Here is a 144,179-nt window from a genome sequence, read left to right as displayed (position 1 = left end):
GGAGTGGTCTGCATAAGGAGTTAGTGTGCAGCAAGGTTACAGTCCCACTCCCTAACTTCACAGTAACTTCCTCTACAGACAGGCATCCAGACAGGTAGAATTCATGTATTATTCAGCTTGCTCTGCGCACGTTGCAGCACTTTGGGCACAGAATGGATCAGAGCGCAGTGAGTGACGGCTGTGGCTCCGTTAGGAACGAAGCGGTGCTGAGGGCCCAACGTCTGCACGCCGTGCGTTTCAGGGGTGGTCCCTCAGAGGAGCTGTACTGCGCTCCCAGGGCCTTGATGCCCGTTCGTGGCTGAAGCACCTCTTTCAGTTTCGCTCCTGCAGAAGGACCCAGGCAGTGTGAACCCACGCACAGCAGATGGGGAGAACCAAGAAACTGTTTTCTAAAGCACGGCCCTAACCTGAACTGCAGTGCTAGCGTAGTCGTACCCAAGCAGAGCACGTCTTCCACAGAAGGGCTAGTCCGATGCCAGCCTGGGTGCACTGTGAGCCTGGGGTGACCAGTGTCCTGGAGACCTGCTGGGGGATGGCTGGGGGACCCCCAGAGTTAGGAGAGAGGTTGGTGTTTTCCGTTTTATGGAAAAAAGGATGCAGAAAAGCACCCTTCATCGTGATGCCTATGGCACCATTCAGGCTGGCACAGCACTTGATGCAGAAGTAGGAGAGACTTTGTTCAGAACATGCCCAGCACTCCGTTAGGAAAACCTCATGATAAAGACTGCACTGAGAACTGGTCCCGAAGCTTTTCTTCCCCCAGCCTGTTTGCCATGACAAGCAATAAATTAAATAGCCTGGGAAACACTGGACTCCTACACGGAGTGAGCATGCAGCCCGTAGGATTCACTAAGCAAGTGGTCAGTCGGCTTAATGAATTTCACTGGGTCTTTTTAAAGGCTTTAGATTGTTAATAACATTTGTGGCTTCTTTGTGCGAGCTGAGGTTACTGCAGAGCTTTTGAAACAAATTTCAGGGGTCGGGAAGGGATGTGCTCTTCAGTGTTGCATTGCTGCGAGTATCATCTTCTGGCCTTGACTCCAGCTACCGCCGAACAGAAAAGAATCAGGGAAATGATTTGCTCGTGTTGTGATTAATGTCATGTTGCGCCGTGTGGCGTCGTTTCGTAAGAAAACAACAGACATACATGCCCTTCTAGCAGCTTGCGACATAAATTGGAGAAAGCGGTGAGGTTCGGGAAGTGTGCTTTTGCTCTTTCCATAGCAATTAAGATTGAGAGGAAAACAGATGGTCACAGGTGGCTCCCAAGTAGCTGTACACAAACCTCAAATATCCACCTAAGGCATAGTCCCCTTTGGGGATTCAGATGGCTTTTGAACAACCAGTGGGCTGTTTGTAAATGATTCATGTGGGTCCTAGCCTATTCCTACACCTGAGAGGAGGGAGTGGCTACCAGAAAGGGAAGGTTAGGGCAGAAAGATGCCACATTGTGTCCTCTGTGAACACTGCCAGTTATGGATTTTCAAAAAAAAGGGAGACTTAGAATTTGCAGATGACAGTGCAGATGCTGACTCCAGAGGAGGGTGGCTTGGAGGACAGGGAGGGCATGCGGTTACCTGATTAATTCTGCCATGGGTCACATTAGCTGTGTGTCTAAAAACGAAATAGGAAGCTGCTAAGACTTGTGAAGGAAGGTCTGATGTCTGTTACATCAGTTGTTGAATGATGTTTAAATTATTATTTTGCAAATGCCAGTGGCTGAGCTATGGCACAAAGCAGAACAAAGCCACTGCAGGGAAGAACATGAGTAATTTCAGCAATGGTACCTGCAGAATTATTTAAGCAGATTTGTATGATAACTGGGGCTTTTCTCACAGTGTTTAGTCTTGATGAGAACAAGACTGATGTCCTGTCTACACTGCTCATCCCATTTGCTGCTTAATAGCAATGGAGCTGCTGAAAACAAACAAGCCATTTCAACAGGAAAGCTGAGTGTTTGCATTACCACGTAATGAATGCCCAGAGTTGCCAGCGGTATTTTTGGAAAAAAAAAAAAAAAAAAAAAGGATTTTCAGAATGTGCAGGACTGAGGTGATCACTCAGAAGCCCCATCGGGGGTGCCTGAGCGGGAGGTGTCACAAAAGATGTGTTTGCCTTCGGCTCCTTCTCCCTCGTGATGGAGGAACCTTCTCCACTTTCCCAGTGGGGGGAACTGCCGCAGAGCAGAAGGATGGACAAGCAAGGAGAGGGAGGGAGGCAGTTTGTCAAGGAGCAGCAGCCTTCTTGGGTGCCTTTGGCTCGATCTCTGAAGTGCAGCCAGTTTCAGAGGTAGGTAGCTCGGAAAAAAGTAGGTGCTATGCTGCTTGGGAGCTGGCCGGCTGCCCCTTCTTGGCCAGTAATTAACCTAAGCAAGAAGATGAGGCTGCTGCTTTGGGAAATGCTTATTGTCGTATAATGGTCATGATGGAGATGAAAGTGCTGGGGACTGCCAAATCAACTCCCTTATATGAGTTACAACCTGAGCGACAGCACTCACAGCAGCCCGATCAAACCATGCTTCGTGCTGGGGCGTTCCTGAGCTGAATCCCTGCAGGCAAAAGGTTTCACGCTTTTCCCATTGCCCTCTCTCAGAGACTTTGGAGATGCAGTTTTGTTAACTTAAACAGAACCCAACAATCCTTTTCATATTGTTTTTTGAGCCTTTGTTTTAGAAAGACACATCCGATATAAACCTTTTTGTTGGAGGGTGCACATTGAGAAGGCATCTTTGCTGAACTGTTCACAAAGAGCTTGCCAGGTTATTTTTTATTTTTTTTTAATGGGGAAGTGTCAGCTCATTTAGAGCCCAAGAGCACACCTGAAACATCCAAATGAGTTCCAGCTCTGGGTACAGCGTGAAAACAGGGCGTTTGCTTGGCTGAAGAAGGTCATCCTATAGCAAGACATCTCTCCTTCTCCTAGCTATCTGTCTTCAGTAAAACCAAGATGACAGATTAAAAGTGTCACCAACAACCTTTGCACTTTTCTTTTTAATTAATGGCTCTTTGAGTGAATCAGCAGACGTGTAAGACTCACTTTTATTATGAGTAATTTGCTATTATATCCTGTTTCCCTATTTTAGTTCAATGGTGCTAGTGCTTCCTTGCAGCACATATTTCAAAACACCCTTTCAAAGCCCAAACAGAAATTAAAATGGATTAAACACCCGGTACATTGCCAAAAGCTACATGAAAATAGAGCATGAGTAGCTTCAGAAGCCAGAAACGTTATTCTAAAAAATTTTCTTCTAGAGACAGGTTCCCTACCCCATGGAGAGTCCAGAGGAGGATGTCCTTGTTTACAAAGATTGTGACTGGGAAGCCTAAGCAGGCTTCACTCCCACATTACACATGAAACAGGATGGTTAGATCGCTCAGGACAAAGCCCTAGAGGGAATCAATGCCTAGCTGGTGGGCTGGAGGCTCCGTTGGGGTGGCAGTCCTGCCCTGGGGACTTTGAGAGAGTATTACTCTTGATCCAATGCAGAACTGAAAGCCATCTAAAGTACTGCAAACTTGTTCTGTGTTGCTAGGGAAGCCAGCACAGCGGGGCAAGGACAGTGTTTTGCTTTCTTCAGCCATCCTCCAAATATTTGCAATTTCTGTGACCACTCCCTGGTGCATTCTTCATTAGCATTTTTGCAAAAACTATCAACCTAACACTCTCCGGATAACAGTAACATTCAAAAAGACCTGAACGATAATTCTGTTACCTTGTCGAGGCAGGACTGGCCAGACACCCTTACCTTAGTCTTCATGGGGCTCCCAAGGTGTAACTAAAGCAGGTTGTAGAGCGATTAGATCCATCTTCTTTTTTCCTCTGCAAAAGGTTCCCTTTTTGGAGGCTTTTTTTTTTTTTTTTTTAACAAGCAGTTGCATTTTAACCTCTTGGTACCCACTAACGTTGTAGCTGGAATACTGAGAAAACCAAGCGTTTCAGTTTTAGCATGAGGAGAAGCTACCCCAGTGCAGCAGGGAACAAAAGACAGTCCCGTCACAGGCCCCGCAGAGCCCTCGAGCTGCCGGGCTGGCAGAGGGGCTCGGGAAGTTACTGCAGAGACCTGAGGTTCAGACCTTGTGGCTTGAAAGGGCTGGAAGTAGGTACAGCAGCTGGCCCTCAGCTGGCCGTCAGGTGACAACCTCAAGGCAGTTGCCTTCCAGGGCAACAATTTTTCCTCCTACCTGTCTTCCCTAGGCTTATTCCAAGAAAAGCCACAGTTAACTATGACTTCTATTTAACAGAAATATGTTTGTTTGTTTGTTTATTTATTTATGATATTACCAAAGATGCTATTCCTCGTTTAATTTTCTATTTTGGGGAAAAATGCCATGCTCTGCTATAATCCCGTTGAAGTCAACAGGTATATCTGAGCTTACACCAAGGAATTATACCAGTTCTGTGTGTTTCTCATTGTGCTGCTCACCTTGCTGCTAAAACCTTCCTGTTTCTCTGCACTTTATGTGACTTTCAAGCACCAAATTAATCAATTCCACATGACCATCTTGCCCCCCCTCCATTAATTTACAGGTCTGGGACACTCTTGTCTGGGAAAAGACAAGCTCCCACCACTATGGCTAAGGATCCCAGTTGTCTCACTGGGAATTCGTGCCACCGTCACTCTACCAGCTGTTAATCTGCTCCCTGACCTGAAGCTCTAGAGAGAAACCACCCTGGTAAATCAAAGGAATATCAGAGCCCCGTCACTGGACAGACTACTACAGCATCTAGCCACTAGCTTGTCAGTGGGAAAAAGAAACCATTCAGCTGGGATATCACTTTAAAAAATGCAGCATAATAAAGCTCAAGATTGTTATATGTTCTGCACATATAAGCAACATCCACTCAAATGCTTTTTTCAGCCTACTACTTAATTCAATTTATAATAACATATCAATTGCCCAGGAGCGTGAACATGTTCATATGCAGGAAGGAAATTAACTCAGTAAATTACTGACAAAACCAAACAAATCAAAAGTTTCTTTCCCCAGAATACCATCTTCTCAACCGTTATCTAACAAAAGATACCTGTGTGAAAAGCTTGTGCTTAAGGCACCCTCCCCGGCACTTCGCTATTTGTGATACAAACCCATGCAGTTTATTACAGCACATAAGAAAAATGTTTTTATCTGCAAATATTTTGTAGTAGCTCTTTCTTCCATACGAATGATGGGCTACCAAATGAGAAATAGCTGCTCACATAGGTGGCTTGAAGCCACCTGTGAAGGGACAGTGGAAGCGCTTGTGCAATGAGGTCACACTGGGAAATGCACAGAGTCAGGCAAGTCTGTTCACAAGCCTGCAGAAACAGGGACTGCAAGAAGACACTTCTCCATCTCTTCTCAGGCTAGGCTGTGCAGATGGCACTTACTCCGAAGTGTTCCACTTTGCGTTAGGAAGTGTTTAATATGCAAGATCAACCTATTCTATTCCAGGCTGAACATATTCAAGAACCTGGTTCAAACTAGTCTCAGGGAAAGTGTTAGAACAACACTTGCAGCTTAACTTTTCATCACAGAGCCTGAAAGTTATCTTCAGACCTGCGCCTCACAGGAAGAGCTTAAGTAAGGGTTGAGTTAAGGGTTAAAGCCAATAGATTTCTTGCTGGGATTTAGACACCTAAACATACAGAATTCTTAATTGCTTCATCATAAGTGATTTGCTTGTGGTGACACAAGGTGCTTGTGCTCTAAGAGGCACAGAGTCAAGCTCCAGCATAGCCTAAGCTATATTCAGTCCGCTGGATTAGCCATCATAGACAGCAGTGACTCACCAACACGTTGTCTGAAAGGGCTGGATGCGGAATCAATGGTCTATGTCCAGAGGCTAAAGGCAGGTATGAAAGTAGTAAAAATCACCAAAACAGGTGGCCTCAAGTGGGCACTTGGCTTGACCCCTCAGCGCAATGTATCAGGAAGCTGGAGAGAGGTAGGAGCAGCAGTGGCTGGGAGAGTGTAAAGTAGGAGCTTCATCCTGAGGAAAAACAGTGTTGGCACATTCAAAAGTGCAGAAAGAAAGAAGTAAAGTGCCAAGTTGTCAGTGGAGTAAGAGAGTGTGGGTTATTTAATCTCTGAAAATTGCAAACTTGACCATAAAATAGCATTCTTCTGCAAAAGAATGAGTACCCAGGTGTTAGTTGATCAGGAAACAACAATTATAGACAGAAAAATGTGTGGTCTAAAGGGTTAATCGAGAGAAAGAACAAAATGTCCAAAGAGCTGGATATTACAGAAAATCTTGGACCACCCGTGAAAAATCAGGAAAATATTTTATTTCTAAAATGGAAGACACCAGCTTCCAAATGGAACCTAAACCACTTGCAGTTTCATTGTGCATCAGGCATTACTCACGTTACTGATCCATGGGCGGAGAGGACATTAGGTGACGCGGGTAAAGTCTGAAGAAGAGCCACCACAGCCCCTTAAACAGTGGTGATCTGAAAAAAAAAACCAACAACAAAAAAAAAAGATAACAATGAAATTGTAACTCAGCTATAACCAAGTATGCACAAAGCAAAATGAGTTCTGGCTCAGTTTCTCAGAGAAAATTAGATAGTTCTGCTTAAAAAAAAAATAAGTGGGAGAAAAATGTATCCTTTTGCAAATGCATTTCTCTAGATTATGCTTTTAACTACCGTCTTTTAACTCATACCTGAAGAGGCCTGGGAAAACATTAGCACCTCTCCACAAGTGCTGTGTTTGAACATAGCTGGCTTGGCGAGAGGGGAAAAAAAGATTTCCAGACTCAGTATAGACAAAGCCCCAGGGCTGTTGGCATAAGCACAAAGCCAGAGCAGTGATTCAAGAAAATGGAAAGAAAATGCCTTTAAAGCCAAATTCACCCAAAAGGCATTAAAGAGCAAACAGGAGACGGGGCCTTCGAGAGCAGCGTTTAATAATTAGGTCACTGCTCAGTCGCAGAGCTCTTTTGTGGATGACGGAGGTGTTCCACAACAGGAGTCAGAGACCTGCTGAAAGCCCATTTGCCTGTCTGTTTCAGAAACCCTCCTGGAGCCCCTGGTTCGGCTTTCACCATCGCAATGATCAGGCTGCCAGGGCAGCTGATACAGCAAATTGGTTGTTGACTTCCAGAGCTCCTCACTGCTGGTCTTAACGAGTTAACGGAGGAGCTTTGGGAGGCCGCTCAGTGACAGACCTCCCAGCAGCGTCTGTGTGTAGGGGGGCACAGTGCACTGCAAAGCCACCGGCTGCATTTGCAAAGTCTCGCTTTGTGTGATCGTTTTCTCCTTTCCCTGCCTCCCGGCCAGCAGAGCCCTGGCACACGCGCCGTACGGGAAAGCACAAGCTGAGGTCCTGCGTGTGTTTCCGACTCGGTGTTCGCAGGCGCCGGCAGCCAGCTCTGTCAGAAAATGCCAGCCAAGTGAATATTAGCCAGTAGTTGCACCCTGCCTCTAGAACTGGATTTCATATTTCAAAGAGAAAAGATGAGGCTGCTGCGGGCTACCAGGGAGCTCCTGCAGTGGAGGTAAGCAGAGAGACGTCATCTGCCGACGTACAAGACTAAGCATGCCAGCCCCTGGAGTTCTAGTGAACGCTTTTCCATTTCTTTTCTTTCTTCTAGCTTAAACATTTTATTATTATCAAAAGGGAGAGCATGTGAGCAGCAAAAAAATTGTGTGCGAAGGGGAGCACTTGCAGTCTCAAGGCAGCCTCTAGATGGGTGAGATGGCACCTCAGAGGCAGGTGGGTACAGATTTCCAATCGAATCGGTCTCTAAGCTGTGCGGCGCTGGAAGTGAAGCTCAGCACAGGTTTAGGCAGGTCTGGGTGCAGTGTGGCTGGTTTCCCAGCTTCAACTCACCGTGTCGTTTTGTTTCCCGAGGAATGTTCTAGCAATCTAGGGGTACGGCGTGCCAGGCTGAGCAGACCTGGGCTGTTCACGGAGCCGCAGGCAGGACCCACCGCAGGCGGAGGCCTTGGAGCGCAGGACTGCCCCATGCCCCCTGCTCTCAGGCTTCCAAAAGGCTCCTGTCGCCAGAGCAGGGAGTGGAGATGGGACTGGGGTGGGGATCTGGGGAGCACGGCGGGCTGGCAGAAAGGCAAGCGGGAGCTGGGAGCTGGGAGCGAGGCTCGTCTGTCAGCCAGGGCAGGCGAGGGCTCAGCCGGGAGGGAGAGCAGCGCTAGCGCTGGAGTTGGGGCACGCTGAGCAAAGCCCGGGCACACCAGGACAAGAGCAGGTTGGCAGCCAGAAGCTCGGGCAGCCCTTAAACAAGAGCTGGGCCAGCCAGAGCAGAGGCACGGCGAGGCTGTGGTCAGCTGGGGGCACCCCGAAGGCTGTGGCAGCCTCCTCAGGGAAATCAGCACGGCCCTTGCGATGGACCCAGAGCTCCAAGGCTGCGAAGAAGCAGAGCACAGACCAAGCTATTTGCAGCCCCAGCCGTCCTGCACGCTAACGTGAGTTGTTTTTTCAATCTAGTGGGAACAACGCTGGTGTTCCTTCAGTGCAATTAAAATTTTGCTTCTGTTTTATGGTAAGGGAAATAGAAGAAAGCGTCAATAAATCTCAGAAGCTCTTCGTAGGAACATGTGTTGTAGGTATAGGTGCTTGTGATTTTTTAGTACATTTTTTTTTTTCCATTTACAATGTGGAAACAATTTTAAGGGTTCTGTGTGATAAAATATAACTTACAAAATTTAAAACCAATTTTCAAGGCTAAGATGCAGCTTTTTTTAATATTCTTGCACTAGTGCTGTATAATCATTAGATTTAATTGTAGATTTAATTGATGGAGTAGTCTTCAGTTTTTGGTTTTTAGTCTTACCTTCCTGTGTTAGGTCTGCTTCAAACCATCTGAAATTACTGGATGTGGAGCTTACTGAAAGCAGAATTCAGTAAACTCTGTACGATTAATAGAGATTAAGAAAGTGCTGACATACGTACTGGCATATGACATCACTGTTCCTAAAAGGAACCGTTACTCATCGGCTCAACATTTGGGGTTAATTGGCTTTGCTTATTACCAGGGGGAAACGAGCAAAAAGTTCAAGTTCCATTAGCAAAACCATGCACTATCACTTAGTAGTCTCTTTTCAGCACAAAATATTCACTGAATTGAGTGAGAACAGGGTTTTGTTTCGGTCTTTTTTTGTCAGGCCAATCCATTTAGTCTGTGTAATTACAGACTAAAACAAACCTATGATGTACACTGACAGCCACTCACTGCCTGTGGACCACTTGAGTTGTGTGCTGCCAGCCCTGTGCCACTGTGACATTTTTTCAGTGTCACTGTTTATTTTAGATTAATTCAAGGCACTTCTGACACTGTGTTTTTGCTGTGAGTTTGATTTTGCAGAAACAAGTCGGGTCTCCTTTGGAAATACCTGATGCTGGTTTAGGGCCTACAAAGCCACCATCGGTACAACTATCAGGGATTTCTCAGCTGAGACCTTTGCGTACTTTAAACCATCTTTTTTACAGCATTGTGTGAACAATTCTGCAATGCCATTTACAAATTATGAAAGATCTGAAATTGATGATGAATGGAGGATGGCTGAGGTGCTGAATAGCTGTGTAGAAAAATCTTCCATCCCAAAGAAAATTGAAAAAGGAAAGGTGTGGTACACCGCTTACACAAAACGCAGGTGTGATTTCTAAATAAGCAAACTGTGGTTATGTGAGATGTGTCGACTATTTTAGGCTGCTTCGAAGTGACCTGGGAGAAAAACGTTAAAAGAAATATTGATAAGGAGTTGATTTGCAAAGCCCCAGAGATTTTGCAGAAGTCCTTCGGTATTGGGTGGTCAGTGTCTTAGGGGTCTGAGAGTGCCCTCCTTCTCCCAGTAAACAGTGAGAGTCAGTGAAACCCAACTGGGCTCTAGTAGCATTGGCCACTAAACTCTCTATATGCCTGATGTAAACATGACAAATTTGGCATAGCCCAAGGCTTTCTAGAAGGCTAAAGATCAGGAGAAGCCGTACGGGATTTTCAGAAGAGGTCTGGTTTCCTGCTCTGGCCAGGTTGTGGTGCAAACACCAAGAGAGGAACAGCCACTCTCTGTGGAAGCATGTAGGTCTTGAAAGCCTTGGAAAGCATTTCTGATAGCATGAAGGCTGGGATGTCATAAGCAGGGAGTGCCACAAAAACGTAAGGAGAGACATTAGAGGGATGTCAGAGTAACTGCTTATCCACCAGTTAGGAAGATACAAAGGTAAATGGGGAAACAGAGATAATTTGTTCCTCTTGAAGCACTTGCATTTAATGACCCTTTTTTGCAGTTCTGGGATGGTATGCTCATAGTGCATGGCAAATTTTTTTTAATTCTCATATATAAGATTTGAAACTGGGAAAAATATAGAAGGAACCAATAATTTTCCAAGAAGTGAAAGGGGATCGTGAGGTGGATTGTTAACTGGTTGAAGGAAAGTCAGAGAGTTGTGGTCAATGGGACAGAGTCTAGTTGGAGGCCTGTAACTAGTGGAGTCCCTCAGGGGTCGCTACTGGGACCAGTACTGTTCCATATATTCATCAATGACCTGGATGAGGGAACAGAGGGCACTGTCAGCAAGTTTGCTGATGACACGAGACTGGGAGGAGTGGCTGACACCCCAGCAGGCTGTGCTGCCGTTCAGCGAGACCTGGACAGGCTGGAGAGCTGGGGGGGGGGAGACATTTAATGAACTACAACGAGGGCAAGTGTCGAGTCTTGCATCTGGGAGAGACCAACCCCATGTCCCAGTCTAGGCTGGGGACTGAGCTGTTAGAGAGCAGCGTAGGGGAAAGGGACCTGGGGGTCCTGGTGGGCAGCAGGATGACCATGAGCCAGCAATGTGCCCTCGTGGCCAAGAAGGCCAGTGGCGTCCTGGGGTGTATGAGAAGGGCTGTGGTCAGTAGGTGGAGAGAGGTTCTCCTCCCCCTCTGCTCTGCCCCGGTGAGACCCCATCTGGAACAGTGTGTCCAGTTCTGGGCCCCTCAGTTCAGGAAGGACAGGGAACTGCTGGGAAGAGTCCAGCGCAGAGCCACAAAGGTGATGGAGGGGGTGGAACATCTCCCTCACGATGAAAGGCTGAGGGAGCTGGGTCTCTTGAGCTTGGAGAAGAGGAGACTGAGGGGTGACCTCATCAGGGTTTATAAATACGTAAAGGGCGAGTGTCAGGAGGATGGAGCCGGGCTCTTCTCGGTGATGGGCAGTGACAGGACAAGGGGCAACGGGTGCAAGCTGGAGCACAGGAGGTTCCACATGAACATCAGGAAAAACTTTTTCCCTGTGAGGGTGACAGAGCCCTGGCACAGGCTGCCCAGAGAGGTGTCGGAGTCTCCTTCTCTGGAGACATTCAAACCCCGCCTGGACACGTTCCTGTGTGACCTGCTCTGGGTGATCCTGCTCTGGCAGGGGGGTTGGACTGGGTGATCTTTTGAGGTCCCTTCCAACCCCTGACATTCTGTGATTCTGTGAACTGAATTATGCTTCAAAAAACAGGACCCTGTAAACCCCAGGATTTTACCTTTCATGAGGGTGATTTCCATATGCAGCCAGCATTGGGCCAGACTTTTGACTAATTTCACTGTAAAGACAAAAAATCATGAAAAGGCTTTGCTGAGCTTCTGAAGCCAGAAAAAGTAATTTCTAGTTTCCAGTAGTCTGATGTAGTTTTGTCACAGAAAGAAGACAATCTATTTTTTCCTTTGAAAGGTAACGTCCTTTCAGAGCCACAGAATTTAATTTAAAAAAAAAAAAAAAAGAGTCAATAATGCAAAGCACAGAGATATCATGTCTTTCTGAGCACCCTTTTTTGTCAGGGTTAATAGATAACAGCAAAATTACAAAACAAACAGCTCTGGGAAAACAACATATGCAATTCAGACTCTGCAGACAAAAGAGACTGCAATGGTCATCTCGTATGACCTCCTCCTGCTGTTGTATTTGGAGTTATTTGTAGAATATTTTATGAGAGTGTCCATTGAATCTTCATCTCAGCATCATTTACTAGGGTTAAGAGATGATCGTGTCTTTTAAAAATAAAATTAAACATTATAAACAAATGGTTGTAGTAGTGACTTACAGGTCAGCAGGGACACCAGCAGAGATATCTTTTAAGTAATGTGCATCTGTTCTTTTATGCTTTTATTAATTATCTGCAGTAGAGGATAAAGAACATGTTAATGAAAGCCCCAGACATACTACATTGAGGGAAATTACTAATACAAAAAAGACATGAAAAAAAAAAAAAAAAAGGAAAGAACTCACCCAGATTAAAAAATATAGGGAGAAAGTGAGAAAATGAGATACTATCTATGGAATAAAACCCAATCAAAGTGAAAAGATATTCTAATTCACAAGGGGAAAGAACAATCTAAGACATGCACAATCAGATAAACCTGCAAAGAAATGACATGGAGAGAATCTTAGGGGACTGTATTTGCAATGCAGGATAGCAAGGTAAAATAGCCAGAGCGACATATAATGAGGCTGGAATATATAGATACAAGCTTTTCAGAGTCACGCCTGGAATAGCCTCTTCACTTCTTTATCAGATGAGGAAGATCTGGTAAATGGGAGTGAATTCAGATCAGCACAGCAAACGGATTCATCAAGGTCCAAAGTCGGATTTATGGGGAGGAATGAAAAGGGCTTCAAAAAGAATGAGATTAGTTCGATTAAGAGGCAAGTACAGCCTGGGAACAAAGGAACAGTCCTGACAGACATAAAATGTATAAATAACATAGATAAAGGGACTTAAGTAGCAAATTCAAAGCAAACATAAATGAACAGGTGGAACTAAGAAAAGAGGAGTTCAGACTGGATGCCCACAGTCCCTTTTCCTAACAGCTCATCCTGCTAGCTTGTGCAGTGATCTTGTGGGAGACATCGTGAAAGAAACTTCACTTGGCCCATTCAAAACCTCAGAAAAAACGGGCAAGAGAAGACAGCCAGGAGTGGGCAGATTCGGCTGCCCAGCTAGAAGTGACTGACGTTCCCCTGCCCTCCCTCGGCCCCTCGGTTCTCACCAGCGGGACGTCGGAAAGTCGGCGGGATGCGGAGACCCTGGTCAGTGCTGCCCCTGCGCCCCTGCCCTGCCCACGGCTGGTTAACTGCTTCTTCCTCCCCGCGAGACTCTTTCAGGCAGGAATTAACCTCCATCCCACCCGAAGTCAGTCCTCGCCTTCCTTGGTGCAAGCGTTTCTTGGTCACGCAGTGAGTCCGTGCTGGAAGAACGGCACCGTTTGTTCGGCAAATCCAGCCGTGCCAAAGCCAGACTGTCCAGCAGATGCTCATGGCTTTTCTCAGCCTGGCAAGCACAAGAGCACTGGTGGGAAAGGGTGTCCGTTGGGAATGAGAAGCCCTAACTGGGCAGCTGCAAGGCTGACCCTCGCCGTGGGAAGCAGCGCAGCTTCGTGTCCTGGTTGCACAAAGCAGATGAGAGCAGCGGGTAAGATTTGAATGGCAGATTCGGGGAGCAAAGAGGGGTGCTATGGCTCAGCAACCTGGCAGTGCTGAAACTGGAAAAATGCTTGTGAAATTTCTTGGCATTAATGTCCTGCTGAGCAGTTAAGCCGCATAGCACAGAAAGCGAATTGCTGGGAGGTAATGTCTGCTCTGGCCACCGCTCTGATCCGAGGGGATATTTCCCTCAGACTGCTTTCTCTCCAGGCTGGCATTTCAGCACCAGCCCTGCGATAAAGGAATATTTGCTTACTAGCACAGACAACTATTTCAGACTATTTCATGTACAATGTGCCCCAACACACAGTTCCTCTATCCCTAAAACAACTTTTCTGTAGCTATTGGTAAGGATATCATGTTATTCATTAAACCTTTTATTAGCATGCTGCTGGCTTTCATTGTCTAACAGCACCCACTGTGTTAATGATCATAGAGTGTGATGGTGAATATGTACGGTGGGAAATAATGCATATAATACAGGCAGGAGGGCAATTGATTGGACAGTTTAATCTACTGGTTTATTCCCCCGCTGCCGTTGGGAAGTCAATATCATTGAGTGAAAATGCCCCGACATCATCTTGTGAGAAAGCTTGCCTTCGGTGGGGTTTAAAGAAGTGATGAAAAGCAAAGAGGACATTAAGAGTAAAACAATACTTACGTGAAACTCTTTCGGACCCAGATTAGTCGCACTGTGTTTGCAGGTAGGTGTTGGTTTCAAGCAGTGCATTCATACAGCAGCGCTGAACGGCTTTCAGCCTCACTTACTGGATCAAGTAAAACGCAGTGACCTTTCAATGTTTCTGCTAGATAAGCCTGAATCAGAATCCCAAACCCAAACACCCCCAACTGCTGGGGACATTTGGATCTGATCGACAGATTAGCTAGGTAGGTAGGGATAAGTTTAGATATTTATGGAGGAGGGAAAAGAAATCTTCCTGTGTGTTACAGCCTGCGCAATTGTAATATCTGCCTGGGAAGAGCGTGCATGTGAAAAGGGGAGCGTGACTGACTGAGAGGGGAACGAAGAGGAATACACGGGAGAGGGATAAAGTTTTCCAGGCCCCAGGAAAGGCGCTGTGATGTGCACAAGCCACCTGCCCTGCTGTTAGGTGCCTGCGCCCGGCTGAGGCGGTGCTGCAGGGGGGAACCACCAGGTGAGACGTGGCCCGGCTGAACGCGGGGCCTGGATGTGAGCACCTGCGGGGAGCTGCTGCAGCGGGTCTGCTGCGCGGGGAGGTGCTGAGCAGCAACAGCGGCGGCTGGGCTGGATGCTTGAAACATCAGCTCATGCAGCAAGGGCAAGAGAAGCGCCGTCTCCCTTGGTGTTTTACATGTCGTGCCTTGGCAAACGGGCGGCGTGAGGCGGCTGAGCCGCACGAACTGCTTGGCAGAGGAGTCGGGGCAGGGGCGCTGCGTGAGCCCAGCGGCATCGCTTCTGCAGTCCCCCGTTCTCTTCTTGGCTTTATGCTCCCAGGGAGAAACCGGAAAGCTGTGAGCAGAACCCAAAAGGCGAGCAATTAAAGGTGATCACAGAGGCCCCTCTCCTACCAAAGGGCGAGAGCTTCAGCTCTTCGGAGCCACAGAAGATTGAAGTGTTTGTGGCTGTGACCGTCTGGGCATTTGAGGAGTGCGAGCAGCAAGGTTAGCAAAAGCTGGCAGAGCTAACCCCTAAAAACTGTCGTTCAGATATTGGGAGGAAAAGTTTCCTGGACATCAGTTAGCTGGAGGCCCCTCCAGCAAAACATTACTCTAAGGAAATGGCCCATGTCGTTGTTTTGGATTCTTTCCACTAACTGAGCAAACCATTAAGAAATTTATTACAAGAGAATACTGAGCAGGAAGAGTGGGTAAAAACTATGATGTGCCTTGTAGCGACTGTGTTTTTATGGACACTTCTACGACGATCCCGGCCTTTACGTGCTAAAGGACGTGAACTCCCGCTGCAATTGCACATACGTGGTTTGGTATGGAAAACCAGCAGGGCAGGCATTTTCTGTCTTGCGGCATTCCCAGGCAGCAGCGCAGGCAGGGTGCACGCGCCCTGAGGCCGACACCTCAGCAGGAGCCACTGACAGCTGAGGAGCAGGCGGCTTTCCAAGGGAATGCCCTGCATCGCTGGGTGGCGGGGGTGCCTGGTCTCCATCCCTGCTCTCTGCCACGTATCTCGAAATAGGATGTCAGGTTGCTGGCGGGCCCAGAAGTTGGAGGCTCTCATGGGGCTGGATTGGAGAGCTTTACGTTGGGCAGCACCACTCCTTTTGGCCAGAACAATAGGAAGGACGAGGGCCTGAAGCCCTCAGTACCAACACAGCTTCCAGTGCCGCTGTTTCCCGGCACTGAAGGTGGGAAGCGGTAACACAGCCGTATCCCTTTCCCTCTCCTGCTTTGCGAGGGAATGACGGGCTGCGACCACAGCAGCACGCTGCCACGCGTGACTATGAGAGCCAGGCGCACACGGGTCGGTTGTCACCTCGGTCCCACGTAAGCACGCGGCGCAATGCATCAGCAGCTGAAACACCAGCGTGCTGCTTCTCAGCGCCCTGGCCTTCCTCCCGTGGCGCACGCTACCGTTTGCAAGGCCGGTGCCACCCGCCCTTCGGGGCTGCGCAGAGCCCTCGCTGCCCCGGGGGGGACTGCTGAGCCTGAGGCAGGAGCAGACAGCAAAGCCAGCGCTGGGAAGGGCAGGCTCCTGTCTGGCAGCACCCTTCGAAACGTTCCTCCCGACAGGGAGGTGTCCTTCTTGTGCCTGGGCCGTCTCTGCGTAAGGGTGGGAGAGCCAGGGCTCGCAACCCTCGTTGTAGAAAGGCCGTTGCAGTCACACCACGGCCACCCTGGCCCTGGCCCTGCCTTCTGCAGTCTCGTTTCTCCTCTGCGAGCAACAGCGAACCCCACCCGGGCAGTGATGGTTGAGTCGGTTCATCGCTCCTCTGGCACCCGAAGCCCTGCAAAGGGTGGCAGAAGGAAGGGGCGTGAAGCCCAGCGGGGACCCCTCCCCAGAGGCGGGGTACATGGGATGTGGGTGAAGGTACCCACTTAGCGAGGGGGGGCGGGGAGGGCGCCACTCACGAGGGCTTTGCCTGCCGAAGACTTGAGCCCACGCCTGGGCTCGCAGGCCTCGCCACCTTGCGATTTTTAGGGAAAGAAGTGACTAGAGAAAACAGAATAAAATTCAAATCAATTATGCTGTTCAAAGTCAGTCTCTAAATTAATCCAATTATGCTGCAGCAATCTTTGCTTAATGCCTAGAAGCTAGGAAATGATTGTTAAAGTAGTGGTTGGGGAAATTAGTTGATAATGACAATAACCAACAATGGAAGATGCTATTCTGGAAGTGGTGGGGGGAGGGGCGGGGAGAGAAAACACTATTATTCATCCTTCAAGTGAAGTATATTGCTTAGCTATTAAAGGATAATGCACCGGAGCTAACCAAACACCATGCTGCCTCCAGGTCTCAGCGAGGAAGAAGTCGAAACTTGCTTATCACTCTTTCCTAAGGAAACCTCCCAGCACTGTCATTATGGAAGTGCAGCCCTTAATAACCATTGCACAGCCGTCTTGTGGAACAGCTTGCCCACACAACGTCTCTGCCTCTGTCAGGCAGGCTGCTAAAAGCCTATTTTTGTATTTTCAAAATTTAGGCTTCAAATCAACTTGGTGCAGCACCTCAGCTTCAGGGCCTTGATGTTTTTCACAGAATCATGGAATGGTTTGGGCTGGAAGGGACCTCTAAAGCCCGTCTAGTCCAGCCCCCTGCAGTGAGCAGGGACACCTTTAGCTGGATCTGGTTGCTCAGAGCCCCATCCAGCCTGGCCTGGGATGTTTCCAGGGATGGGGCTTCCACCACCTCTCTGGGCAGCCTGGGCCAGCGCCTCATCGTCCTCACAGGGAAGAATTTCTTCCCAATCTCTCATCTCAATCTCCCCCTTTTCAGTTTGAAACCGTTACCCCTCGCCCCATCACTACCCCCCGGATCCAGAGTCCCTCCCCACCTCTCCTGCAGCCCCTTTCAGCACTGAAGGCCGCTCTAAGGTCCCCCCGGAGCCTTCTCTTCTCCAGGCTGAACACCCCCAACTCTCCCAGCCTGTCCTCACAGGGAGCTGCTCCAGCCCCTCAGCATCTTCGTGGCCTCCTCTGGACCCGCTCGAGCAGGTCCGTGTCTGTCTTGTGCTGGTGCCCCCAGAGCTGGACGCAGCCCTGCAGGGGGGTCTGACCAGAGCAGAGCAGAGGGGCAGGATCCCCTCCCTCGCCCTGCTGCCCACGCTGCTCTGGATGCAGCCCAGGAGGCCATTGGCTTTCTGGGCTGCCAGCGCACGTTGCTGGGTCATGTTCAGTCTTTCACCCCCCAGCACCCCAAGCCCTTCTCCCCGGGGCTGCTCTGGACCCACCCATCGCCCAGCCCGTGTCTGTGCTGGGGATTGCCCCAGCCCAGGGGCAGGACCTTGCATAATTTTTAACACATTTGGCCACACTGGACTTCCAGTTTGGGGCCTGAAAGACCGAGGAGCAGCAGGTGCAACACGAATATGCTGCTGCTTTAACCAGTCGCTTTGTGTGCGCCCAGCGAGCCAGCTGGACTTGGGCCTCTTCAAAGCGCTGATGAGGAATTGCATATTGACAATTTTAAGACATTAAAAATATTTTAAAATATTTGGCCCCAAGTGCCTGAGTAACAGTTAGCAAATAGCAAGTGGAAATTCGGCTAATGGCCCTGGCTGAATTTCACTCAGAGTCTGCATCTCAGGTAGTCTATGGCGGCAAAAACTGTCTCAGACATGAAGGATGCTCACGAGTTTTGTGAGGCACTGGTATTCATGCCACTACATTGAAGGCATTGGTATCTGGGGTGGTTTGCATTCCTCTCACCCCAAATATCTCTGAATCTTGGTCTAAGTTTCTTGTTTTGTAGGATACTCCATAGCAAGACTTTATTTTTGAGCTCTAACTCCTCTCTTCAGTCTACATTGTTCAGATCCTCTCTGCTGGAAAGCAGATGCATCCTCCAGTGCCCGATGTCACATATCAGAACATAAAGAATACATTTATAAGATACTCTGCTCTGAAAATGCTTGCATGTAATTTCTGAGGCAGGATGCTTGCTCGTTAACACTTAGAAGAACCTGTTCCCAATATTGCAGCCCACCTGCTGCTCAGAAAACGTTTCTCCCGAGTTGTCTCGAAATTTCACAAAAGACTTGAAGGAGACTCATTTCAACCCGGGGAGGGGGGGGGGGGGAATCTCACATTGTTTACACCTTTACACCTCATTGCCTTAAGACCACTATTATTATTCAAAGCCCCTCACATTCAAAATTGCACGTAAACCCTCACAAAGCCGTGACCTTAGCTTAAAAATCACCAGGTATACTCGTTGGTGCTCTGCTTTTCCACAGTGCAGCCAAGACACACTTTCAAACTTTGCTTCACAACCCAAAGGAGTAGAGAAAAAAAACCCTACATCTTCTCAAAGCACAAATTGAAATTCCTGTAGTTAGCAGACTCCAGAAACCACAGTTTTAAATGGAAAGAGGGTTGGTAACAGCCGGCTTTGTAGCAAAAGTGCGTTGGAAGAGTTGTGCAGCTATATTTACAGATACAGATGCATCAAATTACACTGATTAGCTAAATATCTTCCAAGAAAGCCAAGCGAACATTGTAACATGAGAGCTGCAAGCACTGAGCCTTTAACACCACATCAGGAAGCCCTGAGCAATGAAGGTATTTTCTCCTTTGTGCTCTCCAGGTTTCCAAATGCTGGGTGCTTCTGCAGTGACCCAGAAGAGGATCCTCAATTGGTTTTGAATTAGAATCACAGAATCATAGAGCAGTTTCAGCTGGAAGAGACCTTCAAGATCATCGAGTCCAACCTTTGTCCCAGCTCTACCAACACCACTAAACCATGTCCCCAAGCACAACATCTACCCGTCTCTTAAACACCTCCAGGGATGGTGACTCCCCCACCTCCCCGGGCAGGCTGTTCCAGTGCCTGACAGCCCTTTCAGTAAAGAAATTCTTCCTAATCTCCAGCCTGAACCTCCCCTGGTGCAGCTTGAGGCCATTTCCCCTTGTTCTGGCACTTGTTACTTGGGAGAACAGACCGACCCCCACCTCACCACAACCTCCTCTCAGGCAGTTGCAGAGCGATCAGGTCTCCCCTCAGCCTCCTCTTCTCCAGGCTGAACAGCCCCAGATCCCTCAGCCACTCCTCACACGAGACATGCTCCAAACCCTTCACTAGCTTGGTAGCCCGCCTCGGCACCCTCTCCAGCACCTGAATTCTTACTTCTCATCCAGAAAGTGGTCCATAACAGCTTCCAGAGATGCCAGAGGCACCTCCTGAGCCAGCGTGAACTCCTTGGAGGGCTTCAGGTTCACGTCAAGGGAGCCCTGGCAGTTTCCAGCAGGCAGGAGCTGCCCCTTTGGGAGCCTTGTGGTGTCCTGCAGCCCTTTGCAGCGCTGGGGCCATGCACAAAGGCAACAAGCACTGGGGCAGTGGGTGTCTAAAAAGAAAAAGCAAGCCACTTTGTGCCCCTAATACCAAGACCTGGATTCCAGAGGAGGGCACAGGGTGACGAAGCGCGCGGCTCACGCTGACAGCGAGGGCCTGCTTCACCCAAACCCCGACAGAGACCAGAGCACAGGGGCTGTTTGCACGTCCCTGCTCTGGGGTTGCGCCAGGGTAGTTGCAGCCCGAGGTAACTGAGGTGCAGCTCGTTGCAATCTGGTCTTCTCCCGCGCAGGCAGCACTTTGGGGGTCTGCTGCAGCTGCTCCTGTGTTGCTGCCTGTGTCGCGGCGTGTGCTGCATCCCGGCAAAGCCCTTGCTCTTTGAACACCTTAAATTTTCAGGGCGCAGCTGCTGCATCCCGGTGACGGAGAGCTTGGGCTGTCTTCACGCTGACCCACCGGCAGCGGGCGGGGGGGAAGCAATTCGGTGTGCCTCTGTGGGAGCCAGATGGGTTGAGGAGCGACGCGGCACGGGGGCACGTGAAATCCGTTAACTGAGTACGCGAAGAGCAGCTGAAGGCTGCAGGCGGGACCGTAATGAGGTAAAGGACATAAGATGGGGATAAACCAGGAATTACTCACGGACTCATCTGTCGGCGCTTCCACGGTGCCGCAGCCCCACAGATGCCAAACGCCGGCAGCTAAAAGCAAAGCCGTGTGAGGCCGCAGCTCGCTCCCGCTGGCAGGCGCAGGGCAGGCGGGTGAGCAGGGCTGCCCCCCTGCAGCGCGGCGCAGGAGGGGCCTCTGCTCGGGCTTCCTTCAAGTGACACGGCCAGCAAGAGGTGCCGAGCCGGCCCAGTCCCACAGAGCCCCAGGCAGCCCTGGCCCGTGCTGCAGAGCACAATTTCTAACCCGATGAACCGCTGGTTTGCCACCCTCCTGCCCCTTACAGACCGGTGACCCTCTGCACGCATGGAAACAGCGTCCAGCCGTTGCTCACCGCACCAGTTTCCCCCTCCTTCTCCTGTCTTTAAAAGCATCCCAGCGTTGTCAGCCGCAGACATCCATGTGGTGGTGTCTTATACATGCGGGTGGGCACAGCCTGGGGGAGCGGGGCGTGTGTTCTGTATTCCCCCAGAAAAACACAGCTTGCGCAGAGAGGCTGTTCCAGATGGCAACCCTACAACCTTACAAACACCAGCATCGCCAAAGGGTGGTGCTAGATCCAATAAACCTCTCAGGGCCGTCAGGAATAGTTGTACATTGCACCATGAGCTGGAAAAACGCCTGACTGACGCCTTTCCTTGCCTGATGGGTGTGCTCAGATTAAATGCACTCCAAGCATCACTTCTGTCGGGAGAGATGAGTTCTTCCGGCAGCGCACAACAACAACTGCTGAGTTTCTTTTCTTTTCCCTCCCACAGCCCACCTGAGGCTTGCTTTCCCCTCCTCAGCTGCCTTCTGAATTTTAAAAAGGAAGAGAGATTTAAAGCGCAATGCAAAAAAAATAAAGTGCTGAAAAGTGGCTTGAGTTCCTGACGGGAGGAGTCAGCTGCAGGGCAAGATGTGAGTGTTTCACGCAAGCAAGCCGAAACACCGCTGCCCCCCGTGAGGGAAAGGCGATGGCCAGGGAAGCAGATGGGTCGTGGAAGACACACAGCTGCCCCTCTGAGACATGCTCCGAGGTGGCTCCGCTTCCTCGGGCAACCCCTGGAGGGAGAGCCAAGGAGGATGCTGGCTGATGGCCGCGTCCTGTGGAGTCGGCGCAGGGCTGCGGCACACATGGGTGCGGCGGTGGGGCTCCCCTGTGGTCTCAGAGGCTGGCTGAGAACTTGGATCCAAGGACGGAAAGTGAAAAACAGAGAAATAAAATGGAGCGTTCTTCATTTGGTATTCAGTGTCAAGGCAACGAAAGCTTTTCTGTGGGTTGCAGCTATAAGATTAGGAGAGACAAAGTTGCATTATTAAAACATTTATTCACCCAAGTACATGTTGGGCTCTCTGAGGACCCAACGCATCTGCTTAATTAAAACAGAGAACTTCCCAAGGACCATTTATACTGGCACTAAGCGACATATTCAATACTTATGTCCTGAAAGGGTCATACGTATCCGTAGCAGTAGATCTGAAAAGATAAAAAGCTTTTCCAACCTCTTGCTGTACTCCCTGCCAAAAAAGCACCAGTGCTTGGTCTGAAGGCAGCACGAGGAGGAGGCGGCTGTTGCCTACGGGGTTTGCTGCTGACAGCTGATCAATAGCAACGGTAGGTTGTGCTTTGGTGAGAACAGCTCGCCTGTTGTGACACAGTGACAACATCCAAAATCTGACAGTCAAGGCAGGCAGATGTTCTTGGGGACTTAGACATGTTGGTCTCCTGTACGGAGGGGAAAGGGAGGAGGACGCAGCCCTTCTGAGGGTCCTTGGCCAGGGTTCCTCCCATGGGCTTCCCGTCAGCAGAGACTTGTCACTGGGATTCGCTTTTCCCAGACTTCTTGTGGCCGATGTGGAAGGGGCAGAGCAGAAACATCCGCGTTGCTCGTGCCCCACAGCAAACTCAGAGAAGGATGGATGGTTTGTCATCGCCTGTTAAACCTACGTGGCTTTGCCATATGGTTACCAGCTGCCGACTGTGGCGAGGGTTTGGCTCCGGCAGAGAGCCGTGGTGACTCAGGAGGAAGGCCTGGCTCCAGGCCCCTCGCAGAGGGCAGCTCAGGGGAAGAGGGCAGCACGCAGCAAGCTGTGGGCACGGCTGCCCATCTCACAGGTATGGCAGCAAAGTGCACTTTGCTTACCTCTGAGGCTGCAGGTTAGCATCTGCTGGACCTTTAAAGCGCCTCTAAGCCTACCCAGTCTAGCTTCTTCTTGGGGCAGGGATATCTGGAAGTGCCGCACACGCTTCTATCTACCAGATGGGGCTCCTTGTCCTGACAGGAAACAGAATTAGGACATAGGGTGGAAAACACAAACAATTCATCACAAGGGAAACACCCTCTGCCAGGGGAGCTCTGTCTCCTGCGGGTGGCTTGACTTCTTTAATGTGGCAGCACAGGCTCTGTGGGCATGAGACCTGCAGAGATGAGTGAACTCCCGGGGGTTTAAAAGGTGCCAGAGCATGTCAGCACTGTAGAACAATGCAAACACATCAAAACTGCCCTCTGCTCAGCACACACCCCACAGGATCTGTGTCAACATCAGCCCCCGTCTTGCCAAGCAAGTGATCTTAGTGCTCTAGGGTTGGGGTATATGAGCAACCCCTGGGACCAGACCACAGGTCATCTCTGCTCCTCCAGCAAAACGAGAAAGTGTCAAAGAACGAGAAGTGCGGAAGGGATCATCAGCTGTACCAGAAACAGGCCGTGCAAAACAGGGCTTCGTAGCTTGTCTCCGTTTCCCCACAGTTCTGGCAATCCTGCATTCCAGGCGCTTGGCATCCTTCTCAACCTTGTTCCCGTGCGAAAATCTCAAGTGGCTCAAAAAAAATCATCACATATATATTAAAATCCACACTCTCCTTAACATGTGGTAGGGAATTCTCCAATCCAGTGGCTAGTATTGGACTTGGAGAACATCAGGCTTCTGGCAATCATTCATCCAAAAGTTTCAGCTCTTGGAGAAACTCAAGAGTGAGAACCACAGCTGCTTTATACCTCCTCTGTCTTAGCCAGCATGGAATAGTTAAGGAGCTTGTGTGACACACGCAACCACCACCACACTCCTTGTGCTCATTCTTTATCTCCTTGCACATCCCCTCAAAAACAAAAAGCAAAACATTTTACTGTGAGGGTGACTGAACATGGGCTGTGAAGTCTCCATCCTTGGAGACATCCAAAACCTGACTGGACATAGTCCTGGGCAACCAACTGCAGGTAGCCCTCCCTGCTTGAGAAGGGCGTTGGCCTAGATGACCTCCAGAGGTCCCTTCCCACCTCAGGCACTCTGTGACCCTGTGAATGTCCCTGTTTCTATGCATACATCCATGACCACTGGCTCCGCCGTTCCTTTTCCTCGGAGGAGAAAGTTCACAGGGGTACATGTGGGCCCAGTGGAGATCCAGGAAAGCAGCTGGCCTAGCTCTTGGGGCAAATGACCTTACAGCTGCTGGAATGATCCAGCTGAGAGATTTACATGGGAGCCCAGCCCAGAAGCAAAGGTGAGTTTCAACATTTATGGTTGCCAGTTGTACGACACGGAGGAATAAAGTTTCCCCAGAAGAAAGATGTTCCTCCCTCCACGTGGAAGCGCTCACACCCAGCCTACACAAAGGCTGGGGCTTCACTTGTCTGGACTATTTGTTACTGCTCTGTTACTGCAGTTCATAGGGATAAACCAAAGCCAGTCAAAGGCTCTTAATGAAAACGACTGCGGTAGCTCCTTTCCCACCTGGAAGAAACCAGGAGTTACCTGGATGGGTTTTGTGAAGCCACCAGTGCCTCAGGTAATGACTGTGTGTGCAACTGGTGGAGCACCAGATCCTTCATCCTCGGGCTGCTCCTGAGCAGGACTATCTTTCAGTACTTAAAGCGGGCTACAGGAAAGCTGGGACAGACGTTTTAGCAGGGCCTGCTGCAATAGGACAAGGGGTAATGTCCTTTAAATGAAAAGAGGGCAGATTCAGACTAGATAGAAGGATCTCCAGAGAGGTGGTAGATGTCCCATCCCTGGAAACACTCAAGGTCAGGTTGGACGGGGCTCTGAGCAACCTGATGTAGCTAAAGGTGTCCCTGCTCACTGCAGGGGGTTGGACTAGACGGGCTTTAGAGGTCCCTTCCAGCCCAAACCATTCCATGATCCTACACCCTACCTGTGTGGCCATGCCCTCTGCATCTGCTGGGTTCATGCCAGGGAACACAAGGTCTTTGCTGGGCTGGCAGCTGGGAGAGCAGCAGCTCACCAGGACGAGGAGGACCCTGTTGCTGGAGCTGGGCTGGGGCAGGCAACCTTGCACCTAGGGCTGGTTTGGGAATTTTTATGGGGAGATCAGATAGGTGATGCGACTGCAAGGATAGGCGCTGCATAAGCCGCGTGTTCTTCTGGCATGCCTTAGCTGGGAGGGGAAAGGCTGGTATAATCAGAGCAATATGACAAAATAAGAACTGTTAATGATGTATGAGTAAAAAGGAAGATCTCATTAGAAAGAAAGTGAGAACTGGGACCTAGTGGATAAATACAGTGATGGGAAAACGTCACTGCAGTGACGGAACTGGGCATGCCACGGCCAGGGTTCGCTGAAGGACACAAGTGGAGGAGACAAGCCAGGACGAGGTGGGAAGTGGCCCACACAGGGTACATACACTTGGACTGGACAAGGAAAAGAAAGAGGATTTGAAGGCTCTGCTGAGGAGAGAAGCAAAAGAAACAACACACAGTCTTTCTCCTGTTTTAACCTGTGTATCGTGTAAACACACCTGGGGTTTTTTATGGTAACAATTTGACTTGAAGGCTTAGCTACCAGGGAACATTTCTACTTAGAAAAATAATCTGTTCCTAAGAACTTCTATGTATACTTTCATTTTTTTAATTAAAAATGATTCACAAACGTTTTCGTTTTGGCTAAGCCTAGTTTTATAATTGATGGGAGACTGCTCTTGCTGAGTTTTCAGCTACATGAAGAGATCCACTTCCTGAACAGGACCACTACATATTCATTCTCCAACTTGTCATCTACTGCAATGTTCACTGTAGTAAAATTAGGCAGAGCTGAGAAATCTTTAGGTACAGCTCCAGGTTTGTGTGTGTGGATTTTCACACTTGTAAGACAGTCACCTATTCTGCAAGCAGTAGTGCCAAGAAGGAAACTTGAGACTTTCCCCCCTCCGCAGAGGATGTTACTATCCAACGCTGAGAAGACTCGAGGGCCCACTCCACATATGCACAAAACCCGACACTGAAATTATTTGTGGGCTTGGGAGTTTTTCCCACCTCGGCGCGAAGCGACACCGTTCCCTGATCTTGCCCTCTCCCCGGCACATGCCCAAAGGGAAAAGCTTGGCCACGACCTGCTGCTTTTTTGCTTCTAACACGGGTCCCACCACATCCCCTACACAGAGCTGTGAGGTCTTCCCATTCTCTTAAGAACTGCTAAGGGCAAATTGAGACAGAAAAGGTGAAACTGCTGGTCTTTGCATTGAAATGACTGCTCTTACCTGGTCTTAAACAACTGTTAGACCTTGGGAGCCGTCTTTCCTGACAGCAGCGACAGTACCCACTCAGAAAGCTTCATGAAGCCACTTCCACGGCTGGTACCCCTTCAGAAACCAGCACCGCCCAGTAAGTTCAACGGCCTTAGTGGGAGTCTGGTCCTTGCTTCTGCTCTGAGAGCGCCTTCCTGGCAGTGGGTCCGTGCTAGCTACCTACCGAACAGAAGCAGGTCGGGGAGGCAGGGTAAAACAACTAGACCAGAGATGTGGGTCACTTCATAAAGAGTTAAAACGCATTTCACAAAGCACATTTGTCACCTTTCCTAGGATGCTCCTGCATTTTGAAGACAGCATAAGTTAGTGGGAGTGAGTGACAACTTCATACATCAAAAGACTTCTTGCCAGCAGGTTAGCCAGGGCATTTAACTTACCATCTATTAAAGTTTCAGTTTTCTTTTCTTTCTCCTTCTCGTGCAGAGAGAGAGGCTGGTGACCAGTTTACTAGATACAGCGACCTGAATAAGCAGGAGTCTACTTCTAGGCAGAGAGCAGGCTGAGTGCCTTCTGGGTTGCTCTGGCAGTGAGTAATGGGTTGGTGCCTCCCAACCCCCCCCATACTAGGTCTCCCCACCCCAAGGACTGGAGAGCAGGGGTTGTTAGAGCTACATGAATGACTAACATCAAAACAAGAATTGTCTGTGTCATAACGGTTGTTAGAGAACTGCTTGGCTTCAATTTAGGTTAGATGTTGGGAAGAAATTCTTCCCTGTGAGGGTGGTGAGGCACAGGCACAGGCTGCCCAGAGCAGCCGTGGCTGCCCCCTCCCTGGCAGTGCTCAAGGCCAGGCTGGATGGGGCTGGGAGCAACCTGCTCTGGTGGGAGGTGTCCCTGCCCATGGCAGGGGGTGGGACTGGATGGTCTTTAAGGTCCCTTCCAGCCCAAACCGTTCTGTGATCCTATGATCCTGTGATAATTCCGGCAGCACGCTGCCTGCTCCCAGGGCCTCCGTGTGCAGCCCCAGCGGCAGATTTCCGCAGCTCCCCCAGAGGCAGAGGAGTCTTCACTGTCCCCTGCAGGGACACGGCTCTGCCTGGTGGAGAGCCCTCGCTTGGTGTGTACGCAGGGCTCCAGAGGGCATGGGGCGCAGCAGAGCGCTGACTGCTTTTAGAACTCCTGCCCAGACACTAGTTAACCTGTTAAACCATCAGCTATGAAAGTGGGAAGAGGACAGAGCCTTTCGCACCAAAACCCTTCTCAACCTTTACGCGTACGGGGTGACTCCACGAGCAGTACGAGACAGCTGCCGCGCCGGGGACGAGGGATCCGAGGAGCAGCTTGAACCAACTGCTGAGCTAACCGCAGCCTACCCGGTTTCGCTCACTGACTGTGCTTACCTTGAGCCTGAACGCTGCCACAGAGCTGCCTGACCGGCAGAGATCAGCAGCCAGAACAGGTCTCTGCTGGAGTTTGTGCTGTCAAGCCATTGGCAGCATCACAGTGACCGGAAAAGTTGGTATTATTTCAAATTATTTCAACTGGGGTTCATTTCAGAAAACACAAAATGTACCCCACAACCCCTGACATTTTAGTATTTAAGGAGTCATCCTCCGCTAGGCTGGGGAGGCTGCATTGAAGTTGCTGGGAAAAAAAGTATTTTGACTTACCAATTTACAAGTATTAGTCATCGTCGCCTTCTGTTTTCAATGCAACTCCCTCGGAGACATCCTGCTTGTTTTCAGGGGCAGCTACAGCAGGCAGGTCACCGCAGACCGCAGCTATGTGCTATCTGTGTAAATGTCCAGGAAGTTTAACATTCTCTGACAGAAAACACTATTTTTCTCTTGTGGATGCTGACCTTGCACTCTGAAGTGGAAAAGCAGTATTAATCTGAAAAGATTCTCCTATTTTCCGTCTTCCTTTTATCGCCGTTCGAAGCTTTGAAAACCAGGCTGTTACTCGTAAACTGGCTGAGATTCTATTGAACTGTTCTGTTTTACTGCTAAGCGGCAAAATAAGTATTTCTGCACCAGAAAGTATTTCCCTTTTAACCATGACACCTGAATTAATGAGTCTTCTTTAGCAAACACATTTTAAAAAGACTTGTCTCTCCAGTTGCTAACAATTAAGTATTAAACCATGGTTCTAGCCTCAGAAATTCAATTCCAGAGCAATAACTCGTGGTGTCTTCAGAGGCGAGTCAGAGACCTGAGAAAACGTCAGCATGCAAGAGTTCACGTACCAAAGAAAAGGGATCTTCTGAGCCAGTGCTGCTCTCTGCCCCAGTTCCCTGCCTGAATCTAGAAACCTGCACTTGCTTTCAATGGTTTTCCTTATTTTCATGCAGAGGAAAGGGAGAGAATAGGGAAAGGTGCCTGGCAAACGAACCGGAAAGGGAAACAAAGCATACAAAACGAATTTTTATTAAATGAAAGAAAATCTGTTTTGTGGGTCAAATATGAAATAGAATATACAAAAACTTTACATCAGAACTCTTGTCAAAGGAATTAAATCCTATCTAGACGGAAGTAGCACTCGTTCTTTCCAAGACAACACGAATGGGTGAATATGCTTCTGATGGCAGTACAGGATCACACGGATGTGCTAAATTTCCCGTTACAGAGAAGAAATGTTAAAAGTCTAAACGATGTCCCTAAAGAACCCAACTATTCCACAAAGTAACTTAAAAACATGAGTTTTGATCGTTATGTATTCTCTTAGAAGCAAATGACGGGTGGGTCAAGTGCAGAGTTCACAAAGCTTGCATATCACATTCTGTTTCTATACAAATATAAATCGTTCTTTTTTATTTTAAAAATCCTTTTATATTTGATAGCATTTATTTGTGGAAAAGGATGACCAGTTCATCAGGTTTCTGCTGTACTGCCCAGACAATTCCCTCTCCTTTATCTCCTCCTTTTTTTTGAAGACTGTTACCCATAAACCACAGACTGTAATATTTTAAACAATGTATGTTTAATCACGAATCTTTGTATCGCTGCCCTGTACACGAAGGTTCTGCAGAGCTCCTAACATGTCTTTGGCATAGCACACCAAGTCCCATTTGATACTTTTTTTGTTTAAAAAAGTATATTTTCCTCTAGTAAAACACCTTAAAAACATCTGTTTCCGATTTTGTAAAATAATGTGTCGCCTCTTGTGTTGCTTTGCAAAATATACACACGCATTTTGGAAAAACGTTGAGTACTGACAGAAGGGACTCATCTGAAGTCCGATGGGTTTATGGGAAGTAAAACATAATTACAAATTCTGTCTTCTGCGTGAGCGTCACATGAAATCGTTCAGTTCAGCTTCAAGCGCTGCTGCCATTTCATCTGCTTCAGAACTGCTTCCTTCCTCATCTTCATTGCTAGATTCTTTATTGGATTCACTGCCAGAGTCCTCTTCATCCAGTTTGCGCTTGTGACCCCTGGAAGGGCAGACAGAGACAACGTCCATCAATCCAGGTATCTCACTGCTTATTAATGCAGACCACTATTGAACATGAGAAAAAAATGGGGCTAAAGGACTCAACTGTTTTTCAGGTGTAGACAAAAAGTACAGCACTTGCTTCTAAATGAACAAATAATAGTTAGTTCACACAATTTATGTCAGCTGTAGGTGCAAAGAACAAAGTCCTGTTAATTTTGTTTCTCCCATTCTTCTGAACAAGGAATGAAAACAAAGTGTAAGACTGTTTGAAAACAATGAGTTGATTTACTGCCCTCACACCCCAAAGGAAAGACGAAATCCATTGTGTGAACGAGAGATTACCAAAACAGATTACAGGTTGTTGTATGATTTCGAAATATTCACGTTGCTGCTTTCTTTATAAAAATAAAACCTTAACTGCTTAACCAAATCTCACTGCACCAGCTTCTACACTTCCATGCTTCCAAAGGCAGGGGTCTCGATCTTCCCTTTTACGTCTCTTTGGATGAGTACTGCCAGGCTGAACAACACATTTCGTAGCATCTCCGGCGAATTAACCCGTTTCAACAGAAAGCTGATGTGCACCCTACCCTGCCGAAAGAACCGTGTTCCTCGGTGGTGAAAGATCTCCAAGGGAAATCTAGCGCTTCAACTGGGACATAGCCATAAGCAAAATCCAAATTTGTGGAATCCTAAAATCTCTTTTCCTCGCCAAAAGGGAATTTTATATCAGACATGTACGTCTGAGACAAAAATACAGTTGAGACTTTGCATTGCACAGAATTCATAACGAGCTGTAGAAACACCCTCAAAATCCTTCCTCTACCATTTGATCAAATTTCAAGCAGAAAAATGTACGCAAAGGGGTTAGGTATCTCTTGAATAACCGTCCTTTCCATTGCTCGGTGGGGTTTCATTGAGAAGAGAACGCATCTGCTTGCAATCATGGGAAATTAAGAAAACGATCCTTTATCTTTCAGCAAAAAGCGGCAATTTAACAATGGCCCCTTTACTTCTGAGAGTATACAGCATGAAAGACCTCAGACAAATACTGACTTGAACTATGTATATCCAAAAGAAATAAATACAAAGATTAACAGTCAAACTTGTGAGCTGGTATGCAACGCTGAGATGCAAAGCAATTTTTACTTATACAGACACTTGTTGCCATTTTCCCCAAAACATCAGGAGCCCAGGCTGCTTCACTTGTAGGCTGGCGGAGCGACGCCTGCCCTCCCCTTTCTTTGCTTTTCAGGGAGACGGGCAAGACAGGGCTTGAAGTCAGGAGCCTGACGGGGGCGCGAGCAGGACCTGTTGGTCCTTTCTGCTGCACCCCTGGGCCCAAGCGATCCACCACAGCTGCCCCCCTGACACCGCTGCGAGCCGAGTCCTTCTGCGCCGGGTGGAGCAGAGCTAAGCCTGGCCACGGAGGCGAGGCTGAAGCCGCGGGGTTCAGCCTGGGGTCTAAATCCCTAACAAGGCAAAATGGGACGAGGTGAGAGCATTTCCTGAATATTTTGCTATTGAAACTCCAGCGTGGCCCGCTGAGGGCGTTACGGGGCACTAAATGCAGCCTAGTCCACCCCAAAAGGCAGTTTCTGAGGCGTGATGCTGATCTCCACGCAGCCTGCGGTAGCACGCAGTTCGGACGAGGAAGTGCTTCGACTGAAAATGCCCAGCTGGAAGAAACCATAGCACATTTCCACTAAGAGCTCTCGAAATGCAGGCAGCTTGAGTTGCACTTGCTCACTTGGTGATGATTTCAGCCCTCAGAGATACAGCACTACTTTAGGCACTAATGATACTATTAGCTAGAGCAAAGCTAATTGGGAATTAAAGCTGAAAGAGTCTTACTCAGCAAAAGAAGAAAAAAGTTGTGTGTATTTAACAAGCAGTGGCTAAGCAATATAGACGTAGTGCTAACCGAGAGACAGAGCTACACACAGACATGGAGGGAATCTGTGACACCATGTTCACGGCTGAAAACGTTGGTATTCATCTGCTTGTGACGCTGCATCTGCGGAAACCGGTGGTATTACCGACCGAAAAACGAGGTTAACAGCCTGACCGCTATCGTTTACGCATGTGAAACACGTACACGCAACCACAGGTGATGTATGAAGGAACGTGGCAGGACAAGCAGGTTTTTAGAGCCAGCCCAGATGCTGTGAGTTTGCTGGGACCTAAATCAATAGCAAAGATCCTGTAAAGAACAGGTCTACGAAGAAACAGTATTTCCCTGCCAGTTAATGATTTCTTAAAAGTAAGGGCTAGAAAAATTACTAATTTATGCAACAAAGCCACCTTTTTATTTAAATCTACTCCACAGCAACTGGATTTCAGTGAGGACAATCAACAAAATACAGGGACCTGAAATACTCGTTAATTAAAGAATGGAGTTCCAGTCTACAAGGAGCCTTTCCACAAAACTTTAAGGGACAGTCCTGACGTATTTTCATCCCTCATTCCGTTGTAGTAAACAGTACCTTTGGAAGGGCAAAAGGCTGAATGTGATCTGTTTTGTCAGTTCTTGTTCTTTTGGTCAGGCTGGGATGACAGCTCTGCTCAATCTAGACAGGGAAGCTGCCTCACCCATGGGGAGGGAAAACCCCATCAAAGCCGAAAAAGAAAACACAGCTAACCACTAGTGCTCTGCTAGAAGAATCAAAAAAATCTCTCGAGAATGTGAGGATTGCTCTTATTAAGCACACTGTTTGTGTACTGTAAACTGGAGCTTCAGAGCTATTCCAAAGACATTTACATGAGTATTATGAAATGCGATGCAAAGCTAACTCTGCCAGCAGTATGAGGGAAGAACAGCAGTTCTAGTGCTGCATTCTTCATTTGCAGATTCAGAAAAGAGAGTTAACATGCCATTAATAATTTCTATCTTCAGAGAAAAGCAGTATATCCCCACGGCACCATTATCTATTAACATAACAAACAATTTAAAATGTATATTTTCCTCATTATTTTGTGCCCGCTCCTTGTCAATTCCTGTTTCAGAGCCATAGTGCACAACACTTCTGAGTGGAAAAGTTAAGCACATGCAGGGATCCTTCATAATATATACAGAAAATGATTCAGCAGTATGTTGCAGGCTTCGATTAGCCTGATCTGCATTTTTAAAAGGAATTTTACTTGACTGCTCTTAAAAACCAAACATATAAATAACAACCAAGTATCTTTAACCTCATAAATGAACAATGAAACTTTCCAACAGCCTGCATGTAGAACCTGAAATATCTGACAACTCCATGAAAACACTTGTACAATTCATATTCACTTTGCATTAAATATTTTCCCTTTGCAATACCCAGCACTAGGAGGCCAACCAGTTCACCAGTGTAATTGATAATGATATTAAAATAAAACCCCCCACACTTGTAATTATACATGTATGAAAGTTATTCTCAGGAAAACTGAACCTACAGAATGCGAATGAGAAATACAAACGAAGAGACGGGAAGGGCAGACATCACAGAGTTGCAACAGAGCATGGTGTACGCACGTGAAAAATAGCACAGGAGAAATTATTGAAAAGAAAAAAACTATTCAGCTCTCGATGTGTTAAAATGATCACCAAAACATGATTGCAAAGCACAACTACAGGTCAAACGAAAACCTCATTCTTATAATTTAAATTCAGTGCACTGAGAGTGCCATAGGGAACAAAGCAGTGAAAAAGTCCAGTATTTGTTTCTTCTGTTATCTTAAGGCCTTAATTTGTAGTTAGTGGAAAACAAATCATGTTGGAAAAGCCATTTTTCTCTATTAACTGAAAAGCAGATTGTCTTTGGTCTGTTCTGCATCCCAACGGCACCCTTTTAAGAAACGTAGTGCTACCTTAAAATAGAAACATCTAATAAGCAAAGGAACTCAAAGCACAGCCCTTGTTTTAGACACAGCAAACTGAAACCTCTTCCAAACCTGGTTTTAAACTTGCAAAAGCAAACTATGGCAAGTATTTAAATAAATGTTCACGTACACCTTAAACACCAAATACCCACGATTGCCATCCCTACTCTGGTAAGAAGTAAACTTCTAAATTACTGCAAATTGACCTGATTTTTTTTCAATAGCTCCTCAAATTGGTACAGTAACAAAGTACAGCCTGCAGACTAAATGTGTTTAGTCTTTTACAAGCAACCAGCTTACAGCACTGACATCATAAATCAGGACTCAAATTTGGTACCAAATACAGTCAAGTTACTCTCTAATGAGAATGCTCACGCAGCAGCCGCCAGCAGTTTGGAAGGCCATGGTTTGGACAGGGCGTTTTGGCACAGCTTGGTGCCTACCAACAGCATCACATCCCTGCAAGCTGCCTCCGCCGCCCCAGGCACAGCTCTCGAGTCCCACACGGAAGGTCTGTCCCAGTTTCCACGCACACCTAGACCATAGCTTTCTGTAAACTCCTTCCACACTGGAGAGGAGGCGATGCCGGGTTCGGTAACGCCACAAGAATTTGAGTCCCACCGTATTTGTCTATGAGAACCATTTATTTAGATAAACCAGTTCCGTGGCACGTCCTTCAGTTGTTACGAATCCGAGCTGGCAAACCAGGGAAACTGTCCTTCAACCCATTTGAAGCTGCCAGCACTTGGCTAACAAGGGTAAAGGCCGTGAGATCTGAGCACACACAGACCAAAAACCAATGTTGTGGCACTAACTCATTACGCAGGCCAGACAGGATGATTACATTTTCAGGGAGATGTTCCAAGTTTTGCAGATATATTTGCTTAACGCCGGATCCACAGCAACATCTTTCGCAAATGCTTGGTGAGCAATAGCGCAGGGCAGGCCTGCAAAGCTCAGGTGCCCACCTTCTGGCAAGCTGCCTCGCACAGCTCTGCAGGAACGCTGGATTTTCCGTCCTGGTGCTCCGCTCCGGCCCCGGCACAGCACGCTGCCAAGCACGCGGCCCTAAGAGCATCAAACAGCACCAGCCCCGTACGGGCACGCTGGAGTGTGTGTTTTCACTTCACGCTCATGCTATGACAAACAGGACAATGTTTAGTGTCGCAGGAACAAACGCCAGACACCTCACGTGTTTCCTGGTGAGTTCATCCGACGGTATCGTCGGGATTACAGGATGTTCCAGAAATCTCATATGCAGAAAAACGCACAGAGAATGTTTATTGCACAGGCCCAGCGTGCAGAACGAGAGCCTGCAGTTGGATGAACAGCGTGCTGTTGAGGCTCCTCGCAAAAAACAGCTCTGCCGAAATCCACCAACTCCAACTGGCAGCTCCAAAACGTATTTCAACGAACGCAACGGTAAAGTGAGATCTAATTCAATTCTGTACCTTTCTGCTTGAAAACTCAGCACACCCGCACGCTATTCTAGTGGTGAGAAACTATCTGGAAACTTTTAAAACTCTTTTAACAACAGCTTTATAGTTCTCTGAAGTAAACACTCAATGTATGTCTAAGTTGAAAGAAAGTTTTTAAAGTCAGGAAGTCATGAAATATTTCAAACAGGTTCAGAAATGTGTCAACGCAGATATTTTATACATTTTGCCCAAACCGTCCATTTGGCAAGGCTGTATTCTCCTGATATTTAGACCAACAGGAAAGTTTAGTAACAGAACCCCACCCCAACTCATTGCAAATGGTTATTTCTTACCAATTAAACATTCGCTTCGGATATTTCAAAATCAAACAAAGTAGCAATAAAGCTTTAAAATGAAAGACTGTGCGCTGAACTAATTTTCTCTGCATTAAACTAATTAGATACAGATAATAGTTAAACGGGATAATGCAAAACTAGAAAGTTGAATTTACAATTTTGCTTATATAATTAAATCACAGATAAATAAACTATAACTCTAAAATATTACTTGTTATTTTATTAACGTCAAGTTGTTTAAAAATAATCCGTGTAGTTGTTATAAGAAGATGTTTACGACGTGTAACACCGACTGCTTCGAAGGCAGACGTGACAGTGGCAGTTTTGTATCACATAACACTCTCACCATTGATTTGTAGAAGACAACAGAAAATTAAATATCCTTTTCAATATGTGAAACACCAGACTGTTACCTGACACTTCCATAATGGAAAATGCACGGATGCACTCTGGCATATCATCTCCTAATCCTACAGTAAACAAACAGAAACACGATGATCTATCAACCTTTCCTGAACAACCTCACCCCTTTCCAGACGACTGCATGTGAATAAGCTCCCAACAGGGAAACAAGCCAATATTCAGACAAAAAGTACATGTACATCCATATTTTTAAAGCTAAACCAGCCTTTGTTGTTTGAATCAACTTCTCTCTCCGGCTTCTAGTTTACAGATATCACCCATGCTGACAACAAACGGCAGATTTACAGCTCTGTAGAGATTCTGGGTAGCTCTAGGAGGCCGTGACAGGAGGTACCAAGGATCAGCAGGGAGCAAAGGAAGCTTCAAGCCTTCCTTCACCAGTGCCCAACGGGTACAGCGTAGCAACTCTACCTGGGCTCGGTTTGAAAAAGGTCCTTTGAAAATGGTGTCATTTAAACTAGCTTCTGTTCCAGGAAGCGCGGCAGGAGATAGTCTCAGATAGCGATGAAGAACTTTAGTTCTCACTAAAGATCTAAATAGGAGCTGTTGTTTTAAAAAATGGTAGCATGCAATAAAAAAATTAAGATGAAAAGTGGGCAAAAGGAAGTAAGATGCAGGGGCAATTTAGGAAATTCAAAACCGTACATCACAATAAGGAGTCAGCAAAGAAGCAGCACCTGATTTCTCTGAGAAAAGCCAAGCTACCTTCATTTTTCTCACAGGAGCGTACCGTGCACGTGGAGGTACCCCTGTGCCAGTATAGTGGAGCACAACTCCAGTTTGAAGACCTAGAGCTGCAGAGGAATGCTTGGCGTCCACCTGCCCTGCCGTCCTGGTCAGCATCACCCAAACACCGAGAACTTTCTTCATGATGGATCATCGGGCATCCGAACAACTAAAGATGTAATTCTGCTCATAACACGCTGACTGTGCTAACCAAGGAGGCTGGAAGTAGGATTTGGTCAGCTCTTACTTAGGTGGGGGCTTTTTAAATGGGATATTCACAGGTTATCTTAATATGCATGTTAATATGTGTGTTATGGGCTACACTAAGTTATAATGAAAGCTAAGGTAAACTTGTCAAAGCTTTTAACTCATTTTTACTAGCTCTTCTATTACTTTGTCATTGTTTTCAATAAATTATTGAGATTAAACTGCAAATAGCTAACCTACACATCCTTCCGAGATGTCCATTCACTGAATAATGGCTTTGCTCACAAGACTAAGAACATCTGTTTCATCATAAAATATCAAAAATAACACAAAACACCTGACCTACCCTATGGATACTGGTAACACCGCCATCTCCACTGGAGCACGAAAAAGACTTCAAATTCCTTTAAAATGTTGCACTCCAAGGGGGGAAAATATGTACACTCTTTCCACGCAGGTATATTCTTTCATGAAATGTTCTAGCTCACTCCTGCCAAAAGAGGGAAGCCCGTCATCCTCCTCCTCGCGTTCCCAGAGGATTCAACGGGGCAGTCCCGCCATTTAGTGGCTCTGCTGCCTGCCTAACGGTGCAGTAGGCCAGTTCCATCCTCCAGCAGAGCGAGTTGTCCACTGTCTTTCCCGTCAGCCTTCAGCGAGCATCACCTTGTGGTGCAGGTGTTGGGGCACTAGAGCCGTTGTGAGGGTGCGGGTGATGCCGTGGCAGTGCTAGAAACCGGCAGCGAGATCGCTCGACTGTCCGTCAGCCGCGGGATTCGCTTCTCCCTATTGTACAACGTTGTCCTGGAACATTACATCCCTCCGCTGCTGTTTATTTACCAGAAAACTTCAGCACTGCCAATGGCAAGACATGCTGTCTTGGCACTCCCCATACCCCCACCTCCTCCTTCCCCAAATTCCCAGTGCTGCCAGCATAGATTTTTCTTTATTTATTGGTAGAAATTTTAGACAGTAAGTCTTTTTTTCCATGCAGTAAAACAGACTCTAGAGATACAACAGCAGTGGAATACAAAGCCATAAAGAACCTAGAAATAATTTATCATCATTAAAAAGTTGTATTTTAAGTCAACGTTCTGCTTCAGACATTCCAGGATGCTTCAGGATGTTTTATAAAAGCCAGTAAATTACCAGAGGAAATGACGTCAAGGCAGGAAGTAACCTCTGGGTAGAGGAAATGTTGAACCTAAATTTGTTAGAAATTTGGGCTAGAAATTGCTGGTTTCCATGAGAAACAGAGGAAAGTGGTGCCAAGGCTTGATTTACAAATATATTTTATATATATATCATTTTAATATGTATATCATTTTTATATATATATATCTCTCATATGTATCAGAGCATACCAACACATGCAATACATTCAAACCAGAATGCTAACCACCTTTCTTCAACTGTGCAATACTAACAAACTCCCTAAAAAGTGGATCTACATTCATTAGATTTGGATCTCTACAATACTAGATCACTGAGCACCACAAATTCCATCTGGATGGAACTGGCATATGCCACCCTATCTGCCAAATCAAATCACGCCACACAGAAATCCCCGTACCTGCTGTTCTCACACTAGCTAAGGTACGACACACTACCCGGTGCAGCAGATCACAGCTCTACTGACGAACAGTACTTGATCCCATCTACAAGCTGCTCTACAATTTCTTCTCTCAATTTTTCCAGAACAAATTTGAACTAGCAAGGGCAGTTTATACTCGATCTGTACTTTCTGTTGGGCAGTTGCTAACTGTTTTGATGGTGCTGTCCAAAACCCAGAGTCGCTGCATTGTTCACCTGCGGCCTTTCCCATACCTCTAATGAAGAGAACATCTGAAGGAGAAGATGCTTCATATCTATTATCAATCCAGAGTAACAGGCTGCTACCGAGCCTTGTCTTATCGACGCAGTGGTACCTGCCCCAGGCTCACATAAAGTACAATTTCAAGTTACCTGGATATAGGGATGCCCGCAAGAGGAAAGCGTGAAAAGGAGTTTCTCCGGGCCCCAAATGACTATCAAGACAGGCACAGTACTTCAAATGTTTAACAAAAACTAAGACTGCAACAAGTTGTTCTCTTTCCTGACACCGAGAACAAGACGGCCACAGTGGTGCTGGGACAGGAGCATGGTCTGACACGCCAGGCAGGGGCCTGACCGGGAGAAAGATCAGACACTTCACTCTGTGACGGCAGGAACAGAATCGCTTTGCCGTCCCTCTCCAAGCTGACTGAGCATGCTTCACAGCAGAACCGTCTGCAGCAAGGGCGCTCTCAGACACAGCCCTGCTCCCTCCTCACCTCCAAGCCTGGGGGTAGTGCATGTGTGCAGCCGTGGCCAAGAGGAGAAGCCCGGCCACATACCAAGATTTTGCAGGCCGTTCTGGACCCCCAGCTCAGGTGTGGGTTACCCACCCTTGTTAATACCTGGCATGCTAAACATCTTAGACTTTCAGGTACTACCATTCCCAACAGAGTGGTCTGACGTGAACAGCAACAGCAGCTGAGAGATGTGTTTTCTATATTTCCGTTGATCGCATCTGCAAGGTCTGCAGGTCCTCTGCCCGGTATGACTACCTTTTGTATGAGCATTTAACACGGTGTGGTTTGTCTGATGGGTTATTTCTCTGTAACTGGCAAAAAAACCTGTCATGTGTTCAATTTAGTTCACCAGAAATATTTCCTGGGATAGTTAAAAGCACTTGAGGCACACTAGTGGTTTGAGAAACAGCAAAGCAAGGCTCAGAAAAGGAGATGTTCCTTTCGGCGAGCAGGGGCCCCTTCTGTGCAACGCAGTGGCAACACAGTTGAGGCACATGGCAAAGGACACGTTTGCTGCTGTGACATCTACTGTGGGGTGGGGAATTAAAACATCCATAGTCTGTTTTTCATATGCTTGGCTGATAACAATGCAGAGAGAATTCTCCACAACCAGCTTGATACAACAGACTTCTGGAATCAAGTTTCCTACAAAATCTGACTGTTTTTCCCCGTGGAAGAAGCTACAAGGAGTCCTAATGATTAATAAAGTACTCAGAAACGGGAAGATCTACCCATTTTCACTCCCAGGTTTCCCAGGCCCCCTGCATTGAGAAGCAGCACTGCTTCTCTTCTACCAACATTTTTAGCCCATGCTTCAAGCAAGCATTTTAATGTTGATAGGCACTGCTGTTTAGCAGCCATTACAGGCTTGCAGGGGTCAAGATTAATGCACATTAGTTATTATGTGAAATTTAAAGTACTTTTAGAATTCATTAGGGAAACTAGAGAGTTGTAATACATCAGCTGTTTATCCCGATCGAACAATGTTGCCCTACAGCATTCTTGCTAATGTCCTAGGTCTCAACGGTGGCATAGAAGGAAGGATTAAACCCCTTTGCTAACAGTTGTTAATGTACTTCTTGGTTTCCTTATTCTCAAGAGATATTTAGATATCTATACATCTTACTAAGGAAAACCATAAATTGTTTAATAGCTTATAAATTGCACTGAAGCATTCAGCCTGACTAAAGGGAAAAAAAAGGCTGCCTAAATTACCTGAGGGCCAACCCTAGGCTATTCTTCACAGTTGTCATGCCCGCTTTCTCACAGACACACGGTAGCAATATGTTACTGGTTTTCCTCACCCCAAACTTCTACTTTAAGGCTTCCTTACCCCTCCATTCCTTCAAAGCCACAGATGCAAGTTAACATTAGTATCTATGGACCGCTGAAATGGGGTAGTGGTGGTAAGTGTTTAAATATCCACCCACTGCTGGAGGAACTGTATCTCTTATGTGAGTGGGAGCAGGATACTGGAGCCTGGTATTGTTAATTGCTCCTGTGGAGAAACAGAAATTATTCCAAAACAATCCGATGCTTAGTTTCTTCTCTGAATTCAGGTCCCATCAGAGCAAGGAACTGTCCCTGTGTGGGGCACAAGTGCTCTGAATTCAAAGACAACATGAAATGTTTTTCCTACTCCTCCCCTTGAAAAGCTCAGGTTTTTCACATCCACTCAGGTTTCTAGTTCTCCCCCTCTCGCTCTGGCAGTCATGGGAGCCAAGCTGGAGCTGCTGATTCTATGAGGTGGCAGAACAGGTAACAGACCCTTAAGCAGACCAAATCAAGAACTCCAAACTCATTTCCCATTATCCTGGTTTCTTGCAGCCTTCATTTCTTCACACTTCAATTGTACTCTTGGCATTTTCTGGATCTAGGAAATACCTAAATAAAATATTTCATGCAACAGCACCTCTCCCAGCTGGGCCAGGATCAGACAACTGCCCTTCGTACATTGTTCTGAGAACTCTCCACTCCTGTCTGTCCTGTTGGCTGTGGGGCCATTCAAAACCATCTCAAGCAGTAGCATTACCTATCAGGAGTTCTCCCTCTCGAGGAGCTCCTCAGGTGGGGTCAACCACCAGCTCCTATTTCCCTGGGTTGGGGTTAGGCTGGGATCTCGTCAGCGCAGGCTCTTCTCTTTCATCTTGTGCACCTCTGCTGTAGGTGCCTAGGACTTGCCCAGGGCTCTTCTGACTCCCAGGTAGCTTACGCATACTCTATCCTCCAACTCGGGCCTCAGCAGGGCTGATGTTACAGTTCACTTAGCAGGGATACGCTAATTAAAGCGAACAAAACGCTCCTCGATTCTGAGACAAGCTCATCTTTACTGCAGAAGCACAAGGAAGACGGAGCTAGATAAAAAGACAAACATGTTCACCTAACGTCTTCCTCTCACTAGTCGAGATCACTCCTGAGGCTTAAGGTCGGGGTCCTCGAAGGGTGCCAGGATCCTCCCTGCTGCACATGGACTCTTCTCCAAACAGAGGTGTTGTTTTGCAATGCTTTGCACTTTCTTCTTCAGCTCCTTCAGGTCTCACAGTTCAACAAGAACCCCCTGCTAGAAAGCACGTCTCTCTTCCCTGTTCTTTCTCTCTGATTATGTGAATGCCTCTCATCACTTTTCAGCCCTCACTGTTTCTAAAAGGATAGGAACAAATACTTGATTGCTATAGTCTGCTTCTGCAAAATCCAGCTGTGTAGACTTGTGCTTTTTGCAGATCTATTATAGAAAATTATTTTCCCTCAGGCTCTAGCCTCTCCATTGTCCTGGGATGGAAGCTATTAGTTAATGGCTCTGCAGCGATAAAAGGCAGTGACTGCAGAAATACTTCTACTTCAAATACATTGCTGCATTAGTGAGAAATCAATTTCATTATTTCACCCAGAACTCTTAAGTTATACACAGATTCACTAAATCATTACAGATGACAAGACTTAGAAAAGAGAAATGTAAGAATAACAGCAATTCCTGTACATACTTTAGCATTTATTAGCACATTTAAGGGCACAAGGAGAACAAGCTAAATACTTGTATGCCTGATGACCTACATTCCGGTTCCAAACTTCTGCTCTTGTATAAACTAGAAAAAAAAAGTAGCAACTTAGATTTTCAGTTCATTTTGCAGATATCTACACACTTCTTAAAAGTGCAAGTGAATCTCATTTAGTGTTAAAGTGAATTGAGAAAATAAAGATATATTTTAGCATCACTTTCCTAAGTCTAGTAACATACAGACTTTTAATTGCCTGTCCATCCTTCCCCTGAAGATTTAGAACAGGTAGAACTTAAGCACCATGTAGACTTGCACCGTTAAGACACACAGTACTGAAGTGGGAAAACCCATTAAGAAAAAACAGTATTGATCACTTAGTTTTCAATAAATTCTCTATATACGAAGGCACACTAGATTTCAAGTCTGTTACTGAAAACACTTATTATAAGAGAAGTCTATGCTATTTTTCACTTTACACAGACACTTCTCTTCCCGATCTCAACTGCATAATCACTATGTCCATTAACAGGTACAACCTCGATACCATGTACAATTCAAGTTATGTTAACTGCACACACAGACACACCTGGACTGGATAATATTATATTATTGCATCTGAACAACTTCAGGTATGTTCACAGCAGACAGCAAAAGAAGCTGAAGGCAGATGGTCACTCTAGCCAGACTGTACTTCAGAGCATTTTCAAACTTTGTCTGACATCGTCCAACAGAAACACAGGGATTATAAACCATCACTTTGTGAGAAAAGCAGCCTGGTGCAGTTTACACACCTTTTAGCAATTTGAATCCTCCACGTGGTGGAGGGAAATGTGAAGATACCACAGAATCATGTTAAAATACCTCACAAAAGTTCAACGTATCACTGTCCAGCTATTTAGTGAACAATGAAATAAAATATTTATAGAACTAACAACTTACATTATACTTAATGTAAAACTTATTAGATTTAGATGATAGTTAAAGTGGAGAATACTTCACTTATACCACCAAATGCTAAACAAAGTTGGCAAAAAAGCAACATCATATCCATATGGAGAGAGACTTGAGAAAAAATCTCTCAGAAAAAAGAAAGAAGATTAAAAAAAATTCAACTGCTGTTTATATTCCATAGGCTTGATTTGAAAAAACCTCATGTTTTGTGGATATGAATGTAACTGAGAAACAATTTATTCAAGGGGTTTAGGAGCACTGCATAAGAAAAGTAGTTCAGATATTCTCTTCAGAAGGAACCATCCCAGGAGAAACCAGCAAAAACCAGTCACTCCCCTGAACTTCAGCTATGGCACCTGCCACAGAAGTGTTATAACCCCCCCCCCCCCATGCATTAGCACGAATATGGAAGCTGACAAGGACGACACCCCCGCCGCCGGCCGTACAACAGCCGGCAGCACACCGACACGCGCTCCACCCCGCTGCGGCGGCTGCGAGCGGGCCACGAGCAGGCCTGGGAGAGCAGGCAGGCAGCCACCCCGCTCGCTAGAGCTCTCTTCCACGGCGCCGGGGATCGCGCAGGCCCAACCACAACTCCGGGCGTTTTAGGGCTGTGGGAATGGCCCAGCTACGCCTCAAGGAGCTGCCCCGAGGGTAACGCAGGCTCTAGGGCAGCCCACAGCACAACCAGGCCAGGTGCTTTTCGCATTAATTCTGCACCCGGGTTTGCTTGGCTGGGCCAGAGGACTTTTTAGATTGTACAGTTCGCTCTCAAAAGCCTCTAGGAGGCTGAGCATCTCTATTTTAGAGGAGAAAAAAAAAAAAAAGCTGCAATGGAAACTTAGCAGCTTTACACTTTCAGCAAACATGCACAAGCTCTGCACTGGCTCCTTGTAGGAAACATGGAGAAGTACAACACCATTTCAAGTCTCATGATCTAAATATGAACCAGCACCTTGGTTAATTTTAGCTGCAGTTAATAGTCTGAACGTGTGAAAGCTTACACTCTCACTGTTCTCTCCTGTGACTTTTTTTTTTTTCTTATCCCGTTAATGATCTAAGGCTTTCCAAAATGCATGTTCCTCTTTAATTAACAGATACTGTATTAGGCCTTTGCAAGAACCCATCAACAAGCAGCTGAAAGTATTTCAGAATCTATAAGCAGCAGCTATGAAGTGAATGATGTCCTTCTGCGGTTTCTCCTGAAGCAGACTTCGCATCTATCGCTCGTGCTATGTATATCAGTGACATACACGTGCCCGGATTCTTAGAACAAGGACCTTCCTCTTCAATAGCTGAATAAGCACAGAAGAGTAGGATGAAGACACTACTTCCCCTAAATTCCTACCTACAACCGCCCATTTGTCAGAACCCTCAGTCTCTTGCAAAACTGACTTTGTTACTGCAAGCTCTGGATGGCAAAAGCAGTTGCTTTTAATCTGCTTACCATACTAAGGTACTCCCAAAGCAAGACTAGTACTTTAAATACTCCATGTTTTCCATGCCTTTATTCTGGAATTAGTATTGTGCACATTACGTAACCGCAAAGACAAAAAGATTTTTTTATTTTTTTGTTTGAAACAAAAGGGGACTTGAAAAAAATTACTATGTCATTCTAAGGTTTCTGTCACTCTGGAAACCAGCTTATTCTGTGCTTACATCCTTCCCGTCGCAGCACAGACAGTGACATGTCAGAGGTCTAGTCACGCACGCATGTAATTTCTGTCACTCCACTGGTACTGTATCTTCTGGGTAATAACAAATCTACACTTAAAGAGTTTCCTGCTTTCCACAGGATTAAGAGTGGGCTTTATATGAAGGAAAAAAAACCCCATACATGTATGAGTAGCATCTAGTTCTGAAGGAGTTGCAGCTTTGCATTTGTAATGTTGTGTTCCTATTTTCATTTAAAAACATTGTACTTCTTCCTTGAAAACTGGTTGGAAAAACCTGAGGTACCTTAACTGGAACAAAATAAAGTTTATTTTGAATTGATGTGTGCTTCCTCATACCAGTTCCTCTCTAGTGATGGGTACTCTTTTTGCTGCTTGGCTTTCGAAGATCAGTGAAATCTACACATTTCTGCCATTTCTCAAATACAGCCCAAGTACCTTCATCTGAAACATGATGTAATACTTCAGGAGGCACAAATGCACAGTAGGAAAAGGTAATCTCCCTGAAGTATTCTGAAAGGAATCCACAAAGCGGTTCTTAGTTTTTACCCTCTCAAAATACAACCATAAACTATAATACAAGTTATGAAGAAATCTAAGGTTAATGGATGGCAACACTGTTGTTTAATCTCTTAATTTACCATAGAAATAAGAAAAATATGTCACCATCAAGAATCATACTAGAAGAAACCTGACGTTTCCAAGCTTCCCAAATGACGCTGCAAGCACAAAGCCTGCTTTAATCATACAATATACCTTTCTTAAATGCCCTGATTTTCATACTGTTAATCAATTTCTTCTTAAGCATTAGAAAGACTCACAGAGAATACATAAGATTATATTCCAGACAAGCATACGAAATATGTTTTAATAAGAATACACAGTCAGTTTCCTGCAAAATTCACTGATGAATCTTCAGGGCAAAACTGCCCAGGTCAAGAGCAGCACAGATCCTTCCATTAGACCAGGGTTTACACCTCAGAACCAATGCCTGGGCTCCTCAGGTCCTTCCTCTCTTTTTTTTTTTTTTTTTTTAATAATTGGTTAAGGTAAGAAGAAACTATGACTGTATCTATTAAAAGCTGATCTCTTTGTATTAATATCTAGCGGTTTCACTAGAAAAACGATTCCCTTCAAAATGCTTTATTTTCACCGCATATACAAAACAGCAATCATCTAAAATGTCTTCTTGCGGAGAAGGTTATTGATATTGTTTTGTGTGCAGAACATAGCTTTATGTCCATAATGCCCAATCATGGGCTTCAGTCTTCTCCTTCCCATCCCTTATGATCCCCAGATGGGAAAGAATTGAGTCACACGTAAATCTACACTATGCAGTAAGGACTGTGATTTTTAAGAGGAAGCCATTTCGAGGCCATAATAGAGTTGACAGTCTCCTTCTAAAAGCAAAGTAGGGTTTTGTCAATTGTCCTTTCAAAAATCTTAAAATTACCTCTCTTATGAAATGGAAACAGCTGACAACTTTCTGAAACCTAAGGAAATAAGGAAGATGACAGATGATATTGAAGGGAGAAAACAAGTGATCAGGAACACAGGGAGCACAAAAGCCTCAGCCAGCCCATGGGAATTACTGATTCACATTTTTACTTTTAGAAAGATGCGATGGCATTTTCATCTAGAAGAACGGCTTCAGAAAACAGGAAGCCTGAGCCATTACAGGGCTTTAAAATACTACAGCAGGACTAACTGACAGAGAATGTCTAAGATGGGCACTACTGTACTTGAACTCTTAAGACATTAAGAGTATGATTCAGAAACTTTTTCTCCAGCTTGGGAGCCTCTGCAAGACGCATCTAATAGAAAATGCAACCATCCCATTATCCCCAAAAGGGCTGTACCTCTCACAGAAAGGGTGAAGAAACTCCAGCAATGACTGCCATGCAATGTACGTGGTGCTTTACATCCAAAGGACATGATTTTGATTTACAAGAGTGTATTTTCCTCTCCACTGTCTTCAGATACAACTTTGCTGTCTTCTCTTCCCTCTGCCCCCTCCAGAACCATCCTTACATCAACCTATCCCTGCCACTTCACATCTTTTCTCCTAGTTTTCCTAAAACTTGTACCTTTTCTTCTCTAATTCAAATGCTCCCTCATCCTCACAAGAGAAGCCTGTCTTTTTGCCAAGACATCCAGCCATGTAAAAATTGAAAAGTGATGAAATGGAGAAGGGAGCCCAAGCTCAGACATGCACATTTATACATTTATTTTTCAGTTGCTGGAAAGAAAAAGACATTCCTTGATAAGCAATATAGATGTCATCAGCATTACACCTTACAAGTTAGGCTTGCGCCCTCAGCTTTTGTAAATAAAGCGTCAGCTTAAAGTTCATATATCTTCCTTTATGAGCAGTGAAGAAGGTTAAACCCACATGAGGTGCTGGAAGGAGAACTTACTGAACACAGGAGATAGTAAAGGTTTGAGGGGATTAAAAATCTAGCAATGCTAAACTCTGCAGGAGGTGACAGCCAATATCGAAGAAATTTTAATTGGTAGAGTGACAGAAAAGTTTCAAGGCTTTAAAGTGTTTGTGTCACTGTTGTTGACTCTTTTGGAAGATGAGCATTCCTGTGGAGAAGAACATGCCATTTCCCCTCCTTTCTTCCATACTTTGATGTAGCATGTCAATAGCATATAGAGAAAGCTACTTTTATTGGGAACAGCTTTTAATAACTGGTTGCTGTTGATCAGATGTTTTTCCAGAGAACTCTCCTACTATCCTTCCAAAGAACATATTTGACTGCAATGCTCCTTAGTTTTACATCTGTACAAAACAGGGGCAGACAGACTCTGTGTGCTGGGGGTCACTTCCCCCCTCTTCCTTCCAGCAAGATATACAAAGATCAGGTAAGTATCACGGGGTACGCTGGGTTATCCGTGACAATAGAAAACTCAGGTAATATCAGGTGCAGTAGGAGCACAGTGCAAGAGACATCAAGCAAAATTTAGATCCACTGATAGAAGCTGGGGTACTGCAAGACTCCAGATTTCTGTACTGCAACTCCAGAGAACGTTCTCAGATGGGTGAAAAATTAGTGGAATAAAGGAAAAAAAAACCAACAACCTCGAAACACTTCACAGAGATAGCACAGTGGAAAAATCCACTGGGAAACATCTAACTTGCACTGCATGGAGCCACCTCAGATCTGGGGGGTTTATAAGCTATCCAAAAGCAGTTGCCCTGCTCGAAGTTGTGCTGCTTGGCGATGTTAGACCTGAATTTGTACTGTACTAGCTCAGCTTCAGCATTTCAGTGTCCATGATTATGTATCTAGCTCTTAGTTATGTGGCTCAAATATTTACGTCACGTTCCCTGCTCCTCCATTGCACAGTCTGGCCCCAGCCTTCCTTCTAATGCCCACAGCAGTACCGTACAGAATCAAACCCAAGCAACAGAGCAGCTGAGGAGAGGCGCTGTGCTGGATCCCATATTCACAGATGAGGAGGGGCTCGTTGAGGGTGTGAAGGTCAAAGGCAGCCGTTGCTGCAGCGACCACGAGACGCTGATGTTGTCAAAGACGACAAGAAAATCTTGTACCATCAGCGTCAAATGGAAGACCAGGGAAAACGTGAGCCTGCTGCTGAATGGGGCAGGGCACCCAGTGACTCAGGACATGGAAAAGGCTGAGGTACTAGTGACACTTCTTCCTCAAGTCTTTCTTTACTAGCAAGACCGGTTTTCAGGAGCCCCAGGTCCCAGAGAGGTGGGGGAAAGGCTGGAGCAAGGAAGATGTACCCTTGGAGGAAGAGGATCAGGTCAGGGAACATTTAAGCCAGCTGGACATACCTAAGTCCTTGGGCCCTGATACAATGCACCCATGAGTGCTGAGGGAGTGGGCAGATGCCACTGTGAGGCCACTCTCAATTTTTAAGCAATCATGGTGATTGAAAGAGGTGCCTGATGACTGGAAGAATGCACATATCGCTCCTATCAGGAAGGAGGATCCAGGGAACCATAGGCTGGTCAGCCTCACCTCAGTCCCTGGGCAAGGTGAAGGCACAGCTCATCCCAGAAACTGCTTCCAGGCACATGAAAGATGAGGTGATCAGGAGTGGTGAGCATGGTTTCACCAAGGGGAAATTGTGCTTGACCAACCTGATAACCTTCTACAACGAAATGGCTGGCTTGGTAGATGGGGGAAAGCAGAGGACACTTCACTAAAGCCTTTGACACTGTCTCTCATAAGATCCTCATGGAGAAACTGTTGAAGATTGGGCTGGATTAGCTGACAGCGAGGTGGATTGAAAACTGGCTGGCCCAAGCCCCAGGGTAGTGATCAGTGGTACAAAGTCTAGTTGGAGGTAACTAGCGGCATACCCCAGGGGTCCAGTCCCACTTAGCATCTTTGTTAGTGATCTGGATGATGGGACAGAGTTGCAAACGATACAGAACTGGGAGGAGTGGCCGATAGGCCAGATGGTCATGCTGCCATCCAGAGGGACCTTGACTGGCTGGAGAAAATGGACTCGCATGAAGTTGGGCAGAGGGAAGTGCAAAGTCCTGCACTTGGGGAGGAATAACACCATGACCTGTACAAGGTGGGTTGCTGACCAGCTAAAAAGTGGAAAGAGACCTGGGGTTCCTGGGGGACACCAAGCTGAACCCCTGGCTCGTGAAGCAGCAACATGCCCTTGTGGCAAAGAGGGCGAGTGGCATCCTGGGCTGCAGTAGGAGTGTTGCCAGCAGGTCAACTGGGGCAGGTGATCCTTCCCCTCTTACACTCAGCACTGGTGAGGCCACACCTGAAGCACCGTGTCCAGTGGTGGGTTCCCCAGTACAAGAGAGACATAGACATATTGGAGAGAGTTCAATGAAGGGCTACAAAGATGATGAAGGCACTGGAGGAACTCTCCTATGAGGAAAGGCTGAGAGCTGGGACTGCTCAGACTAGAGAAGAGAAGGTCTGGGACAGGGTGTGGATCTCATCAATGTCTACAAATTCCTGAAGGAATAGCGTAAAGAAGATGAAGCCGCTTTTCAGTGGTGCTCAGTGACTGGACAAGAGGCAACAGGCACAAACTGAAACACAGGAGGTGCCGTCTGAACATCAGGAAATGCTTTCTCACTGTGAGGGTGACTAAGCAGTGGGACAGGTTACCCAAAGAGGTTGTTGAGGCTTCATCCTTGGAGATACTGAAAACTGCAGCGCTACCTCCTTGTCTCTCCAGCCCTTTTGAGAACTCGTCTTACACATAAGTATTTCATGCTTCTCAATCACAAAACACATGAAACTTCATGATTATATGAAAAAATGCTAATTAGACCTGCAGAGGTATTAAATGATTTATCTCCCCTGTTATGGGAGATGCTCCCAGTGCTGAGCCCCTTGGCACATAACTGCGGGCCGGCAGACTTTGAGGAGACAGTATTCACCTCTGGTGCATCTTTGCCATTGCCTGTTCTCCCTGCCTCCACCCAAACACATTCCAAATACTTTGGAACAAACAGCAGCATGATGGTCCTGCCTCCACCACAACAGCACTAGAGCAGAGATGGCAGATAGCTAGATGACTTGCTATAACGATACCTACTTTTCCCATCATTTTCATCCTTCATCACCTCAAATACCACCCAAACCCATTCATTACATACTTCCCAGATGCAGATATGCCAGCCATAATCAATCATTGCATAGTCTCTAGGGTTTTACAGACTGATGCATCAGCTTTCACAGAGGAAAAAAAAAACCAAAGACCACAGCTAAACAAACCTGGGCTATAGATCATAAAGACAAGATATTAACAGATCTATCTTTACAAACCTACTGAAAATTTAAATCCCTTCTCCCCTGACAACTCATGATACCAGAAGACCATGGAAGAGACAGTAAACAGGAATGGCTTCCTCTCACTGGAAAAGTTTACAGAGTCTTATCTGTCCTCATTCCGAATTTGGGAGGATGGTTCCTTACAAATTTCTGGAAAGAAAAGAAGTTTTCTCAGGGGCTAGTCAACGTTTCTGGAATAAAATCCTACAGAAGCCAAGGAGCTTGCTTTCCAAGTGAAACATTCCCTTTGCTCATCTGCGCTTCTCTAGCAAATATCTAGTTTTGTGCCTACATTTCTGTATGTGGATAAAATACAACATCAAGCAAGAACAGACAACACCATACCATTGAAAACACCGAGATTACGGTAATTCATCACTAAGACTCTATAGAGACTAGAGTGAATAAATGAATCTGTACACATGCAGCTTTCTGATTTTCTCAGCGCAGCAGCAGCTCACATATCTAGAACTGAAAATAGTACAAGCTGCCTGTTAGGTTTGTCCCTGAGTGTATAAGAAAATGTGTTTATACTCATTACAAAAGTTACTTTGTCCAAAAGTAAACTTGAAAATAAAAGCACAACTATAGATAAGTGCCATGTTTCTGTGGTCTCTTTTCTCATCTCAAGACACAGCCTGGCTGGTTTCTGATAACAGAAGATGTCTGCTAACAGGAGGAGTGCAAGACATTTATTTGAATGAATGAGCGAAGTACTGATTCCCAATTTCTTTGCCATCTCAGACTTAGGTCTGGTTTCCCGCCTTACCCAAATTCTAGGATCTTCTACCAAGTTCAAAGTACAAAAATCACTTATATGGCTACTTTTTGTGACAGACATCCCTCTTCTGGAGCAGTGCTGCTATCTTCTTAGAAGCCCATCTATGTACAGAAAACACGAATTTGATTTCTAGTTTCTGTTTAGTACATCAAAATTCTGGTGGGCTGCTTGCTTTCCTAGGTAAGCATCCTAAACAGGAGCTTAGTTTATGGAGAACTGACTTAATTATTGCAGCTTTTCACCTTTAAGTTTTCCTGCAGGCTGTAAATGCAATCCATCCACATAGCCAAGACAAGACTTTCTAATATAAATCATAATTTTTCAGATTACTTGGATGACAGTAGATTCTTACAGACAGCATATTACAGGAGTAAAGCCAACTGTAAAATCACAGAGAAAACTTCTCTGAAAAAAAACCCTGAGGTGAACTGCAACCACTGTTCCCAACTTACCGAATATTCAGATTCATTTTCTCAAGTATTTTTCTTACAGTTTTCTTAACATCCACATGCACACTGTGTACCAACAAGACTAATCAGCAGCTGGAAACACAAGTGTAATTTAATCTGCAACTTAACTGAAGTTGTAGTAAGCATATTTTTAGTAACAGCTTGAAAATTTAGGCCATTAAATTCATTAACAAGCTTGAAGATATGAATGTCTCATCTACTTAATTGAGTGCTTTTATAAAACACTAAGCCATGCATTCATTTGGTTATATAGCTGATTTTGCCATTCATCAGTGCCACTCTAAGTAATTTACCACTTGAAATTTTAAAATAAAGTAGTGCACTGCAATGTCTCAACATTTAAATGATCAAGAAGAAAGAGTACAAAATCGTGGTCACTGTCTAGAAAAAAGAGGCTACCAAAAGTGATAAAAAGGGAACCCAACCCTGAAAGCACACAAAGCTTAAACCCAGAACAACATTCCAGGTGACACTGTACGTACCAAGAGCACACACTTGGCATTCCTGCACACGGGCCGTTCGGGCGATTAAAGACAGAAATCGCGTTTTACCCTGGATGAGCTCTAAGCTCACCCTGGAGACGGAGGGTGCACCAGTGGCTGGAAGGACAGCAGGCAAGCTCTTGGAGTTACATCCCAGCTCAGGCTGACCTAAAGGAAAGGGGGAACTCCGCGCCCCGTCCGGGCAGCACACCAAAGCGCTGCTTTGGCGGCACGCTCCTGGCCTGGGCTACAACGTCAAAGTACCAGAGCGTGCGCTCACTGCCACCATTTGCTTCTCTGCTCAGACCTGGGTACCTCCTACATACACAGCGACTGCTCCTTCGCTGCTCACCGCTGCTTTCAAACATTCACCACCACATGGGCTATAGTTTCTTCTCAGATTTATTTCTGAAGAAATTTGAAAGAAATCGTACATCTATTTATTGTACGCTTTTGCTAATTTTGTTTCCTGAACAGCTGGAGGAGTTCGAACCATGTTTTATGATTTATGAGCTTTTAGACTTGTCAACATGAGTTTTTCCATATGATATCATAAAGCTTAATTACTTTAAATCAGGAATAGAATACCCCCCCACTTTACCACAGCAGCAGAAAAATAAATACAAAAGCTAAAAGTGAAGGACATGGACCAGCTCTGAAGGTTTAAGATATTACTAGAAAGATAACTTCTCTTTAAAAACCAAGCAAATTGGTATAGCTTGTATCTCAAAAATCCCCTTGGGGAACAGTGCCCTCAATCAGATAGCATATAATAGCAAATGAAGAGGAAAAATATTATTCACTGAGATGGTAATTTAGATATTTTTTTTTTTAATTTGTGTTAGAGCACTCCATTCAGTCTTCCTAAAAAGAAGCGTTCAGTGCCAACCTCCTTTTCTAACATTGTCATCCTCTTTTGCAGCAGACCTCCCAGATACCCTTTTATTTGTGGAAATTATAGGGTTTTTTTCCAGTTTTTTTCCCCCCATCTTTTTTAAATAGAAACATAATATTCCTTAAACAACCAATTTAATCAGGCATGCCTGACTTTTTTCTATCAAATAAAATAGCATATTGAAAATAGCACCACACATTCATGTTCCTTAGATCATGTCTATCTACCAGTAACCTTCAGCATCTTTCCATCCACCTGTGGGTTTACAAGGGTGTAGAAAACCCACTGCTCAGCACACTCACCTGCTACCGGCCCATCAATGCTACAAACCCTGATAAAACTAACACATACCCATTTTTCAACCCAACATTTCCATATGGTTTAAAGTTAGTCCCCCAGGCATAACATACCATAGCTACACCTCATAGCTTTGGAGGAAAAACCTCTCTAGTTTTACAGGGCTCTCATTATAGCAAATGGGAGACCTAATTTAATTTCATATTGAGAAAAGCCTTGAAAAATCCAATTTTTGCCACAGAAAAACCTACAGAGACCTTTCTGTTAGTAAAAACTTTCTAGGAAGATTATACAGAAAAAAGCAGAGCAAATTTGCCATAATCCTTTCACAGCAATGGAATTTTGAATCCTATGTGAAAAGCAATCTATGAAGCATTACAGCTCCTCCTGTGCACTCAACGGAGAAAGGACAAGTGAACAAGGTGGTTAAGAGACAAAGCTCAGGCACAGCAAACACCATTATTTCAAGTATCATGTACAAAAGAGCTACGTGATTCAATCTTAAAAAGCTTTCTCTCAATCTTAGGAAAAGACAACTCAATCAGTAAAGTAGCTTTGAAATAGCATGTAGCATTAGCACCTTAAACCTTTACCAAAAAAGTGTTTTCAAACTAATTTCTCTATGCACTTATTTTGGCCAAATTCAGAAAACTTCTGAATTTCTCAGCATATGTGTTTTTCAAGTAGAAAACCAACACGAATGTAAAGCTATAAGATCCTTTAACTTTTTCATGGAGGGGGACATGTGTCTATAAACCAGGCATAGAAATACAAACTGAACTCCCCAAGTCACCTAAAATGTACGCCTAAAGAGAGGATCCCTCACTGACTTTTACCAAATCTGTGTGTTCCTTGTACTCCTTTAAAAGGAAGTAGTATTTCTGCCCAGGTAAGGAAAAACCTCCAGAACAAAAGCAGACTTTAAACAAAAGTGAACAATACCCTAAAAACAGCCAAGGGCTGAACACTGAGGAGGCGGGAGGGATGGCACTGGGACCTGAGGGGTTAGTGGGATCCTTCATACAGTTAACCCTCTTCACTGAGCCTGACAAACCTTGCTGGAGAACAAAATGTTAAGTTCCAAACAAACTCTGTTTGGTAGCTTTTTAGAAGGCAGACATCTTCCGAGTGGAAAACCATCCGAATATTATGCCGAAGGAGCAAACGGATTTCTGCAGTGCCTCCCTGCAGGAAGCGCCGCTTGCCCCTCGCTTGCCTAGGTGACTCGCCCGCAACCACGCTTCTCCTGAACGCAAGGTAACTGTTCATTTGCTGCTCTGAGGAGACCCTGAAGAGCAGCATGTGGTCAGCGCAGTAACTCGTTTTCCAAGGCACCAGTAACAAACAAGCCTCGCCGTTCCGGTTGCTGCAGATGCAAAGAGGAGTTTTGCTGTAAGAAAGCGATCCCGCGCAGTGGGAAACCCCCTCCGCCCTGCCCTGAGCACCCGGCTTCCTCAGGGCAGAACTCATGCTGGACCTTCCATTTTGCTCTAATAAACAGAAGGAAAAAAAGCAAGCAGTTTCTCTGGTAAGACAGCTTAAAACTGCATTCTGTAACAGCTTTAATTACAGAATAACTCAGCATTTTACACGAAAAAGCGAGGATGCTTTAACTCATTAATGAGGAGATAGAACTCCCCATCTTTCCGGTCATGCTGTCACAGCACTTGCACTGTCAGACACAGACTGAAACACTAGCAGTTACCTAACAGACAAGTGACAACTCAAACCAAGGAAAAGCTTCAAACCATATAAATACAATGGAAATTCTTCCCTATTTGTTAAGCCTACAGGTTTGCTTCTGCAACAATTCCAGTCTACTGAGCAACAAAGGGCAAAATTTAAACGTGAAATTCTTTCAGGCAGTTAAGATGATTGCTCTTCTCCGTTTTAAACAGGTACAGTGCAACCCTCCATACCATCAACATGAAATCTTAGAGGCCATATTTTGGTGAAAACATGCATGCAAACTTACAGACTCATATAACATTTGACCAGTTATTTTCTCTATTGTCTTCAAATAGCCCTTCAAAAGAAAGACTGGCTTTGTAAACCAGCATGTTACACTTGCAAATGAAGCACAGTAGATATTATTTATGAGGCCATAGCCTAAGAGTGATTTTTAGAAATACATTTACAGTCAAATTACATGACTGGCATCTTCAAAAAGAAATCCACTTTGAAGATAAGTGGGGTGATAAGCAGAAGCATGTTGACAAGCAGATGCAATTTTAACAGTAATATTTCCAACTCTTTGGATTCCTCCTTCTGCATTTTTTAATTCTCCACTGGTAATTAAAAAATGCTCCCAATATGGTGTTGTGACAGTTGAGTTTGTCAGTGATTTCTCTAGACGTTTGCAATTACATTCTAATACTGTTGAACTTTTCTGCTTAAAAATCCACTTAATTTTCAAGTTTTAGTTAAAGCTCCACAGATCAACGAATAAAGACACACTTGGAATAACTCACCAGTATATACTGAAGCTTTAGCATAAAGATTGCTATAGGGAAGGAATTGCTTAAGAGCTTAGACAGTGTTTCACTTCAATCAAACCTACTTTTCATGAAACAAAGCTACTCAAACAAAAGAAAGCATCGGCTATAACTACAGTTTTCAAGTATAGCTATCCTTTGCATGGTTTGCTCTTAAGAACAAATTTTTGGGCCTTAAAACAGAGACAAGAAGTATCAAAGGGTGAGATTTACCATACCAGGTGTAGACATTCCAAATTGGTGAAACCAATTATCTCGTCAAACTCACATTTTTTCTGAGGAGAGGAGGGGATAGAATGACTAGTTCAGGTAAACATAAATTTGGAGAGGTCAATTCTACCAGGAATGCGAGAAAGAAAGATAAAAAGTTGAGAATCAACCTTAACAGAGTATTTGAAACAAAAGTTTCGAAAGAAAGACTGTTCTTATCGCTTAAAGAATGTGGTTAAATGCTGATGGGATGTGCTCCAAGTACCTAAGGCAACCCGAACGAACCTTTGAAAGTGGTCACTAATGCGATTCTAACCTAACCAGACAAAGATCACAGCCCAAGGAGTCCTGGTTTTGAGTTGATATAAAATACTAATCACATGAAATGTAAGTTTGGGCTAACAACATGCCTCAGAAACTGTTGGGAGAAACACACAGGCTTGGAACTTTGCTAAATTTGGTCAATTTTCAAGAGGGACTGAAAAAAGCACATCCTTGATACACATGGAGCCTGTCACCTGACGTCCAGCACACCAAATATCAAGGGTTACCAACCCACAAACAGTTTCTTCAATACTGGAAAACCAGTGTATTCCCCCCTCCAAACTTTTTTTTTTTAAAAAAAAAAAAAATCATATTTTTTTTTAAACTTTCTCCTACCAGCTTAAATGGCTGAATCTTTTTTACTCCATGTTGCTAAAAGCAACAAAGCGTACTCAGACCTGCTCTGTGCTTTATTTTAGCTCCAGCAGTTTGTCTGGCCAAGTTACAAGCCAGTAAAATGGAGTTATTGAAAAATGAAGTGTCAGGCAACTTAATGTTACCGATCCCACCTACTAAAATGTCTTCGCAAAGACCACTTCTGCAAAGACAAACGCCTTCCATCACAACCACTGATCACCTGCCAAAGCCTCCGTTCAGCCCAGTTTGCTTTTTAGCCCTTTTAAGCTAAGTAAGTCCAGGAGGACTTTGAACATAACAGGTTGATAGGCACCACAGCAGTGGGATTTCTTGCTGGCACAACACCAAAAAGGTTGGGGTGAAGTACTGTAGATATTTGCCCCACATGAAAAAACATCTTAATGCAGCTTAATAACTACACAGTGACTCTCTGCTGCCTACCTCCTCCCACCACTAATATACATTTTTACATGACAACTGCGTGCACATCAGTTTTATATTCATACGTATTTCATTACAACCCTAAATAAAGATAATTAGGAATATGCTGAGAATATATTCTGATTCTAACATATTAGTCAAACAGTGTGAATAACTGGTGCAAAGAGGGGGATAGATGCAGCATAGATACTTTAGTATAAGTTTTTCTTTATGTGAAAATGTATATGAACTCAAAAATCTCTGTGCTAAGAAAAAAACCATAGCACCAACAGTCAAACACTCACTTCCTATGTGCTTTTGATTTTATTCTTTAATTTAAGGATCTATCAATACCTTCTGCCTTTTTTTTTGTGTTCCCATTTATTCAACCCTCTGGAACCAGGGTCTACAATTTTCCAGCTGGCAAATACTGAAAATGAGTTGTTGCTTCTGTAGAGCATTTGGGACTAGAAAAACTTTTTTTTTTTAAAAAAAAAAAAACAAGAGAAAATAAGAAAGTCACCTTTAGAGGAAACAAATGTATTTAATTAAAATGGCTTCAAAAAGCTGTTATTGCCCCAGTATTGATTTTGTTGTGTAGAAATTTGGATAACAAGAGCTTTCACATAAAAACATTCCTAAATAGAAACTTGTCCTTCATGTTCACAGTGGACACTCATTCAATAACGATATTTAAGTACAAAAGCAAATTATGCTTTGCATGCCCAGAGCCCTCTTCCTTCTAAGAGTCTTCTTCAAAATCACTTCCAACAGAAATTACATTAAAATTCCACAGAACAGCCGGCTCATGTGAAAATAGCAAGACGAAAAGCAACAGGAACACTTGTCTTTAGAAGCTGATCCGGGATTTCAGTCTGGAGTGTTTCACCAGCACTTCTGGAAAAAAAACCCTAACTGAAGTTGCAGTAATTTTTTATTTCCTCATGGGTACTACGTACAAAGAGTCTGTTTACTTCCAAACTGTTAGAAATGTAAGGGAATTCAGTCATTTAAACACACTTTAGCATCTTGTAGTTGTGAGAACTATCGTTCCATCAGGAAAAATTTGTACCACCATGAAACAAAAATTTCCACTTTGGAAGTTGAATTCAATCAATGCTTTTGGCAAAAATGAAATCGGTGGAAGTTTCAGTTCTTAATGCCCCAAAATACCCCTCCTGAACAACTCACAAGAGTACTGTGCAGACTTGAAACACGCTAGCCGGTTCAGGTGTTGTATCACCCATATGGGGTAAGTTTTAAATCCAAGAGAAAAGTACTTGCAGTAACCTTGCAAAATTTTTATTCAGAATTTCGTTACATAAACCAGATACTATTCACATTCTCTTATAACATGAAGTATGTTTTCTTTTCCCACATGTTGAATTTAGAATGGTGAATCAGACTGACTTTATAAGAAGTTAGACTAATCATGGTAATAATTAGAGACAGATTTGGGCTATTCTCTGTGAAACACTCAAATTTTTCCCAAGAACTTGAAACTTCAGAAGTGTAACAACCTACAAAATTGGAGCCATCACAACATCTATATTAAGCTTCCTTTACTTGCTCCACCTTAAGAACAGAAATTTCCAGGGAATTGCCTTCAAGCTGACAAATGCCACCTATCACTGCAAATTCTTAAAGCAAATCAACTTCTCCCACAACTGGGAGAGGAGGTGGTTGCCTGTCAAGGATCTTTAATTTTGTAGATCTTGGTCTGTTTTTTTCCCTACTCAATGATTATCCATAGTCTTCAAAGGCTGAGGGCTTCCTCCTTCAGTGAGGAGACATACCATATCTCACCAAAATGGAGTGAGATGCTCATCAAAAGGTAGTACTCAAGTAGGAAAACTACATTTATTTAACAAATTACATCAAGGAACAACAATGAGCTGCTACTCCTATCAAACATATTATCTTTGATTGGGGATTCATTATCCCATTGCTGATATCAATAAATGGGCTGTATTTGCTTTCTGAAGTTTTCCAGCAACCTTAATTCCACGCAGAGATCTTAAACCACCCAGACAAGCTGCAAGATTCAACCTAATTCACCAACACTTAGCTGAAAGGCCGCTCCTGCAGTACAAAGATAGAGGGAATAAGTTTTGAGGGCACACAGTCTTTAAGATGAGACGTTTTCCTCTAATCCCACTGCCATTGGCAGGGCAGGCCCGCAGCCCAAACCACAGTGCAGTTTCAGAAGTGGGCTGATACTCCAGTTCAGGCAAATTCCAGTAATTATCTCCAGTTCTTACAGAGGCAGATCTGAACAGGAGACTTACAAAAGGACCTCAGTATTATGCATGACTAAACTCTACTGCTCCAGAAACTTAAGTAGTTAGAACAACCACACACTATAGAGATTCAGATTAAATGTCCGAAGCAATTACTTGTGAAAAGATATATCAATGACAGCAAAATAGAAGCTAAATTTTTCTTCAGACAAACATATTTTCCAGTTACCTACAATGGCAAGTAATTGTTTACTTGAGGATTTGTTTGCTCCAGAATTAAGCATAATGGTTTTTTGAACATCCAAGTGTTGACCACATACAGAACTATCGATCCCCTTGTCATTTTGCAGTCAGCCACCACTGAGTGTCCCTTTAAGTAAAATCTACTTCAAGGGAAAGGAGCTAATGGAAGATTTAATTCCTAAAATGTGTTGTGTCTAGGGTGACCTTACAGACAGACTCTTTACCAGACGCACTGCTTGATGATCAAGCTAGCTGTGCTGATGCAGCAAGTGATCCAGGAGGCAGGAAAGGATGACTTTAAGCCACCAATATTTCTAAATTTAGATCTTCAGCTTTTCTACACTGCAAAGGTCAAACCAACAGTATACTCACATCACTTAGAGAGGAATTCTAGAAGACTATACAGTGTAATAACACTAAGACTTTACTTATGACAGAATGCAATGAGTTGCTTGGATAAGAAAACAGAGGGCCACCATTTTTTGGCAAAATGCTTGAATTTCTACATTTATCTTGTCAGCCATATTTGGGACATGCTGTTGGCTATTAAGGGGACTTTCAACCAGACTTTGGCCACTTAGTTCCTTAATACTTTTTGAATAGACTGTCACCGAAAATGTTTTTGAAGAAATTTCTGATGACCACGAATAACAAATGCAAGGCTGACAGCCTGGGAAGCACTGAGCTGTAAAAAATTAGGTCCCAAGATTCTCAAAGCCAAATGTCTCAAGGCTGGGAACTGGAAGAAAGTTATAGTGACAGTGAATATACTGGTTCAATTAGGATAAAAGGTGTCATCAGCAAAATTTTGCACAGGAGTTTGCAGCAGTCTTTTCTGACAGCAAGAAAGCAAGCAAAGCTGTAATTTCTGTCTTCTAGCAGAGTGGCTGTTGAAAGGAAGTGCAATTATACTTGAAGGAAAAGAAAACACTTAGAAGAATTGAAATACCACTGCTCCTTTTAAAAGTCTAGTAAATGGGTACAGAAAAGACAATTGAGGGATTTCTGAGACTCTGAGCTCAGCTTTTGTTGATTATGAACTAGCAAGCCCTTTCTATGGATAGCTGTAGTTTTACTTTATGTCGTGAATCATACAACACAGCTGTACTTCAAATTAAACCACCATTCTAATTTGTTGAGACAACAAAGAACAGATAGATTGACAAAAACCTCTTTTGGAAGAACTCAAAGGGCAGCTTTAATATGCAGACTTCTTCCAATCAGATAGCCAAAAATGAGTAAAATAATTTGCTTTAGTTCAACCAGAGTGCAAAGATTACTCTGTGTAGAGTTTGAAAGACTGGAAGCTCCCTAAAAGACTTCAGATCAATACCACCCTGTAGCAAAGTAACTTAAAAAGCTTCTTTCTTGAATTTAGTACGAAATACTTAGCAGAATCTCACAGTGTGAACGTACAGAAGTCATTTCAGATGTTTTGAAAATATACTGAAGTCCAAGCATGAAATACCATTTCATATATATCTTTTATAATTTACCCATTTGTTCTTAAAATTATGATTTCTCCATCAGTCAAAAATACAATCTACTCGGGGTTGCTGCAGAAATTATCAGTAAGAAGTGCTGCTAAAGAAAACATTTCACTGACCTATACTTTTGTAGAGAAGTTTAAGTACTGCAAGCAAAATTTTGTTGCTAATAGATTAGATATCACTTCTAGTTATCAGATTTCTTCTCACCAGTTATTCAGAGGGGAATATTTCCATCTTCAGCTGAAAAACACGTCTTAACACAAGTACTGAAATTTCCGTTCAAAGTAAAGAGCAACCATTAGCCCGTACATCAGATTTACACAAGCTGAAGTTACCAAGACTGGAACTAAACACTGTAAAGCCACTGGCCTTGGCACTGAACTGAGAGCATTCAGAAAGAAGTTTATGTAAAAAAAAACCCAAACCAAACCAAAACACAACACAACAACAAGACAGAGCATACTAGGAACCTGAAGAAAACCTCCGAAAATCAAATGAAAAATCCATATAGGTGTTCAGTGAATACACGATCAAAGCTGTCTGGTGTACGTGAAGTCTAAATAAGTTAACTGCTTAACAATAGATAGTGTGGGCATACTTCAAATAACCACATGCTTTTTAGCTATAACCTTTAATGACTAAAATAATCCATTCAAGGACTCCATTACATCATTGCATCAATCCATTTCACATTTGCAACCTTCCTCCTTCATTCTCGCTCACCCTCAGAGGAAGGGCTCACGTTGGCGGCCAACCTGGGCAAAACCCCGAACAAAAACCCAACCCAGCTCTCCACACCAGAAAACTGCCCTTTACCAAACACTAAGCTGCAAAAACCCATGGACATGCCGGGAACTGTGCTTTGGGATGCAAAACCAGCAAGGTGCCTCCAACCCCCTGTGCTTCAGGGAGACCTCACACCCCAGACCTGGAAGCTTTCAGTAGTCCTGACACCCAAAGACTCTTTCCCATGAAGCAGCAGCCACCACTCCTTTACTTCTCTGCGACTTCCCACAGCATAAGAAGCCCTTAAGCTTATTAGAAAACAGAGACTGCCGAGGAAGACCCTCCATATCATAGCAACCGTCAACAGCAAACAATGCTGCTGCAACAGTTCAGTTTCCTACTTAAAAGTTACTAAAAATTGCAACATATTGATTCTATAAAACTACTGTTACAGCATTATTTTTCACTTTGGTGTCACTGCTGGGTTCATTTCCCATTGTTTAAAGTGCACTCTGCTTGGACCATAATTCCTCGGACACAACGAGACACGCAGAGAGGTACTGGATACCAGGGTGTTCGCAGCACGAGCTACCGTTCAAAAATCTGAAGGTTTCCATCATGCCCTTTCCCTCCACAATTTGAACCTGACTGCAAAGCCTGCGCTAGAACATACCAACACAGGAACAGAAGGGTTCCTCTGGGCTATCAGTTCAGCACCTCACACGAACATTAAGCACTCAAACTAGATCAGTATTATGTGATTTTTCTTTTTCTGCTAACTCCCACTCACCACTAAATACTTTTAATATCTTAAGAGATATTTTAGGTGTATTACAGGAGATGCCACGCCACGGCTACGCGCCACGCCACTGGAAGACAGCAACAGAGACTGCACATCTCATTCCTGTTTTGGTGCCCCAATTCCTTTAGCATTTCAATTTATTAAATGAAGTGCACTCAATTTCCTAGCTTCAGTAACGTTAACTGAAACACTTCATTAACTATTTTCAAAGTCTGCTCTGCATCAGAAAATAGGCAACTCAGGACATATTGCTTGGCTAATTTGCTCTACAGCATTATTTGTCTCATATGCCTGTCCACCCTCCTAGCAAAGGCATTACTTTGAGACCGCCACAGCCTTTCACCTGATTTTTCCTCTTCCTACAAAGACCGGTATTAAAGCATACTAACATGGAATATATTTATTCAATACATATTATTATGGCAACTAGTTCACAATATGTGAGTTTAAAATGGTAAGGGGAAAGATGAGAACTGCAAACATGTTCACTATCACCAAGTCTCGGTGGAGACAGCAGAGTGAATCAAGTGGAATTGAAAAATAAAGAAAACTGCACTGATAACTTAAAGCTTGAAATATCTCAACTAAGTAGATACCTCTTCTTGCTACCTACATACTGTGCCATGGAAGCTAAACATTTGGTTTTCTCTTACAAGCAAATTCTAGTTGTACCAGTCTCAAGAGCTTTTTCATATTATGTACCATTGTTACATTAAAAATACCGGTGCGCTTTCACGATTTAACTCCTTTTTAATAACTTACAGCAATAAATTTCACATCTGACATGTTTCAGCTACATGAGGTGGAATTTCATTCTAAGAAAATTTCAGTAGAACCATGAGGGGGCTCAAGGCCACCTCCTGCTGAAGTCACACTCCTGTTGGCTTCAACAAGAGCTGGATCAGAGGTCTAAACAGCAATTCTTTTATTTCAAGAAATCAGATAAGAGGCATGTCAGAAAAATACTATCTACACAAAGATCAAGACCATTTAAGAATAAAATCTTGTTTACCCATTTTAGATTTTCCAAATAAAAGTAAGCTGCAAATGTATTTTATTGTTACGCAGGTCACAATCACAAGAGGCTGATCAAATGTGAGCAGTATAAACAACTATTTTTAATTTATTAATTTCTACTTCCTCTTTTTACACAGTATGAAACTCACATTCATTGTTTGATCTATGCAGTACCCTTTTGACACGACATTCGTGAGATAAAGGCAAGCATTGTATTAAGCTGCATAAGAAGTTAGGATTTCAAAACAACTCCAGGCTGTGACACTGCAGCCTAACTGCACAGTACCGACCAAAAGTCATAAAAGTAAATGGATGTAGGAAAGATGCTGCATTTCCCCTCCCCAGTAGCTATCGGACTTCTCAAAGATTATTTTTCTTCCTCCATCCCTGAGTATTTTAGAAGTGGCACCAATCAACCAGTTCAGGTATTCTGTAGATTTCAAGTCTGAAGACTGACATCAAACAGCGGTGCTAGATTTCTCTTGTGCGTGCTACGGTTCCAGTGTCAGTGACTACTGGAAAGGTGCAATGGAGCAATGGAGCACTGCTTACCAGAAACCTACAGCCTCTGCAGGCCCCATCTTTGCCAGGAATGAGCTGAGCCAGAACACAAGCACTGGATCACACTTGGACTGCCTTTGCCTTGTTCATCTTCTGTTTTCCAGAAACATTAATAACTAAAATAGGGACATCAGGGTGACCATAACAAGTTGCAAAATAATGATTTAAGCAGCTGGGCCAGGGTGGATTTCCATAGTGAACCGCTGGGACAAAGCCTCTCTTAATGTGGCAAGAGGTGATGGTGTTCATGGTAACAAATAAGCTGGGACTTCAGGCTATATGACAGAGCAGAAATAATTGAAAGTTATTAAATACCACTTCAGCCTCGTTATGCTCTTAGTGCCCCGAAGACTCCAATTTTCCAAACAGAAACTTCAGACCTTGTTGGGATGTATATGCGTGTATAGCACTTGGATTTTAGAAACGTGGCCCCCCGAAACTGCAGCCAGTAGGTGTGTTAGCGTGGAGTAAGCTCCTGGAGATTTTAATCCTGCTGTTCAGCAACTGTTCTTACATCCTCCCTCTGGTACGGTATCTCTTTAGTACATACAGCACTGACTGACCACAAAACCATCAGTTTAAAAACTTCAAACTGAAAATGGAATTAGGATGATGGGCAGAAGCTCCTTTCTATCTTTCTTTCTATTCCCTGCCTAGCAGACACTGGGTCAGCATCTGAACCAGCACTCTGTGAGTATGTTTTCCAGCACTCCACTCCAGTTCAATCCTGGCTGCAATTTAACAGACTGACAGGGAAATTCTTAAGAGGTAGAAAGGTCAAAAATAGAGAAGTTACTTAAGAAGCCGTTCAAAGACTATTTTAGCAGCAACACTACTACCTGTACATGGCTTCTGAGTGCACAAGTATTGTTGAGCTTACTTATGAACTTTCCCGTATAGAGCAAAAGCTAAATACAAATGTATGCGCTTTATCTTTGTAAACCATACATGAGGAACAGTATTTAACCATAATCCTAAGCAATATTCCCTAATAACAATGTTTTTTGGCATTTGGTGCATTTTCTACGCAACAAAAACATCACAGTATTAGGATGAATTAACAGTGACATGCCACCACCACTCCGTGCTGCTTCAAATGGTATTCTAAAAATATTCATCGCTAGCTTTCCTCTTCCAAACTTCATTAAAGGAAGGAATTTTTCTTCTAGCAATTTGAGACAGATTAAATTCTCATACCTTTCAGACTGATATTTTTCTGAAGACGCTCAATGATTAGAAATATCCATGATGAATTAAAAGGCCTACGCAAGCTTCTCATGTAGCTCTTTCTCCAATAATCCCCTGACACACAGCAACCTTGCTACTGCCATCAAAATCACCTCATGAATATTCATATATCGCATTCTGGGGTCATCTTTGCAATTTCTCTCATACATTCTCTGTGCACTAGAACAAAGCTCACAAAAGTTAAAATCACCTAAGTCACTTCAGTCCTATTACTTACATTATCCTCCATCAAGGAAAAACTACTAGAGCTTAAAGTCTTATGACTGAGAACAGAATCTGGTTGTGAGAGCAAGAGAAACCAAATGCACATCCGTGTCATATTTGCACTTTCAGCACTTTGGGGTACAGGATGCTGATCCCAGCAATTCTAAATCAAAACAGCTATAATCTTCATTTTCTATTGTCCTCTATATAGTTGGGTTTAAAAACCATTAAGCAGCTGCAGATTGAGAACCATTCCTTAACAAACTTAAAATAAGCACTTATTTTACCAAGTTCTAGTTTAGTAGCAAATTACTTCACAGTCTTCATTCCACAGCCAATGCCGGGACACTAAAATAATTTTTGCGGAAGAGACCAGCAAGTTTAAATTTCTTTCTAAGCAGAAAAACATCTCAACAAGCTCATTTTTATGAACGTCCCACATAAGAGTATCTCAAAAATTCAGGATGATAAAACACAGCTTTCCAAAACCATGCTTTATTTTCCTTAAAGTAACACTGCAGAGGACACCACCCTATACCCGACTGGTGATCAAGACCACTTCAAAGCAAGCGCAGTTCAGTGGTCTTCAGTCTTTCAAAACAGGAGACAACCTGGTTCTCCACAGACATTTACTGTGACCATTTGTTTAAATCAATCCCAAAACACCGCAGAAGCAAGCGTGACAATTTCAGAGTTACAAAAAACCCGTTACCTGCAAACAGAGGTTAACAACAACATCAAGATTGCATTGTCAAAAAGCACGCTGAACAGTGCCCAAACACCACGAACCATCAGTTACACTTCCTTTTACGCTTGAAAAACTCATACCTGGGTACACTGGCTGTTAAGCTTTGTTCACTTGATGACGATGATGATGACGATGATGATGCAGGTCTCTGATCCGTTTGCATTCCCACAGTCTCTGTTGAACCAGTCTGAGGTTTTTCACCTTTTTCTTTTGTCTTTTTTTTTTCACTGTCACTTTCATCACTGCCTTCTCCTAAGATGTCATCCACCTGCCAAAGAGCAGAGAGTCAGTGTATCCTCTAGCAGGCTATGCTGTATCAATATTACAGAATTATTGGATCACTCTTAAATAATCACTAATATGCTTCGGCTTTCCTTGACCTTCTCCTTGAAAATGCAAATTAAACCCCAGTGTCTTCAGTTTCTGCAACAGCTCTAGCAACACTCTATTCGGAGTAAATATATTTAGTCTGTTTAACTTGAGATATACACACATAGATATACATACTCACATACACCATAGTCACATTTGAAGGTGTTTGCACTTTATAACAACATGAACAGCTGTAAACAAGAAACTATTATGAAAAAAGTGCTGTCATGAAATTAAAGGGATAGATGTTTTATACCATCGTAACATAATAACACATACTTTATAATAGTATAAAATACATGTGGTATAACATAGTGAGTCACTTTGGCAAGGCATTTTAAAATCTCTAGCTAAGAGGTATTCTTATATACCTATCAAGGAGTACCTTGGTAGACATCTAACTTTAAAGACGTGTATTCCTAAATAACACAGTATGAAAGGAACAGAACATACAGAACCCCATCCTAACCAGATTGTCGGCTTATGCTACTTAATAAAGGCAAATCTACCAAAACATTTATACATTTCATTAAATAATTGTTTGGCCTTTGCTTCTGAAAAGTTAGCATGGGATTTGCTACACCTTGAAGAACATGCTAATTTGCTCTGACAGCTCTGGAACTGCTGAAACCATCATTAAAAGCAAATCATACTCAAGCTACCCTGCTGAGCTTCAAAAGCTTATATTCTCTTTGAGTCAGCATTCAGAAAGAGATGAAAACATGAGAAAACACAGGTGAGGATCCCACAGCCTCTCTATTTGTGTGAATGGCAGAGGACATGGAAACACGCTATGTGGGAGTATTTCGCTACTGATATTTAAGAATTTTTCCTAAAAGCAGCTTATCTCAGCATAAGTTAAGATATGCTTCACAGCTACTCTCTGTTCTCACTAATGCCACACCTGCTTTATCAAGAAGAAAAACTCATATATGAACATGGATCAGAACACTTACACTGCTTATCCACTGCTTTTGGAGCTTTCTTCTAGCTTTTGGGACTATCAGTGTAAGAAAGTCACTTCTATCACAAATGCATATTCACAAATGCACCTCTAATTTCTTTGTTTACCTTGATACGCACAGAAGGAGAGTCAAAGCTACCCTCTGTTTATCAATCTAAATGCAGAAGATCTATAGCTTGCCAGTACTCTACTGGAAATATGGTAGAGGTAAATGAAATTCCTCTTTCAGAGAAAGCAAACTCAAGGGAGAGCTTGCAAGTAAGGAGGGAGAGGAAACAGAAAATACAGAAGTTTGCTAACAGTCAAAGACCTATTCCATTTCTTTTTCTGATGTCCTAAGAGAGAGGAGAGGCCTATGACCCAAGATGATGTAGGTGCTCCGTAGGGCAAGGGATGTAGGTGACTCCCATCACACTCCTGTTGACTTCAGAAAGATGACGTATGTGGCATTTGTCTTCAGTCCTCTGCTAAACAGATCAATTTGGGGGATTTATTACCTTTCTACAAGTCCCTCTCAACTATTCCTGTTTGAGAGTAGTAGCAAATAATTTTTCTTCCTTATGTTGTGCTACTTCCCACTGAGGATTCTGCTAATCTATATTGTTTCAAAAGAGCAGTGACATAGAAGGAATAATAATAACAATAAAAAAGGTAAGTAGTACTTCAAAACACTGTAAAATAATAACTTCAAGGAGACTTGACAGCATAAGGGAAAGCAAGGACATTTTGTTACGAAGCATACTTGTGAAAAAATTTCTTTAAATATGTAATTGTTTCAGAGTTCTACGATTCAAACTTTAAAACTGGATTTAAAAATCCAGGCTATGCGATACTTGGATGGAATGACTTCTACAGAAAATGAAAAGTTACTTGCAAGCTGCTTAGATCTACAATTTAAGCTGTTTTTCCGTTGGCCCTTGTCTTGGTACATTTTTACTGCCTGAAACATTGCTGTCTAATGCCCAGCCCTCTCACTGTGAAAGCTGTAAAGAAACCATAGTAAGAAAGGAACCACATACCAGCTCCGTGCATCTAAACACAGATGACAGTTTCAGGTAGAACTGTAGGGATTGCTGTGTCAAATCACACCACATTAGTCCAAAAATGCTTTTCCTGTGACCAGAAGTTGTCACATGCAGGGAAAGTAAGAATCGTGGAATGCAATCCAAGGCCAGGGGGACTGAAACGACAGCTAGAGATAAGCCAACAGTGAACCTGGCAGAAGCGTGGGAAGTCCAGGGGGCAGGGATTTTTTGGTGCGTAGACAACACACAGAAAGCCTCAAGTGTTTAAGCACTACAGTTTGGGATAGGACAGCAGGCACACTGTGCCTACACCTTTGCTAGAAGATACTCACAAGCCAACACAGACAGCAACTGACAGTCACACAGCAGCACAGAACTACAGCGCTGACAACTCCTTTCCAGCAAGTCCGACATTTAAAATTACATTCCTTCACTCCAAAAGCAATGTTCTTCCAGAAAGTCATGTGTTTAAAACTAGATTCTCACTACAAAGTGTGTTAAGGTTTTCAAAGGACAAAGTCAGGTTGCTAGACATTCAGCATTACAGATGTCTCTCTCAACTGAACTTTTACAGCCTTATAGTCTCCTTTGCGGGAACAGTTCTGACAGACTAGCAGTCTCGTTATTGCCATGGCTTTTTTCTTTCATTCTGCACAAAGATGACATTATTCTTTTGAAGTCTGGAATGCCATTTAATATTAGAATCACTAAGTTAGTTGTACACAGACATGCCCCATTTCTGTGGAAGGGCATCTAAAATGCATGTATAAACCACAGAAATACAGCAAATCTTGAAAATTGTTGCATATGAAAACAATGAATGTGGGAAGGTCCTTACAAACCACTTCAACTAGAAAGGCACCCAAAATATGTATTCCTGCCTAACTATTGGCTAAATTGCAAACTGTGCTGAAAAATACAAAGATTACCATCTTCATCTTCCAGAATTCTCAAAAGAAATGGAAAACGAACTATGTTTTCATTGAAGCGGCGAGATTCAAGGCCTTCACTTGAAAAAATTAGTAGGTAAAAAGAGCAGCAACTATGTATCTAGACACATCACTAACTTCAAACAAATAAAAAAGCTTAAAGAACAGAGGAAACTTTCAATCTGGTTCAGACTAAGACAGATACTGATACTGTACCAACTACAACTTTGGCTTATCACCTCAGCTTTTATACAATTAACACAAATGGAACACCTAACACTTCAGAAGAAAATGCCAGCTGATACCAAGTCTTACTGCTAAGATGCAATGAGGGGATGCTTACTGCTTGAACACTACCATAGCAGCTGTCTCTAAAATACTTAAAAGACTTTTATAACATAGCAAGAATGATTAAAACTGAAAAAGGATTTATCCCTTGAAGACAACAAACTGTTCCATTTAGCAAGAGAATGAAGTCTGACAATTCTTTTAAATATCCAATTATAAACGCCAGAAAAAGTCCTCAGCTGACAAAACTATTTTATTTCCCATTTAGAGGGAACATAGCATATGTGCATGCAAAGTATAAAGACCAAAGAGCAATGAGATTTTAAGTCTCATATTATGAGCTGTAAAGTAGCTAAACCTTTGTTAAAAAGAAGCCAAAACCTTCTGCAGTATTAACAAACCAGGTCAGCTGGAAAATGTTCTCACTCCAGAAATCGAGTTTACACATTCAAAATGAATCAAGACGCTGAGAAAACACCAAGAAAGAAACTGTCACGAGCAATCTCAATTTGCTGGAAAGAGAATTTACAGGCAACATTTTGGGGCAGCATTATGGATGTGAGACACCTATCGTGATGCTTTACATTTTTTTTGAAGAAGCAATTACATATGCAGTAATGTAATCTACATATTAAAAAAAAGGAGCTGTGAATAAACCTTAATTCTTGTTTTTAAACTAGCAAGTATTTAAAAATTCAAGTTTTAATAGAACTGAGAAACCAACTGCCTAGACAGCAACAGAACACCACGTGTAACCACTGAAATGATCTCTCCTAAAAGCGGTAGAATGCTCTGAACCAATGCTTTACTGGAATTACAGAAAATTCTACAAAAAAGAATAGGTTTGATAGACAGCTGTTCATTTTGTGCTCCAGTTTTGCATGGAAGATACACATGTTGCCCCCCTCCCAGTCTTTCCCAAAAGATGAGGTATACTTCTGCTCCAACTTATTTTTTAAGTCAGGGAAAACCAGAAAAACCCCAAGTATTTATGACAAGTTCTTTCAGTTTGTTTCTACCGAGACAAAAACAACCGTTCATTGTTACCCACGGACACAACTGAACCGGTACTGACAGTGAGCACAGATAAAAGTGAACGTCATTTCAGCATAAAGCCTGTCTCTCCTAAGCACGGATCGGAGATTCTGTTGAAAACAGCGGGTCTTCAGAAGAACTTGCACATACTGACATGATCTGCCACCTGAAGGTGCCAAAAGGTTTCAAGACGTACCTTGTATTCTCCCCATGGCACACAAATCCATAAAAATAACTGAAATGAAAATAAGACACCCAAGTACACCAGTAATTGCAGGTATCTCCACGTAAACAAGCTATTACCTCAACATACTCTTTACAAATACTTTAAAGAGCTGCCGTGTTCGTGCCGGGGACCATGATGCCCTCTTAGTAGTTACTAAATAGAAAAGCTAGCAAATTACCACCTCTATCCAATTAGTGGGGAAACGGATGCTCTGCAAACAGATCCCAGACTAAAAAAAGCAAATACATCTTTCACGTGTCAATTCAAATTTCGCTGCGCTGCATTTCTTTCAGTGCCCCTTCAATTAGCTGAGAGAGTGACTCACTGTTTCTGGTCAGGATGATACACCTACATCGTAAATGTGCTCAATACGGATTTCTTTTTAACACATCTCTCAAACTGTATGTGTACAGTTACTCGAAACATCACAGGCTGGTAGTCTTGAAAAAACCAACCATGAAATGCACACCACACCTTTTTTTGAATATTCTGAAACACATTGCTGACATCCTGAAACGCCAGCGGGCTCAAAACTCTTCCGAAGAACCAAACCAGTTCAGTGTTTGGGGCTGGTTTTGCTTGACATCCTCTTTTTGCCAAAAGGTATTTTGGGACTGATCTCTTCCACGCTTGCATGACTTACATGAAGATTTATTATTTGTTATTAAAAAAAGAAAAGGAAAAAGCTAGTGTTTTGGTCTTACAGGTTACTTCTAAACTACAGAACACAAACTGCTCAAGGCTGTAAATACACTGCATGTATTTAAAAATTATTGAGTCAATGTGCATAAACAGGCAGTGAATGGGGAAGACAGTGCTTTTTAATTCTATCCTCAATTACTTCTAAAGTATCTTAAGCCACCTCTGCGTCAGAAAGCCGTCCCTGACACATGGGCACCTTCCAAATGCTGCCGACATCCTAATTGCTTTGCAGCGCATTAGCAATAGTGCCAAAAGATGCTCTTCCATGTAATTCATTGCTTCTCCAGCAGAACTGGTGGGCATGCTGTTTGGGGAATATGACAACCTTCCCTAGAGGACAGAGCTTGCTTTTATAAGCTCCCACAATTCTCCACTTGATCCTACCCCTGCCTCCACTGTCAACATTCCCTCCTGCTTTGTCCCAAACTATTGCTTTTTAGTAGATCAGCAGAGTTTTTACGTAATTTTTACATAGAATGTTAAGAGAAATCAACAGACTATTTCAGGAAATTTAACACAGCAGCAAAATGAGAAGCCAAAGAAAGAGTAGATGGGAAAGTGACCTTAAAAAATACAAACTAAAAAGCACTTCTGAGCCTGTAAAATTAACAGTGAAGGATGGTACTAGACTGCATATCAAATCAGAAAGCGGTGGCTCTACCTTCCTGGAGCTGGGCCCTGAACTTTCTAACCTTCCAGCACAGAGGTATGAAAACAAAACTGTTCTGTCAGCAGCAAAACAAATTGAAATAATATTGTAAAAAGTTTACAAACTCCAAATTATTAAGTAGTTAGCAGGAATTAATACAGTACTGGTAACTCAGCAGTGCAGTTTTCTTCCCATAACCCAGCTTAGAAGAAGTCACCCCACAGTGCTGCAGCCCTGGAAGGTTCGAAGCCAGCTGAAAGGTCCACGCAATTTGGAAGCAATGCTTCTGAACACCTCAAGTCACACGCTGAGAAGATTTCACCGACAAAGCATCACAGTCAAAGATAAGAACGAGAAATCTTCCTAAAAGTTGTGTTCTTCACAAGGTCCAGGCAAGGCTAGCTGCCGACACCGACAGGGCATACAACTGCCCGAGAAATCACTACCACAGCACATTCACAAAGGCTCATCCTCTCTGTCCCCCCCGCTCGTCCAGTCAGGCACTAGGCATTCGGTGAAGCAGGGAAAGGTTTATCCAGAGCAGGGCAGGAGAAAGGAGATTTGTGCAACTGCCTCCGAACGTTTAACCCCTTGACACCCAAAAAAAAGCACGTCTGCAAAGAAGAGCGAGGCGCCGTGACGGGATCGATGCAGCACCTTCGCGAGCACGAGGCCATCGCACTTTCGCAGGCAGCCGTCTCCCATTTCAGCCCCTGCTTGGTTCTGTGCTAAGCAGCTCAAACAGACTCTGCCACAGGTAAAACTTCAGCACGATCAGGCATTAGTTCAGCAACTCCATATGTCAGAGCGAAGTTCCTACGATAGCTGCCTATTTGAATGTGGAGCTGTCTTCTACCGAACAGAGTCCATCTAGTTTTTACATACATTTTAGAAGGCAACTGATTTGTCTTATGTTGCATCTGTAATAAGAGGGGCTGAGTTCAGAAACACACCTACAAAATCTTTTTGATTTCTAATGAAGCCAAATAGCAAAACCCAGGCATATAAACACCGAAGTGTAAAGAAAAATAGTTGTACTTCAGGAATTGCACTGAAATTCCAAAATCAAACAAAACTTTTACAAAAAGAGGAAAAAAAACACCTGAACTTATCTTAATGATTACAGGCAACCAGTCATCCACACTATGAAAAAAATTCAAAGTAAATGTGTTTTTAATGGTTTAAAAATGGTTTTATGACAAATTTTCAGAACATCCAATTAGTTTCAAAATGAGGGAACTTATTTTTCTTCATAATTTTTAGTATCTACTGTATTTAATGATTCTTGGTTTTTGGTCTTACACTCATAAACACACTTTTTTTCTCGTTTCTCTCTACCTTTCTGCAAAAAGACTCCTGCCAAAAAATCCCCAGTAGTTTCGTATTTAGCAATTAGGGAATCATCAAAACATTTTATTGTGTTTTTGTAACACAACAGTATTAACGAAATAATCAAAGACATTACTGCTTTGTCCCTCAGCAGCAGAAGTCCCAGCATAAGGGACCTTCATTCTCAAAATGTATTGTTTAAAACGCACCTTGCTTTTCTCAGTATCTGACGGTATATTTTTGAATGGAAGGCAATTGCCCGTTTATGAAGGGGCATTATCCATGGATGGCTTCTTTTAGTTTAGGCAGCAAACAGCTTTCTGAGTTACATTGGAAGTCAGGCCTTTGGAACAAAAGCAAGACCAAACCTGTAATGTGCGCTTTGTGGCACCTGTGCTCCGGAATTCTGCTCATCTACTGCTGTCGAACTGCACATACAAGTATCAGCAGCCTCTGGTAAAGACCTACCAGCTTTAGGATGAAAAGCAATCACAAGAGAAGAAAAAGCTTTAAGCCTTGGCTCTACAGTAACTACAACTGTACGATTCACTACATTTGGGGTTTACTACTGCACTGAATACTTAGACGAGAAATGAAATAAATTGTCAGAGATTACATACTGATATCGTTATTAAAACCCAACACCAATAACAACACAACACTGTATCTTTGCTCATGATCAAGTGAGACTGTTAATCCTTTGAAGAATATTATTTAGAAGTTCTGACTGTCTTTGAATTTCCCATCTGAAAAGCAAAGCCTAGATTTGAGTAGAAACTTCATGAACATTCTGAAGATCTTTAGGACAAATACTTGAAACTGCTGAAAGAAACATTAGGTCATGTCTTTCCTTGGTAATCAGGGTGCCTCGGGAGCTAACTTAAGGATTCTAGGCAGTCCCTCTAAAACACTAACATTATTATTAGTATAATGAAAATTGCTTTCGTCAATTAAATTAGTAACACTTCATGATGCTGTAAAGTGAAAAAAAACCTCGTTCGTAACTACCAATTTCTGAAATATAAAATAAATTCACATGGACTAAACCAAAGTAATTGTAAAATTCACAATGATTTTTTATTTAAAGTCTCTAAAGACGAAATGTCCCAAGGGAGATAATACAATGATTTCTCCAAAGCCTTCCTGAGTTAGTGACACTGCTGCAGCCTGGAAGCTACAGCTTTATCCGATTATAAAGCCATCCATGCCTCTAATCTTCCTTTCCTTTATTCTGTTTTCAAAATAAATCCTCTGCCAAAACTTCATCAAATAGTGACAGTATTTTTTTTTTTTTTTGAAATGGTGAAGTCTGAGAATTACCACAATACCTATGGCTCAAATACAGCTGCAACTTATCCAGCAGGACAGACTTGATGGGAATCTTTGAAAAAACAAGAACAGCATTTCAACTCTGCCTGGGCTGCACATTAGCTTATGACTGGGATGGAGCAGGAGGACAGCCTGAGCCTACCGGAGGCAGCAAGGGTGGAGCCCTCTGTTTCTTTAGTTGCAGCATTTCTAAAGCAACGATACCCTAACAAAAATAAAAGCTCCCTGGCTGCTAAATCCAGTGATTCTTCAATTTAGACTGCTGAAAATATCCATGCCAGAATTCCAGAGAAGGCTCCAACAAGCTGAGTTAAAGGCCAGTGAGCATGAGGATGATCTACAGCTACCCTTCAAAGAAAGAATGGGGTTTTAGTCTGTTACTTATGACAAGTGCTGGCTTTAGGTAAGACACAAAGCCAGTAGCAGAAGGAGGTCTGTCCTGGGGTTGTTTGCAGGGAAGCAACCCTCCAGTGCTGCTGGGGGAAGCTGCCTGCTTAGCAGCAAACAGCCTTTCAGTAGGGTGACCTGCTTCCACTCTGTTCCACCCCCTACAGCTTCGTGCTTGCCTAGTGTTACCTCATCAGTCATTAACAGCTAAATACCATCAAACAAATGCAGATGTGGTAAGGCAGAGTCGAGTAAACCCCGTGGTCCTCTCCAAGCTCAGCTGGGTGATCACAAAACATGCCAGGAGCAATCAGGTGAAACCTCACTGACCAGACTCCTTTGATGTACTCTGCAGCACTTGTACAGATCAGCTGCAAGACGTTAAGTAGAAGCAAAACCCCATTTTGGGCCTCGACTTCTGCACTTCTTGGTGCCTCTTCCCAATATTTCTGAGCCCATTATTAAGTTTGGCTGAAATGAGGTAAGAACATTAATTTCTAACTTGCATAGCTGTAAGCAGCTATGGGACCATTTCTTACTGGATAGAAAAGAATCCGCTTAGTTTGACACCAGGAAATTGTTTTCCAAAGATGGAAAATCCAGTAATTTTTAACTTATCTTTGATCTTCATTTTTTCCTCTGTATACAAAAACTTTTAATTTTGCCTTTTTTTTCTGGTCTCAATTAATTGAATAGCTTTTTATGTATATTCTTACCAACTGAATGTTTAGGAACAGTTATCTGAGGAGAAAGCCATTACCACCCACATCCTCAAAAAAGCCAGCAAGTTTTTAACACACTTTAAGAGGTGATATTATGACATAATGCATGTGAACAATTAGACTTTCCTACAACACGTATTAATATCTTAATATTATTATTATATTATATTATCATTATAATGATTATTATGTATTAAGCTGTCTGGGATGAATTTAAGTCTCTCTGTAACAAAACATTTTCTTCTGCAAAGATGTCACTGGAAGGGTAAACGGTCTGAAGTAGGTTAAGTCGTCCCTCATTACATGAAATTTAAGGGAGAATCTGTGATATAACTCACAGCCATTTCTTCCAAGTAATCTCAGAAGAACTTACCTTTGATGTTCCATGTCATCTATTTCTTTCTTTGGCACTACAGCATTTTCTGCTTTCAAATTTCTGACTTGATTTTTAGAGTCACAGAATGCATCTGTGCACGTGCTTCAACACCCCTTTGCCTCAAACACTTCAAATTCAGATTTTACTGTTCTCTGTTGCAGTTACCACTCATCTGGCTCATCTGAGCAGCTGGTGAATGAGTAAAATCAGAAATGTAAGAAAAACTAGTCTTGTTCACTAGTCACCAGTTTTGTTGCCCCCTCCCTGGCAGGGCTCAAGGCCAGGCTGGATGGGGCTGGGAGCAACCTGCTCTGGTGGGAGGTGTCCCTGCCCATGGCAGGGGGTGGGACTGGATGGTCTTTAAGGTCCCTTCCAACCCAAACCATTCTATGATTTAAAAAAAATAAAAAAAATTAAATTTTCCTCTATTTAAATCTCCATACACTGAAAACTGTCTTTGAACTATCCTGGTTTTGATAAAGGCATGCCTCACGTAAGACCATCAAATCTAGCAGTGCTATTACATCTACTTGGATAGATTAGAAAGAATCGCTGTAAACACTTTAAGGAATATTATCAAACCTTAGAAAAAAGCTTTTATGAGATTTATTTCACGTATAATTCATTTAGAGATTGACTTTCATGTCTTGGATGACTAAATTTAAATTAAAATGCATTCTGCTGAAACAGTTGGTGAAACCAAAGCTGGTCAGAAAAAAGGCTATACATTTATACACTCAGTCACGAACTGCATAGTCTTCAGTATTGGTTTCCCTGCTGAATATCAAAGGATTTGGCTAGTAAACATGCTCAATACTTGCAGGCTTGAAGGAAATGGAAACCGTTTGAGTGTTCAGCATTTCCATTAAGCAGAATATTAATCTTGCTTTTTCTGTTTCACTTACTCGACCTGTTTAAAACAAACACCTTACAGGATATCCGAGTTGGTTCATCTGTAAACACCTGCAATCACAGAATAATTTGAGTTGGAAGAGACTTCTGAAGGTCACCTGCTCCAGCGCACTGCCTGAAGCTGGTCCAGTTGTAGCTGGTTACTCAGGGCTTTGTCGAGGGGAGTTTGGAGTATCTCCAAACATGGAGATCCACAATCCCTCTGGGAAATCTGTTCCACAGTTGATCACCCTCAAGATGAAAAGATTTTTCCTTATACACGAAGTAACCGTGTTGCAATTGTGTCAGTGGCCTCCTGTCCCTGCCTCTGTCTTCTCTAAACTCTTACACTGCTGTTGACAGCTACTGAACTCTCATCACCATCATTAAAGGAGTTGCTATGGGTTTGTAAGGACCTTTTAAGGAAAAACACTAGTTTGGATCTTGGGGAGGACTAAGCAGAAGTTTGTACTAAGAAAAAGCCGTGCAGTATTAAAACCATCAGCCATTAAACTTAAAACACTCATTTCTGATTTCTGAGGAGCTGATACTTCAATGACAATGGAAATAAAAATATCAAGTCTTTTTAAAAAAAATTAAGAGAAAGCAGTGTGCTGGAGTTTGGCTTTAGTTTTACAAATTCAAAAATTCTAACTTGCTTTTTCTCAGAGCACCAGGATAAGAACATTGAAATGACAGACAAAAAATGAGCACCAAAAAGGGAAGAGGAATTTAGTCAGGTTTATCCAAAGTTTTTTCCCCATAACACTAGCAAGCATCAAGCAGAAACATGAGTGAGTGCACCTTCAGCAAAGAGGTGGTTGGCTGAAATTTAACCGCAGGGTTTCCTGGTCTTGCAAGACGAGCAGCAGCAAGCAGGACGGAGGGTTGCCGCTGTCAGCACCCTGCTGCTAGGCTGGTCTGCATGCCACAAAACTGCCTCATTGCTCGATAAGCAACACCCCAGTAACAGCAAGAGCTTAATTACCTCCAACTACCTTTGTAAGCTGGGTTATTGCTTAGCTCCACCAGCTCCCTGTCCCCCTTCATTTTATGTCCACACAAACACCCACGTCATAACCGTATGTGACAGCAGGAACAAACCGCTGTGAACAGACTTGGGGGAAGTGCCTCTGTTGAATGTGTAGCCACAGCCTGAACAGTGGAAGTCTGCCACAGAAAACAGACCGATGACTTGGAAAAGTTATGTTCAAAGTATTATCAGATGCTCTTTGGTGGCCAATAAGCATTTCATGAAGTGATGGACCGAACCATCCGCTACTATTGTGGCTTTACTGGCACTATCAGCAGATTTTCTTCTATTCTTTTCTGGACAGTAAAATTGGTGCCACTTGGCAATCTTCCCAGTTTTTCCATACTTGCAAATCTTGAAAAAAACAAAACCAGAAAACCTGCAATGGAACAGAAACTCCAGCTGCGTGCTCAAGTTTAAGCGCCACGCTTTACAAAGTGTCCTGATTTCACCTGAGGCAAACCTTCACCTTAAAGGGATGAGCTAGCAGGTGAATCCACAGATAATAGTCTGTCGTACTCATTCTGTTACACTCTTCTTGTAGACATGAGCACTATCCAAATATCCAGAGACTGGAAAGCCTAGAGAGTCTGTGGATGCTATACAAATAGAACACTAAGGTACACAAATGCAGAAAGGGAAAAGAAAGGAGCAAGGAGAAAATCCTTATTCAAATAGACCTTTAGTGACCTTTAATCCATAGAAATTATCTTTCAGGTATGCAAAACGAACAAAGGCCAACATAAATGTAAACTTTTCCTAAACCACAAAAAGGCCTGGTAAAGACTAGAAGTATCCATGCCTGTTGAACAAAAAAAGGTAACACAGGCGGACACTTCAGGGATTTCAGTATCAGCACAGCTCACACCTTGTCAGCCTTTATAGCAACAGGACAGAAAGTTGTAACAGTTCATGGTAGCACTGCTCACCCTTGTTTTAAAAGACAGTATCACGATACTTTTTGTTCTCAAAGCCATCCTTTCTACTTTAAACAAAGTATATTTTGCTGATACGCAGCAAGAAGCAGCTTTGTTTCACAATTTTGCAAGTCTCTCCTAAGAGCTGTCAGTCTGGCTATTAACCAAGGCACAGTTTTGCCACAAGTAGTCATAACTTTCTTCTTAGTCCTAGAGATTTAGCAAGAGACATGCACTAACAGCCTAGTGATCAAGATTATTTTTTTAAACAGAAATTGATTTAATTTGCTAATGAAAGAACAATTGCAAAAGGTGTTTAAATACCATCACAAAATACCACTGACCTATTCATTTAGAAATCTTAACATACTATTAAAAATGACACACGACGATTTGAGAGGGCACAGTGCCTAGGCTCCGAGTGATCTTTTCTGACACATTTCACTGTCAAGGGGAGATAGCTGTAGCAAGATGCTAATGAAGTGCTGAGGGCAGCAGCGTGTCAGTACGTTAGTACCAAGGGATTGTAAAATTTCTGAGCTCCTAAGCTCATTTTATACTATTTTATAAAAAACACCCCAGAAATTTGGGTACAAATCACTTAGCATGAAAAAATATTTAGCCTACTTGTATTGCTTCCAATCATTCCCTCAGAACAAGTTTTCTTTAGACATAAGCTTCATTTTACAAAAATTTTTTGATCATCAAATATGTTGAAGTGCCCTCGACAGCATCTGTTCTCATGAACTTCCACTTAAAAGCACAAAACAAAAAAGAAAAAAATCCACAGACGCTGAACACAGCTGTGATGGTGTCTACCTTCACGAGCACCTTGCAGAGGATAGCCTATCGACTGCCCAAACCTAAAAAGCAATGGGATTCCTAGATAACAAAGACTAAGATGAAGTGTAATCTACAGCTAAAACTCACTCCCACTCTGGCCCAGTTAATACCATGTTTCTGGACACAGAGGCAGCTTTCCTCCTCTAATCTAGCTTGTCTGTCCAACCGGTTTTAAAAAGATAATAGGATAGTTCTCTCCATACACTCGCTATCTGCATTAATACAGAGAAAATCTCAGCTTTTATGAAAAAAGTACCAGGATACTAATTGTCATATTCTCTTTCAAGTTGTCCCCAAAGACATTAGTGAATGCTGTAGCCAACCTGCAATTACACTTTGCACATTATCCTTGAAGACTTCTGAGAAGCACTTACGGCTTAACCCATTTGGTTATCCCATTAAAATAAGACACCCAAGAGTGGGAGGGAGCTTGATTTGAACTGATTTCCAAACACTTCAACCTGAATTACAGATTATTTAGATTACATTTCAGGCTCTAATGTGCTTCAGCTTGGAGACAAACACCAAACTTCTGAAAGGCTGCAACCAAACATGCAGTCTGTTATTGAACAGTGTGGCGATCCGAAAAAATTGCCTTTGTAGAGTAACAGTCGCAACTATGGACTTTGCTCCAATAGATGTGGGAACCCAAGCAATCCTCACCCTAGAAAGAAGACATATTCAAGTATAAACAAAGAGTTTCTGGTATACACAACATGCACACAAACTCCCTATTTTTTTGCATCTCAACTTTTCAAAGCTTTGTCACAACGAGTCCTTGTTACCAGACGTTTTTAACAACTCTGTTAGCACAGTGCTAGGTTTTACTGAAAGCATATCTTTCACTTAGAGAGACTGAATAAATATTCATAATACATATTTCAGAGAAAAGGAAGTCTTTTTCCATTTCAAAGGCTGAACTCCTGAACTTCTTGTTCAGCATCACATAAAGCTACTTAGAAGTCATAGCCTATCAAGTGAAATTGAAAATACTAAGGCGAGAACAAGAGAGACAAAAAACTGCTTTCAGTTATCTGCAAGTGCAGGCTTTTTGCAGGTATCACAGCTGCAAAGGAACCTAAACTACTGCTGTGTAGAGCAATTGGGATACAGTAGGGCTTACTAGCTCAAAACCACTGCTATATAAACACAGGTATGCTGTGTTCAGTATAGATCTACTCACACATACTACGAACAAGCTAGTAAACCCATCCTGACCCAAGCTAGCTACAGAGCCAGCCTGGATCTGTCACGATTTACTAATTCGAGCCTAAGTTTAGCATCAGCATTGCCAGACATCAGCTGGCTTCCTGAAGCACAGCCTGGGTGTCAGTGAGCTTCCCTGTCACAGGAAGCCTGATTAGCTTGGTCTCATTACCACAAGGGCCAAGAGATATTTATCAATGTGTTCACGCTAACATAGCCACCTCAAACAATGAGCACTGGAGAAAACTATTTCTGAATTGGCTTTACTTACTGTCCTAGGTTACAGTGTAAGATGTGCCCAAAAAGTATTCTATCACCATCTTCAGGAGCTGTTGAGACCAGGCGGGGCGGTGCTCCCTGCCTCCCCCCTCTGGACTATCTCCTGTTCATGGCCCATCAAGGAACTGCCTTGCGACTCCCCATCCCATGGTGAGATGCTCCGCCCGGGGGGAGGAGCCAAGCAGTCCATGCCAAATAAAACCTGAGATCTCCAACAGCCTAGCAGCCTTCTGCTACTGGATTCCCGGAGGAGTTTTTTCCCCCCACTGGAGTTCCAGAGGACAAGAGCTACCTCCCTACCACTGGACCTTCGGAGGAAGACCAGACTCTTTTACCTGATCGCTGCTTCCACAGAACTACATCCATCGCTTCAGGAGGACTGCAGCCAGCATCTTATCGGACTGCTACTGCCCCCCTAACAGGGTGTCAGGTTGTATTCCTGACTCTGCCAGTGGAAACCAGGGGGTTGTTTTCTGCCTTGTTTTATATAGAGATATATATATTAGTAAAGAACTGTTATTCCTCTTCCCCATATCTTTGCCTGAAGGCCCCTTAATTTCAAAATTATTATAATTTGGAGGGAAGGGGGTTGCACTTTCCATTTCAAGGGAGGCTCCCAGACTCCTGTCTTTCAAACCAAGACACTTATGACAGTGAAGACAGGTCAGTTTTGAAATGGTTTCTGCTGAAGTGCCAACAGCCCCTGTACAGCCAAGCACACAGCTTGAAGATACGAGCACTCTGCACGGGGAGGTGTGCTGCACACCTAGCCCACTCAATAGCCAGAATTAGGCACGGAGTTAAGGAAAAAAGAAAAAACCCAATCCAAACCATACTGAAAGATAAGCCCAGCAGCTGAAGAGTGGTCAGTTTGTACAAGGAGCTCGATATGAAGGTGATGAAGGCTATGTAAGTTCTGATATGATCTCTGTGTCATGGCATGCCAGCTATATCCAGTCCTCAATACCTCTGTGATGAAGCATGTTTGATGCTCGAGCACTAAAATATCTGAGATAGGCAGCTGTCTGTGTTCATCTTTGAGAAAGCAGTATCATCGTATTTGCTATGAGGAGCGACACAGAATATTGTCTACAGCTGACTGTGACCCCTGATACCTGGCAAAGAGAAAGTGCAAGCTCATACACAAAACCTGTAACAATATAGAGTAACGATGATGTTCGCTCAAAACCTAACACTAATACCACTACTGTAGATGTGAAGTTGTAGCAGCATGGCCCTTTGGGTAATAATTCATTTTGTGACTGCCCTGCAGCAGGGAAATTTTACATCAGTAGGGGGCTCTAGTTCTGCAACTTTTCCTAATCTCCCGTTAAGAGTCGTACATGGAATGGAAATATTTGTAGCGATGCTGACACAGCAGCCAGAACACTTGCAGCTGCAGGACTATCACAGAGGCAGAGCTGAGCAGCTATATTCAGTGCTCTCTGAAGCTGCTGCCTGACAAGAACAAAGACTACCAAAGCAAAGGGAAGACATTTTCTCTCAAAGATGTCTTAGAAGTGAGTAATTGCAATTACGCATAACTTCAATTAAAAATAAGTCACCTTACAGTAACTGATCAAGGACTTTAATCAAGCTGATTAAAGAGTAATGGTACAAACTGACATTCAACGCTGCATTTAGAAATAACCTGGCCTTTATGACACCATAATGGACCCGCATTTTTATAGCCCCAGAATTCCAGGAACAAATTAAGTCTGTTAGCAGACCAGCATTCCACAAGGGTTTGTAAAGATTCTCTTGATAAAACTAACAAACAAAGTGATGAAGAAACAGTTCAGACAGACCAGGACTGGATCAGACACTTTTAAATATCATCACTCCTGTAGAGTATCAGCTCAAATTAAATGTAAAACGTCAGACTTCTAATGAGGCTCAATCAGGCCCTATACGCAGCTGCTCAGAATTATCTTAGGGATCAGCTTGCAAATCACTTAACATGGCTCAGACAACTCCTTTTTAACTGTGGCCAATTAGTGTTGACAGCCTACCTGCATCTGATTTAGCATATGGAGGCAGACATATATGTTAAAATGAGGTTATTGAACTCTATTTAAAGACATTCTGCCCCATTTTCAGTGAGCAAGCAAACAGCTGAAAAAGGTTTACGGCTTCTCTTTACTGAGGCCAAGCAGAGAAGGCTGCAGGTACATGGTGTACTATCTGTGTTGGTAGAAAAACCAAACAGAAGAGATGAAAAAGCCTTCTTCCCTATAGAATAGCCAACCTTCACTTTCTGAACACCTTGTACATACATTCTAGAGGTGGAAGCTTTAGAGATCTACTTTCTATTTCATATGGAATAACATCAGAATAATGCATTTGCTATATAACCAGTCATACTTTAAAAGTCAAAGAAGTAGTTCCTATCTGCAGAACAAACACACAGAGCTTAGATTTAATCTTATTTGCACAGTAATTTTTACTCCATGCTTAGCAGAGTGATAGCAACATGTAAAAAGAAGTTACTTTTCTAAAAACCCAAGTTTCCTTACGATGAAACAATTTTGAGCTTTGGAAAAATGGCAGAGGATCCAAATCAACTGTTAATGCAGCAGAAAAGTATGAAGAATATGTACAATGGCAGAAGCATCATTTGACAAGTAAATCAAATCGATTTTGCTGGATTTGCAATAGAATAAACAGGGAAATCCAGTCAAAACTCAGGCAGTCAATCTTAATACTACTATTTTATCAGATTCCTCAGAAAGAGGTCAGCTCTGAAGTAAGCACGGCTGCTTCTTTAGTTGATGTCCATTTGGGGCAGCCCATTAATAACATCTACTGTAGAACGACCATTTGTACTTACCTCATGATTAAATTACCTGTTAAAATATCCGGGCATAATAAGAGTGAATCAGTCTGAATCACATGTTTTCTTTTATTTTCTCCGTACACTAGCCTGACCAGCCAAGAATTTGACTGATCATTTTGCACAAGACTCTATATAGTAATAGTACCTTTCATTTAACAACTTGTCATGAGTGCCATCAAGCTAATCCTTACATGCATAGGTAGTTTCCATTTTTATCTACAAAACGCAAATATTTATACCGTGTGCTATCTGAATGCCAAAAGGTTCCACTATGTTTCCCATATTCCCTCATGCCATATAAATTCATAAAAATAAATCTAAAATGAAAACAAGACAACCCAGTACACCAGAAACTGCGCTTAAATAATGTTTTCTAAGCAATCTGTGTAAAAAAAACAGAAGCAGTCCAAAATTGATTGCCTACTTGAGATAATATCAAATTAGATAAAAAACCTTTTCCTATTCTGGCAATCAGTTGTCTTGTAAAATGTGGTATTACATAAAAAAGCTTATTTTCAAACACTTAAAGCTGCTAGGGCAAGCTTGGACCATGATGCTCTCTTAATAAACAAAAAATAGCAGATAACCAGCTCTATGCAATTTGCAGATAAGTATCAGGCTTAAAAAAAAAAAAAAGGAAAGTATCTGCTTCCCAGGTTGATAATCCACTCCAATCTCTCCAGCCTTACCCACACCGTTTGTTTCAGTGTTCTTTCAACCAGCTGAATAACAGTTAAGAGCGTCAATGTTTCTGGTCAGGATGATTCATGTACAACTTACACATGACCAATACTGGTTTGGGTTTTTTTAATATGTTTACACCTTCTGTAATTACAAATAAACAGAAAGTCATTGCTACCTTTTGGAGTTGTTTTCATTTTTCAGTGGGAAATGAATTCTTGAAAGCAAAACATAAAGAAAGGCAGAAGCAACCAACTGACACCTAATTTCCTCTAAGTGCTCGTCTTTCCTCTCTCCATCCCCCTGTCCTGAGATCTTAATTCTACACTGTCGACTCTCATTGCCAAACTACTAAAAATAGTACTGGACAACTTCATTCAGTTTTCTTTACTAATCAGATGAGATATGGGTGAAATCATTGCTTTAACATTATACTATTTTAACGTTCAATTACTTCTGTGTTATTTAACCCTGTTAGAGACTGGTGAATGTGAAAAAACTTAAACAAGGTAGAGCAGTAAAAATAGTTTCCTTGTTTTACAACAGCTTTAAGCTACATTTATTACAAACCAAAGTACCACTTCTTGGTGCGTCAGCCAGCCACCACAGCACAGCAAGCGCTCCGTGGGGACAAGCCAGCACCACAGCCTCGCTGTCTCTCGCCAGAGAACCAGTCTCCGAGGGACAGGGCGCAAGGACACGGTTAGCCGTGCGGGGTGAAGCCGCTGGCTGATGGGGGCTTTTCTGCACTGGAAAAGGAAACCTGATGGGGCTGGTGAACTGGAGTTTTCCCAGCTTTTCCAGCTTCCCACCCTTCTGTGTGGGAGAGGGACATGGGAGCTGGCGTGCAGAGGGAGGTGACCAGAGGGCCGGAGGGGAGACCCCAAGGCAGCAGCGGGAAGCACCGAGGTGCACGCGGGGCCTAGGCCAGCCGGTCCGGGTGTCCTCGGGGCTGCTCGTGCCACAGGGTGTCTTGGCAAACGGTCTCCATACAGCCTCATACTGACTCCTAAGATTTTGATGAAGAGCAGCACATTCACCTTTGATACTTCTCCAGGTGTATGCTTTCACCAACACTTACCTCAACCTTTTTTTTTAAAAACCGCTCAGTTTGAGCAGCAGCAGTCTAACACCTGTAAAGCAGCCCTCGTGGCTGGCCAGGGCCAAGGGGCCTGGATGACCATCACTGACAGCAGCAAGCGCACACACAGGCTCATTCTTTCAACTTCAAAAAAAGGCTACCATTGCTAAGAAGAGACTGTTAACTAAGTTTAGCAGCTGTACAAGTTATGGCACACTACATGTTAAGGTGTCACAGAAGAAGTTCCGTAAGAGAAATGTAGTCATGGACATACAAAGAACGGTCAATGTGCAATGCAGTGTACAAGTGAGCCCCAGGCAGTTATCTTGCACTAGAGACCGCATCCTCCACTTAAATTAGTACTTTTAAACTAATCAAGAGGCTAACCACTTGCTGAGATAACAGCTTTCATTAAACTGAAGATGAAAAACACTGCCTCTTAGTTCACTGCATGGCATAGTCACCAACTTAAAAAACAAGAGAAATTAAGGGATAAATAATCTTAGATGAAAGAAAAATGCAGAGTGACAAAATGGCCTTATGTAAGAGCAAAATGTTGTAGTTTCAGTCTTTATATACGGCACAAATTCCAACTTCATTAAAAGGAAAAGAATGTGCAGAATATGTAACAAACCAACAGAACCATTTTGATGCATTAGGCAATTCCCACTAAAGAAAAATCTGTACACTGAAATGCTCTGATGCACAGAACATACCTTTGCAATGCGGTCACTTTGCAGCTGCTATGTACGGATCCAGCCAGATGGCAGGAATCTCTGCAGCTCCACTAACTGAAGTGAGAGATGGGAAAGCTGGAGGTCCAACTGGTATCAGATTCACTACCTCTCTTCCCAGTCCCAAACTGAGAGGAATTTAAACCAGCAAAATACTTTACCTTAGATGGCAGAGATGATGACACTTGACAAAATACAGATGCTGCTCTCAAACACCCTGACACAAACACGGTAACAAGGACAAAGGCATAAGGATCATACAACTAGTAGACTACATGTGCGCAGCTATTCCAGGACACTAGTAATCTCAGACCATCTTGGATGAGAAGGCACTGCAAAACGTAACCAGAAATCTTTCTGCCTTACTGAACTTATTACATCTAACTGAAATCTTTCTGCCTTACTGGACATTCCTTTCTGGACTTCCCATCAGTGAAGCCCGTACTGGGTATCTGCCCAAGACTGGTCCTGCAAGTGTGACAGCACCAGAGACAAGTACCTATTGCTGGATCTCAATGACTTCTGAAGAAATACACTCAAAGATGATCCACAAGTAACCTCTGGGAAGGAGAACTACACCTCACTCTGTACTTAGTTAATCAATTACGACTGGAAAGACACACGTATGTCTTCACATGATTTGTAGGCCATTACCTTCTTTTGCGCAACTTGCTTTAGCAAATAAATCTTATTTCTGGAAGTGAGGAGAGTCATTGGAAGCCTGGATTCCCCTTTCTGGTTTTTGTCAGTAAGCTACAGCAGAGCTGCACAACATCATAGCGAGCGGCAGGTCAGCAGCTCCCACCCAGCCGAGGGGAAGGAGGCCGAGGCCACACTCGCACCGAAAGCACGCAGTGAGCAGCCCTGTACCTTGGGGCAGCAGGTCCCTGCCCCCGACGGGGGACGAAGGGCTGCAGACAGCCCAGCCTGCAGGACAGGCTTCTGCAACAGCTACTTCCCAACAGTCAAGGAAAGGAAAGGTACCTTCCCTGTTAGTGAGACTATCTGCTTTGAGAAAACAAAAGTCATCCTGGAACAGGTAGTACAGACAAGAGGGATTTCTAGTTTGTTATTATTGACAGCATTTAATTGTTTGGAAACCTCCTTAAAGTTGGTTTTCAATCCTTGCCCTTTAGTGAAACCAGCAGCATACCATGAAGATTACAGCATACTAGATACAATCTGATGTAAAAGGCATTTTTAGTTTAATCTTTTGCAGCTTATATCTCAAATAAGTTATTTAGAAATAAAAATTTATCCAGGCTTTAAAAATTACTATAAACAAGCTAATTTAACTGGCAGCACTTCATTCTGTTTCCCTTTACCACCCCATAGCAGAGACAAACAGCAGCAGCCAGTTGCAAAGCATCTGTCCCTCACTAGCACAGAAAAGAAAGGGGGGAGATATTCTCTCAGCAGCATTAGCAGGCTGTGTATTTCCCAAGTATGGATTTATTCCTTACACACTTACTCTGGTTTGGCAGTTGCCCTTTGGATGGCGATCTTATTACACTGAACACTCTTGTTCTTGCACTTTCCTAAAGTTCAAACAGTCCCTCATGTCAGAGGGAAAAGAAGCTACCATTGGATCTGGTCTCCCAGATCTTTGGCACTGAAAAAGATACAAAAGGCTAAGTGACCTTAAACTGCAGACCAATAGCTGGGATGCTACTCATTTCCTTTGACTTCTGTGCTGTCCATAGCACAACTACAGCTACAATCATAAGAGCAGATAAAAATCCATGTAAGATCAAATTTTGAGAGAGATTTCTATCCATGGCAGCTCCTCCTCAAGGCATATTGGAACTGATACTGCTTTTTTACTAGGAAAAGCGACAAACATGTTTAAATAGGTTAAGGATGGAAAGGGATTTCATTTGGGAATGAATCATAACTAAATTATCTTTATTGGCTTCCATCTTGATTCTTGTAACTGCATGCAAATACTGCACTGCTAGGGGCTGTGTGGCCTTTTCAGAGATTTTAGCAAAGAAAAAGCGAGATTTCCTGTCAATGTTAAGCAGAAAGGAGTTATTTATTGCTCATTATGTCCACAGAAACAGTATATATAAATGCTTGCCTTTCCTGTTTCGTTTCATTGAAAAATTCCCAGTGCTTAAAGCTAAAAGACTCCTTTTGATCTAGCAAAAATCCTTATCTGAATTTGCCAGGGAATTCAGAAGAAATATTGAAGATGCAGTTTTAAAGCTAGAGGGCTGCAGTTCTGCCTTTGCTGCTCGTCCTCAGCTCTTCGCACCTTCTGCCTGCTCCTGGCACTAGCACTCATGCAGCAGCAATGGCGAGTTACTTCAGGGAGCTGGTAATGATGAAGATGAACCTGGAAAGTGACTTTTTCACACCAAACCAGCTCCACGAACTGGCCTGCCATATGGTCCCACGATTATCAACAGCGGCTCACGGGCAGGAACACAGCAGCTGAGACTTGGGTTGGCTTATGCTGCAAAGTCACACTGTAACTTGCTTTTACTCTTCTTGGACCACGTAACTCCTAACCCCACAGTCTGAGCACTTGTAGCTGTGGAGCAAGACTTCACTGAAACAGACTCCCTCGCTCCACCAAGGTAGTCTGCAATCAGCTGTAGATCTTGTGGCTGGCGTGGCCACTAGAACAGGTACAAGTGAACCCACTAGAACAGATACAAGTGACCCAGAAGCATTTTTGTGGCAAGAAAGCAGAAATGTCATGCCTCTTCCTGATGTGACTGCAGAAAGGTTCTTAATCTTTAACGTTTTGATAAAGAAGGAGATGTGGGCAAATGCCTTTCTGTGGAACTTGTCACAGTGCTACCAGAGTGAACTGAGCACCATCTGGCAGTGCTTATTAAGCTTATTTTCACTTTATTGGATAATGTTCCTGACAGCAGAATGCCCTGTGAATGCTTCACTAAACTTTTGTGTTGTACGGACGTTACCACACGTCCTCCCATTTCCCAAGTGTACTCCCACACAATGCCATAAAATCCTCTTTTATTACTTACATTTCTTGTACATGGGCACATTATCTTTACCAAGGTTATGCTAGCAGTCCCAAGGCTGGTCCACAAAGGTTAGTCTCCCTTGGCCGTCTCTACAGCCAGCTCCCAGGAAATGACAACCTGCTGCCACTGGCATGTCCAGTTCAACCTCCCCAAAATACATCCTGTGTGTCCCCTTCTCCATGCTTCAGTGCTGATGTTTGATCCTTGATCAAACCATGTCGGGGAGCTGGAACACCAGCAACTCCCACACCCCTTCCCCTCCAAAAAAACCCAACACATACCCCCCTCCTCTCCTCAAAAAACCCAAGTGAGGATTTTCTACTGGTTCAGCTGTCTGAGAACGAGAGAAATGTACATTTAATAAAGACAGGGTGAGAGCAGAGACTGGTGGAAGGGAAACCTTTTGTCAGTAACTATAAGCTCAAGTCATACTCCTGGAACCAAAGCTAAATCAACTATGAGAAAAATCCATTGGAATTTGGGCTTCATTTGTTCTGAAGTTCATGTAGCCTAGTTTCCAAACAAAGTATGCAGCTTAAATAGAAGCATAATTTAAAACCAAATAATTGCAATTTAAGATGTTTATATTTGTAGGATAGGTAGAAAAACTTTAATTTCCTTGGTCTAACCGCAGCGGCATACAGAGCAATCAATCACAAAATGCACAGTGCCAGACGACTCAGATTTTTAACAAGGCCCCTAAATAGTATCTTTAAAAACTGAACAATAAATATTTCATGCAGTAATTCTGGAAAACATGCACGCTTTCTTTTGGATCAGTGCACGCATTGCAACAGCAATTCATTAATGTTTTCCAGAAGCCACATGATTAGAAAAATGGTAGTACACAAAGTCATAAAAAACAACCCATAATAACAATTTGCTTCAAGTACCACTGACAACACAGAAGGAAGAGACAGATCGATTCAGGGACTGGCATCATGACAAGAAATACTATTTCTCATGGAAGTCTGAGATCAAATGGGCAAAATACTCTGTAACAAAAAGCAAAAGAAATCAAAAGTTTTCAACTTTGAGAGTTACTGGGTAAAGTTAAAAGCTTGCACTCATCTGAAACTCAAACTAGATCATCACAGTAGGTGCAGGTTATCGGACCTTTCCCTAGAACACCAGTTCAAGGTTCCTCCAGGATATCTCTAGCAATGGCCCATCTCAAAATTATGCCATGCTGCATATATAAACTCTCTCTTTCCCTGGTGAAATATGCAGTTTCCTTCTCACACTTTTATTACAGATGAATTCAAGCTCCAGGGTCACTAGGTTTTATAGTAAAGTCACACACAGTGTAACGAATTCATGAAAACACAGTGTGCAATGACAGGCATTTTGTCCCCTATGTATCATCTAATATTATGTAAGATGGTGGCTCGTTTGGAAAAAGTGCCCACACAAGGATAAGTGAAAAATAAGTAGTTGCTAGAGGTTCACAATGAATTTCAAATAATGTGATTTGGTATGAAAAAAGCACAGTTCACTGTAACAAAAAGCTCCGCTCACCTGCAGCACCACGACAGTTAGGATTTAACAGCACCAGAACTACATGTCTACGGCTAATGAGGCCCCACACTCCCCTTCGGCTCTCCGATCTCAACAGCCTGTGCCTTTCACATCCACAGACCTCTGTTGTCCCACCCCACCACTGATTTTGTCCAGATTAATTGCAGATTTACTTTAAAGAAAAAGTTTAAAGTGACACCTGGGAAAGCTAAACACACAGCAGATGTGACAACCTGCTTCACATGACAGAACTATACTTAAATGAAGTTCTGCTCTAGAGGCCTACTTACACCCGAGAGCACTTCCATTCCTTAAGTCCAGCTTGCTTTGCAGAACACAACCACATTTCAGCCTCAACTGTACTCCTTAGTCTGCTGTGACTCTTATTTGAAGTCCCTGTAGTGGCACACCAGGTCAGTTCACATACATGCACAATTTAACAGGAGTTAAACTGTTAGGCATAACTAACAACCGTTATGTTAGAAACCTGTCAGAATTAGTTAAGCTCACCTCTTTATCCATACTCTCTAAATCCTCTTTACATAGGGTGTACAGGGGCATTGTCTCAGACATACTTGGCTGGCGTTTCCGCTTAGATGGACCGGGCTGCTCTTCATTTTCACCTGCTGGTAGGTCGTCTTCTTCAAACATCTGCTGCTGATGTGGCTGAACAACTCTGAAAAATTTCAGGGGTCCCACGTAAGAAAGATTTACTTGATTTACAGCATGTCTAGAAATAAAATCCCACAAACAATTTATGACTCCTGAGTATCTATGACTTTGCTCAACAGGGTTCTGTGTTCACCAACAGAAGAAAGATCAAGTCTCCCAATGATGGCTATTTTCAGTCTGACGGCTTATTTTCTTATTCTACCTTTGACAAGGCAGTCGCTCTCCTGCCTTCAGCTTGTTCTTGTAACCATCAAACCTTTCTTGAAGCAAAGAGCTTCAGTAGCAACAGATGCATTGCCCTTAAAATACTTAGAGGTTTCTGCTCCAGTGGAGTTCATCCGTCACTTGGCACATTTTCCATTCAGGAAACAATTCTACATTCTAAAATATTTTTCACTAATCTATGTTATGCTTGTATTCTTGAGTCTTGAAGTATACCTATTTCTCAACCTTACAGACAAGAGATTTGCAAGTAGAAAGCTCATTACTGCAGCCTCTACCTTCAGACATTTCTCAGATGCTATGCCTGGATGAGATGCAAACCAGACCATATTTCTTTGTGGCTAGTGTATTCAAACACGGTAGCATTTTCTCTTAGACTGGATTTTATTACCTTGTTAGTTACTGTATTTAATCAGAACACGCAGATACAAAAAGGAATGTCAAAGTGTTCATAAAACAGGTAAAATAATCATAACTTCACATGAATTCATTTATAATAACAATAAAAAGACAGACTACATCTAGAACAGCAGCAGGAGACTTCTACCTTTCTCGGGTAACTTCTTTTTCTGTGAAGATTACTTGACTACTACAGACTTGTAGAAGCCAAGACTACTACACCATACAGCTTAACTACAAATATGGGGCTGTCACACGAACCTCCTGGAACACATTACAGCAGCTCAGCACCACCAAGAATCCTACTCAAAGATCTCAGGCCATAAAGCTCACGGGTCACAAATTATTTACGTTAGCCTTAAGATTGCGTGTGTGTGTAGAATGATCACCACAAGCCAGTCTAAAAGTGACTGCATTTGAAATCACAAGCTGTTCCACGTTGTAAGTACCAGGTGAGTTGCCATCAGGCTGTCTCTGAGGGTGGTAGCAATTGGGAAAGGGACGGGTGCTTCTTGTCAAGCCTGGATTTTCAAGAAACAGCTTTAGACCAGCAGCCACAGCCAAAAAACCCACCATGAAATTAGGTAAATCCAGGCATAGGTAAGGTTGTACAAAATCATTTCTTCTCTCATAAGACTCACAGCTTCTTAAGAAAATTACCTAAAAATCAAGATTTTTTTCCTACATCAGTACTTCCATCCCAGAACGTATGAAATCCAAAAGCGACACAAAGCTGTCGACAGAGCTCATTGAGGGCTCATGTTTCCTAAAAACCATTTCTCTCTCCTTTCAGATCCCATGGATAGGTGCAGGAGATCAAATTCATTTTTTGAATTGGGGGTGGCGGGGGAAGAGCGCCAAGCCATTGCTGCACTGCCCAGACCCGCCCTATCTGCTGCAGAAGGCCCCCATCAGCTCAGCACCCCTCAGCAACACAGCAGAAACGCGCCCCTTCGCAGTCTGTCACCTCCGAACAGGTGAACTTCCTGTGAAGCCAAAACAATTATTTGGATGTTGGGTAAACGAACTAACCAAACTGGTTTTCTGTTAGAGTTTTTCATCACAGCTCAACAGTTTGGTGTTGCCCCCCACCCCCCAAATATTTTCTTTTTTACAAGACCACACAGTTTTTGTTTGCTACTAAGCTGCTCTCAGACAATTTTCATAGGTAAAAGAGGAAAAACCCCAGCATTCCACTGTATTTTCCAAAAGAATCTTTTAAATTATGATTTCCATGCCTTTTTAATGGGTACCCTAATGAAGAGAAAGGTGGTGATGCTGTTTACATTCTCGGTAGAATGACAAAACAAAAGGTATAAGCTTCTTACATAACTGTATAAAAAAACCCATGACCATGTCAAGAATTACACACAAGTTATATATAGCAGGCAGCCAAGCACGTTTTCTCAGACTAGAAATCAATCTAGTATACGATTTTTAAGAACACATTATCATACTGACGACAGCGAGAATTCCTCCTTTTGCAGGATAAAATGTGAGATCATCTTTGACCACACTATTATAGACAAATATTAATTGTAAAATAATGGTATTAACTTCTAAAGAATTCTGTCAGATTTGGTTTTTTCCAGTATTTTCCAACTGCTACTAGGTAAGAAACACTGGGACTTCTCCCCAAAGCATTCCAAAAAGCAATATAAAACAAAGACTTCTTTAAGGTTTGTAAGAAACATTTTTATTTTATCAAAGACATTTTTCAGGCTTTACATTTTCAGCTGCTTGTTAGGTTGATTAAAATATAAAGACATACAAAAGCACAAATTTACATTTATTTCTAATCAGGTAGGATTCATGAGTACTTCTTCAAAAACACCACGATATTCAACCCTGTACAGATTGGCTGGCGCTTGCCAGTCTCACAGGCACCAGGACACGCACGTGCGGGTCAAGTTCAACGTTTGTGGAAGTACCAAAAGCACCTTAAAACACTTTCACTGATACAGCACTGGGGCAAAAGCTAAAATAGCATTATCAGAATGAAAATGTTAAAAATATTTAAATTCTTTTCATTTCAATCTGGTACTTCGTATTTTTGCTGTCATAACAAGATTGATATTAGATCGGAAAAATCGTAACAATGAGCATGTAAATTAAGACAGAAATTTTGTAAGTGAAATGAATTTATGCAAGTCTTAAAGAATTGCTTAAGCCACCAACATCTCCTTGACACCCCTTCAGAACAAACATTTGGTGCGTCTTGGCCTTACATAAAACTAGAGTGCCATTTTTAATAACATGCAAGTTATATGAATATTTTAAGCCTTACCTCATCTGCCTGTGTATTATTAGCACTCACTAGAACTTGACCTGCAATATTATATTTTCTTTATTCAAGTCCAGGATGTCATTAGCATTTGCCCTTTTTTGGACTACACTACATTACCCTTCTGTTACAACTTCAGTGTTGACTGTAATGTTTGCAGAACACTGTTTCCATAAGAAGATGCAAATTGTTGAGATAGACGGAGTGTCAAAGCCCTGACACGCAGGTTATTTTTAAGGAGGGATCCTTCCTGTTCCCAGGCAGAGGAGAGCTCCTGCCGGGTGCCAGCAGCCACCCAGCAGCACCACATTCCCTTCCCTGCCAGCACAGCCACCACCTCTTTGCCACCCTTCTGCTCCAGCCGCAGCAGCCATGACAAAAAGCAGGTGTTCAGGTCTCTCAGAGCCGAGCACAGTAGCAAGACGTTGCCTGTCGCACGGAACATTGACCAGGTTAACTGATTCACTGGTGACAGTTTCATCGTAATGTGCGTGTAGATATTTAAACTAATCATACCCTATTTCACGTTATGTTTCAAGCTGAATCTCAGAAATAAACTAAAAAAGTTGAACCCAAAATAAAAGAGCAAGAACCGACCCAGTACTCAGGTGGCTCGAAGGCCCTTTCAGAGGTTATCTTCCAAGCACAACAAGTCTGTTCTTACAGTAAGAGACCAAGTACCACTGCTACGCCACGTGCAGCTACCAGCTCCCCAAGGGTTTCCTCTCACAGCAGCACAATTTTGTTGCCTCCTTTCTGAAATTCAGAATTAGACAAAGTTTTTTTAGAAACTATCAAAGCAGATTACTGGAGGCTTTGACTATATCCACCCACCACAGGAGCAGCTGTGAGTGTGAACAGCTTTAACTCTGCTTAGTTACAAATGCTCTCACCTTTCTGTACAAGGTGAACCGACAAGCACATGAAGTCTATCGGGACACAACTGCCCTCTACCAAGAAACTGCTGCACTACGGTAATTTTCTCTAAAGCCAAGTAGTATCACACCATTTTTTAAATTGGATGTGAAGCTGTTTTGAAAAGCTATCATTGATGGATGCATTAAGACAAAGCAAGGTGACCACACTGTACTTCTGCCTCAGCCCTTGCTCAGTCAAAACATAGCAAAGATGTTCCTGTTTGGCTTTTCGTTACTTCCTTACAGCCTTCATGCCCTGCCTGCACCGTACTTTGTATTAAATGCATGTAAATGGAAGTAAAAGTACTTAAAGCAGTATTTGATCACTGCATTGCTTTCCTCCTAACTTTACCAAGACACTCTTCACCATCTTAACTGAAGACAGCAGAAGCCCTCTGAGGAATACAGGCAAGTCCCAATTAGGAGATCAGGGTTTACAGGTCACTACTTTTACCCCTAGAACCAATTCAACAGGAAATGATGAAGAAAATATTGTTTCCCAGCACATACCTTATGCTAATCTTTTTTCTTACAGCTGCTTAGTTATGAAGTTGCAGCACTGAGTAATTGGAATCACTTTCTTAAATTAGATCACCTCATCCCTGAGTACTGACAGTCAAAAAACACTTAAGTGAAATGAAATAAGGGAGTAGAAAGGAGACAGCCTCGCTCCACCCCCCAAACCTGTCTAGGGCTCAGAGAAACTACTAAGAGGAGAGCCAGAGTACATTTCTCTCCTTTTCCATAAGATGGTCAAATGAAGAAGCACCTCTGCATTAAAGAAAAATAGGCTTAGTTGTGGAAAAAAACTCTTCATTAAGTTGTCGACAAAGGCAGAACATACATCAAAACCTATTCTTTCCAAAGCACTAAATGATGTATTAATATCAACCTAAATCATCATATTGAAGCATCTTAGAAGTGTCATGACAATTATAGACACACACAACCTTCCCAGCTCTATGTCTAGAGAAATTCCTTTCCACAATAACCGACAAGCAAAACCAAAAGCTTTTCAGGTCCTCTCTGGACACACGCTGTGTCTTGATTATTTAAAGCTTTTCCTCTTCATTTAATATATCACAGTAAAGTAAAATACAGACTTTAAAAAGATACAGTCATAAAGGAACAGAAGACAAGATGTCTTCACAAACAAGAGATTCAAAAAACCTGTGCTGACAGAAACAAGGAAGCTGAAAGAAGAAAAAGCCTATAAAAAGATAACAACTAAAAAGAAAGCAGAGGTTGAAACAGTTCAGCAACAGGAAGACAGAGTGGAAATGTAACAACCTACTCTAATATACAAAATCTTTACAAGTTATACACCGCAAAAGTGGCAGGGGAGGGAGAAGAATGGTAGGAAAGTGTGTGGATTTATAATTGTGCTTTGTATTTTTACAGTTGTCTGAAAAGCTGAATTGCTTTGTAACAACGGCTATACTCTGATCCCATTGTGCAAAGGAATTCTGATCACATTTTACAAAGAGAGAAGCTTCGCCTTCAGCTGGATGCTTCTTTACCACTGGGGCCAACAAGCCTTGCTACACTTGCTGGCATTCCAGAAAGTTAGATCTTTTACACTGATACTTAGGGATAGATTTCAGGTATTTCATGCATCCTTAAGAGCCAAGTGTTGTCACAGCTAAACCAAATCCACGAGTTGTGACAGAGCCCAGACGTTAGCCTTTGTACCTGAAGCAGCAGTCTGCCTCTCCTGCCGCTGCTTTAGTGTCTGCATTTAGTGATCTAAGGATTACTAACCAGCAGTCAGTCATACGGTCTTATTTAATCACACTCAAGTTAGCTGCACCCCTCTTCCACCACTTCTGATACTCCTCAAAACAAAACAGAAGGCTGACGTCCCATCTGAAGGAATTGGGTGAAGAGGAATATTTTATAAACAGAAGCCAAATGCTACCAGATATATTTTGCAGACAACAAAACAATCCAGCTTTCGAAGACTTGTCAAAAACCACTAGGCTGCCTCACTTCAGAGACGAGTGATTCTAACGTTCTTTAAAGGTGCACAAACCACACACTGCATTTATTTGTTCTGAGGTTTCCAGTTGCATTTAGGCGAGGCACAAAAAGCATCTGGAATTCTAGCATCCTGATTTCACCTCCACGGACTATTCACTTCCACTCCTTTCCTTGGCTTTTTAGAACGCAAACAAAGTAACTAAAGCAAAGATGACAATTGTGATCAAATGCAAAGATAACAAGAGTAAGATTTACTACAGCATCTGAAAATAGTTGAAGTGACTCTTAGCTATGCTTTAGGTACCTGAAGGACGAGTGTTCGCCGTGGACTGGTAAGGTGATGGGAGGAGCTGGAGACTGGAGGTACAGCGACTGGCCAGAGGCCTGAGCACCTTTCCTGATCAGCTTTCCAGTGTTTGGATCATAAAGTCGAACTTCAGGACCAGGTTGAGACTTTGGATGGATGGGCGTTGGGTGAAACAGAGCTGTCTGAAACGGGCTGTGTGTATCGGGAAACGCAGCAGGGCTATTCTCTCTGTTGGATGAAGTTCAGAAAAAATTGCTTTAGCAGTTTAAATGAGCTACCTAACCAGAAGGGACAAAAGGAGCATTCTTTACTTCTAAATGAGAAAGTGGGGAAAAAACAGAGTTTGGAAGATTTCTGAAGAAATATTTATTCTCCTCCACCCCCATTAAAGTCTCACTGAATTTAAAACAGAAAAACACAGACACAGATAATGTCATATTTACATTATTAAAAAATTATTAAATGTGCCTTAAAAACTGTCTTAACATAGAAAGCTGCTGTAATTGCTTCCAGAGAGTAACAACTCCATGACCAGAGTCGCACGATAATCTGCGTATTTGCAACGAAGAGAAAAGCAGGCTATTGTATCAGATCTTCGTATTTGCTCTCTAAATTGACTCACAGAAAATAAACACAGGGTATTAATTTGCAAGTCATTCCTACTGATTTGTTAAAATACTAAGCTGCCTAGAAACACCCTGCTGCATTTCAAAACATAATTTTAGAAGTGTCAGCAGAAACACTCGGATCGGTCTGCAGGAATCGCCATTATGTGATTATACTATCCCAACTATGATGAAGTGCCACAAAAAAGGGAAGCAAACTAAAACATTAAAAAAATAATGATCAAATGAAAGAGCATGTTACCCACCATGAAACCGACGCCATAGAAAAAACAATTAAACTACCGTAACAAATATTAGAACTGCCACAAATCTGGAGTTTTTACCACATGGTTTATGGATGTTTCTGAAGCAGTCTAGTAGCATCAATACTTAAGGTCAACCAATTCCAAGTTTACTTATTCTTTTTTGCTATTAAGCTTTTGCTTTTTTCTTTTGCTTTTGGTGTTTTCTGGAGCTCATTTTATAGGCAAGTATTTTCTCAGGAACTAGGGGAGGTATGAACTCTCAGTGCTTTGGGCCAGTAATCGCTATTTCAAGTGGCTTCATTAAGGAGAAAATCTTTTCCAAAGATGTTGCACATGATGGGTTTATAAAGAAAAAGTATTTGCATTAAGATAGATCTCTTACTGACTGCAGTTTGGGGGAGGAGGTAAGGTATATCGCATTTGAAACAGAAGTAGGAAAAATTATCATCATGTTTCAATAAAATAGAAGAGTAAACTCAGATAGGTAGACTTACACTCATCTAGACATCAAAAAATGATGCTTACAAGTCACTCTCCAGATTTCTACTGAGAACTTGGCAGTGTCAGGCCTCAGACAAATCAAATATTCCAAAGTCTGATTAAAAAAAAAATCTGATAGCACTTTTTAAAAAGAAAGTATTCTAGTCAAGCCATAAGTAGGCTACACCTCTTCCTAAGTTTTAAGGATCCCGAGTTTCTACCTAGTCTCCCACCTGGTAAGTGACCTCATTTCCAGACATTTTTACTTGGGGTATCTTTGGAGCGTCCAAAATGTTACACACACACACACACACACTCTGCCTTCAAAGAGCTAGCCTCTTCTAAGCAGAAGGCAAATTTCTAGCCTACTCAGTCAATTACACCAGGATCAGTTTAATACTTTCTCTGTGTTAATAAAATTTTTGTCTGTCCCTTCTATTTGCTGTCATCATCATGTATTGATTGCTTTTAACCCTTTCCCTTTCAACACTTTTTCTTATCACCCCCAAACCTGCTCTCACGACCTCCTTTTTTCCAGTTTTTGCTTCTGTCTTGATGCCTTCCAACCCCTCTTCGAATTTTCTGCTGTATTTTTCTGGTTTTCCCTTCCTCCTCACTATCAAGTCTCAGAAAAAAATGCCACATTTTACCAATTTTTCAAGTTGTGGGACTGTGTACATTTCTTTCTTCATTTGGCAGCGTGAGTGATCCTGTGCCTTGGTAGCACGACCCTGACCAGGTCAACTGCTCCAGCTGAAAATGGTTAAGAACAACCACTGCTAAAGAAACCACTGGTACCAGAGGTTTCTCCTGATTCTGCTAGTTGCTGAACTGCCTCTCAGTCCCTTAACAGTATTCAGCTTAAGCAGCACAGAAAATAGACAAAAATGGAGTGTTCTCATAAAATCTGTAAGCACTGCACACCATTCTGAATTTGACAGGAAGCAATTTTATAGCTCCGTTAACAAGTTAGCATCATTGTACGAATAACCTATTTTCTTGGCCCCTGCTCCCCCGAGTTCCCACTTACCTGTGTGTTTTGATGTAGTCATCCTTCAAGGGAAAGAGCTGTTCCTCAACCTTGTCCCAGCGCTCCAGGCAGCTCCACAGCCAATCAGGGTTTACAACATGGAGGTCCTTGCAGTCCTGAGCTTGCCGTACTTTTTCTGTGCCTGTCACGAAGTCAAATATAACAGTACAGTGTTCCCAGAAACACAGAAGACAGTTAAGCACACACTGGTTTAAGAACATTTGGTGAGCGGTTTTACACAAAAGCCAAAGGCCCCGCCCCAACCCAACAAAACCATGACAACCAACAAAAGCAAGACTAAACAAGATGCAACAACCTCAGTCTCAAGCTGGATGAAGAAGGTCTTTGCAACTTCCCAAAGCACTGGCACTGGGGAAGTGGTCCACCACAATTAATCCAAACCTCAACATCTCCACTGAACAAACAATACAAATGCACTTTCACATTTCACCTCCTTCCTTTCTATTTGTCAGAGTCCAAGGAGCAGGAACTCTTCAACGCCATTAAAGTCTAACATTAACTTACCATGTCAACTTTGTTACGCACAGCCCCCTGTACACACAGCATGCTACCCTGTAGCCAGCCACCCACTCAACCAACGTCTGCCAGAAGTGAGGGCAAAGCAGACAAATGGATTATTTCATGCCAAAAGGGAACAATGAACACGAAGTTGAACGTGGCAGGCTAGCACAAAGTCACCACGAAACCATCAACGATGCAGCGCGCAAGTAACAGGTGATCTCAAATTCCACCCTCTGGAGAAGCCAGAGCAAGAGAGAAACTCAGTAAAGTTGCTATAAACTTTGCCAAGAAGCATCAAAACCAGTAACAAAAGAAAGTGCATAAAATAAAGGTTGAAGTTAACCTTGAAGTATAGTCTGTTCCCAGAAACAGCTGACTGTCCAAATGTTTAAAGAATAATTTTTCCAGTCAAATAGAAGAAACACAATTTTACCAATCATGGCACCTGTTTCACAGCATTTATCAGAGGTATCTATGGATGGACTGAATGCTGGGAGACAACACAACATTGTATAATCTGCCAATAAGTCATTAAATATATACACAATAGATAAAATCCCAAGGATTCTGACCTGATATATCTATGTTTGACACTTACACATGGTACTTTTACATTGCACAAATACCGGTGTAGCTGGACTGTGATAAAGGAACTCTCATCAATCTGACAGTCTGTCTCACAGCTGAAGCCAATACTCTTCCCTTTCGTTATATGCCTATAATTTATAGCATTTAATCTTATTTATACATTATTTAAAATGCTTATGAAACGCAGTAATTTTTCCATACTCCATCTTGGTGCAAAGGCATTTAAATACACTTAATATTGCACTATATTTCTTGTTTAGAAATGCAGAATGAAAGGAGACCATCAAGAACTAAAGGCAGGAGTTCAATTAACAACTTAGCCCCCTCCTCTAGGTTAAGAGCAGAGCTCGCAGAGCTCAGGGTGAAGAATATACACTTCAACCACTACCCTCTCCAGTTGAAGCCCATCAATTCTGCACAAAGAACCTGGGGTTTCTTCCTGCAGATGCTTATACAGAAACACAATACTCTAGTCTAGTTTACCCTGTTAACTAAAACCAACCACCACCCCACCCCCAAAGCTAAGTAAAGTTTTCACTTTTAAAAAAACAACAAACATTTGAAATTAGAATTGCAGAGCCCTTGTCTATTTTCACACACATCTTCTTCATACAGGTCCTGCCCCTGGGTTAGGACACAGGCTGGGCGATGGGTGGGTCCAGAGCAGCCCCGGGGAGAAGGGCTTGGGGTGCTGGGGGGTGAAAGACTGAACATGACCCAGCAACGTGCGCTGGCAGCCCAGAAAGCCAATGGCCTCCTGGGCTGCATCCAGAGCAGCGTGGGCAGCAGGGCGAGGGAGGGGATCCTGCCCCTCTGCTCTGCTCTGGTCAGACCCCCCTGCAGGGCTGCGTCCAGCTCTGGGGGCACCAGCACAAGACAGACACGGACCTGCTCGAGCGGGTCCAGAGGAGGCCACAAAGATGCTGAGGGGCTGGAGCAGCTCCCTGTGAGGACAGGCTGGGAGAGTTGGGGGTGTTCAGCCTGGAGAAGAGAAGGCTCCAGGGGGACCTTGGAGCGGCCTTCAGTGCTGAAAGGGGCTGCAGGAGAGGTGGGGAGGGACTCTGGATCAGGGGGGTAGTGATGGGGCGAGGGGTAACGGTTTCAAACTGAAAGGGGGGAGATTGAGATGAGAGATTGGGAAGAAATTCTTCCTTGTGAGGGTGGTGAGGCACAGGCACAGGCTGCCCAGAGCAGCCGTGGCTGCCCCCTCCCTGGCAGTGCTCAAGGCCAGGCTGGATGGGGCTGGGAGCAACCTGCTCTGGTGAGAGGTGTCCCTGCCCACGGCAGGGGGTTGGAATTAAATGGTCTTGAAGATCCCTTCCAGCCCAAACCATTCTGTGATTCTACATGCCTTCAGGGGGAAAAAAAAAAAAAAAAAAAAGAAAATCAGTACAATTCTGACAAGGAAGCAAGAACAGTAAATTAATTTGATGGTTTCAACGTAGTTCCTGGGAGTTTTATCTGCATGACTGTCATTTAACAACATGACTTTGTTTCAATTAAGATTAAAGTCTTGAAGTACCCATACTTCTCCACATCGTTTGAAGAGGAAACAGTTAATAGCGGATACATAAAGGCCTGTGTACAACCTGAACTACAATCTACTGGGGTAGACAGATCAACTGAAATGCACTTGAGGATTGACCTAACTAGTTAGAGAGTTCAATTTCTAGACTCCTGTAAATTCGAAAGACTAAACAAACAGAAAGGGCAGAAGATCATTGTCCTTTACCAAAGTGCTGAAAGCTTCAGTTTCCCTACATTTCTTCCTCCAAACCCAACAGAATACAGGAGCAGAAATTGTTTCTAACTACAGGTATTTCTACAGGTAAGTATAAAGCTCTATCTAATTTATGCACAGAGCATGTTCCAGAGGAAAGAAAGCAGATATTCTGAAGGGGAATCAGATTAAGAGATCGAGGGAGAGGGGGGGGGGGGGGGATTATTTAAAAAAAAAAAAATGAAGCAAAAGACTTGGCTTGGAAAACACTTTCTTTTGAGAATAAAGGAGAAAAGCAATGACAACATAAGAACAAAGAGGTAAGAAGACAGTTGTTACAAAGAGGATGCTGAAATCAGATTCACAAACCCAGTATTTTCAGAGGAAAAAAGCAACAAAAGCAAGAAGTCCAGTGGAAGTTCAGGAACTTGTGCCTGGTATTTGATATCAAACCAAGTATCAGACGCGATTAGCAATACTGTCCTGCACATAACTCTGGAGCTGACTGCACACAACATACAATAGCACGTGATTTCACGAGTGAGCATACAGCACCATTAGCCAGAGTTGGTGGTGCTACTGAACAGACAGATTGTGCTTATGATACCCTGAAGAAAAGCTTAACTGATACTGTAGTACATCCATTTGCCCAGCTGAAGATATTGCTGCTCCTTTTGGACTTTATCAAGGGGAACCTGAACAAAACCATAAAACTGCACTTCCACCTCATGTTAAATCTGTGAAGTTAAGCGAGAAGACTGCTTCCTCCAACTATTTTCAGAACTGATGTTTCTGCACTGACGATTCGTCAGGGGCTTCATCTTGCTGCCTGTTCCACTCACGTACACATTCTGCATTCATGCACATCCGATGGCTTCGCACGGGATGTTTGTGAGGAGCTAAGTGCATCCTTCTTCTAGTCAACAGGGTTGCAACGGACACCTTAAACACGAAAGCTGAAATGGCACCGTTTGGTACCAAACTGTTACAGTTCTGAAACAATAACTCCGAAAGGTACACGCCATTAACACACAATTCAAGTCGGCGACACGAAGACCGGTGTGTAACCAAACCCACCTCACAAGGGTCAAAAGCCTGCCCTTTCTCACCTCACACCAAGGCTTTCTGCTTCCTCCCCATTTCTAAAGCACAGCCGCCTTTGCAGGCTCCAGCAGACTGAAAGTCACAGGAGGCGATACAATCGTGTCATCTCAGGGGCTGCCTTCTAGTTGACATCTTCACAAATCAAGAGTTCACATGTATGATGTTCTTAAGGGCAAGATTTGGTGGAAAGGCAAGTTTAACTGGGTATGAGAAATAGTACCACAATATTTCATATCCTTGCCTTCTCCTCTCCCTTTCCCCAGTGGAACTTCCCCTTTTAGAAATAAGCTTGTTAAGAAGAAATAGCAGAGAGGATTTTGATCTATCCAAGCAATAGTACCTCTGATGCAGCTAGGGACATCTCAATAACCCAGCTGGGCTAAAAGTCACTTAGAGAAAACCTGTTTTTCTGGACTACTTTTTTTGCATTATTCTCCTCTGATCATGTTTCCCTTCTCCAAATTGTACTCTAAAATTGTTCCAAAAAGTTAAAAGGCACACAAGCCTTTCCACACGGAGCAGCTAGTGTTCAAATTCATCACATCTACCCTCTGATGGGTACAGCCTGAAGCATATGATATTAGGAAAAGGTTACTTTCAAACCCAGGGAAGGGACTCATCAATTCTACTTTTGCAGTTGCAAACAAAGGTTCAAAGTACAAAAAAGCCTTCTATTAATCTTGACAATTCATGACTAAAAAAAGTGACCAAAATCAATAATGCAACAATAAACTTCTACAGGTGTTCTCCAGGACATACAGTTTCATTACAGCAGTTTATTTTGTCTTATCCAAAGTATGAAGCACACTAGGCACTTAAGCAACATCGACAATTGAGAGCTAAGCTGCATGTTTACAAAGACTAAGACAAAATGTTACACTGCCTATTTGGCTATGTTCACGTTATCTGATATTTAACGATATTGAGCAAAACTTGACCTAGGCTAAGTCACCAAAAGTAAGGAAATTCTTCCCATATAACTTTCAAAATACAGGAAGAGACACAGAATGAAATATTTTTTGAAAAAGAAAAGAAAAATTCAGGGCCTAAACTGACATATTTGTGCTCCTATCACAATGCAGTAATTTTTAAGTGATCTGAACAGCTTTATCTGCTCCACCAGGAAAAAACTCAAGAAGAAAACCAACTACAGTATCTTTCATCTGTTCAGGAAGGAACATAACAAGGTTTATGAAACAGCGCGGTAAGTGCTTAGCCAGGTGTGTGCACAGCTATAACAACTCATCATCCCGGGCAGTTTACTGCTGCTTAAAGCTAACAGCAGATGTTTCAAGAACTGAAGCAAGATTTATGCAGCTCATAGGTAAGTGGAAAGGACTATAGGGTAGCCTTTTCCAAGTCACTCAAGATTTATTAAAGCTGATTAGATGATACAAAGATCCTTGTGTTTCACAGTAATTCAGATAGACGGTATTTTCTTCCATATATAATGAAAAAAAATCCCAATTTTCTCCAAGAACAAGGAATTACTTCTTTCCAGAATTCACAGTATCTGTGTCTGCAGAGAAACAAGCTGCCTATCCACAGAGAAAGAGGCAAATCGATATAAAGAATAAAAGAAATTTAAATTATTTACTGCAATAGGCTGGCAAAGTTGCTGTAAATACAGTCTAAAATGGTATTCACTGGCTGTTCATTCCATACCCCAACCTATGATGTGGTCACTTTGCAGGGGGAAACCCCATCACTCCAAGACCCAGGGGGTACCCTGTTCCACACTGGACTTCTTTTCTTTACGTTTCCTCTGACAAATTCTTTGTCTTAAGCTCAAAAGCCAACAGTACCTCCACTGCTGCTGCGGACAAAGCGTATGCCATTTACTGCAGCTCAGCTAACACAACGTAAATGTCTACGTTCACTCGCTGGTCTGAGACACGGGACTCCACTGTTAGTGGGGTCACCCAGAAACACTGAACTGACAGGTATGTTTTAAAAATCACCTTTTCATTAAAAATAAGAAAAAAAGAAAAAAGCAGCATAACGTCGCCTGGCGTCAGGTCATTGAATTCTGACTAAAACTCAAGAAGGGACATGGTTTTGTTTCCCCCTTTCACCAGGTCACAGTTAGACATCAAGCAGTGCTTCAGATGGTTGCCACGCAAGCCAGAGAGGCCACGCTTGTATGACTTACTGGCAGTAACCCAGACTTGTAGAATTTGCTTTCTAATCACACAAGAATCAGTATGAAAATCACATTGACAGCTCAATTACCACAAGTCCAGCTGTGACAGTGCTGCATTAAAGGGCAAAGGAATTTGGCAGAAAATCAACCCCCCTGGTGTTCCAGCTTGTCCTTGGATGTCAAAGGGGCCGGGGGCGCTGGGCTTAGATGCTGACTGATGCCCAATGGGACTCCAGGAGTCTGGTTGTGTCCAGTATCAGCCTAGTGGTGCTCGATGACACTAGCACAGCCACGTGCAAGAGTGGTCACGTTCACCAGAGCTCACACGCTAGACTGATACCAGCGCAGTCCATTGGAGCAGCAATGGACACACAAGTTCTTGGCATTGCCAGGGACAAACTCACTGCCTGCAAAGCACGTGCAAATTGCAAACAACAACACAGCCTTGTTCTAAAACACACCAAGTTGCAGAAGCAACACTATACAGATTGCTAAGTTTGCCGAGGCACGCTCGGTGTAAACGAGTGTTTGAGTCTTACCCAGAGGTGTCTCTATGGGGGGGGGGAAAAGAGGCTCAGCCTGTCGACTGATCCCAGAAGTCAAAGATGGTACGTGACTTGTCATCGATGACATCTTCCCTAACCTCCTCCTGTCTTAAGCTATTTTTTATATTACTTTTTTTACTTTTCAGGTGGAGCCTGAGTGACTCCAGTCATACATACCTTTGTTATAATTGGTATAACATTTCCTCACTTTGCTTTTAAAGGTATAAACTAGAGACAATGCAGAGCACAGGCTCAGTGGGAGCCAGTCACACCCGGGAGCCCGTCAGCTTTTGGGATGGAGGTGTGTTTTGGTATTAAAACGAGATTATAACAAGCCAAGTTCGCTTCAGGACATGAGTTTGTCAAGAAGATGACAGACTGCAGGCCTAGGGTAGCAACCCCCCAGCTCATCAGTTCCGTGGTATCATCACGTTCCCGTCCTGGCGACGGTATCGCAGAGCCCGGCCGCGGTGCCTCCATGGGCTCCACCCTCCGTGTCAGTTCTCACAGCCAGCACACCAGGCTGCCCTGCTGCTGCCAACATCTACAGTTGCAGGTTGTGTTGCCCAGGGAATCACTAGGAAGCAGATTTTTGTGTATCAGCTGCAATCCACTGGGGAGGGGAAACTCCCTCACCACTATGTAGGTGAAGGTATCTTAAGTGCCCCAGCAATTGCTCCACAACAGGACAGTTTATATCCCTAAAATCTCTGATTAAACTTCAGAGTTTCCCTCACAAAATTATGACGACGCAGCATAACTACTCCTGTCTAACCAGAGGTGAGATAATACAGTCTTCAGCTCAATAAACAATAACCCAGCACAAAACCACAACCACAAGCAATCCATAAGAATCTTACAAAAAGGGCTTACTGGAGAACATAGTTTTTTCACTCTAAATCCCCCCATTTCACTGCCACTGTTACAGAAATAATTACTAAGTGATGATGAAAGATGACAATAGCCTTGCTCATTAGACAGAAAAGACTACAAAGGTATGTCTTCTAGAATAGCACAATTCAGGGGTCAGCTTGTACATATGGACAATAAAGGTTTTGCACCCCAGCAATTCATGGATAGTAGTATTCTTGTGATCTCTTGTTGTCATTAGCAGGCAATATTTGAATAAATTTTAAGTATCTAGTGCAGCACCAACACTACATGACTGTTTTGAAGAAGAGTCTAGGTCTTGACAAAAAGTCTGAAAAATACAAGTCATCCTGAAAGGTATTTTTTGAAAGAACACAAAAAATTAATTCGAAGTGTGTGAATAAGTCAAATACTGTAAAAGCACACTACAGTAATGTAATCAAAATCTAAAGTTAACCCAGTTTTTTTGTGTTAAGATCTACAGTAGTGGATGATTCACTAAGAATGTGCAGGTAGTGAAGGATTTGCTTAGAACAGTAGAATACAAGGACTGTACATGTATCTGTGTAAACATACACCCCCACCAAGCTGTATATTCCAAAAATAAGCATTAAAAAAGACTCAACTGCTTCTCATTATGTTAAGGTACACAGCATGTGATAATGTTACTCCACATTTTTTCCTCTGGAGAAACACAGACATTTGTGAGAGTCTCATTTACATTTATCCTATCAATTTTACCACACCATTTTATCCCACAGGAGTTGCATCCGACATACAACTCCATTCAGCAGCCATCTAGTGCAAGTTAGACCAAGTAACTTTGAAATGAAGCATTTTAAGATTTGAAATTGGAAAAACATGAAAGTTATATCAACAGCTACCCTGTCTCCAACGACGTATGACAAACTTGTGCAATTCTTTGCTGACAAGAGTATCACTATCCCTGCAGTTCTGAGAAAGCTCTTCAGCAACTGCAGTAAAACTATGGAGTACCAAACTGACACATCCACTGACTTTAACACTTCCCATTCACTATTTCAACTATCACACCTTCACAAATCAGAATCCCAGCTAATCTCAACAGAACCAACTCCAGCCTTTTCTGGTTTTTAGGTCATTTTTGCTACTTAAAGGCATACCTACATCAGGACAATTGGTACAAACTTGTACTTCACTGCAGCAGCCTTCGTACAGTTCTTATTCTGATGCTGCTTGACTAAATCAATATTGCAGCCCCTCCTTGCTACACTTGCCCTTATCAGCTTTTTAGTAAAAGCTACCTATGCTTTTTGTCACTAGAGCTGTACATTGAGACAACTGGAAAGTGAGGTAAGTTTACACCAGCCTAGTAAATATACAGCCTTATTGTTTGCAGGCTAATAAATAAAAACCCAGCTAACTAGCATATCACAATATACTGATAAATTGTCTAGTTTTAATCCATGGATTTTTAGAAGTACTTAATATTTAAATGGGTACAAATTAAGGAACTGCACCACTCTCCTTTTATCCACTAAATATTGGAGGTTTTTTTAAAATCACTGCCTCATCAACAGGAAGACATGATTCCTGCTCAGTTGTATGAGTGATGGAACAATTTCTTGTTCCAATACCAAACAGGTATTTCTTAAGTCACAGGCACTTTGAGAAAAGTATACGCATCTATATTGCAGCCAGTGAAAATACACTCCACTCTTACTCCACTCTTACCGTACAAGCCGATGAAACAAAGCTGCTTCTGATGTACTGAAAGCTTACATGAACAGCAGACAAGAAAAAATTATCCAATAGGCAGCAGACGTGTTTTTCTTTGCTTAGGACACCTAAAGAGACCCTAAAACTACCTAGAAGTTTTAGATTATTTAAAAGATGCAGTTTTATTTTTGGATTTCATGGTTTTGATTACCAGATTCCATGTAACTTCAAAAGGCCAACAATAAGGGAACCAAGGTCAGGGCGCACAAAAAAATCTGTCCTAGAAGCTAGTGGTGGCCTTTCAGCTCTTTTATGGCAGCTACTCAACAGGACATTCCTGTCCATCACACCTACGTAAAAACAGGCAGCTTTGTGAAAGGCAGATCAGAAGTTAGGCTAAGCTCTCTTACATCTCCCATGACAAAAGATACACAGGCTATGCACAGAGCAGTGACAGGGTATCATCCGATTCCAGTCTCTTAAGATAAATCATTTGAATTCCATACAAAGTGAAACTGAACCATGACAGGTGAAATCTGAGAAACCGAGAAAGAAAGTGCTGCTATAACTTTATAGCAAGATCACTATAACCTTTTCTTTGACACAAATGTTAAAGTTGCTATTCAACATCTTCAGTAGTCAAAGACTCAGCATCACCAACTCTTAACCAAGGGAGACATGACACATTACATCAGAGGTTATGCAGCAGGTCCTCCTTTTAACAATTAAAAGCCACAACTGAAAAGCAGCAAAAAAGCCTTTAAAAAAAGGCTTCTGCATTGTTTTAGGAAGAATCCTCCCTTTAATTTCAATTTGGATCTCAGTTACGTTAAAGCCTGTAAATTGTACGAGAAACAGCTCAAGGCATGAATGAAACGTAATAGGAGAGAAGCTGATGGAAAACTCAAGTCTCATGTACCCACCTGTCCTTGCTGCAATGAGATGTGTTGCTTTGTCAGGATCATCAGCGCTCAGTACCAGATTCTTCACAATTTTAGCTCCAAGTGCTGTGGCATGATAGTGTTCCCGTGTTTTCTCAATGGGGAAGTTTGTTGGGTAGAGTCCGCTAAATATTATGGTTACATCTGCCAACACTTTACTTTTCAGTTCTGGCACTATTTTTCTGATGTCCGGAATTTCCTCAATTTCTTTTTTCAGGTATTTATCATACTTTGTGTAATAATCAGTGTGAACTCGCACAAGGATCTCTTCGAGGTATATTAAATGATCATCATCATCTGTATCATCCTCCTCCTCCTCTTCCTCCATACTCTGGTCTAAGGACTCACCCATAGTAATCCCAGACTGTTCGCTGTTCTGAGACTCCGTTTCAGCCTCTTTCTTGTCTGCACACCCATTTCCTAAATCACAAAGGCTTTCCTGTTCACTTTCTTCTTGTGCTTCAAGATCACTTTTGTCATGAATACTGTCACTAGGCAGAGATTGCGTGTCCCCAGAATGGTTCACCAGACCATCCTTTTTCTCACTCGCATCAGTGCAACTCCCTTTCTGCAAATTAACATCCTGCACAGGTTGGTTGGATTTCTTCCAGCTTCTTTTTTCCTCATTCTCACTATCTGATACAGAAGTGGACGACTTTCTGGTATCCAATCCACCGTCACTGTCGCTGTCACTAGACAGTTCAAAGTCCAAGTCATTGGTTGTCTTGTCTCGGGTTTGCTGCTTCTCTATCCCTGTTCTACCACCTTGCTCTGAAAAAATCTGAGATTCTTTTGTATTTGTCAAATCATTAGCGACCTCACTGTCCACTTTATGATCAGTGCTATCATTTAAGGAGTCCTGGGCATTAACTTTATCACGAGAGTTCATATCCCAGTCAGATGTTTCACTGCTTACAGCAGTACTTCCATTTGCAGTGCAAGTATCCTTCGTAGCTTTCTTGAGACCGTTGCTTTGTTCTTCTACACATATAACATTCTTTATTTCTTCAGCATCTTTTGCTGATGTCACTGCTGAATCCAGTGCCTCTGGTTTTGTAGAGTGGTTTACTAAGACACAGGAAAGAAAGAAATAAAACATACACATATTTTCTCAGGTTTTTTTTTTTCTAAAACTTAATCAAAATTTCATTTTCTTTTTCCTTAAACAGAGTTTACATATGCAGGTAGACTTCACTATGTTTAGAAGTGACAACTAGGCTTGTAAAGCTGTTAAGATATCTTAGGTGTCAACAATTACTAGAAAGAACTGGCAAACTTAAACTTCACTTTTGTAAAGAAGCTGTGTAAACAGCTTTGGTTTTGGTTTTGGGTTTTTTTTTCGTTTTTGGGGGGTTTTTTCGGGGTTTTTTTTTTTTTTGAAAAATCACACAGGTCATAAGTAATTATTTGTTTATGCAAACATTAAAAGGATTTATGTTGTAGTATGAATTTTACAGTTACACCTCAGGGCAATGAAACTACTGCAGAGAAGGAAAAAAAAAAACAAAACAGAACCAAATTCTCTTTAGAAAGTCTCAATCCAGCCACAGCTACAGGAACTTCCTCTATGAAATTCCATGGGTTTTATATGTTTCCTATTTTTCTTAACCAAAATAACTGTATTTTAATAGTTGAAGAGATAGACATGTTTTAGCAATACAAAGGCTGTTCGAGGTTCATTTGAGACTGCAGGAATGCAAGTAAAAGTAATAGACACAAAGTCAGAAAAACAGTTTTAGGATGTGTCTTCAGCTGTCTGCAGAAGAGACAGACAATTAAAGAAGCTGTAGACATCCAGAAATTTGCACACAGACATTCATTAGGACCACGGGGTGAAGTCACCCTACTTTGTCTCTCTCTTGCGTGCACGTCCCTGTCCTGCAAGCAACAATACCAGCCAAGCATAGAGGTCCCATGTCATAGTGGCCTGATTCAGTTTAACTACATTATTATTGTTTCCATATTGGACATCACAAATCCGTGGGCCCCGATGGGATACACCCGCAAATGCCGAGGGAGCTGGCAGATGTTATTGCCAAGCTGCTCTCCATCATCTTTGACAGGTCATGGAGGACAGGAGGTGCCTGAAGACTGGAGGAAAGTCAACATCACTACATCTTCAGAAAAGGCAAGAAGGAGGACCCGGGAAACTGCAGACCAGTCAGCCTCCCCTCCATCCCCAGAAAGGTGATGGAACAGCTCATCCTGGCTGTTATCTCTAAACAGGTGGAGGAGAAGAGGATTATCAGGAGTAGTCAGCATGGATTCACCCAGGGGAAATCATGCCTGACCAACCCGATAGCCTTCTATGATGGCATGACTGCTGGGTGGATGAGGGAAAGCAGTGGATGTTGTCCACCTCGACTTTAGCAAAGCTTTTGACAATGTCTCCCATCACATCCTCATAGGTAAGCTTAGGAAGTGTGGGACAGATGAGTGGACAGTGAGGTGGATTGAGAACTGGCTGAAGGACAGAGCTCAGAGGGTTGTGGTCAGTCGTGTTGAGTCTGGTTGGAGGCCTGTGACTAGCGGTGTTCCCCAGGGGTCAGCGCTGGGTCTGGTCTTACTCAACATATTCATCAGCGACCTGGATGAAGGGACAGAGTGCACCCCCAGCAAGTTTGGTGAGGACACACAACTGGGAGGAGTGGCTGACACACCAGAAGGCCGTGCTGCCATTCAGCGAGACCTGGGCAGGCTGGAGAGCTGGGCAGAGGAACCTCATGAGGTTCAATGAGGGCAAGTGCAGGGTCCTGCACTTGGGGAGGAATAACCCCACGCCCCAGTACAGGCTGGGGGTTGGCCTGCTGGAGAGCAGCTCTGTGGAGAAGGATCTGGGAGTGGTGGTAGACAACAAGTTGATCATGAGCCAGACATGTGCCCTTGTGGCCAAGAAGGCCAACGGCATCCTGGGGTGCATGGAGAAGAGTGTGGCCAGCAGGTCGAGGGAGGTTCTCCTCCCTCTATATTCTGCCCTGGTGAGGCCACATCTGGAGTGCTGTGTCCAGTGCTGGGCCCCTCAGTTCAAGAGGGACAGGGAACTGCTGGAGAGAGTCCAGCGGGGGGCTGTGAAGATGATGAGGGGGCTGGAGCATCTCTCCTAGAGGAAAGGCTGAGAGACCTGGGGCTCTTTAGCCTGGAGAAGAGAAGGCTGAGGGGGGACCTTCTCAACACTTAGAAAATATCTAAAGGGTGGGTGTCAAGAGGATGGGGCCAGGCTCTTCTCAGTGGAGCCCAGTGACAGGACAAGGGGCAACGGGCACAAACTGGAGCACAGGAAGTTCTGCCTCAACATGAGGAAAAACTTCTTCCATTAAGGCTGGCAGAGCACTGGAACAGGCTGCCCAGGGAGGTGGTGGAGTCTCCTTCTCTGGAGACATTCAAAACCCACCTGGATGCGGTCCTGTGTGACCTGCTCTGGGTGGTCCTGCTCTGGCAGGGGGTTGGACCGGATTATGTCCAGATGTCCCTTCCAACCCCCACCATTCTGTGATTCTGTGACATCTTTAGTTCAAGAAAAGAGCGATGTCACAAATTAAAAAAACCCCAAACCTTAGCTAAACTGGAAAAAAGCCCTGCAATTCTTTTCCTTAGACATTGTCCATCAAATACATTTTGCCCCCAAATTAATACTAACATAGTGATACCTTCTAAATCCACTATTTGCATCATGCTGCTGAGCCTACTCAAAGTTCTCGTGTCAAATGCGAGAACACCACGTTCACTAGACACTAAAAACCCCACACTAATTTTATTAGCATGATTTAGGCAGGGAGGTCAGCAGAGATCAAAACATTCATTTTCAGCAGTATGCTGAGACCAGAGTTTATTAACTATTGCTTCAAAGTGGGGCAGGGGAGGGGACTGAAAAGACAAAACCTATAGAGAAGAAAAAACTGCCTTGTTTTACATGGAGCAGGGAGGAGAGAAACTGTCCTCCTCCACATGTTCTTGAACAATTTGGTGTATTGCCAAATCAGCTCTCCAGCCATAACAGCCAAAATGCTATTACCAGCGCTCCACTTTTTCTGTGGTGGCCCAAAAGGGAAGATATCAACAAGAACAGTTCAGTTTCACCAAGTTACTTGCGTTTGTGCCGCAGGAGCACTCCGTCAACTAAAACAGTCTAGGATGGCTCATCTGAGCACAACAGCAATAATAGCAAGACCACCACAAGGACTTATATCAGTCACATTTGACCAGCGGAAAAAGTTGTAAAGGCGGTTTTAAAACAATGTAATTACCCTTCTTCTTCATTTGAATTTCTCTTGATCCAGGAGGTGCATTAATATCGCCTATCCCCTGAAAGTATACATATTTCTTCACAGTTATCAAATTGGGTGCAAACTTCCAAACATCCTCTCTGTCATCAATGATGCAAACCATGGAATCCCCACATGGGAAGAGATCTCTAAGAGACAAAAACAGTTGACAAATTTAATCCAGTTTTAGAAAATGAAAGCAGTTTCTGTTGATGTTCTGGTTTATTATGAGCATGTCTGCAGGGCATTCTTATATATGAACTTACAAACTAACCAGCAATATTAAAATTATAGAAGTCAAAACAAAATATTCAAACTAATTGAAGTTGTTAAAAAAGGAAACGGTTATTTGTTAATCTGCATCCCAAAGGCTAGAAGAAGGAACCTCCGCAAGAACAAAACATTATAGGCTAGTTTTCACAGTTTAGGTCGACAAACAGCCCAAAGCCAACTATCACATGGTCAATACACTATCTATATATAAACAGGAAAAAGACGCAACTGCACTTTTTAAGAAGTAGACTCATTCAATCCAAGAAAAAGGAAGCAAAAAGAACTAACACTTACATCGCTTAGGAGAAGGAGGTAGAGTACTCAAGATGTACACATGCATATGAAAACAGGGCAAGACAAGAAAAAAGCTTCTCATTTGCTATGACCAGATGGGAAGGGTGCAACCATTTTTAATCTAGCTTTATGAAATACTAAACATATCTGTCTTTTAGAAAAAAATCTTGGCTTTATACTCTGAAAAAGATCAGAACCTGAATTTAGACTAGAATATGAATTCAAGGCTCTAGATGACCTGATTTCCAGAAACACTAAAGAACAGAAGCTGCTAGATGTATAGCACATCTGAAAGCCAGAATACTAGATATTCAAACAGGAATTAACATCAAACTGAGAATTTTGGTTTAATTAAAACCCCGCAACGTACAAGTCATTATTCAAGAGCACCAACCATAAAGTAGAAATATGGTTATTATAACAAAAAGTATAAGTGAAAGCATGATGCCGTTGCTTCACACTCTTACTGTTCTAGTAGAACAGAACACATGAAGTAGCCAAAATGCTGCAATGCCGAACATTCCAGTTTTATTGAGATGGTGTTGATATTTAAGAGGCAGAAAAAGGACTATAAACATGTTAAGTACAGAGGGAATAATCTTCATTATATTTAGCATATTCTGTCTCTTTGTTTAATGCACAAGACCCATATACATACCTAAGATTCCCAGTTTTAGAAAATGGATCAATACATTCATCCCTTGACAATATCCGATGGGAAAAAAGCTTCTTTTCAGGATCCAAAAAACCTTTTGAAAGAAGAAATTAGAAAGTTAACGTTCATGATGCGTGTTCCTTGTTTATGTTCTATACAACCCAGCTATTTTAATCCGTGCAACAGCAGTTTAACGAACAGAATTTCAAGGAAGGAGTTATTGCATGGGGGAAAGGGTAAGCACAGCAGATCAAGTATTTGTAACTAATGCAGTGGGATCAATTTTTAAAATCCCGTCTCATTTTCTTTCAACATAGCAACAAAATTGAAACTAAAATAACTAAATTTGTGGCAGCCAAATAAATTAGGCTGAAAGTACAGCAGGTGATAGATACACATGATTTTTGCAACTTACATGTATCTCTCTACAGGTGGTTCTTTAAAGCTAAATGCTCTCCTTAGCTCGTTATGCCTAGGGACTGCAGAGGAGTCTCACAAGAGTCCGCAATGTGCTGCGATACTTAAGCACAATGGGCAAGTCAAGGGACAGTTTCAGCCGGAGCTCTTGCATTTGTAGGTTTTAAGTTGTACCTCTAACAACTACTTTAATACATTTCCATATAATGGATATATCCTGGGATTTTTAGAAATATTTAGGCCGAGTTTCAGTAACTTTTCTGACTGCACTCTTAAAGACACACCAAAAACAAAACGGGAGAAGTTGTGCTAGCTGATCTTAAAGCAAGATAAAATGCCACTATTTAGGAAAACGGTGACTTGGGTGCACAAACACACATGCACATGCTTCTGAACCTAGCCTCTAATAATGAAGTCCGTCTTCACGAGCAGATCACAGCCACGTAATCGCTTATAAAGCATTTTACATGCTAACCTGAATTTCTCATTTTACTCAATTTGCGTTGAAGTTAGCATGAACTTCTCATTATTATGTATAATACAACGCAGTCAATGCTTATCTGGAAACAACTTTAAAAAGTTTTACTTTATTCTGTTTTAAATGGTGGTCATCTTATAGGCAGAACCAGGGTTCAAAATGCCTATAGACTCTAAGGACCAACTTTAATTTTCTTTCAAGGAGCTCTGAGATTTGCACAGCACACATGTTCAACTCCTTTTAGAAGTCCAGCTCCCAAGAGTATGTTAAGTTGGGTCTCCAAAAACAGAGGGTATAAATTAAAAAAAAATAAAATCCAGTCATCACTTCTGAAAAGTTGATCCTGTATGTATTTAATATTAATGTGTAATTGGAATAACTTAAAACCCATAAAAGCAAGAAAATTCCGAGTTAAGGACAGAGGTTCAACCTTAACTCACCCGACTATGCTTAAGAATTGCTGCAAACTCGTAGAATCATCCCCTGTAGTGAGACCCTTGCAGTACCTAGGCATAATGAATTGAGAGAATTAGCTACAAAGATTTATTGCCATACACACAGATATTTCGACAAACTGCATAAGCTGCCATACAAGTTGCTGTTCTTCCCAAACGAATTCTCTTCTACTGATTATCTGAATACACAGGGACTCTCTGCACTAAGTTGGACAGGAGGGCACTGATTAAACAGTAGAAGCACGATGAGGCATTCAGTATCAGTGTTGTCTAGCTAAAACGGTAAGAAAAGGGAAGTTGAACTAGGAAAGCCCAAGCACAGAAACCCTGGCTGCCAGGGATCAGAGATGAGGAAGCATTCTGGAGCTTTTCAATAACGCTTTGGTAAAGATTTCATTTTAATACTTTCCCCTCCCCTTGATAATTCACCAAAATTAAACTGTTAGGTTTCTTTTGGATGTTGCCTAGCCAATTGAGTCAATAGAACAGAGAAAATCCTCATGTTTTCACCCGTGCAAGGCATAAATAATTTGTTTTCTTTAATAGGATGTTAATATCTTCAAATCTCTGAAAAGGCTCTATCAGCTATGCACTAACCTATTTAGTGATTCTACTCCATGCAAAAGCAAACAAGACAAGCGGCTAGATCACATACTGTTAGTTAAAACATCAACTTTTAATTGGTTGATAATTGCAAATAGAACATAAATCTGAGAAAACAATAAATTTACATTAAAAATAAGTAGATGCAGATACGTCCGCCAAGATAAAACTAAGGGCTAAGATTTAACTGTTTTACTAAAAAAAAATAAAACCACTGTTACACACTGCTTTCACTAATAGAATGAACTGGGAAACCCTCATTATGGAAAAACTCTACCACTTTCAAAATAAAAACCTTTTCACAACCTACATATTGAAAGATTTAGAATTTCATGATAGTACACTGCTTAGACATTAACTTCTAATAAAGAAGCTGCAGGTTTCAACTGATGATACCTTCCAAAGCATTGGTGGCTTTTTCTTTAATACATATCAGCAAAAAGGCATCTGTGTAGATGATATCACTTTTCCGTGGGGGCTTTTTGTTGCAAATTTCTAGGACTTCAGAGTGATGAAAGGGTCTATGTATAAATTCACTGAGTAACAGAAACAGCTAAAGTGTTCCTGAGATGTACTCTTACCTTTGTTTCATGTATTTATTTATTCCTATCCATTTCCCACTGCCATGTCCTGAAAAATTATTATGGTCACAGTTTGCTGCCTTAGTGTTGATAATGAATTTTTTCTTAACAGAATTTTTTTTATTGGAGAAGTATCAGTTTGCACAAGTCATTCCAGCAGAAGGATAAATGTTGATGAATTTCTCACTTTGTAAGCATGTTTAAAATAATGCTTTTGTAAAAGTCAAAATGACTGAAGACAAGGACTTGCTGTTTCTTCTCATAAATCAGAGAACGTGCCAAATATGCCTCTAAGTAGCTCCCTGAACAAACTGAAGACACTATCACTATCCTTTGCCATGTTACGAGGGACTATTCAGTAGACTTACCTAGCAGACTATTCCACCCCGTTTTTTGTTTTTCAGTATCTCAGAGTGGGTCTTTGCACATACAGTCTTACCAAGCTGCGTTACCTGATCTGATACAGACCCTCTTAGGAAAGTAAGCTTGTAAATAAGAGTTGTAAAGTTCAGTTAAAAAAACTGATGCAATGTTCAAAACTAACCCATATCGGGGAAGTCTCAAATCTTAGAGACAGATTGAGTTTAATAACAACTCCTGGTAGAAGTGATGTGACAGTAGGATCCAACACGAATTTCAAGAAGTCCTTTTAAAAATAAATCTAAAATTTAATTTCTGAAGAATCTGGTCACCTCCAGTTCTACTTCAGGTCCTGCTGCAGAACATGGAAAGAGCTGTTGACCCAGCCTTTCAATAGCATTGGAGACCTTCAGACACTGGTGATTACATATACACACATGTTCTGTCAATTATTTATTGAAACACATACTGTAGTACACTTCCTGTAGCAAACCGTACATATGAGTGCCCTCAACGTAGTCCGACCTTCTAGATTCTGCTATAAATCTTAAGAGTGATTTCACTTTGTGCTATTGTTGCCTAATGGCCTCTGAACTCAAAATTCACAGTGGCATTGACTTTTACAACCAGCATATAAGCTGACTTCAGTATTAAATACACCAAACTTCTCTTATGCAGAGTAGGGAAAAAATTAAGTAACAAATGGTAAAAATAATAATGTAGAACAGAAATACTACAGGCAGCTCTAGATTATAAAACCCAAACCTCATCTTTATAAATGTACTACAAGATACCACTCTGTAAATGCGTCAAACTAAGAAAGGGTCTAGGAGAAATTACTTCAGAAGACATAAATGGTGTTTATAAATGTCAGCTAATCCAACTTAACAACTGATAGGAGTCAGCTGGAATGAGAAAACAACTAACAAGATGTCACCTGTCTGCAAAATGAGGAAAAAGTGTTCCAGGACATGGAAGGAGCAGCTCAGAGTTCAGATTTCACACAGAAATATAGGATGTACATGGAGGACCTGAGAAAACCTGTTTCTTATGAAAAGATTCCTGCTATTTTGTTACAAGTACTTCCTTTATGTAACATAGTTTAATGTTTTCCCATTGCCCCTGAGAACTCTGAGAAATCATTTAACCAATACTGCCATCCAGTGCTCTCTGTATGTATTAGCCACATAATTCTCTGTTGCTGCATCTTGGTTACACAGGCCAGTGTGTGGATCAAAGGCTGTATCCACTGTTTCTCCATACCAACACATTTCAGCTGAAACCATCATCACTGTACAAGTAATCCACCTGTAGTTTGGAAGTTTTTGATGAGGTTAGACTGCTTCAGGCAAAATCCACAAGTCTGGGGATGTCAGGAAGCAGCAATATCCTGATTTGCTCATTTGGTGGCTATTTCCTCCATGGAACAGATGGAGCAGCTCAAGGATGATGTCCACAAAGAGGCTTGCCACATTATAAGTATCAGTCTGTGCCAGCATGGGGACTGCAGGGTAATCCAAATTTTAGCTCAGAGATTAAAATGAGGACTGCAGGGTACGGAAGTGTTCATGCGTTAGCAGTATCCAACGTATGATCCAGGAGTGAGGCTGACAAAGCTTTGGGAAGATTCTTCAAACAACTCAGCCAATAAATACTGAGTAATGTAGAAATGTTCACTTGGATGGGCAGGACAGCACATGCCTCTCCTGAACTTTCTTTCAAGGAGAATTAGTTGGACATCACAAATAGGTACCGCTTTCTGATTATCAAAGTCTTACATGTCATTACAAGCATCTTCTGTGGCTTACACTTAACACGCATAAAGAATTCCCCAATTACACATTTTTTTTCTAAACTATTCTAGAGCTGACTAGGATAGCTAGCTCTACAACTACTTTAGAATCTTCTTTGCTTGCCAAGAAGTGGGATCATTGGGATAGCATTGCTCAAGGCACTTGTGGCACAAAAAAGCAGATGAGAACGATACCTTAAAAAAAAGCTAGGAGGCATGGAACAGCAGCAAGGACAGTTTGACATGCAGAGTCATAACCTCAAACATTGTCAGTTATATTGTCTTAGTGTGACAGACTTGATAAAGGAATGTCTGAGGTGAAAATGCTGTTCTCTCAAGGAAGACTGAAGGTGAGGTGAAAGCCAGTTTTACACTTTAAGCACATGGTCACACTCCTATCATGAATCAGGCCCATATGCTTGCAGAACAGGGTAGGTTTCTTTTATGTTCGCTGGAAAAAAAAAATTCAGCCAGTGACCCACACCATAGACTATTATTGCTGTAATTTAAATGCAAGTTTTCAGCTACTAAAAGAAAATATTTCTAAATTCTTGAGAAGAGTATGTGAGAATACTGCTAGAGCTGTGCTTTCCCTCAAGTAAGTGCATCTCAGCTCCAGGACACAAATAGTACCATTGTAAATTGATTTATAGCAGCCAAACTTCCTTTGGTGAAAGGAAACAGCGAGGGGCGTGTGGTGTGGGCGGGTGGGTTCCCCAAAGGAGGAGATAATTTCATGCTGTTGATTTTTATGGAACTGTGACTTTAGATTTCTAAGACAACTGATGTTGCAGATCACATTTAGAGCCCATCAGCACCATTTCTCATTTAACTCAATAGGAAGGCACTAGTTGTTATGCCACAATCTGATTCTCTAACCATCAGGGAATCAAAAAAAGCACTTATCTGATGGGGAAAAAAAAGATTATTTCTAAAATTACAGGCCATACAGGCACTGCCTTGTAAATGAGCCAAGAATTCCGCTTACAGGACTATTTAGGAAGTGTTTTTGCACAAAACAAAGAACAAAATATTTGAAAACAACCACAGAAAGAAAACTAGTTATATGAGTATGAAGGCTGATTACATAAATATTGTTAAATGTCACACTACTCACCTGCAATTGTATGTGCATACAGTCTGCTGCCAAAAGTAAAAACATGTAATTCGTACAGCTTGGCAATTTTTTCCAGAAATTCCTTACAATGGGGACGCAAACGAGTATGCAACATAGGCTCACCTCGACCTAGCTGGAAATGAAATATTCCCTAGGAAGAAAAAGCATGTTTCATATTATCAAAATACCAAACAAAAATGCCAGCATTCCAGAAGTGCCCTCTTCCACTACTTTTATGCAGTCTGACTAGGCTAAATTTTGGCCACAAAGATTATGTGGATGAATAAAATCCAAAGCACATTTTCGCCCTGTGCCTGGCAGTCCAACACTAAGGTTTTCAACACAGGAAGCTGCACTGTTGAATAGTTTATGATCAAGGTAACTTTCACTCAAATCTTTACTTACAGCAAGCCAACATGGACAAAACAACTTCAGAAATTTCTCAGAAAAGTTCAGGATCTCACTCCAATCAGTACTACTCAGTGAACTACAATCAGATCAGTTTCAGTACATATTCAGCTCAGAGAAAGACTCTGTTCGATGAACAAAATAATATTTCTATGGAAACATACCATCAGATAGCAAGCCAGGAAACTTGCAGATAAAGACTCGAGTTAAAAAAAGATCTCAATATCCTCTAAAAAATTATTTTTCTTCAAACCATATATTTATACAGACGAAGACTTTCAAATACACAAGGTTTCTTAATCTTTAAGCTGAATATTCACTGTTCTCTTTCCTCTCAACTGCAAAGCACATTTACAGATTGTTTTTTGCTAGCAGCTGCGAACACACGCTGAACCTACTGGACAGGCGAGAATGGCAAGAGGAAAGAAAGAGGAACTAAGCAACCGCAGTCTGTGTGACACTGGAGTTGGAATTTGCATCCTCCTGTACAAGACACTGTGGACACATTCCAACGTGCTTCTTGTTTTATTAAAGTTCCCAAATCAGAAGTGTTACAAGCCAATAGTTCCCATCAGTTCAATGACAAGTGTTTCATGAAGAAAGTAATCAGCAACACCCAAACTCCCACCCCAAAAAGTGGAACTGAAAAAAAAAAAATCCCTAGAGATGTTCATGGAATCACAGACACAGTAACAGACAGGATTCCCCAAAATAGGTCTTCAAACAGTAATTCACTATATCTGCCTCAGACTTGCAGGAAAAAAAGGTCCCATTACTGAGTACTCAGCTTGTGAATTGTAGTGGAAGGAAAACGGAGATTAAAAATAGCTACCTGAAACTTCTTGCTTAAAGTGACTGGAATGGAAAAGTGCAGGAAAGCATAAATGGAAGAAAGAAAACTGTCAATTTAAACATAAACAAAAAAGGAACATAATTCAGAAGACTTGTTTCTTATTCTCTGTCATTCTTCCAAGTACAATTTTACCTAATCACAGAACGTTTTCTTAAAGAGCTATTATTTAAATATTGTTAGAAATACTCCTGTTGTTACTTCGGCTTGAAAGTTAACACCAGATACTTACCTTATTAGACATTTGTTGGCAGTGCTGTTCTGTAGTATGGATCAACGTCTGGTCCAAATCTACCATGAGCACCAGTTTTCGATTTCGATGTAGGCGCTGTTGATCTTCTCTTCCCAGCTGCTCAGCTTGCTGTAACAAAATATTCACAACTAAGCTTAGCTTGGAAGAAATAAAGTTAGGTCTACTGCTTTTTGCATATTGTAAACTTGAGGAGTTCTGCTACAGACTAACCGCGTAAGAAATGTTGCTCCAACGTAACTGGAGCGATAGCAACATAACCGCAGCGATGGCAAATTTGTCAGCCGTTTCTCTACAGAAAAAAATATTCCCAAAGTCTACACTCGGATCTTTATGAAACCAGTAACTCTTAAAATTGATAAGCTCCACAAAACAATTTCCAAATTTAATAAATAAGTAACCATCAAATTAATTTAAGGCCAAGAGTCTTGAGAGGAAATAGTGGTAGCTTTGGGGTACACAACGGACAAGCTCATCAGCAGGTCTGAAAGCTCCGGCTGCTACGTTCAACCATTTTGTATCCGTTCGGTACAACAGCGCTGACACCACCAGGCTGAGTATAAAACGGAAGCTGCTAGTGAGAGTTGATCACAGCTGTCAGCCTAAGACAAAAAATATATTCCCTCAGACACAAACAGCTAGATCATGCTGTTCTCTGCAGGCACTGATACCAAACACTTTATACTCCAGTAAGCCGGAGTAGAAGCTTACACCTCTTGTGCATATTTACAAACTTTGAAAGTAACACATTAAGCTCTGTGTTCACTTTAACCACTTCTGATAGCAATCTGCAGTGCCACCCACAAGACAACTTTGCTTTTAAGTTTAGCAAAGTGGAGCATTATGAAAAAGCAGCAGTCAAGTGCAAACTGCCCTTTGAAATGCTCCTCTATGATAGGGACGCTTCTAGCTGCTTGTGTCTTCACTTTTCTTCTCCTTGGTGTTCTTTGAAGGGTTACCAAAATAAATAAAAAGAGCAGCAACATAAAGTAAAAAAGGATCAAGTTGGTAGGAAGGCAAATGGAATGTTTATCTTCAGAATAAACGTGCTTTTTCCTCTAAAGAAACTGAAGGATGAACGAGTTTATTTTGATAACTCACTGAAAGGAATATTTGAAAAATAACAAATTTAACATAGAGGTAAGCTGCAAGCAAACTAGCTTTACATAGCTAGTGGTACCAGCTTCAAGGTGAAGGGCGAAGCTAGGTTTCAAAGACACTGCAAGCTTTGAACGCATTTCAGCTAGGGGAAACGGAACTTCCCACAAACTGCTCATTCTTAGAGACAAAAACATTGAAGTAGTAAGTTTTCAAGGTTGCTATCACAAGTGCCATCTTTTCAGTGCACAGCTCTGAAAAACCCCACTATAAATCAATCTGTATTAGGGCAAACACATAAAAAATCCTGGGCTACTGATGTTCAACACCAAATTCCTCTTCAAAGGGAAGCCAAACTTTCTGTATGAAGTATACACAACACTGGAGATATAATGAAGCTTCTCAACTGTAGAGCTACAGTGAAAGGTATGAATAAAGAAAGCATGAGGGTACTTACCTCAGAGCTAACTTTCAGTTCTGGGACACTGTGAACCATAGACACAGTTGCTGTGGATAATGGCACATTCTGCTTTCCATTCTTGCTCCGTATCCTGATCACACAGGGAACAGCAGCATCAAGAGAGAGAGTTTAGTGAAAAGTTGAACACACTAAAATCTGTAGTATCAAACTAGTCACCACCAAAAAACTATGATTAAAGAGAGTTATTTTGACTAACACACTCTTTCAAATTCTTGTTAATGCACATCACTGAACAAAATGGATAAAGAGATCAAAGCAGCTGACCATAAAAACCTTGCAAAAAGTCACTGTAACTAGTTATGCTTCCATATAATCATTTTGTGAAAAATGGCACTAAGATGAAACAAACAGCTACGGACTGATTGGCATTAGAAAAGTTATAAACCGAGTATAACCACCAAACCATTCAAATTTGAAACTTCCTTTTTTTTTTTAAAAAAAAAAAAAAAAAAAATCAGTCAACATGCAATTATCTACTTTTCTCCAAGCCAGACTGTGAAATAAATGTAAGCAAAGGATAGGCAACGTTACTCTTTACACATAGCACAGTGCCTTACATGTGACCGCCGCTTCAAGAAAACATCAAAAAATCCCCACACATGCTTTCCCTTTGGCACAAACAGAATGAGGTACTACATGTGTGTGCCTGCATTCACTTTATTTATGTGTATATTATATGCTTAGTCTTATTTGTATACATGACCATATGATATATAGATGCATGCATAGAGAGATAAATATTAATACATATAGAATACACATCATCCTCTCATAGATATGAGAGTGTGTGCGTACATACACGCAAGTATGATATTCCTTGAAAACTAAGTAACCCCATAAAGCATCAGTATCACCAGCTCCCAGCTTACACAGATCAATTTGTTGGGAATTAGGATTCCTAATTTTAAAGACACCACTTATGGTCCACCAACATTAAAAACACTGCCATACAGATTTTGTCCTATGTGATGCATGCACATCTTTTAATTCTCTCAAGTACTTGTCCTACCAAGGACAAAGTTTGGTATCAGATCTACAGCCAGAGCTACACTGCACCCAGTTTTCACTTCACTGACAACCAAGCTCCTGAGGAAAAAAAAAATGTTACTGAGCTGTGTTGAGGCAGCCACAATCACAGACAGACATGCTTTTGCTGCACCACAGTGTTTGGAAGCACTGATACCCAGAAACCAAAGACAGGTCTTTCATTTGGTCCAAAGTTTACATGCCCATTTTAGCATCCTACCTCCTTTGCTTCACAGTTCAGAACCCTTCATATATAACACTGAATGGTACTTTAAACAAGCCTTTAAAAAAGATGAAGTGTTTTCAGACCATTTGCTGAATGAACATAAGAACTTTTTAACCGCTGACTGACACCCAACCAGCTGGCAGCAAACTGGCTGTACATGCTTTTCTTCAAGCAACTGATGCTTTTGAATTGCCTTCTGACAGAGGCTCAGCAGACCTAACGCATTCTCTCAGATATACGTGTCATTCTGTATAAAATGAAGACATCTGAAGTAGAGGAGTATTACTAGAGAAACCTGAATTCACTGCGTCCTCTGGATTTATCTAGACTTTAATGAAATAATAGCAGTATGGCAATATTTAGATGTGACTGTATTCAAACCTCAAATCAAGTATTCATCCCGGGCAGGCACAGCCCTATTCGCTATTATCCTAATTTTTTGTTAGGTTTGTTCTTTTGCCAAATAATACTTGTTTACAAAATATTAACCATCAACTTTTAATGAAAAGTTATAGCCAATCATTAACTGGGCTCCATATTCCATAATATCTTCAATATTCAGTCCTCTGGCACTGGCTTATGCAATAACATTCACAAAGCAATTCTTAATAATGAGTATGAATTAAAATGAAACCAAAGTATTTCCTTCCAAATGAAATGAGCATGCAACATTCATTTCTAAAATCCAGGCTACTATACAATTCATTTTGGAAAACAGCTGTTGAATTAGTAATTTGATATGTATAAGAAACATTCTCTTTACCAACAGTATTAGCAGTGAGACAGAGCAAACAAGACAATCAACCTCTGAACTTGCTTTCTTTTTGCCCTAAGGCTTAAATTCCTTTAGTTCCGTGGTGGAATATTTCACAAAAAAATTGAAAACAGTTCTGAACCCTTAAATTGAAAGCACTGGCGACAAGCTAGCTCCCACTCAGACACAGTACAAATGAAGCAAGGTCACATGAACAAGACTGGTATTACCTCACAGCTATTTACATCTGCACAGACAAAATGCTCAGGTTCATTAAGTCACCGTTGACACACCTTACAACCCTCAACCTCGGTTATGAGTACATAAAAAGCAAAGTAGGATACACTGTGATGACAATTTATGTCTGTATCCATGCTCTTTACATCTTCCACCTAAGGCAGTAAGTGACCCTACATTTATCTCCGCAGAAACGGAGCACGCACCGTTATTAAGTCATAAATTTGTAACACAAACTAACTCAAGTACCCACATGGCACCTTATTCACTCACATTCCTAGTTATGAACCTGTGTAACAGCTAAAAGAAGATAGTGTAACTGTGACTACAGTGACATACAAGGAGAAAGAGGGCGTGGTTTTCTTAAAATTTCATGGTGACAAAACAAGCGCCTTGTGTAAACAGCAGAAGTTAAGACACCTTGCAACAGTGGCACAGAGTTGCCTATTTTCTCTTCGTGTGCTGGTTTTACCCACGAGGAACACAAGATTCCTGCCTACAAACAGCAATTCTTCAGTATAGAAATATACTTTATTAAATGATTACACTATTAATAATGTGATTAAGAATTAATAGATTCAGACCACTCAACTTTAAGGAACAATTTCATGAAGCAATCTCAATAGATATTCTTTTTCAAAAGCAAATGCAAAAGTGTTTTACGCTGAAATTTAACTCCCAGAGGAAACTCCCTTTCAACTTTCCTTTACAAGAACACTCTGAGTAGACCTACTCATGTCAGGCAGTACGAATACTGTTCTCCCTCCCTACTAGTATCTACAACTTCACAGTTACCCTTATAGGTGTGATTCACAACACCAAGATGAAGAACACAGAAGCAAAGAAGTATGTGAGAGAAGGAAGAGCTTGCACCCTTAATCACAAGCAAGGAGAAGCTGGAAAAAGAGAGCTGAGAATACTTACTGAGTCAGGTCCTGGCCGCATTCTGCGCACAAGCCTTTCATAACAACAGGATGGCTGCATCCTTCCAGTCTCACCAAGACACCCCTGAAAAAGACACAGACATTCCAGTTAAAGCAGATTGATTTCAGACACCTAATGACTGCAGATTGAAAGAGTTCAAAGAATAATTTCTGGTTACGATTTGAGTGCCAGCCCCCTAAGATATATGCTTTCGCCCCAACATGAGGAAAAAGACACCAACTAAGTATTCAAATTATTCAAATTCACACCTTTAAAATTCACCAAAACATATATGGATACCAGTTTCTAACCTCAGTTTAACAAAGAAGTTCAATGTACTAACAAGAGAAGCATTGTTTGTCCAGAAAGAGTTTGCATCCAAGTAGATACAGCTCCCCATTAACATACTATTGAGCTACACAGTAATGAAAATCAAATGGGGAAATTCTAGAATCACAGAATTGTTTAGGCTGGAAAAGACCTTTAAGATAGAGTCCAACCGTTAACCCAGCACTGCCAAGCCCACCACTAAACCATGTCCCTAAGTGCCGTCTTTTAAACACCTCCAGGGATGGTGACTCCACCACATCCCTGGGCAGCCTGTTCCAGGGCTTGGCAGCCCTTTCGGTGAAGAAATTCTTCCTCATGTCCAATCTAAACCTCCCCTGGCACAACTTGAGGCCGTTTCCTCTTGTCCTGTCGCTTGTTACTTGGAGAAGAGACCAACCCCCACCTCACTCCAGCCTCCTCTCGGGCAGTTGCAGAGCGATCAGGTCTCCCCTCAGCCTCCTCTTCTCCAGGCTGAACAGCCCCAGATCCCTCAGCCGCTCCTCACAGACCTGTTCTCCAGAGCCCTCACCAGCTTCGCTGCCCTTCTCTGGACACACTCCAGCACCTCAGTGTCTGTCTTGTCCTGGGGGGCCCAAAACTGCACCCACCATTCGAGGGGCGGCCTCACCAGTGCCCAGAATAGGGGGACAAGTTCTATACTGATTTCATCTTTGTTTATTGTTTTCTTATGTCATAGCAGAAACATATATTGTTTCAGTCTTCTCACAAAAATATTTTAGTTTTTGATTGCCATATCTTAAAATAAAAACATGCAAAAGTATATTTTATTGTTTCTTCCAAACAATGGTTAAAATAAATGAGAAATTAGAGCTTGAAATGCAAAGGAGTGTGATTTTCACTATTCCAAACTGCTTAGAAGACAAAGTCTGCTTTTCAGCTGAATGATCCAACTGAAGTACTCCGTTGCTCAAATTCAGTTCTCAAAATTCAAGGTCTTGAAAATACCACCATTTATTTTCTCTCAGTTACTTGAACAGTCATTATAAGACACTCCGCCCATTTTCTTCAATACAGTTGAAGGAGTTAATCTTTTAGACTAAGCTTTTTTTTTAAAAAAAAAAAAAACCACACCCTAATAAATAGATAGAGTTCAGCTACTACAAAATTTCCCCAACTCTGACCATGAGCTGCTTGGAAAATGTAGAAAAATAAGAAAAAGTCAAGTAGCTAAAACCCACAAAAATCCAAGTTCTTTCATAAGCTGGTTGCAGTGTCTTCTGTTTGGCTTCAAATCTGCATTGCAATAAGCAGACAGCACCAGGAGGAAAACTCTTTCACATGCTCAAGTATCTCATTCATATATTTGACTATTAAGCATTTCAGGATTTGAAAAGGAAATCCACTTTCCAAACGATGCCTGCAACTGCTTACTTCCACTGTGTCACTTTTCTTAATGACAAGATGACTGTTGACTCTACTAACAAAATTCCAGTTGAAGCCTGTGCTGATGATTTTTTTCCTCTGCGAGAGTAAAAACTAGATTCAGGTCAGGTTTATTTAAAGAAAAGTCTTCACAAGCCATCATATCACCAGTATTTCCACTTACAAAAGTGCAGATCTATCCCCTTCTCACTAGCAGTCATCATCTGCTTGGAAATTACACCTCCTCTTCCTTTTTTTTTTTAAACATGGTATATTACACAGAAAACAAATAACAAACAGTCTTGGATTTGTACAAGAACTGCACAAGAGACAAGCTGGTTTTGTGGCCCTTCACTACTGGCAATTAATTACTGGGCCAAGGTAGGATTCAGATTAGGACATGCAAGATTTTCCATTCAGGTATAGGTACACACCATCTCATCCTTTTGATTTTAACAGAGCAGAGATTCTTACAAGAAAATTAGAGTTCTAAATTATTCATCGATACTGTTCCTAAACAGCACCCCTACACCTTATCACATACCAAACAGCACCGCTAAACAGCCGTTCTGCCCCTGCACATTTAAATAGGACCAGAACACCTCATTTTATGATGCTTGCTGGAGACAAAAAGTACCTGATACTAAGCCCTCTGTCATACCATTTTCCACAATGATGTTTAACCCAAAGGACAGGAGAACAACTCCAGAGCACCGGCAAACTTCTGAGCACCACCCAAGCTGGTCAAGTTTCAGATACAACTGTCAGGATCTCAAGCAGACTTCTCTCAGCGGAAAAACCCAAACAGCCCACATACTACTTCATGCTGCAGAAAGGCAGCCTGAACTCTACTAAAGCTCAGGTATACTTAAATACCTTACTCAAATTTTAGCACATAGCCTTTAATTACTAAATGTGGAATAACGAGCGTGGAACTCAAGTAAAATGACTTGTGTGAGCTTCAGAACTGGAAGCACTCCTTCTGCTGTTGAAGTGAGGGATTTTCAAAATACAATGGCCAAGATCCAGGACAATTATCAGACAAAAGCAAGCTGAATCAAGAGTGTGCAGGTCTATTTTTAAATGGCTGCATAGACCAAACAGGGGTTCAGGTTGCTGCTTGTTCTCTTCGCTGGGTCATGAGTGAAACCCGGTTAAAAAACAGTGCCACTTCCTACTCCATGTCTGGAGAGAAGATAGAGATTCCCCCACCAAACGTGAACTACAGCACATTCTACTACTGGCAGCATTAACAGCACCTTCCTCGTTCTCCCCAAACTTCTTCAGTTCCCACTCGGTGACAAGCGGAGCTCATCATGACTTCAACAGTCCTGTTCCAAGGAAGACCCCCACTGTCACAACCGCACAAGTGAACCAGGCGCTGGGGAAGAGCTGTTGGGCTCCGAAAGGCACATGTTTTTGAGAGGGGTGGCTGCGGAGGGGGTAGATCATTCCAATACCCACCTTGATGGCCAAAGGACTGCAACAGGACAGCAAACTGCCCACACAGTTTAAGTAACAAAATACAATGGGATTTAAGTGAAACTTGAACAAGTAAATAAGGAAACCCCTTCTAGGATCCTATTCACATTCTTTCCAGATGTGCCTCTAAATCAGAAGCAGAGACACTAGGTGTGCCATTAGAGCAAAGCTTTATTTTTGTTGCAACGATCATGGATAGCAACATTTACTAACGGCCTCAGGACACAGATGACCATAAGCCCGTCACTGTTCTCCCAGCACTTCCACATTTTGACTGTTTCTAAAACAAGTCTTTCAACAATATCTGCTTTCAATCAGCAGCATGGGAAAGAAAAAAAAAAGAAAGGTTTCATGAAGTCTGATACGGGCATTTTTCTTTTATTAACAGAGGAAGTCAATGCCTTGCTAATTCTAAGGCCTGGTCATTATCGCTGACTCCAAACCCAAGAACTCTGTATCAAGCATGACCAGGGCTGTGGTTCCCAGTAGGTTAATTACAGTGGCAAAGCCAGCATAAAGGTCTCCTACCTGTGCTCTAATTTGCTACTCCTCAGCTGTAGCAACCAGTTAACTGGATCGCTGAAGTGAACCCACTACAAACAAAAAGCAACCTCCTAAAGGTTTTTTTACTTTTTAAATCTGGCTTTTCCAGCATGATCTAACACTTCCAGCAGCAAAGAATGACAGCAGCGAGCACAGAAGTTACAGGAGCAAGAGCTTCTCAAGCGAGCTTGTCCTAGAGGAGAACACCTACCTGCAGCCAGGGAGGTCAGCCAGCTGCAGCACACAAGCACAACGGCCATGAGAGCTTTACTGAAGAAAGCTAGAGAAACCTGTACCTGAAGGGTACCCAGCAGAACATGGCTACAGATAGGTTGTCTCTGCTATCCAGAGCTAGCCTAACTTGAGTGTACATTAGCCACAGCCACCTATTACAGCTTGGCTCCACTTCCAGAGGGCAACTGCTCCAACGGTTTGCTGCCAAAGAAAGGCAACAGCTTGCTTCCTTTTTTCCCCACCCACATTTCTCCTAGAAGCCCACCCTCTCCTTTGGCACTTCCAGAAAGAGCTATTACAGCAGCTAGGGTGGTAGAACAACTGGCCAGCCCTATCCAGGTTTGCTGCTGGGTTTACAGTCAAAGCAGCTGACAGAGGAGGCCAGCAGCAAGGGTGACTGATGGGAAAAGGTCAGTGCCGCAAAGGTTTCCTCAAAGAGGGCTCAGACTGAGGGAGGACAGAGGCAATTTCAACAACTCACAATTTTTCCCCACAGTAACCAGATAGGTGCACTTGGTTTACACCTATCTTGCCTATCTGTTCAAGACTAGCTTGAATGTCTCCATGCCATGGAGACATGAGTTTTATTTATTATCTTAGCAAAGTCTGTTTCAAGGAACCACACACGGGCATAGAAAATATAGTGTACTCTTCCAAATGTGTGAATGGGAAAATAGACAAAAGCTACAAGACAAAGCTACTACCCTGTACTCACTTGTACTGTCTCTACTACCCCGTACTCACAGGTATCTGTCAAAAGGCAAGAGATTGATGGGTTTCCAGTTTGGGGTAAAGAAAGATATCAAATACCCCAAGTTGTCACTGTGATCACTTAAAGCCACTGTCCTCAATCTGATGCCATATGCCCCTGCAATTAGCATTAGAAGATGTAAAACTGTACTAACGCAGCAAAATGAGATTCTGGTGTACAGGTGAACAGAAATCCCCACCCAGGTTCTGCAGCATGTTCAAGGGAGTGTTATTGGTATTTTTCCCCCTTGACAATTTGGCATTTGTTCATTGAACAAATCTCAGATCGACGATTATTAATACCAACTATTATTGAATCAACCAACTGATCTAGAACAAATATGAATATACAACCTTCTAGGCATCATAAGACTAGAATGGCAGACAGATGAAGTCTGATTCAACTTAAAGCCTGCTTCTACAATTTAATTTACTCATATTTGTGAAACTCTGACATTCTTGTTGGCTTATACCAGAACAACCTTTTGTGGTATGTGGCTGCAGCATTTAGAACCACTACAAATAGCCCTCAAGCCCAGTTTACAAACCACTGTCCTTTAATAGGACTCCAGTTTCATAGCAAGGATTTCTCAAAGCCTTAATCACCTTGAAATCACCATGTAAGAGTAAGTAATTCCTTAGATACTTAACCACTGGATTTATTTCTTTATTTAACCCTCATCAATATCTGAAAAAGCAGAGAGAGTCTTTGAATAATTGATTAAAAATACTGAGGATGACGAGCATACACGGCTCTTGCTGCTACAGGCAACACGTGGCCTACAGCCTCTTCCAGCTGTTACAAGAAACTGGTCTCATCAGATCTCTACAGAAGCCACTTGGTTTGCGCTCAAGAACAAGCAAGCAGAGAAGGCTGTATTTCAAATATACATGAGCCCCAAAGGCCTCACCCAAGCAAATCAGCCCTTTTGATAAACCCCCCCAAAAAATCCAACCCTCCCCCCCAAACCCCCGCCCTACCCCAGCATGATGCAGACCTCAGGGTAAAGACACATTTGTAATTACAACAACTACGTAACAACAACTGCTGCCAGCAGCAGCTCAGAAAGCACAGCTCACACTTCAAGGCATCACTTCCATTCTCCAAAGCTAACAGGGAAACCATGGGCCTTCAGTGAGTTGGTTTGTTGGGGTTTTTTCCTATTAAGCACAAGCTATTCACAATTATGAGTTAAAATGTGTGTGAATTTCAAAACATTTTAGAACAGAAAAGCTGGAAAGTCATTTTTCTACTTTTCAGGCAAGGTATCTGTTCAGGTTTAGACGCAGGTCATGAATGCCAAGAGAAACATAGGCCCAGAGTTTCTGGATTTTATTTACAATCCAAAAGACATCTTAAGCACGAAGTAAGCCTATTTCCATGATTTGCAAGCCTTTAAGAAGTATTTTCATTTATTTCTGGAGAAGAGATTGGTATTACAAGGAAGAAGGTAACCCTCTCCCACCTGCCCCCCCCCCATCTACAGGCAGCTTCTTACATGTTTCAAAAAGTTAACAATGTACAAAAGGGTACAAAAAAAAGCAAATGAGTTTGCAGTGCCCTTTACAAAAAATCTAGTCATGATTTAGAATTAAACTATTTTATTTAGAACATTTTAAACTAAAATCTTATTATTTGGGAGAATTCAAAACTACTTTTTTTTTTTAAAAAAGTAAAAATATAGTTCTCCATACTCTTACATAAAATCCCCTCAAAACAATGAAGTTCATAGAGAATGTCTTCAAGAAGTACAGAGTTAAGAGCTCAAGCCTTTCTAACTTAAAACTCAAGGGGTACTTTAACAACCACAGAAGAAAATGGGCTGTCGCGTCACAGTAACCCACCGAAGCAGCAAACGCTTCCACCACCCATCTGTCCCTCCCGTCCCTATTGTCATTACTGTCTTACACGTTTGTGTTCCTATTGCCACCCCTCAGACCGCAGCATTTGCCGTCACACAGCACTTCCCAAACGCTCGCAGCACAGCTCCAGCTGAGAGTTGTGGGACAGCACAGGGCCAGAAAGGTCGGAAAATTATTTTTGGGCTCACACACAGGTGACACTTGCTTAACTGAAGAGAACACTGTCACCTGAAGCAGTAACAGAAAAGTCAAAGGCAAGGCACGTCCTTCGACTCCTTGACTACACTTCACACCAACTATAGAAGCATGCTTGGAAAAGCCCCACGGGACTCCAGCCTGCTGACCGCACCTCTAAGGGGTACATGCAAGTTCTACCCAGGAACATCACAGCAGCCGCCTAATTAACGCCAGTTATAGCTGGAAGCAGAACACGCATCATAGCCGGCTTCCTGCTACCACATAACACACCTCAGAAAAGCAGGAACTATGCAGGGTATAAAAGATGTTCTGAAATAGTTAAAACATTGTAGCTTTACGAGCATGTTCACATTTAAAAAACAGCGACCCATACCTGTGGTTTTAACATGAATACCCAGGATTTTCATTGTTACACTGAAGGTGTTTCATTTTTTATAATTTCCCTTCTCTTAGCATTTCATGAATCCACTGCCATCAGCAACTGCTTGTATAAGGGTCACAGGGCAAAAGTAGTAAGTGATAGGGGTTTAAAAAAACCCCAACAACTTACTTCACTTGCAGAAAAAGCTGGCAAGGGAAGAATGAGGCGTGGTACAGCTCCTAGGAAAATCTACTCGTAGCTTTCAAAGAAAACATTTTTACAAAGTTTACATTATCCCAGGATACATTTCCTAAAGCACCAAGTGTAGCTTTTTTGCACATGCACTTGAGGACAACTTCCTTAGTTCAGTAACACCCACCTGACAGCAGGATCAAAACTCTAAGTCAGCCAAACCGACACATGACATACATAATACATGTACATGACGAACCCTGCCAACCTCACTGGCATTTATTCAAAAAGTGGCAGAGTGGTGACTGTACATCCTTCTAACTGACAGAACAATAATTAACCTAAAACTGCATTTTTCTCAAACCACGCTTCAACTTCCAGGTCAGTTAAAGAACAGTAGTCACAGCTGAACTGCTGCAAAGCCAGGTGACAGCAGCCTTGGACTAATCCCATCTCTGACTCCTTTCTTGCTCTTTTCAGGCGTATACTTTCCCAACCCCCCAACTCTCCTTCAGGTAAAGGCACATCATTTCCCCTTATCTCAGAGCACCTTACCACTGCATTCCTCCTACCACCAGCCAAGATCACCTGTGATTACCTGGACAGATTTTGGTGCCTTCTACACCTGCAAGCCTGCACCTAAAGAAACAGCTACAGATGAATGGCAGAACAGCCTGGACACCAAAGCAGAGAATAATGACTGAGAAACAGTTTGACACACGCCCAGCTGGCAGCAAAGCTACATACGTGATTTTTGCTGCTTCCTGCATGTACGAAACCTGGGAGGATCCTGTGATCTCTCCCCCTCTGCCTTAGAAAGCTGCATCTATTAACAGATAACATGACACCTTCTCCCAGTGTTTCATCACCTTCTCCATTTGAACAATCGTGGTCCCTTTGTCTGTTACTTCCAAACAACGAATCACACGGGAAGAGGCTTACTGCAGGACGATGAATCCTCAAGTTCGCTGCTTCCTCCCCTCCTTTCCCTTTTTGGGTACTGTGGCAAACTTATCTTGACACTACCTTCTGCGTACGTTTTCCTCTGGGACTTGCTGTTAAGCCAAACGAACACACTTACACAGGAAAATTTAGTAACTCTTAACACCCTTAAAAGGAACTATGAACAAATTCATCGTAACTTATGCAGCAGCATTCAAACCAAGGAGCAGCAGCTCCACATTTGACAACAGCCACGTGACATTGCATGCTGTTCCGACACCCCAGTGTCACATGAGCCCCGAATCTGAAAGCAGAGCGCAGCAGTTTAGAAGGATGCTCAGCATATAAGGGGGGGGTATTATAAATAGCTGTAAAGTTACCTGGAACATTCATTAAGTTCCCTTCTTGTTCAGGGATGCCTTCCTTGGCTAGAGCCGCTCACCCACCCTCTGTCCTGTGAGGGGGGATCACACAGTTCACCCCACTAAGCCTCGACCACAACCTTTTGCCTTATCACCAGCTAAATGCCGCCAAGTTTTAGATTTAATTTTAGACTAGGAAGCACTACAATGCAAACAAATGCACATTATTCAGTTCTACTCTGTCTAAATCACTGCCTTATTCTACATTTTTTCCTCAAAACACTTATAGGAAGACAGGGGGTTTTGTTTTTATTTCGGTTTGCTTTTGTTTGGGGTTTTTTTTGGTGTGGTGTGGTTCTTTGGGTTTTTTGTTTGTTTTGCGTTTTCCTTGTTTGTTTTTAAGATTATTGGTGAAATGCTGGCCTGGCAATATCCTTTCCTTAAAAAAGGACATTCTAAAAAAGTCTGGCATGTTTGTAAGAAGCAATCTGCATGGTATACTGCCACCTTCTACACAGTAACACACAAAGTAAAAAAGTCCTGGATCTAGATGGTTCTGACCAATACCTTGTATAAATCAGCCACCATCAGCCTGGTTACCCTAAATCTAAACCATTTCAGTCCCATCAGATGGCTGAAGAAAAATTCCCTTCCCATTACACTGGAAAGAGCACAAAACCTTTGCTCTTTGTTTTGAAAATATGTTTTTATATTGCCTTTTTTTTCCAGGACCAGTGTTTCAGAAAACATACAGTATGCTCTCACAAATGGCAGATGTATTTCACTCTGGCGAATTCCTCTTCATCAACAGCCTAGTCTGAGGCCAACAGAATTAGTTTCTACTGACTGGAAACAATGGTTCATCCTTTCGGACAAGCAGCATTTCTTCATTAGAAGTAGAGATACAGATTCTGAAGGAAAATGCACGGTTGTTGACCGCTGTTGTTAACATCCCACAAAACACAGGGAGAAACTCTCACTCAGGTTTCACAGTACACATTACACATGGCAGCACTTTCTTGTCCACACCAGAAAAGGGGGAACTTTTCCATCTTCCGAAGTCTTTTGAAGACCGGTAAGTCTCTCCTGTTAGCATCCATCCTTCCCCTACAGTCCAAGGGTGAGATTTCCAATTCCATAGGTCTAGTTTTAGCAAAACAAAACCTAGACAAAACGTGTAATCAAGATCCTTGGACTGTAACCTGTAATGCAACACTACCTGCTTTCCAGGGAGTCATTTTATGCTCCCCTATATGTTTTAAAAGGCAACTGCTGCAAATTCAACTATCCACATGTGCTAGAAAACCTTAGATCAACCTTTAATTCACATTTTTAACTACACAAAACAGATCTTCCTAAGATTGTTTTATAGGTGACAGCTTGCGAAGAGATCCTAAAATGAAAGGCTGGTAGCTCTTTAGTGAACCTCTGGGCTAGAAAGTCCCAACTGGAAATATTTTTATACACCTTTGGTAATGTTTAAGAATTTGCAATACCATTACCCCATATTCATTTTCATCTAGTGACTTCAAACTTCGGGTTATCCAATTACCCAAGGGTAGTCTTCCACCGGGTAAGACTGACTTGGAAAATCTGAACACCCCTCATGTCGACACCAAACACAGTCACTAAATCAGAAAGGTCCAGGCAGGCATGCAAGTTGTACTGCTAAGATTTCTCAAAGAAAAAAAAAGCCTCTTGGGTCAAGATAGAAACTTTTAAGACAATTCAAAGCAGAAGTCTTGTGTCTCTCTCTCCCTTCCTCAAACTCCTCCAATCCCTCCCAAATCAAAGGGCTAGGTATTGTGCAGCACAATAATTAAAGAGAGCTATAACCAGCTTGTAGTTCTGCAACAGGACGCGCAATATAGTCCCATGAGCCATCTCGCTCTGTCTTATGCTCACAGACAGCAGCAAAAGTCCTTGAACTCAAGCAGGACTAGCAACTCATAGCGAGAACTCAGAGAGCAGAAAATCCCTCGGTTTGGGAAAAACCTTGTAAGGATAAAAGTAATGTGTTACTAAGACTATCATACAAAATGCCATATGGGACATACACAACCTCAATAACGTTATTTCCTGGTGCCAACACCTCAACCTATCCCCCTAACGACTCCACTGGCATTTGCACAACCACTTTGATCTGACCCGAATCCAGGCTGCTGTGGAAAGGATAAATCACCCTCCCTTTCCCTACACTACACTCCTGTGGCAGCAATGGAGCAAAATGAGGGAACTGATGCATACGGATGGTTTCACCGGAGGTTGGGTGGAAAGGATGGAAAGGAAAAGAAAAGAGACACCAAGCCACCTTCAGCTATGTCATTTCCAACACCCAACTCAAGGCAAGCTGGAGGCACACAGAAGCATGAGCATCCCTTCCAGCCAACTCTCCTATCAGCCTGAAGCAATCACGAAACCACGGCCTAAGGAAGGTTCTTCTCCAAGAAGAACTGCAGACACAAGGCTGCTACAGCCACACTCCTGGTGACTCCTGAGCCTGACGCCTGTTTCCAACCAAACCCAACTGAGCAGCTTGTTTCTCTTAGATAAGGAAGTTCCTACATGTTTTGTGAAAACAGATGGTTGTGTAAAGAAATGAGACTTTGTACTCTGCCATTCAGCGCTATTAGCTATAGCGTGAGCTCCCACCTTGTAGGGTGCCAGAGAACTAGGAAGAGGAGAAAGAGAAGGCAATGAAGGACAGAAACCCCTCACCTAGAACTTTGATCTTGTTCAGTATCAAATCCAACCAAACACAAGACAGATGCATTAAAAAGCAAGCTTCCTTAGTACCATAGTATATGATGGGAAGGAGCGGGGGTGAAAGATACACAGGAAACAGATGCATATCAAAACTCACTACAAAAAAGATGGAATTAATTCACGGGCAAAAAGGAATTAGTAAGCTGGGACTGTTAACTGTTATTCAACAATCCTCAGTGCTTGGTAATGAGGTCTTTTTGTAGACTCTAACAAGCTCATTAAATATTTGACAGGATATTATAAAAACATTTGTGTCTAACCAAAGCAGCAAGTTGTTTTTCCTGTAGTTTATTGCAAGTGTCATCACTTCAAAATAAACAGTAATTCATCAGCATTTTATTCCCCTTGAAGACTGTAAGATTAAAGGTACTGGGGTCCAGAGTTAAGTGTTTTCATCTTGGGTGGCAAACTAGGCCCTGAGGCTCTGTGGCATTAGATAACCAAAGGAAGATAGATTGTTTAAATATATGATCAAGTTTTTGATACGAAAAGATGTCAAGTAACGACACAAAAATCTACAGTTTTAGAGAACAAATTCCCACCTCTTCCCCGCTATCTTCTCCAAAATGAGAAAACACAAGTTTCGCTTCACTAGAACGCAGATAGGTTTAAACAAGATTTTTATTACAACATTCACCCACTTTAGGTTCTGTAGAAGAACGAAGTTTTAGCTATTAAAGCTATGTAGTAAGACACAAAGATACCCTGTTTAAACGCAGAGGTAATAAATATTTTGGAAGAGACTACTGATGGGAACCAAACACATTATCCCATCAGCAGGGCCTGAAAGGGGACAGTCATCTCGTACTAGAAATGCTTATGTAAGTTTTCACACCAACCAAACGCTGACCCCACCCAGAATCCTGACATACCTGTAGCAGCGTCAGAACAATTAACCTTGAGGGGTAACTGGCATTAATACTACATGGAGCAGCCAGCAGTTTGGGACATTTGCTGCTCGTGCCACCCACTGAAATAACGCTTCATTAACATCCAAGACCTTTCATTAACTGCTATTTGCAGTCCTGACAGGTCAGACGCCTTCCTCTCTCGAGTTCTGGTTTGACCTTTGATGCAAACCTACTGCTGATAATACAAGAAAAAGCCACCTCCCGCTTACCGCAGGCTGTCACCCCCATCCCCTCCCCCATGGGCAGTTTATACCACTGTCAGTGCCAAAAAGTGGGTAATCAACCTACCACAAATATAAGTGTCATGTGTGAAAAACTACTTTCCTATACAGAAAGATTTCATCTCATGCCTGATATCAAAGAAAAATAACTAAAAGTTAGAAATGTATCTTCTTAAAAGGGAGAGACTTGTGCTCAGAGATGTCACTATTTTCAGAAATAATGATGACCAAGTTGACACAGAATAAAACGTAGCCAGTCACATTATTTATCCTCAAATAAAAAGGTTTAATCAACTTATGTTCTCCCGTTCTAATGGAAAGGAAAAATATTTGGAATAGAAACAGTATTTCTACAGCATGTAAGTGCCTGACAAATATTTGCACACATCTCTGGTTTATGGAGAATTCAGGGCTAAAATGACCAAACACACTTTTTTTTTAAAGGCAGCAAACTGCTCCTACCACCCTGGAGAGTTTGCAGTATCTTCTGCAGATGCTGACTAAGTTTCAGCTGTGTTCCCTACCTTAATCACACCTGTATTCGAACACTGCACAACCTTAACATATATTTAAATACTGCTGATAGGTCGTGAAATGCTATTTTTGTGGAATGGAAGTATGGGAAGCCATAGGCAAGAGATTAATCGCTCGCCAAAAAAACTGTTAAGTGACCACAGAAATGAAGTTATATCTCCAACAGCTGACCAGCTCTACCACCCTTCGGGCACGCTTCTTCCACCTCTTCGCTTGAGCTGTTCTTTTACATTCACCCAGTAAACACCATCACAGCATGCAACAGGGAATGCGCGCTGAAAAATCAGAACTCCAGGAGCGCAGTGTCTAGCAACGGTCAGTATTAAGAACTAACTTTTAGTGGTACAAGATACAAATGGTTTAGAAGCAAGAACAGTAATAAAGAACAGCATGTGCTTTCTAATTGTCTCAAAGCAAGGACTTGCTAATTATAATCAAGTGAATCAAGATCAGACAAACCCAACAAAAGCACTGTATAAAAACTGGTGGATTCAAGTCCTAAAGCTTACACTGAGCAAAGCTAAAAGTAAAACATCAGACACAGCATATTTTTAATTGTTTACATTTACCACTTCAAGTCTTTCTCGTTTTGATCTTCCTCCCAAGTGCTTAGCTAACATAATGAAAAGACAATAACTATCTCCCCTTCTAATCAGCACTATCAAGATGAAATTCATCATGCACACTGTTTTAAAATTTTATCCCGTATTTTTAAGATGTTTTTAGTCTGACCTAACATTTATGGTACCTTTGCTCCAAATCAGACATTAAAAAGCTTGTCCATGATGCACCAGATGCAACAGCAGAACACAGATGTGGTACGAAAGGAAAGCCACATTCTTGCCTCAGAAACAATAATACTCTCTGTAACAAGAAAAACACAGCTCTAATCTCTACTGTAGCACCTTATATCACGGACTGATAAAAAAGAATCTGATCGGTTTTTTCCTGAACCTTTGAGAGAACCCCCATACACAGATGTTTTCCATATACTGGTGATTTTCAATCAGGAAAGTTTAGGCCTGGCTGCACCCACACAAAAATCAAGAGACCTGCAATAAAAGAATATAACTTGCTGTCATAAAAGAGAGGAAGTAGTGTTCCAATGGTTTCCTGTCGAGAAACAAAAAAAATCTGCTTGAAGTACAGGGTAAGCAAGCTGTTAGCCCAATTTGACCTAGAAATTTGAGAGGCCCTATCTAACTACTAGCCATTTAAGAAATTAAAAGTCGACCAACACCCAGTCTTATCAAGACAAAGCCACTGTTAAACTGTGGCAAAATCTCTCTCATTTAATCCCTTGCTTTTCTGAAAGCTCAAATTACACCATCTCGTTTATATTTACAAAGCCTTATACATTAAAAATCTACAATATTAAAAGCATCCAGGCTGCCAATGTTATATGTAAGGCATCTAGTAGCTTAAAAGTGTCTTGCCGCATTAGAATTCCTCCTATCAAGCAGGAAACGATCTCTCTGCTACCAAGGTTTTGCACCTAGGAGTAAAGTACCAAGCTTAAAAAACCCCAGAAAGCATTACCCAGTAGTTCTGCCGAGAAAGGCAGTTTTCAGAGAACCCCGACATGAAGGGGATTGATGCTCAGCGCTGAGGCAGAGCTCGGAGCGAAGGACTCCGCTCCGAAACAAGGGACTGGAGCAGATGCCTTGCACCTCCCCGGCCGCCTCGTCCTCCTCCCCGCACGCCGCCCCGCAGGGAGCTCCGGAGGAAGGGCCTCCCCCTGCCCACGCTGGCACGGCCCGGAGCAAGGCGCGACTTCACCGCCCGCGCGAACCGCCGGCAAGGGGAAGCGGAGCTTCAGGACGGGCAAGGCTGCAGGGACCCGCCGCCTCGCCAGCGCCGGCCATCGCTGAGGGGGAAGCAGGGCCCCTGCCCGCCGCCCCCCGCCGGTACGCGCCCCCCGCAGCGCCCCGGGCCGGGCCGGGCAGAAGCCGCCGTGCTTCCGGCGGAGGGGAGCAGGGCCCGGCCCGGCCCCCCGAGAAGAGGCGCGAAACCCGCGTCCCGGGACGGGCGCCCCGCGCTGCCCCCGCCGCCCGGCCGCCCCCCGCCCCGCACTCACCCGGGCGCGATGACCTGTCCGGGCCGCGCACACAGCTCCCGCACCACGCCGGGCCGCTCCGCCTTCAGCTTGCGCTCGGGGCCGGCCCGCTGCGGCCGGGTGCTGGCGCCGCTGGCGGCGGGCGACGGGGCGGCGGCGGCAGCGGGGCGCGGGGCGGGCGGCAGCGGGGCGCACAGCGCCAGCACCGACCCGATCTGCACCGCCGCCCCCACCGACACCTTCCACTCCAGCAGCCGCAGCGGCCGCGGGCCCGGCGCCCGGATCTCCGTGATCACCCCCGCCGGGCCCTCCGCGCCGGGCCCGCCGCCCCTCTCCGCCGGCTCCTCCATCGCCCCGGCCGGGGGGGGGACGGGGGGGGCCTGTATCGCTATGGCAACGCCCGCGCAGTGGAGCCGGAGCCTGGCGCTGCCGCCGGGGAGGGGGGGGGGGGGGCCTGGGGGCGCCCCAAGAGTTACCGGCGCTGCCGCCAGGCAGCGAGGTCACGACCTCTTCACGCAGGCGCCGCGCGCTAAGCGTCCGGCCGGCCTTAAAGGCACAGGCGCACGCAGCCGGCCCGGCGGAGGCGGCGCGGGAGGGGAGGCGGCCTACCAGCCCCAGCGTGCCCCGCGCTCCGCCCCGCCCCGCCCCGCCCCGCCCCTGCGCCTCGCCGCGGGGCGCGCTGGGCGCTGTAGTTCCCCGCTGCGGCCGAGGCGCGGGAAATG

General features: G+C 42.9%; 1 protein-coding gene across 1 annotated transcript; it reads right to left on the bottom strand.

Moving 5' to 3' along the window:
• Positions 1 to 28,432: 28,432 nt before the first annotated feature.
• On the bottom strand, positions 28,433 to 143,807 carry CTDP1 (CTD phosphatase 1). The gene is made up of 13 exons (XM_086472530.1): positions 143,479 to 143,807; positions 128,330 to 128,413; positions 125,139 to 125,232; positions 123,566 to 123,694; positions 122,076 to 122,226; positions 116,276 to 116,366; positions 115,033 to 115,199; positions 110,771 to 111,856; positions 100,658 to 100,799; positions 98,274 to 98,504; positions 92,006 to 92,171; positions 66,225 to 66,412; positions 28,433 to 29,405 (listed from the first exon to the last, which is right to left on the bottom strand). Exons 1-13 carry the CDS (start codon positions 143,805 to 143,807, stop codon positions 29,264 to 29,266), a joined length of 3,000 nt encoding a protein of 999 aa, XP_086328656.1. The 3' UTR covers positions 28,433 to 29,263.
• Between the last annotated feature and the right edge of the window lie 372 nt (positions 143,808 to 144,179).

This window comes from Leptosomus discolor, chromosome 13 (assembly GCF_034619465.1).
Source record: "Leptosomus discolor isolate bLepDis1 chromosome 13, bLepDis1.hap2, whole genome shotgun sequence".
NCBI classification, from domain to species: Eukaryota; Metazoa; Chordata; class Aves; order Leptosomiformes; family Leptosomidae; genus Leptosomus; species Leptosomus discolor.
Note: the sequence above shows the minus strand (reverse complement) of the source record. Positions and strands in the feature narration are given on the sequence as shown.

Excerpts from the sequence above, each read along its gene's own strand:
- CTDP1 (XM_086472530.1), bottom strand. The coding sequence starts at position 143,807 with ATGGAGGAGCCGGCGGAGAGGGGCGGCGGGCCCGGCGCGGAGGGCCCG. Across the intron at positions 116,367-122,075 it reads GTATGCACATACAATTGCAG|GTTTTTTGGATCCTGAAAAG; the intron begins GTGAGTAGTGTG and ends TTCTTTCAAAAG. Across the intron at positions 111,857-115,032 it reads AATTCAAATGAAGAAGAAGG|TAAACCACTCTACAAAACCA; the intron begins GTAATTACATTG and ends CCTGTGTCTTAG.